Source organism: Diabrotica virgifera, chromosome 6 (genome assembly GCF_917563875.1).
Source record: "Diabrotica virgifera virgifera chromosome 6, PGI_DIABVI_V3a".
NCBI lineage: Eukaryota > Metazoa > Arthropoda > Insecta > Coleoptera > Chrysomelidae > Diabrotica > Diabrotica virgifera.
Window position 1 is genome coordinate 215,179,422 of NC_065448.1, and position 144,179 is coordinate 215,323,600.

Sequence of the window (144,179 nt, forward strand, 5' to 3'; positions counted from 1 at the left end):
GAACGTGTTTTTTTCTCGTGCCGATAACAATGTGTGACGAAAAACATGAGCAACGGATTAATGTGAAATTTCTCGTTAAATTAAAAAAAAACTCCGACTGAGTGCTATAATTTGTTGAAAGAGGCCTATGGTGAGAATTATCTATCTCGTGCGCGTGTTTTCGAATGGTATAAACGGTTTTCTGAAGGCCGAGAGAGCGCCGAAGATGACCAAAGTCCAGGTCGACCTGTCTCTGTTTCTCCGCAAACAGTGACCAAAATAAATGAAATTGTGCGCAGAGATCGTCGTATGAGCATTCGGATGATTGCTGAGACTGTAAACGCCGATAAAGAAACTGTCAGAAAAATTTTACATGACGAATTGAACATAAAGAAAGTCTGTGCCAAGTTGGTCCCAAAAAATTTGACAAACAGTCATGTCTGTGAAGCGTTATTTAGCCGCTAGAGGCATTCCAGTGCTCGAACACCCGCCGTACTCGCCTGATGTAACACCCTGTGACTTTTTCCTGTTTCCGAAGATCAAGTCTGCCTTAAAAGGAATCCGTTTCGAGCCGATGGAAGAGGTGAAGCGAAACACGGCGGAGCTCCTAAAAGCTCTAACAAAAGAAGACTTCCAGCATTGCTTTGACCAATGGAAAAAAACGAATGGAACGGTGTCTGGCGAGGGAAGGGGAATATATTGAAGGAGAGCATTCGATTGTAGAATAGTGTTTAAAATAAAACTCTTTTTCATAAGCAGTCTCGTTATTTAATAGCCAGACCTCGTATATGACACGACTGGTTACTCACTCTCCGGAGCAAAACAATTTTATGTATTGGCAAAACACAGAAACGAGAAAAAACTTTATCAATTTCGTTCGGAAGAATTGCGAGAATAGGTTTTGGTTTACGCCAGGCAAACACTATAAGTTTAGTTCATTATAAATTATTCATGTAATAAAATATTTTTTGACAGAATTCCGGGATAATGAGCGTTTCACGTTAAGAATGGAACATTGCTTAGATAGGCAATGTATTTCTTATGGACGATAGAATCGCGCCGATGACACGCCGTACTGATTACAATGAATCGTATATCGGCAGTCGAGTAGCCACCCGTGCCCGAGAGGTTTGGCAACACTGCTCTCCATAAGCGCAACGTTCCGTTTTTAACGTGAAACAATGTATAGATTCAGAATTTCCTTTTCTATCCATTTAGCTTCGCGATATTGTGCGGTCTACTTAACTCAAACATAAGTATCCCTGACAGACATTTAGCTGTACTATAGTTGCTTATTACCATTTTGTACAAAATTTTTAATATGCAATAAATAAATAAAAATTCTTGTAGCCTGTAGGATTTGAACCACTAATCCATTAGCTTTTGACCCATATACAATCTCTAGCTGAACTCTTTTATTAAACAACAAGGCTTTACATTCAATTATAAAATGTCATTATTAGAAATATACGATCTTAGACTATATTTTTTTGAAATAAAAAAACTTTGATTAAACCTCCATGAAGGCCCTTCTCAAATTGAATACACTTTGAGAATAATTTGTATTCACGACAAGCATTCTTAGTTTGGTGTGTTTTTACTAGAAGCTTATTATCTAATGCATTTATTTATACAGTTTTGTACAAATACTAAACTGACTCTATTTGTGATTGTTTCTAGTTTTGTGTGCACAATTTGAGAAGGGCGTTTTTATATATACATCTTCCAACACAAAAATATATTCAAAACACTAGCTGAGAGATCCTTTTTGCATAAAATATAAAAAATTGTAATTCTTGGTAGAATAAATAAAAGATATATTTAAAATATCTTTCTATAATTAGTTCTATAGAGGCAGAAATAGGGAGAGTTGGCTATTGGTCCCCACCTAAGGAAAATTCAGGATATTGCAAAAACATTTCAGTTTCCAAATTTTTTGAAGATATATTTCAAGGGTCTATGTATATTGGTAGAGACTGCATTCAATGAATGGTTGAACAGTAGAACAGCGAGAGGCAAAATTTCCAATTTGTGTAACGCGCACAATTACCCGAACTATTCGCTGATGGTACGCATATGTCTGATAACTGTGCTCAACAATAGAACTTAAAAATGACCTTCGAAAATGTAGTTTATTGAACATAAATATTAAAATATACGATTAAAGTTAAGAAACCAAGTTACAGATATTAAAAGACAATTTAATTATCGCAGAAGTCACAAATATATTCCTCTGGACTATCCTCTCCTGTACACATGGCGTGAGTCCATTGACAACATATCGAACATGTTCCATACCTCATCTTTTTTGCTACCATCAACACATAATACACATGTCATTTTCATCTCACACGAGATCGTCCAACTCATCATCATCGCACAGTTCACTTTCTGAAATATCTTTTGTACTTTGACATTTTTGTTTTTTTTTGCGACAATTCTTTTTTGTTTGGGGTGTTTTCGGAAGGGGACTTGGATTTTCCAATGCTGCTGGATGTACTTGGAACTGCAGCATCATTTCTTGTATTATTATACCTTGTCGGCTAATGGTGCGCAATGTGTACCATTAGACGACGTTGCACTTCACCACATAATACAAAATTGGATAAAATCAAAAAACAATCAGGGGAAGCTAGCTATACCAGTCTCTAAAATGAAAGAAAATCAATGAAGAATGAAAATCAAGAAAAAAAACTTACCGCTTATTTTCTCAGACACACAAAGAATAACATACTACGCGAAAACATGTAAACGATAACTACCAACGGGTAAAGTATCTCCCGACGTTCGTTTGTGTGGGATAGATCTGGCAGTTGCTAATAGATGATGCGACAATATAGTTTTTATAATTTTATAGGAGATTAGAAACAATGACGCGCACAATTACCCCTCATATCATTAGCAGACTCTCCCGTAGCTAGAGGGCATGTCCTTCCCGTTCTGTCTAAAAGTTTGTGCTTCGACCACACTATGAAAAATGTATCGTTCTGTTGGGGCACATCAGATAGTGATAGGTCGAAGACAGAAAGTCAGGTCTCTTACCAATATTTTCTACTACCGAGTTGCCCGTACTGAGTACGTGTACAGTACAGGCTTGTAGAGGATATGATAACCTGTTGTCAGTTTTCACTAAGTAGTTTTCCATTTCAATGTACTATTTCGAAGACTAACTGGTTTTGTCTAATATGTATTTTGCACATTTTAAGAAGCACTAATTGAATATTTTTTTGTCGAATTGAAATTAGTCGTTATTTTTTCTGTAAATGCTACAATGTTAGCTGTCTAACTGACCTCTGAATAATATTTAAAGCTTACATTTTACTATATTTTCTATACACTATCGTATTTTATCTTTGTATTAATATATTGTATCTTTGACAACAGTTTGAACCTCTACAGACACAATTTTTTTAAATTCGAATATTTACAACAAAAATCCTTCTCAGCTAGTGCGATCTATATACAGATTGTACTCAACAAGCTTATATCTTTTTATATTAGGCCTCTCTCAACAAAAAACGTAACAATAAAATTTCAAGCTCATAACGAATACATACAATAATCTATCTTTATGTTTAAGGCAATTTCTTACACTGAATGTCGAGTTGGCACTTGGCAGTCTTGGTTTTGCGTGCCATTTTACTACTTTTGGACAAATGAACTACTTTCTGATACAAAAAAATATTTAGTAACTCTAAAGAAATACTTAAAAATTAAATTTCGAATGTTACTTACTGGATTTTAAGGTTTTTGGGGTGGATCATAATTTAACAAACAATATTTGCTGCGTTAGTGACACAAAATATTGGTAGTCGGGGGCTGAGTGATAAATAATAATGGGTTTTAAAAGGCAATGTATCTACATTTTTTTAGTAATCTTTTGCCATTCTGTGTATCATAAAAAAATCACAAAAATTTTTATTTACCACTTTGAGAGTTGTGTCTTAATATCTTCGAAGAGAATAACCATAATCTAAATGTTTATTTATACTGCCAGATTCCTTAAATGAAATAAGTGCTCTTCTTCTTCTAATATTTCGCTTTTCTCTTTCAATCCCACATGAATTTTAAAATAATGTCTGAACTAAACAAAAAACCTAATAGGTTAGAGAAGGTCGAGGAACATTGTGTGAGAATCGAAATATATTACGAATCGATCTTGTTAATTACTCAAGCTTAAATGGCAGCACGCTTCACCCCGCGGGATGGAGAAAGATCCTTCTGATCCTGGCGATATTGGTGGCCAATTGGGTTGGGTCGGTATGCTAAGCATTTTCTAAGCTGAGGTAAAACCAACTTTTTGTATTGAAGACTACCCTAGTTTAACTGAGTGCATTCATCATTCTGCCTATACACGCCAAAATCTGTTAGAGATCCTGTCATCTGGCATTGTCTGTACACGGCCGTACCACATTAGTTGTTTTGTTTTTATATCATCAATTATTGTATGTGTGATTCCCATCCAATTATTGTATGTGTGATTCACATAATTTCTCGTATTTTCTCATTGGGTATCCGATCTCTTCTTGATTTGCCTGCTGCTCTTCTCCAGCAGGTCTGGCTACCTCTACTTAAGAGAATTTCGTGCCACAGATATTTTCATGATGATGTTTGTTCAAACCAGATAAACCCTGTATAATTAACGTTCCAATCTGAGCGCTTACATATACAGTATTTATCTTGCTCTGCTCCCTCAATTTGAGCTGCAGCTCTACCATGGTGAGTTCTGTACTGTGAGGATTTATAGTGACATGGAAGACTCAAAGTTAACCCATTCGCTGCCGATCACGTGCCAGCGCGTGATGTGGTTACTTGAGTCAGGTGCTGTTCACGCGCCAGAGAGTGATGCGGTTACCTCAATTAGGCGCCGTTCAACAAACTGGCTCCTACCCAAGTTCTAACCTCTTCGAGCGGCAGCGAATGGATTAAGATGGCTTGGTTGCCTGAAGCATATGCCCAAAAAACAGTTTTCTAGTAAATATCTATATCTTTCAGGATTTCAAATTTGACGGTTCTTAAGATTGATAGAGATGGTCTATGACTTTAAAATGAAGCTTTGCCAATCTCTGTATTCGAAATTTGAATAAATGTAAATATTTCAAAGATGTTTTCTGCAACAGATTTATTTTGTAAGCTACTATTATTGTAAGAAGCATGACAAGACACACTTTGCTATTCTCTGAGACAAGGAGCACGAATTTATTTAGCGTATGGCTAAGTACATCACAGAATATATTTAGATTTATGCATTAAACAATGCATCACAAACAGATGTCCAATTTTTTTATATATTCGATTGACCCTTCGGTTGCCATTACAAAGTCTATAGGGTTGCCTGTGTATGCTCTGCGTGGGCAGTCCTGAACAATGTGACTGATCGTCTGTCTTGCAGCGCCGCAGTCACAAGAGGACGAGGAGAGTTTACCCCATCTGTAGAGGGAGTCGGCGCATCTTCCACAGTTTGTTCGAATTCGATTAAGGGCTGACCAAATCTTGCGGGGACGTTCAAATTCGCCACGTTTTCCTATGATGTCCGGTAGACTATGGTAATGCGTATCTGTCCTACTTTCCCAATCTTCTCTCCATCGGGCATTTAAGTCAAAGTTGGATTGCTGCAGCGCTTGAGCAGATTGTAGAGGGGGTAACCTGGATCGGAGACGGTTTCCAAGAATATCGGGGATGTCGTTGTGGACTAGAAGCTGGCGACTGTCCATTATTTTGTTATATTCTTTAACCAATGCATGTTCACGGCGTAGGTTGGGTGGTGCTATATTACTAAGGGTAGGTAGCCACATTGTAGGGGTGGGCTTAATTGTGCCTGTTATCATACGCATAGCACGGTTTAGTTGGGTGTCGACCAGGGGCTATTTAGCCACACTGGTGCACAGTATGCTGCCACCGGATATATCAGGCCAAGAGCAGAGGATCTTAATGTTGATGCTGTGGACCCCCATGTAGTGCCGCAGAGTTTCTGTATTATATTGTTGCGTGTTTTCAATTTTGCTGCTGTTTTCGTCAGGTGTTCTCTGAATGTGAGCGTTCTGTCTAGAGTAACCCCAAGATATTTCGGGTACCTATTTATTGTGTTTTAACAGCTTGTTATTAAAATACACTCGCAATTCTCTGTTTGCCAGCTTGTTGTTGAGATGAAAAGCTGATACTTCAGTTTTTGTAGTACTTGGCTGTAGTCTCCATTTCTTAAGGTATTGTAGTGATTTCTGTAGTTTCTAAAGATTGGTGGCTTGTTGCAAGGGTCCAGTCGTCAGCATATCCAAACTACCGAGATTCTGTTTCAGGTATGTCCCTGGTGCTTTACCTGGTAAACCCAGGTGCTTTACCTGATTTCATTTCTTTCAGCGCATGTGTGATTTCAGAAATAAGTATTCTTGCTGAATACATATTCGGAGTTCGTTCTGTTCATTTGTTTTAATGCCCTTAAGTCTCTTTTCACGTTGGTAGTATGTGTTCGATCTCGTGGAGCTCTGGATAGAGATACTATATGGGAGGCAACCTTGTAAGGAGACATTTTAGACTCTCTGGATTCCAGCTGGTTAGCTCCTCCAATTTTCCGCAACAGGGACCATGCCTGCCGGCTTGATTTTTTGAAGTCAAGGTTTTCGACAGTCTTTATCCATTTTTGGCGTCTAGACGTATCGATGTTGGGTAAAAGCTCATCGGCTATTTCTCGGTCACCACTTACGAGAAACTTCGTGTATAAGTATTCACATGTTTCAGTCCATCCGGGCACATATTCTTTGCGATACCCCCTAGGGATGGTTTCCTTGGCAGCGCTTATTACTGCACCCACAAAACCTCTCATAATGTTTGCTGGTTGGAGGGACCCAGCTCAAGGTCCGGTCTAGTTGTTCAGAGAACTTCTTTCAGTTTGCTTTTCTAAGATTCCACCTGGGTCGAGGATATGATCTAATTATTGGAATTGATATTCCGATGGTGATCAGCACAGGGCGATGTTGAGTATGTGGGAAGTCTGCAAGGACACTTCTCGCACAGTTGTTAGTGGTCTAGCACTAACAACTGCGGTACAAGGAGCACGAAATTGCAATAAGATGCTGGCCATGGAAAAAATTTCGAATGCAAAGATTGGCAAAGTGTTTGTTGTCTTTTGGACACAGGCGATCCTTAAAAATCCAAGTTGCAAAAAACTTCCGAAAGATGCATAATCTAAATTGATGGCAACCTGAGAAAATATGAATTCATACGCCACCAAAAACTATAACGTCCCACTACATTTCGATACACCAGTTCTAAAGTATATCAAGTCAAGAATCATTAGTTGCGAGCAAACAGGGTAACAACTCGAATTTTTACTCTTTGGAACTAAAATAACTACCGTGTTATGACAAAATATATGTATGACATCTTCACAGAATGTTATTAGAGTTGTTATCCTTTGGAACTCGTACATATTATTGGTTATTGAAGCGCGAGTTACAGTACAATGACCGCTACCATCCAGTAAATTCTACCACGTGGAGTCAACACGAGTCTACCGCTTGAACATTCTGGACCTAATTGCGACGTATTGGACAGCAAGATCAGCAATTATAAAATTATAAAACACCATGTAAAAATCAATATTTTTCAGTCTGATTTTAAATTATTGAGTTGTCACTAAAATCTTTGTGTGTCGAAATAAAAGTTTTAATTGTGAAGTTTAGTTTTTTAAAAAAGTGTTTTTCCAAAGAACATTCATAATTGGCGCAGAGTCAGTACGGAAGTGGAAGAGTCTTTACAGATCCTCGTCACTTTTAAGTGTTTGTCCACTGTTCCAAGAACCAGCCCCAGGGAAACCGTTGCAGAGTTCACCCAAGGGAATTAGCAGTTAGAAATAGAAGTTAGGAGCCTTCAGGAGCAAAGGAATGCACATCGGCATCGTCTTTATCCTGTAAGCGATTTTTATTATTACTTAGAATTAAGAAGATTAATTTTTGAAAGAGATATTATTAAATCAGACTCCTCTGAGTCCTTAGATTGAATCAGAGCTAGATTAAGAAGATAAAAACAAAGATTTGAATAAATTAATAGAAAGATTAAAATAATTTAGAAATATCTCCTCTAAGTCCTTAGATTGACTTTAGAGCCAGATTTAGAAATTTATTTAAAAAAAAAATTTGAATAGCTTAATAAATACTATATATTAATAAACACTAGAGATTAATAGATAAATAATAAGCAGTTAAGATTGATATATTTGAAATTACTATACGTATTTTACTATTGACTATATATATTGAAATTTTTTTAAATATGGCAGTTCCACAATTTGACGTGAAAAATTTATGCATTCTTCCAAATTTCGACGGAAACCCAAATGAACTACATGAATTTATTAAAGTTTCTACAATACTTCTAAACCATTATTATGATAGACTAAATGCAGCTAATATCCAAAATAAATTTTTGCTTCATGGTATTATAAGTAAATTAACAGGTAGAGCCAAAGAAGTTATATCTGTATATGGATGCGAAACTTTTGACGAAATAAAAAATGCATTAATTCAAAATTTTGGAGACCAAAGAGACGAAAATTCGCTTACAAGAGACTTAGTAAATTTAAGACAAGGAGCAACAGAATCTATCATGCATTTTTACGAAAAAATAATGGGACTTTTAAGCTGTATCAACAATTACTTAGAATTACATACTGTAAATGCCGACATTAAAAGAAGCAAACAGGAATTTTTCCGTCAACAAGCTCTTACAACATTTTTAGCAGGCCTACGAGAACCAATGGGCTCTGTTATCAGAGCAATGAGACCAGGAAGTTTAGCTACGGCGATACAATACGTACAGGAAGAAAATAATGTTAGATATCTTCAAAAAAATCAAATAAGTCAACCTTCAACATCAGGAAGAAGCGAAAATTATCAAGAACGCCGACCTCAGAGACAGCAAATGCCTTTACCTGTCCAAAAACCATTTTATCAACAGCAAAATTTTGCACCTCCGCAATGGCAGCAACCAATCAGGCAATTCTACCCACAGAATCAGTTTCAACAACCCCATCGACAACAAAACTTCAACCAATTTAGACAAAATTCAAACCCTCCAGCATTCAGGACCCAGAACCAGTCAAATGTATGGGCACCCAAACCCGGACAGCCAAAGCAGCCTAGACCAACACCTATGAGTGGAATATCAGAAACCACAACCGGAGGCCGTCAAAAATTTACACCAAATTACCGAGCACAACCAAAATTCACCGTAGAAGAACTTTACAATATACAATGCCACGGAGATGAGCAAGAAGAGAATGCCGACTACAATGATTACTATGAACCCGAATACGACAATTTTCTACAAGATACATACGAAAATCAACCAACCGAATACGAAGAAAACGTAAATTTTCGAGAGGACCCACCAGAAGCAGCCGAAACGTAATTGAACTTCATTCATTTCCCGACAAGAAGGAGCTACCTTACATCGAAATTTCTGAGCCTTCTTTACGACTTTTAATCGATACAGGATCCACAAAGTCATTTCTTAATCCAGAAATAGCTTCTTCATATTTTCCAAATTATATAAAACACGAACCCTTCATCGTCACATCAATTTTTCAAAATTATTCCCAAAAATATTGTGCTGAAATTCCTTCATTTTCAGAATTTAATTCTGACAGCAAAATGAAATTTTATCTCTTCAAGTTTCACAAAACTTTCGATGGTCTTATTGGCCTCGATAATCTAAAACTTTTCGAAGCCCAATTAAACTTTCCTAAATCACTTCTAGTTACAAAAGATTCTACAATCCCTATCAAATATTATGAAACAAACAAAACACAATTTTATTCCATCCATTTGGAACCAAATTCAATTAGCCAAGTCAAAATTCCAGTCAAAGAAGAAAAAGGAACCATCATTATTCCAACTCAAAAAGTACAAGGCGTCGTAGTACGAGAAGCCCTTACTAACGCCGAGAACCACCTCGCCTGGACCGAAATTGCCAACTTCACGTCAGATCCCATTCACCTTTCTCTTATGGAACCACTCGAAAGCCAGGAAATAGACATTCAAGATTTCCATATATATTCCATGGAAACAACCTCCGGACCAGACTACAGACAAGATATCGACGACTTAATTAAAACTGAACATCTTAACGAAGAAGAAGAGGATCAAGTTCGTCAACTATGCCGAAAATTCTCCGATATATTTCATCAACCAGACACTCCTCTCAGCTTTACTAACGAAGTTAAACACCACATCAAAACCAAGGATGAAGAGCCTGTATATACGAAATCATACCGGTATCCGTATGTGCACAAAGAAGAAGTAAAGAAACAAATCTCTTCAATGTTAGAGCAAGGGATCATTCGACCAAGCCAATCGCCATGGTCCTCGCCCATCTGGGTCGTGGCAAAGAAACCAGATTCATCCGGTAAAATAAAGTGGAGGATAGTGGTAGATTATAGAAAGGTCAACGAGAAGACAATTGACGACCGATACAGAATTCCTCACATTAGCGATATTTTGGACAAATTGGGAAGATGTCAATATTTTACGACCCTCGACTTAGCGAGCGGATTTCATCAAATCGAGATGGCTGAAGAAGACATTCCCAAAACAGCATTTAATGTGGAAAATGGACACTATGAATATTTAAGAATGCCATTTGGACTTAAGAACGCTCCGTCCACGTTCCAACGTATGATGGACAACGTATTGAAGGGACTTCAAGGAGAAATATGTCTCGTCTATATGGATGACGTAATAGTATACTCAACATCATTACAGGAACACATAGTAAATCTCACAAAAGTATTCCAACGATTAAGAGAAGCCCGACTAAAAATCCAAGTTGACAAATGCGAATTTTTAAAAAAGCAAGTTAATTTTCTGGGACACGTAGTCACACAACAAGGAATAAAACCGAATCCAGCGAAAATTGAAGCAATAGAAAAATATCCAATACCGAAAACAGCAAAAGAAATTAGAGGATTCCTTGGACTCTTGGGATATTACAGAAAGTTTATTCGAGACTTCGCAAAAATCACAAAACCTCTAACAAGATGCTTGAAAAAGGACGCAAAGATCGAACATACACCCGAATTCGTAGAATGCTTTGAAACATGCAGGAAATTATTAATGAATGAGCCTTTATTGCAATATCCAGATTTTTCCAAACCGTTTAACCTCACAACAGATGCCAGCAATTTTGCTATCGGAGCAGTACTTTCCCAAGGACCAGTTGGCAGTGATAAACCAATTGCCTTCGCTTCCAGGACACTAAATGAAACTGAGACCAAATACTCAACAATAGAAAAGGAAATGCTAGCAATGGTGTGGGCAACTAAGTATTTCCGACCCTACCTATTTGGAAGGAAATTTAAAATACTTTCAGACCACCGTCCCTTGCAATATCTATTTTCCCTAAAGGAACCCAACTCCAAACTAGTACGCTGGAGATTAAAATTAGAAGAATTTGACTACGAGGTAATTTACAAAAAAGGAAAAGCTAATACCAATGCCGACGCACTGTCTCGAATCGAAATTCACACAAAGGAAACTAAGGACATCGATTCACAAATTAAGGAAGTCCTTGACGACTTAGTAGACATGGAAGACGATGGATGGTCAACGACTAATAATCCAGATGCAGATCGAATAATCGACGAGATTGTAGAAGAAAAAGCAACAGAATTAATCCAAAAAAACATCCCAGAAGACACTGTTGAAAACGAAGATCAAAACATCCAAGAAGACACTGTTGAAAACGAAGATCAAAACATGGATGAAGACGGAAATGAAACAATACATACAGCAGTAGAAAACCCAATTCTTGGTATACCTATTTCGGAAAAACCACTTAACTTCTACAATAACCAAATTATAGTCAAAATCGTCAACTACAATCCACGACCTCCAGCAATTATACAAACCTTTCCGAATAAAAGACGTTACCATATCCAGCTATCGAAAGATCAGCTAAAAGCTGATACCATAAAAATTTTTAAGGAACACCTCAACCCGAAAAAGAAGTATGCAATTTTATTTGAAGCAGAAGAAGAAATTTTTGCAGAAATTTGCGAAATTATCAGAAAAACTTTTAAAAACAACGCATATGACTTAGTAAAATGTAATCTTTTATTGGAAGATGTTAACCTAGAAGAACAACAAAAGGAAATTATAAAAAACTATCATGAAGGTAAAACGAACCATAGAGGAATAGCTGAAACAGAAAGCCAAATAAGAAGAAAATATTACTGGCCTAATATGAAGAAAGACATAGAAGATATCATAAACTTCTGCGATATATGTCAAGAAAATAAATATGACAGACTTCCTCCCAAACCAAAATTTATGGTTACACCAACTCCCACTAAACCACTGGAAATAGTTCACATCGATTTATTCCAGGCTGATGGACAGAAGTTTCTAACCATAATAGACGCATTTTCGAAGTATGGACAAGCCTATCCAATAAATGGAGGAAACGCAATCAATGTACTCAACGCCCTACTAATTTTTATAACCCATCATGGACTCCCAACAATGATAGTAGCCGATAATGGTACGGAATTCAAAAATGGAGTGATACAAGAATTTGTAGACTCCCATAAAATCTCAATCCACTACACGACACCAGAGAATCCGCAATCCAACGGGATGATTGAGAGATTTCATTCTACATTAATCGAACATCTTCGAATCCTAAGGAACACCAAGGCAAAGCTCCCGATAAAAGAACAAATGCTATACGCTATAATTGGGTACAATAATTCCATACATTCCGCAACGAAGTTACGACCCATTGACATATTAAACGGCCATATCGACGCAAAAGATCCCTTTGACGTTGACATACAGAAAGTAATACTGAATAATTATATTCAGAATCATAGAGAGATAACAAAGGAATTATACAAGGAAGTAAACCAGCATATACAAGAGAATAAAAATAAAGTCATCGAAAATAGAAACAAATCGAGACAGGACCCTATTACGTATAAACCAAGCACAAAAATCTATACACGAAAAACAGTTACCAGAAATAAATTACTTCCGCGATATTCCGCAAAATATATAAAAAGAAATAACGAAGTGACTGTAAACACATCAAAAGCTACAGTTCACAAGAAAAATATAAAACATCAACCTAAGTCAAAAACTAATTCTGAACCTTCCCCACAGGATCACCCTGACGATGGGAGAAGAAGTGAAGATCAAGGACCTGAAAGACAACCCAGGAATAATTCCCCTCAACCTGGGACAAGCAAAGATTCATACTAGCACACACGATTTTATACACTTTTTCAAACTACTACCAATAAAAGAAGAATTGGACAGAATTGAAACCCAGTACGATGCAGTGACCACAGCAATTCAAAATGGACTTAGCCATCCGTATTTTAGCAGTTTACAAAATTTTGACCAAGCTCTTAGATACCAATTGAAATCAGCTCAAGAAAAATTCTCAACAATTTACCCCTATAGCAGAACAAGAAGAGGGCTAATTAATGGACTAGGAAGCATTATCAAAGCAATTTCTGGAAATTTAGATCAAGATGACGCAGAAAAATACAACAATGCTATAGAAACCTTACAGACGAATCAGGAAAATCTTATAAATCATCTTAATCGTCACATTAGCCTGAACAAGAAGATTATAAAAGAGTTTAACGAAACTATCACATTACTAACACACAACCAAGAAATAATAGCAGAAGAAGTAAATAATATCAGCACGAACCTCAATACATTTATTTTTGACTTCAATCATTATTTGCAAGCAAGGAATGTTCTGGACCAATTAAATTTGACCCTTCAAATTATACTTCAGTTACTTAATGACCTAGAAGAAGCCATTACATTTTCTCGTGTAAACACTCTCCATAACAGTGTGATCAAGAAAGACGAAATAAAATGGATAATCAATAAAATGCTAGAGCACCATAAGGCAGACCAGCTTGTGTACATCGAAGACGAAGACATCCTAAAGTACTACGACATCATCAAAGTAGACGCCTATTATTCAAACAATACTATTATATTTATCCTTCATTTTCCTGTCCTACATCCTAATTCCTTTACTTATTATCATTTATTTCCTATACCTACCGCAAATTCTACTACAATCATTCCTCCCGAGCCATATCTCCTCATAAGCGAAAAATCCTTTCAATATTTGGAAGAACCATGTGCCCGAATCGACACAAGATATCTTTGCCAAGAAGGAACAATGCTGGAAGCAACAAAAACTGACGACTGTATCAAACAAATCCTGCAGTTGAGCACCCAAGAAGCTTCTTGCCAATACACCCCCGTCCAAACTCGAGATGTCATCATACAAAGACTATCAGATGCCCACTATATAGGAATATTCCCCGAATCAACCAAAATTACAACTCGATGTTCTACGACAAAAATTTTAGGCCTAAAAGGAACTTATCTCATCAATCTTCCACCCAGATGTGAATTCAAGACCCCAATCCAGAGTTACATAAATTCAAGAACAACCATCCCAGAGGAACCACTAATGCTTCCCAAAATTAGGACCATAGATATTCAACCAGCGATTAAATTCAAACCATTAAGAATAGATCACATCCCCTTAGACAAACTGCATGAACTCTCTAAGGAAGAGGAACATCTAGAGACCATTAACCCGAAATTATGGAACCATAGCCATAACCATTTTTGGATGACTCCTTTATATATCTTAATTACAATAATCTGCCTCTATATATGTTACAGGTATAAAACAAATAACAAAAAGCCCAACTCTAGCGACGAAACTCCAGAAGAGGCCAACTCAACAGTTCTGTTCGTCCCTCACAAAACTTCTTCAGGGGATGGAGTAGTTACAGTACAATGACCGCTACCATCCAGTAAATTCTACCACGTGGAGTCAACACGAGTCTACCGCTTGAACATTCTGGACCTAATTGCGACGTATTGGACAGCAAGATCAGCAATTATAAAATTATAAAACACCATGTAAAAATCAATATTTTTCAGTCTGATTTTAAATTATTGAGTTGTCACTAAAATCTTTGTGTGTCGAAATAAAAGTTTTAATTGTGAAGTTTAGTTTTTTAAAAAAGTGTTTTTCCAAAGAACATTCATAATTCGCGTTTCAACACTTCAACTCCATATCACTAAAATTCAGACTGGTTACTCTTTGGAACTGGTGTTTCGAATTGAAACATTTTAAATCTTAAGTTAGTAGTTCACTATTCCAATACGATAACTTATCACATTTAGAAAAGTTACAAGGCAATGATATAACAAGTATTACTTCAATGGACATTTATAAAACATTTTAACACGTGTCCAATGTTCGTTAAAATTTTATCTCTCGCCCTAAGTGTACAGTACGATATAAAAGTTACACAACTGTGTTTAAAAATTCTATAAATCTTCAAAAAAATATTCACCTGGATTACATGAGATTTTATGAATATTTTGGAAACATATTGCTGTTGAAGTGTACGAATTTCTAGATTTTTTAAGAATAATTGAAAGAAACATCGGTGGTTTATTTGCACCCATAAACTAAATTTTAATTTTAAATGTTAAAAAAATAAAGTTGTTGCTTGCTAGTATAAACTTTTCAGGACTTTTAAACTCCCTTATAAGATTATAACATTATGTCATTTAAGTCTTATTTTATTCTACATAATGCGTTCCTTACACATATTATGATTCTTTAAGTCGCGATTTAGAATTATATATTCCAAAGGTTCATCTAATTTTCCACTGAATGTTGTCTCCTTACTTAATTTGCTGTAGACAGTTATTTTGTTGTTATGTAGTGCTTCTTTTTTCCAGTGTAAACGATTTATGAAATGTTTTATTTAAAAACCACATTAGTTTATAAAAAAGTTAGTTTAGTGTTGTCAATCTTGAATAAATTGAAAAAGCTTTTAGAAATCAACAATACTTACTCTTTATTACGATATTTTTACGCCAATACATTTTTTATTATCCAATATTTCAATCAGTAAAGCTATAATCAATTACCATAACTAAAGTCCGGATTATAAGCATGACAGAAAGGTCAAAATAAGCACTTATATAAGCAAAAAAAGTCACAAAAATAAGCAAAGTTTTTATGAAATAAGCAAGGTTTAAAAAACCTGTAAGTAAACTGGATATAATGATATAAATATAAATAAAGGACATTAAGGATCCATGTAAAAATGTTCTTAGACATATTTTCACCATTTAAAATACCAAAACACCAATTTAAAATTATTATTCTCAATTATAAGTGATCACTAAAGCCAAAAATTAAAAATGAAAAGTTTTTTACAACAATATAATAAATTTGGGCTGTCTGCAGACAAATATTAGTTTAAAAAATGAATAACCATTTTCAATTTCAAATATTAGTTTATTACATGGACAGATATAATGATGGGTTTTCCCGTTTATCTTTTAAGCTTAAGGGATTAAAATTCTTATGGTTTATTGAATTATTAGAGTTTTATAGCTTCGTATACTTCATAGAATTTTGCTTAAGACAGGAAGTACAACATGAAATTTACCTATAGTTTATCATATGTTTCCTAAAAACCCTAATTATAAGCAAAAAAAGCAAAATGCTTATAATCCGGGCTTTAACTATAACAATAACAGCGGTAAAGTAACATTCACAAATACGCACTGGTAGGTATATTTACCGCTAAACGAGCTTCAGATTGATGCAGCCATATGTGAGTAGTGTGGTGTCTAATTTCACCTAATATCATCACCATCAATGGCGTTACAACTCTTCGTGAGTCTTTGCCGCGTTTATTTATTGCCATCCATACTTGTCGGTCATGTGCCACTAATTCCCATTGTCTCACTCCCATTTTCTCTAGACCTTCTTTGACTGCATCTTTCCACCTTTCTCTAGGCCGCCCTACAGACCTTCCATCTGGCCTTTCCCAGAACACATTGTTTATAAGGCGATTGTCGTTACTGCGTATCACATGCCCTGCCCATCTAAGTCTATTGACCAAATATATTTTTTGATTATGATCTAGTATTCATTGCTATAGGTTAGAAAAATATTCTTTAACAGCAGTGGTAAACATAGCTACCACTGACACTTAAAGGGTTAATCTCTTTATTAATCTTATTAACTTCGTTTATCTATTATTGTTATTATTTTGTATATAAATACTTAGCTACTATTTAGTTTTGAATTTTTATAATTTGAGCAACATATTATGACTGTTTGTTATAGATAATATACAGAATTCGTTCCAATAGCTATATGTTTCCCAAAACTCGTAATCGGTGATTTTTTTCAAAAGAATCACAAAACTCTTTTTAGAGCTGTGGTCTATACATTCACATATAAATACGTAACTAACACGAAACACTTTATGGTAAATTTATATTTCTAAATGTAGAGGGATAGGGCACATTTCGCAGGCAAGAAGTTTAAAGAATTTTCCCAGCCAATATCACAGCGACTTCAAAAAATTAATCTATTCACATGCGAAGCCTTCGTTAGTTTTTACCACAGCAAAGTACTTCCCCGCTCTGTTTTAACTACAAAGGCAAAGAGGTAAACATGCCTTATATACTATAGATCCTTCTGACTCTTTAGCCAAAACTTCAATTATATAGAACTTATTCGGGAATTTTTTGTTCCTGAGGATTCGTCTGTAACTGCGGTAGATACTCATTATATCAACCATCAAAGACTGATATAGTTCTTTCACTCTATTTTTACCCATGCATGAAATTGTTCACGAATTACTTTTTATACTATGTAGGTCTCTTTTTTACTCACAGAAACTAGTATCGCAAAATTAAGTCGCGTGTCCATAAAAATCATAATAAGTTAAATAAGGATAAACAATACTTTGTCTACTATGAATTTTCACGTTTATAATTTTCAGTGACAGTGACATTAGCGCATTTGTCGTGTTTATTGGTTTATTTGAATTTATTGTTTATTTGGTTCTATAAATCAATAAAGTTTTATTTACTTATCAATAAAGTTTATTTGGTGTTATATTGATAAAAAATAAATATAACATTTCAGTTAAATAAAGGAAGAGTTGCAATTCTGTCTTTTGGGTCCCCAGACAAAGACGACTATTAGCAATATGTAGTGTTGACAACTCAATTTGTGAAAAATGTGCATTTGTATCACTGTTTCCCCAAAGGTGCGATATATTAAAAACATTTGTTTTTTTTTATTTAATTCATTCGATAGTTTTATATTTCTCAACCTTAGGTAATATTAAATTTTCTTAACAATATTAACTTTGTTGTGACTTTTTTTAATTTACTTATTACCGCTCTATATTTATCTTTATAGGTACTAGTAATAGTCGGTATGATGTTCAAACTGTTTAATGTTGAGTCCATCAATCTCCTCAATAGTGACAAAAGGTTAAACACTTCAATAAAATAAATTCCGGGATAATAGCCATTTCTTAATTATTACATTGACAGTATGTATCAATGATATTACACATCGACGTACGTTTCACTTAATAATGTTTTGATTTATAGCCCAGTAAATGAACGGGAAATTCAGCGATACCGTGTAATTTTCAGGGGCAACTCCGAATTGCATGAAAATTTAGATTTAGGTTCTACTTACCCTCCACTTCAAAGTTGAAATTGTGCCGTTGGTTGCTTTTACTTGGGGGGTGACAGTCACCCCTTCTCGGGGGTGAAAAAACATACGTTTAAGATAAGACCGGAAATGGATAAATTGACTGATTTTAAGCAACTTTTGTTCTATAGAGTTTTTTACGTAAGTCAATACTTTTCGAGTTATTTGCCATTGAAAATGTTGATTTTTCGACAAAAAACTACGTTTTCAGACGGTTTTTCGCAAATACATCAAAAAGTAAATATTTTATCGAAAAAATTTCCTTAGCAAAAGTGTAGCTTATAAAAAACCCAAAAAAATGGTGTATCAGTAAAGTCTACTAATTAAATAAAAACAAAGTTGTAGCTCATAAAAAATACGTTCTTATTCGTCTAATTCCAAATCAATATTTCAAGGTGAAATCACCAAAAAATTAAGCACTTTTCGGGAAAAACCCATTTACACTTTTTTAAAGTGTTTATAAAAAGCTTTGTTTTAGTTGTTAACAAAAGTTTTAGCATTAAAAATAAGTGATTTACGCTCAAAATAAAGTTGGCCCTCTTTTTTTGTAAAAAATCATGAAAATCTCGCCGTGTTTAGCTCCCCAAACGAAATTAATCGCTACCGCTTTACAAACAATTTACTTACCTATCTATTTTTTATATGATCTGCAAAAATTATTGTATGCAAATTTTGAACAGCCATATCTTAACCAATTTTTGTCTTACGGAGAAACAAAATGAAACTAGCATATTTATAATAGCAAAACCTACATTTTTTTACTCTTTAAGATTTTTCTTATCACTAATACTTTTTAAGTTATTTTGAAAAAATGATATTTTTCAAAAATTTTTAGAAAATTTTTTTTACTATAAAACCAAATGTTTTCAAAAATAAGCACTTCAAACCAATCAAACTTACAGATCATATAAACAATACACATACAGTTAAAATAGATGGTAAGGCCAAACGATTAATTTCATTTAGGGTGCTAAATAGAGGGAGGTTTCCATTTTTTTGCCAAAAAAAAGGAGCCAACTTTTGTTTTTAGTGTAACTCGTTTATTTTTGATGCTGTAAACTTTTGTAAAAAACAAATAATAAGCTTTTTTTCGATACTTTAAAAATGTTAATAAGGTTTTCACGAAAAACGCTTCTTTCTTCGGTGATTTCGCGTTGAATTATTCGATTTGGAATTAGACGAATAAGAACGTATTTTTCATGAGCTACAACTTTGCTTCTACTCAATTTGTAGATTTTACTGGTACACCATTTTTTCGTTTTTTATAGGCTACACTTTTGCTAAAAATATTTTTTTCCATAAAATATTTACTTTTTGAGTTATTTGGGAAAAAGGGTCTGAAAACGTAGTTTTTTTTGTCGAAAAATCAACATTTTAAATCAGGAATAACTCGAAAAGTATTGACTTCGTAAAAAACTGTATAGAACAAAAGGTGCTTAAAATAAGTCAATTTATTCATTTCCGGCCTTATTTTAAACACGCGTTTTTCACCCCCCGAGAAGGGGTAAATGTCACCCCCCAAGTAAAAGCAACCAACGGCACAAATTCAACTTTGAAGTGGAGGGTAAGTAGAACCAAAATCCAAATTTTCATGCAATTCGGAGTAGCCCCTGGAAATTATACTCCAAAACGGTCATTTATTGGGCTATTAACTTGTTTGAAAATGAATCATGACGGTTGGGCAAAGATAAAATGGAACAACTATAATACCATCAGTAGATGAGAGGAATGATACGAGATTGCATTTGATAATGTCTGCTGCAGTTTCAGACGAAACATCAGGAATGAATTCTTCTGGAAAACGCAAATATTTCTTGACAAGTAAAATTAGTTAACAAAGCAAATAAATACTTACAATTTCCAACTCATTGTAATGATTTAGTTTTTTTTAATAATTAGCCATTTCCATAAATTCCTTTAAGATGGTAAGCCTGTACACAAACATAGGAAAAATAATGAAGTAACAATAACATAATTTCTTAAGGCACTGGACACTATTTTACGATATACTTCATGCAATTTTTAAATTGTATCAAACATTAAAGAAGTGTCTTTTTAAAGTCTGTTCTTTTTGCGAACAATATTGATAAAATTTTCAAGAAAATAAGTCGCTATAGTCTTGCTTTTTATGTCCACAATGTGTACTGATCACTCAACAAGACAATCGCTCCTTCTTAGCAGCTCTAATAATGTGAGCTTCTTTTCTTAGTATCCTATTACAGAGATACTGTACTCTCTCCCTCAAAACATGTATATTGCGTAAAGGTTTGTATATAAATAAAATCTTGTCGACTCAGCTGCTTGTATATGCCTTCTTCTAAAGGTGAATATCTTCTAGAGATATTGGTAACCACATGGACCCATCTCATTCTATTCATAACAGGGACCACATTGACCCATCTCATTCTATTCTGGATTAACAGGGTTTTTGTACTGGAAGATCGTGTACAGATGCAATATTCGTCATAAAGCAAATTACTTAGAAATCACTAGAGTATAATAGACCAGCATTTCTATGTCTGATTGACTTGAAGAAAACATTTGACAGAGTAAGACTCAAAGATGTAATCCATCTTCTGTATAATAGAGAAGTCACTCTAGATATCATAAAAACTATTGAAAACATCTACAAAAAAAAAACAAAATGGAAGTCAGAATAGATTGACAACTTACAGAATCTATAGATATAGGCAGCGGAATAAGACAGGGAGACTCATTCGAGTCCTATGCTCTTCAATTTAATCATGGATGAAATCATCAAAAACGTCAACAAAGGAAGAGGATATAGAGTGGGAAACAAAGAAGTAAAAATACTACTAAGTAAAAAGACGACGCAATATTGATAGCCCAAGATGAAGATAGTCTGCAAAGATTAGTCCACAGATTTAACGTAAGAGCAAAAGAATTCAATATGACAATTTCATCTCAGAAAACCAAAACAATAGTAATCAGTAAAGAATCAGTCAGATGTAAAATAGAAATCGGTAGTATCAGTATTGAACAAATAATGGAAATAAAATACCTTGGAATTAAATTGTCAAGTTACGAGACCTGGACAAAGAAGTGAGAAATCAGTACAAAAAGCAAATAGACTGGCAGGATGCCTTAATAACACTATATGGCGAAACCGACATATTAACACTGAGATGTAGTCAAGAATTTATAAAGCCAGTGTAAGACCAACAATGACATATGCATCAGAAACAAGACCCGATACAGCCACAACACAAAGACTACTCGAAACGGCAAAGATGAGAGTATTGAGAAGAATTACAGGAAATACACTGAGAGATCGAAAGAGGAGTGAAGATATCAGAAGACAATATAACGTACAGTGTATAAACGACTGGACACTAAATAGAAAAAAAAAAAAAAGAATGGAACAACCACATAACCAGAATGGGGGAGATACGTGTGGTCAAAATAACAAGAGATAAATCACCAATCGGTAGAAGAACTATCGGCCGACAGCGCAAAATATGAAGTGACAACCTTCCATAGAGATATCAATCCGCCAATGAACAAGCAGAATTGCTTATAAAGAGGAAAAAGAAGAAGAAGAGTTTTTATTTCGTAACTATGATCCCAAGTATCCTTAATATTGCAACCCACATAGCATATTTTCTCCACTCTTTCTAACGGTGAATCGCTTATTGCAATTTGGGCGTTTATGTTGGTGTTCTTACTAATGGCCATTATTTTTGTCTTCTTATAATTTAGTTTTAGGAGCCAATTACAACATTATCCATCATCCTTTGAAGCCCCTGCGCCCTATCTGCCAGCAATACTGTATCGTCTGCATATTATGTAATATTGTTTATAAGTTGGCCGTTCAAAAGATGTTTTCGGAGTATAAATATGTTGAATAATGCTAGGGTAATAAGGTTTTTTCCATGACACTCAAGCAGCCAGGGTACTGAAGCGTTTTTTCGACAGGTAATACCTATAAGAGCAAATTGTAACTATTTCTTGCGTAGGATCTGGCGGCCATTTTTATTTATAAACAATTAAGTGTCAAAAAATGGCAGTTTTCCCTTTTTTTTTTCAAATCAATGGAAAACAGTGAAACTTATAGTTTTTTGAGTACAAATTTCTTTGAACCCCCTCCGTGGCTCAGTGGTAAGAGCGCCTGCCTTTGGATCGAAAAAATCCGAAAGGTTGTGGGTTCGAATCTCACCAGGGTCAGAAATTTTTCATTTATTATAAATTAATAAATGAATATAGTTTCTGTCCTTGTGGGATCGGTACTCACCGGAGGGACCGCAGACGTTCGGATACAATTAGCGTCTCTTTGCAAAGACAATGACGTCGACTTTGCAAAGTAACAAGACACTTACTCAACACACACACTACACAAGGTACCTAACTGTTCAAAATTACCGTACCTACCATGCCAATGGCCATTAGTTGTCGAGGCATTAGCTAAAATAATAAAAAAAAAAATTCTTTGAGATTATGGAAAAAGCTTTAAATTGACGTATTACAAAGTTTGATATACTCATTTATTGTTAATATAATTGCGAAAAAAGGTCGGAATTGCAAAAAAAAATTAATTTCGAAATATCTATTGTAAAAATTAGTGTACAGCTTTGAAATTTTTGTCATATAAGGGTTCTTTGGTGCTTAATATGTGATAAAAATTTCAAAGCAATTCATTCAATTGTTTAAATTTTATTCAAATTGTTTTTCCCAGAGAGCATTTTTTTGCAATAACATAAGTCAGAAAAAAATGACGTTAGAACCATTCCACAGGTGACAAGTGAAAGAGCATGAGTTATATTTTCAACATGGTTTAAAAAAAGCGAATAAAAAATGCATTTATTAGTAATAAATAATTATGCAAAAGTATCGTAAATCTTTCCTTATAAACTTTTTTTTTGTTATATAAGAAATTATATATATATTTATTACAATTTTGAATCAAATATGATATAAATAACATTACTTGGTAGTTTTTTGGAAAAAGTTATTCAAAAAGTTTATAAGGAAATATTTACGATACTTTTGCATAATTATTTATTACTAATAAATGAATTTTTTATTCACTTTCTTTAAACCAAGTTGAAAATATAGCTCATGCTCTTCTATTTGACACCTGTGGAATGGTTCTAACGTCATTTTTTTCTGACATGTTATTGCAAAAAAAATGCTCTCTGAGATAAACAATGCGAATAAAATTTAAACAATTGAATGAATCGCTTTGAAATTTTTATCACATATTAAGCACCAAAGAACCCTCATTTGACAAAAATTTCAAACCTGTACACTAATTTTTACAGCAGTTATTGCGAAAATAATTATTTTTGCAATTCCGACCTTTTTTCGAAATTATATTAACAATAAATGAGTATATCAAACTTTGTAATATGTCATTTTAAAGCTTTTTCCATAATCTCAAAGAAATTTGTACTAAAAAAACCATAAGTTTTACTTTTTTTCATTGATTTGAAAAAAAAAGAGAAAAATGCCATTTTTTGACAGTTAATTGTTTATAAATAAAAATGGCCACCAGGTCCTACGCAGGAAATAGTTACAATTTGTTTCTATAGGTATTACTTGTCGAAAAAACGCTTCAGTACCCTGGCCTACGAAAGCCTGGCCACTGAAGTGTCACGAACAGGGTATATTTTTGTCTTATTACCCTGGCCTAGTATATCACCAAAACTTGCAACAAATTTAAGCAGGAGAAATAAAAAATGTTAATTGTACAATAAATCTGTCATAATCCTTTTGATTTTTCCTTAAAAAAAATCATGTCGTTCGATATCCATTCTTCTTCTTATTACGCCTTGAAGTAGCCATGTAGAGGAAATCAATGCTAGTTCTTGTTTCCAACTACAGCAATCCTTTACTGTACATTGCAATTTTGAAATAATTAAATTATTATATTATTTATATTCAATTACAATTTTAATATCTTTGGATCTTTTTCTCGTAAGTTCAATAAGTCAGAATAAATTCATTTATATATCAATATAAAAATTTATGAATTTCAACGCACCTTTATATTTTACGTTTTAGAATATTTGTCATTAAATTCTTTTACGATATTTATGAATATCGTATGTAAATGTATTCATATGATTATAATATATTCAAAAGTTTATAAAATCTTGACAAAAATATAAAAACAGAGCGGGGATCATTTAGTTACGTCAGTACATATATTCAATTTTTGGAAAAAACTTCCATTTCGTCTAATGCACAATTAAATGCTACGCTACAGCCATTTTCAATCGCAGCTGAAGGGGTCAACGAAAAGTAAGTCTGTTTCATACAGACCAACCAACATAAACATGATTCTTTAATTGTAACAATATACCGACAAAATTGCATTGAAAATTATTGTATTTAAGGTCAGAAATAAACACTTGTGCATAGATAACAATAACTTCCATATGTAATATACCTTTTACGTCTTTTTAGACGTAAACCAAAGATCAAGATCGAGATCTTAAATTATATGATTTGCTATAACCTGGCCTTTCAGACTCCAAAAAATCGGAATCCAAACTTGGAATTTTCGACCGGTTCATTTTAGAAGGATGACAACAATTGTAGTAAACAAGTAGAAATATGATACCAAGTAAAAATGTGACTATCTGTCCCCCAGCTGCCCCATAGTACAACATGGGATTGAGTTCAGAATTGTTAGTAACCATACACCATACTACCAGTGCTGCTGTGTTTTCCATAAAGCACACTAAATAATAAGCTAGGTAGACGTAACGTGTGGGTCCGTCTCGTGGAGATATAAACGCCAATACATATGCCAGACCTAAGGCTGTTGAGAGAAGCAATTCCTCGCATCGGCTGCCACACGCTGCTGTTTGATGTTGGCCCAAGGCAAGCCATACGGACATGACACCCCAGTGTAACGCGCAGACGCAGCCCATCCAGGCAGGGAATATTGAAGCTAAAAGACTTAAGGCTAGGACTCGGGACACTGTAACAAAAAATATATAAATAAAAACTTTCATTGATTAAATCTACACTCACCGGCACAAAATTCCGCTTTTTGAAATATGAAACAAAATTTGATAATCTATAACTTTATTTAACAATAAAACACTGAAAACGTTTGTTTTCTATACTTCCACAAAATTTATTACAACTATGTGACTACAGCTGTTTCGGCAGAGTACCTTTCTCAAGTGATATAGTTTACAATGTGTTTGCCTTTTTAAGTCTTTAACTGAAGAGGTTGAGGAGTGGGGAGCTGTGTGTCTCGAGTTGGTCATTCAGAATTATATCTGTATTTTTAAGTTTATTAATTTCCATAGATTCTAAAAAAGATAGCTTAAGGCCTTTATTCTGGATATGCAGAATTTGAAACTCTTCATTGAAAGAATGATTATGATCTAGAAGGTGAAGTGCGTATGTAGAAGTGTCTGTTTTTCTATTGTTGAAAGCCCTTTTGTGTTCTGCTATTCGTTTGTCAAAATTTCTGCCAGTTTGACCGATGTATGTTTTCAGACAGTCACCACAAGCATTCCACAAGTTAGTTTGTACACACCACTCTGTAGTTGTTTTCTCTTTCGGCTTTTATTGCTCTTAATATATTTGCTTAAGTTGTTGTTAGTTCTGAAAGCTGGTGTTATTCCTTTCTTTTTTATGTATCTGGCTATTTTTGCTGTTATCTTGCCAGTATATGTGAGAGAGCAGAAGGTACTGGGTTCTTTCTGTGGTGGTGGATACACTAATTTCAGGGCTTTCTTATGGAGTTTTTGGTTTAAAATTTTGTTAACTGTTTGTTCGTTATAGCCGTTGTTTACTGCTATTTATTAAAAAGGCAAACACATTGTAAACTATATCACTTGAGAAAGGCACTCTGCCGAAACAGCTGTAGTCACATAGTTGTAATAAATTTTGTGGAAGTATAGAAAACAAAGGTTTTCAGTGTTTTATTGTTAGATAAAATGAACTTCCATCAAGTAACGGTCGAATCTATCAATTATATAACTTTATTATTTGTACTCCGATTTTCAAGATTCTTGGATCAGTTTGTAGGTATGTACATGTTTTCATGTCGTTTGTTATTATTCCGGTAACAAATTTTTTTTGCTTAGATTGCATTATACAGGGGTGAATGGAAACGTTGTATTTTCTTCTAACTTAAAAAAATTCTGTGGAAAAATTGGAGGGCTGATTTTGTTACTTACTCCTTTTGTATTATCCTGGAGGTATCCCTAAGACTTTGTTTTTTATGATGTGTAAGATGTGTTATACTTGCCTGGCGAACAAGGGCGGATCCAGGATTCGGGAGGCGCCATGAACATTGGGGGGGGGGGGGGGATTTTAAAAAATTAGGGTTACGATGGTGAGTTTTAAGGCGCTTCTCATACATTTTTACCGTGTGTGAAAAGTACCTTAAAATTCACCATTCCTGCCGTAGTACCGATTCTTACACATTTCTTCGGATCCAAGTGCAGTTCTTTCAACAAGTTTAATAATACCGTTTTTCCCAATGCTTCTCTTGTCAGGCCTTGTTCTTCCATCTTTCTTGATTTTCAGTAATTATTTTTAGGTTCTCAAAAGCGTCAAAATTAACTTGGCAAAGTCTTCACGAATGTTGTTATTGTATCAAATGTCTGTTGTTGTATATCAAATTTAGGGAAAACTTTTCCACGTGGGATACGTCTGTCGTTTCGTCAAATATGACAGAGTAATAATTTGCACTTTGAACCTCATCTTTTATTTGTTCAATTATTTCTTCACCTTAATATTCATTGATTTTGACTGGTGCTACTCATGTATGTTGCTCAGAAAGATGCTGTGGATAGGTGTTATTTAAAAGTCTTATCTCCTGATGCGATTTTAAACCTTAACAATTCCCCTCATTGCTAGGTCCAGCATCTTCGTCCAGAAGCAGAAGGCCATCATCACGATGGTCTCTTAGAGGAATATTTTGTCGACCTAAAACACCAACACTATAGACCCTACTCTTGGTCATAGTCTTTCTTTATTTTTTTGTATCTGTTTAGACCTCTGAGAGTCTATCTGGTTAATGACTGACTTTTGAGAGTTGCGATAACTTTGTAGAAAATCCAGCTCAACCTGAACGCAGTCCTTGTGGTATGATGTTTTTTCATGGGTTTGTATGGCTCCGTCTTTGCTCATGGGTTTGGCGAAAGATGTTAAAGGTTTAGTGACAAGGCTTTGGGCTGTCATCCCTTTATTGTGACCATATTTTTCATTAGAAAAAAAAACCAATATTTGTAAAACCATTCCTTTTCACTGTGCGAAATTACCATCCAACTCCTTTGTTCCAAGTGCTAGTGACCCAAGTAATGCTTCATTTCTTTTTTATTCTTTGTGTGTATAGAATATGGAAATTGATACGATTTTGATGCCTGTAAAGGTCGTTCTAACAATTGACCCTTTGTAAAATTATCAACATTTTGATTTATAAAACATCCTGTCACTCTTGAAGCTTCCATTACTGCCTTTGTTCAATTCTAGTCTAGAAAACATATTTATTCCGTTTTGTACATATATATGTGTTTGAAATTAAAAACATTTGAACTGCAAATATTTAAATTTATATATTTTTTAAATTCTCGGAGGGGGCCATGCCCTAGGAGGCCTAGGAGACGGCGAATAGCTATTTTTAATTCATCCCATAAATGTTCAATAGGATTGAGATCTGGGCTGTATGCGGGCCATTCTAATCTTATCAATTCAACCTATATTTAAGATATTTATGTCTAAGAGTCAATCAGTGTTTTTATTTACAAAAAATTGTACAGCTCTTACAATAAAAGAGATATTCGGATAATTCAAACCAAAATCTTAGGAATATCTCCAGGATAATACAAAAGGAGTATGTAACAAAATCAGCCCTCCAATTTTTCCACAGAATTTTTTAAAGTTACTAGAAAATACAACGCTTCCATTCACCCCGTATAATGCCATCTAAGCGAAACTTTTTTTTTACCGAAATAATAACAAACGACACCAAAACATGTACCTATAAATTGATGCAAGAATCTTCAAAATCGGAGTACAAATAATAAAGATATAAATTGTCAAACTTAATCAAACATTTTGGGTGGCGGAATTTTGTGCCGGTGAGTGTATCTACAAACTAATTGAGCGGCTTGTAAATATTTACGTTACTTTTATGTAACACTATGCTAACAAAACAAAGAAAATGATGTCGAAGTTTTTGCAAGGTTTATCATTATTTTTCTCATTACTAGTGATGTGAGGTAAGAATGGTCTCAGTAGAATATTCTCAAAAACGAGAATATTTTCGTTGGTAATTTTTTCAAAATACTTTTAGCAGTATCGTTAATACGCGTGAAATTAATAAATCTTATCTTTTACTGGCCACTTTTAATAAAATTCAGACTAAAAAAAAGAAGACATCTGTACACCAATAGCGTTAAAGTTTTTGAAGTTATACTTCTTTAGGCGCGATTGGGAGTTATAAGGTTTGTTCCAACTCGATACAAAACCGTTCTTGAATCGTTACGCGCATGTGCAAAAACGAATAATTATGCGCAGTAACACATTTTTCGTTACTGCGCATACTCGTAACCGTTCAAGAACGGTTTTGTATCGAGTTGGAACAAACCTAATGTAAATGTGCGCGAATTCATGTTAGTGCTATATGTTCGCTCTGCTTGGGTATTCCAATGACATGTCAAAAATTATCCAATATGGCGGCTGTGGTTAAAAAATGTGTTGTTGTCATTTTTGTTATTATGATTATGGTTGTTAAGTTGTGTTTTAAAAGTTGCGAGAACAGAGACAAAAATGAATTTATAGTTGTAATGACTTTTTAAATAGTTTTTATATATATTTTTGGACTTATTAATATAGAAAAAAAGAATGTGTGTGTACTTCGTACGCACGTTAAAATTTATACTTCTATTAAAATTGTGTAGAAAATCTGACGTTTTTTAGATTTTGTACGATCCCTCAAGGGAAAAGCAATTGCTGGGACGCTCCAGTTCGTCAAAAAATGACGGATTAACATTATTTTTCGAGAATTTACCATTTTTAATGATTTATTGACGAAAATACAGCAGAAAATCGAAAGGCTATAGCCCATGAAAAAATTAAAGTATAAATTTTTTGTCTAAAAACGACGTTTTTTTAGAGTTTATACGATTCCTCACGAGAAAAACAAATGCGGGGACGCATGACGTATTAACGTTATTTTTAATTTTTGGTATTATGTTAAATATTAAAATTAGTTTAATATTTAAATAAAAATACAAATAAAATGTTTAAAATATATTTGTTTCGTTGAAATCATAAAAATAGAAGTATAACTTCTTACGTGCGTACAAATTACACACACTCTTTTTTTTTAAGGCACATATATTAATCATTCAGCCAGTCGCAATCAGATTATAGTCTAATGTGTAGTGTGTGTTGAGTAAATGTCTTGTTACTTAGTAAAATCGACTTCATTGTCTTTATAAAGAGACGCTCATTGTATCCGAACGTCTGTCGTCCCTCCGGTGAATACCGATCCTACAAGAATAGAAATTATTTTATTTTATTAAATTTTTAAGCGCTAAATATTATTTTTGGTTTTAATAGTTTTCTTTGTCCCTCTAAGAAAAGACAAAGTGGCGCCAAGAACCACCCTTACATCTCTTTAATGCTACTTTGTCTTACACACTTTAATGCTACAATGTCCGTTGATAATATAGGTATAATGCGATCAAAAAATTGTTCGTTTCCTATGAGATTTTTTTTTATTATCTAATCAGCTTTTTGAGGTAATATTTCTATTTTAAAAGCGTCACTTTGAAATTTCACAATCACATTTCCGCCAATTTTACGATAATTTTTTCTAAAGGTAAAACATGACATCACTATGGTAAGTATATTATCTCCTGCAATAAAAAATATTGCTTTTCTCTTGAAACAATTAATCTGTTTAATTTCAAAACAAATATTGTAATATTTATTATCCTAGATAACAATAGAATTAGTAGTCATAATTAGATCACTATGTAATTTCTAACATAAAGGTTCTTTAAAATATATTGTTAGTCAGATGCTTGTTTTATTTGCCAAGTGGATCTGTACCTATTGTTAACTCATACAATGCAGATAGTGCATGCTGCTACTCTATCGTTTTAGAATAACAGAAATAAACCTGAACAAAGAAGTGAGAAATCAAGAAAAAGCAAATAGACTGACAGGATGCCTTAATGGCGAATATATCGCGAAACCGACATACTAGCACTGAGATGAAGGCAAGAATTTATAAAACTAGTGTAAGACCAATAATGCCATCAAAACAATGCCATATGCATTACCCGATACAGCCACAATAGAAAGACTACTGGAAACGGCAGAGATGAGAGTACTGGGAAGAATTGCAGGAAATACGCTGAGAGCTTGAAAGAGGAGTGAAGACATTAGAACACAATGTAACGTACAGTGTAAACGAATGGACACTAAATAGAACAAAAGAATGGAATAACCACAAAAGCAGAAGGGCGAGACACGTGTGGTAAAAAGCACAATTGCTTATAAAGATGAGGAAGAAGAAGAAATTCCGTTATACACTACTACTATTGCGTTTACCTATATCTTCACTATACTTTATAGCAGAGGTCCCCAAACTATTTTTTCTCGTTGACCACTTTAAAAAATTTAGTGGTTTCGGTGGATCCCCTGCTGCTACATTTTTAAAATCGCGAATGAATTCCGTTGTTGCGTTAGCCGCCATCTTGATTTTAAAGAAGAACCGTTTTTGCTCAATATCTCTGCCATTTTTAACTTTTCGACAAAAAGTGTAAGTGCTGAAATTGTTGAAAATATGATTTCATATAATTGCTTTTATTATAAATTTTTTTGTGCCGTCGATATTTTCCGAGTTAGGGGGTTTGATATTACAATTTTTTTAACCCTTTTTTTCGTACAGTCGATATTTTGGGAGTTAATTGTACTTTCAGTAGACGCCTATATTTTTGACTGATATTACTCCACGTATTTTTTTGTATTGTAAAACTATACAAATTATTTTAACCACTTAAAGTCCTGTGTTTTGGCTATCTGTGGGCAAATTTTCAGACAAATCGAAGGACGTGTGTTTTGGGAATGGAGGCAAATGTAAAAAAACGGTATTTTAACGTTTTCTATACTAAAATTTGATTAAAAACTTATTTTTAATTAAAATAACTTGTTATAATGCGTTATAATGACATTTTTGAGACCCTACTATTAAAAAATTATTTTTTCCATTGATATTTTACGATAAAAAAATGCAAATTTGTTTAAATAAATACCAAATCACTATAAAATTTTCGTGGACCCAAACTTACAACTTGTGAATCCCCATTTTTGTTTCACGCCAACGTAGACCCCGTTGAATCCCTCGTGGACCCAGGGTGTCCACCTGGACCACTTAGTAAATCACTGCTTTATACAGGGTGTAACGAAAATACAGGTCATAAATTTAATCACATATTCTGGGACCAAAAATAGCTCGATTGAACCTAACTTACTTTAGTACAAATGTGCACAAAAAAAGTTACAGCCCTTTGAAGTTACAAAAATGAAAATCGATTTTTTCCAATATATCGAAAACTATTAGAGATTTTTTATTGAAAATGGACATGTGGCATTCTTATGGCAGCAGTATCTTAAGTACGTTCTTTTGTGTACGTTTCAATTTAATTATTATTGTAGTACCATTAGTTATAACACAATGTTTTAAAAACTTTTTTTGCCTCTTTAGTACTTTTTCGAAAAGTCAGTTTTTATCAAGATATTTTGAATATTTGTCAAATCCACCACACGTTTGTATATGGTTAAGTACGATTATGGAGACTTGGTAATAATAGGAAAATTTATTTATGATTTACATTTTTAGGTACAGTAGAACCCCGCAAATCCGAACTAATTGGGGGGACAGCCTGTTCGGATTCCGAAAAGTTCGGATTATCCGAAAGTTAGCCTTAACTAGTAGTTCAAAGCTTTCATTGTGATTTTGAGTAGCCAAACGTTCTCGCAAGAGTGTGGACAATATTTTTGGACTCAAGTTGACTACGAGCGAACCAAAGTAAGTTTGTGTTTAACCTTTATAAACCTATATATTAAAGTATAATATTTATTTTTAAGAAATTTTAAATGTCAAAGTCCTAGCAATTCTACATCGTTCAATTTTCTGGCTTTACTCTGTATAATAAACATGTTTTTAAATTTTTGTCTTGAATTTTTAAATTTTTTTCACTTTCCGTTAATTCGGATTTGCCGAAAGTTCGGATTCGCAGGGTTCGGATTTACGGGGTTCTACTGTATATGTATTTTGAATCATAAAAAGAAGCCACATCTCGATAAAAGGTGCCTTCTCGAAAAAATACAAAGAAGCAAAAAAGTTTTAAAAACATCGTGTTTAACTAATTGTATCGCAGTAATAGTTTAATTGGAACGTACACAACCATTTGGGGGGTTTAAACGAACAAAACCTCCATAAAATATTTATGTAAACATATTAAAAAAGAAGCCGCAATTCGATAAAAACTGCTTTATCGAAAAAATACTAAGAGCCAAAAAAGTTTTAAAAATATTGAATTTAACTAATGGTACCACAAAAATAATTTAATTGAAATGTACACAAAAGTTTGGGGGGAGGGGGGGGTTTAAGGCAGCAAAACTCCCTTAAAATTTTTATGGGGTGCACAAATTTCACTATAATTTTTCTTTAAGATATTCCTGCCATAAGAATGCTACATGTCCATTTTCAATAAAAAATCTCTAATAGTTTTCGATATATTCGAAAAAATCGATTTTGTAATTTCAAAGGGCTGTACCTTTTCTTATGTGCATATTTGTACTAAGGTAAGTTAGGTTCATTTGAACTATTTTTGGTCCTAGAATATGTGATTTAATTTATGACCTGTATTTTTGTTACACCCTGTAGATTCAATTCAATTTAACCTCGATGTGCACCAAATCTTAGATTTCCAGCAAGCATAAGATTCCACAAAAGAAGCAGTATATGGCTAGCAATGCTAAAAACGGGAATACGAAGAAAATTAGTGGAGGCTATCCCTGACTTCTTCTTTTGGAACTGCTTTACTTTCTATTTTTGGCCACAGCTTTAGATTTCCTCTTCTTATTACGGTGTTTATCTCAAACTTCCCTTCTAAACGTCTTATATGTATACTGTATACAGACAGTTCATATTTTGTTCTTCTAAAGACTCCATGATTAATTTTTGACAGTATTTGGGTGTTTTTCATGAGTAGTATTTTGATTGGCCAATGGTCTTGTACCGTATTGATTGTATTATTTTTCTCAGAAATTATATCATCAGTGAGTTATCTTATATTATCTAATAATTTGATGATACATAACGTTAGTTTTGGAAACCAATGCATATTTATAGATCAAGATAAACATATTATTAAACTTTATTTGCGAAGCTCTCAGAATGCTTATTGCTGTCCTGATTTGTTGTTTACTATATATTTTGGTATAATTAATTTTTCTACTTGGGAAGGTGGTTATATTGCTAACTCTCTTCAACAAAATAATCAATGAAAATTGCAGATCGCCTCACTGTACAATTCTTGAAAATTATGGACAAAACCGCCGTAAAAAGACTTGCATAATATATTCAACAGTATATACCAGTGGTTCCCAACCTTTTATGTCTGGCGACACACTTTCTGATGTTTTTTCATATTCGCGACCCATCCCTCAACCATGATGATACGCTATTATGTACTCTGAACGTCACTCAGCTACTGTCAGAGCCACGCCGCGACCCACCTGAAATCTGTCCGCGACCCACTGGTGGGTGGCGACTAGTGTTGCCAGGTCCGATTTATTTTTAATCGGTACATAAGCAAAAACAAATCGGGATTTAGGGTTGTAGATCGGGACAAATAAACAACAATAGCCCAGTAAATGACCGTTTTAAAGTGTCATTATCAGAGTCAACTCCGAATTGCATAAAAATCTGGTTTTTGGTTCTACTTACTGTCTACTTCAAAGTTGAACTGTACCGTTGGTTGCTTTTACTTGGGGGTGGCAGTTACAGTTACTTCTTCTCGGGGGTAAAAAACGCTCGTTTAAAGTAAATCCCAAAATGGATCAACAGACTAACTCTAAAAACTTTTGTTCTATGTAATTTTTAAACTAAGTCAATACTTTTCGAGTAATTTTATCGAAAAAATATTCTTAGCAAAAATGTAGCTTTTAAAAAAGCAAAAAAGATTGTATGTTCAGAAAGTCTATAAAACCAGTAAAAGCAAAGTTGTAGCACATCAAAAATACGTTCTTATTCGTCAAATTCCAAATCGAATTTTTCAACTTGAAATAACCAAAAAATTAAGTAATTTTCGGGCAAAACCTATTAAAATTTTTAAAGTGTTTAAAAAATATTTAATTTTGTTTTATATAAAAGTCTCTAGCATTAAAACTAAGCGAGTTACGCTCAAATAAAGTTGGCTCCTTTTTTTGGTAAAAAAGTCGGGAAAATCTCACCCTATTTAGCACCGTAAATAAAATTAATCGTTACCGCTTTACCATTTACTTTATATGTGTATTGTTTATACGATCTGTCAGGTTTACCGATTGGGAGTGCTTAATTTTGAAAAAAATTGGTTTTATAGTAAAAAAAATTTCCTAAAATATTGGAAAATGCATTTTTTTCAAAATAACTTAAAAAGTATTAGGGATACTAAAAATCTCAAGGAGTAAAAAGTAGGTGGGTTTTGCTTTTATAAATATGATAGAAACGTTAATAAAATAATTTTTTTGGTAAAATTGTGGCTTATTTCCCATTAAAAATAGTTGATTATAAAAATGCCACAAGGAAATAGCTTCACAACAACATGATAGAAACATTTTGTTTTTCTGTAATACAAAAATTGGTTAAAATATGGCTGTTCATATTTTGCATACATTCGTGATTAGTGACTCGTTCAGGCCCTTTCAATCATGTAAAAAATACATAAGTAAAGTAAATTGTTTGTAAAACGGTAACAATTAATTTCATTTGGGGTGCTAAGTCGGGTGAGATTTTCACGATTTTTTTTTACCGAAAAAAAAGGAGTCAACTTGATTTTGAGCATAACCCGTTTAGTTTTGATGCTAGAAACTTTTTTAAAACTTTTATAAAAATAAAGCTTTATTAAAAAAGTTTTAATTGGTTTTTTCCGAAAAGCGCTTAATTTCTTGGTTATTTCACGTTGAAATATTTGATTTGGAATTTGACGAATAAGAACGTATTTTTCATGAGCTACAACTTTGCTTTTGCTGGGTCTATAGACTTTACGAGTTCACCATTTTTTTTTTTTTCATTTTTTTTATATTAATCTACATTTTTACTAAGAATATTTTTTTCGATCAAATTCTTACTTTTTGAGTTATTTGTGAAAATTGCTTGAATGCGTGATTTTTTTTGTCGTAAAATACATATTTTCAATCGTAAATAACTCGAAAAGTATTAACTAAGTTAAAATTCTATAGAACTAAAGTTGCTTAGAATTAGTCAATTTATCCATCTCCGGCCTTATTTTAAACGCGCGGTTTTTCACCCCCAAATAGGGGGTGACCGTAACGCTCCGAGTAAAAGCAATCAACGGCACAAGCCGTCCAAATTTTCATGCAATTCGGAGTTGATCCTGATTATTTCATTCATAGGAGATTCTGACCAATAGAAAGCTACAGAAATCTAAATTAAATCGATAATTTTTGATAATTTCCCGTCGTCAAGTATATTACGTCAGATGCCCTTCGTTGCTACAAAAAAATACATTCAGTGACATTAATGTCAATTAATGTTTTAAAAATTATAAAAGTGATGACTTTCAACCGTCAAATTAATATTTATAACAACAGTTTGTTTAATTGTACTAATTTGTACTTACATAAAATTACAATAAAATTTTGGTTTTGAACAGTTTTATTCATGAAATAATCGCAACAACTTGCACTCGATCTCTAAAATTAATATAGAATTTTTGCCCTCGTGACACTTTGACATAATTTCACTCCCCTTTGGGTCGTGAAATTAAAACTGTCAAAGTGTCACTCGAGAAAAATTCAATAATTTTAGAGCTCTTGTGCAATTACTACTGAAAATTACACGCTATCGCCGTATTTCGTAAATTAAAAAATCGTTGATTAAGTAAATTATTTATTTTTTATCAAAATTATATTTTTCAATCGATTTTGCCGCTTTTAGGAGTGCCTTGTTTTTATAACATAGTTATAAAATTCACTGCAAGTCCTCCTGAAATAGGTTTTCGTTGGTGAAAATCGGGACATTTAGTGTCTCGATCAGGTACAAATCGGTACGCGTCCCGAGACCCCTGAAAATCGGGACGTCCCGCGCAAATCGTGACACCTGGTAACGCTAGTCGCGACCTACCGGTTGGGAAACACTGGTATATACCAAAGTAGAAGATACCCCAATTGTAACAGATCTACTTTTTAATTAACACTATCGAATAATAAGACTTAGATCCACTGTACCCCAACGGTAACTTGATCCACTTTCTAATTCAGACTATCGAATAATAAGACTTATGAGCCCTGAAGCCGATTCGGCTTTAGGAATGCATTGGGCCTTCGAAAAGTATGTTACCTTAATTTCCTTAAAACTGGGGATGTCAGTTGTTAACAAAACACCGGTTTTCGGTTTTACTGGTCTTTTACTTACAGTTTAATCTGGCGGTTCTTCTTCTTCATGTGCCATCTACTCCAAGAAGGTCTAAAGAGATCAAGAGAGAAGCTCTTAAACCAGGAGATGCGTCTTCTTCCCCGACTTCTTTTACCCTATATTCTTGTATTATTAATTGCAACAAGTTATAACGCTCGCCCCTCATGACATGTCCAGATATTGCAGTTTTCTAACTCTAATCTGGCGGTTATAAATGGTCAAAAAACCGGACATTCCAAAACTGGTGTTCTATTTGTTTAATCACTAGCCAATAGCAAATAGGTTACAACGTTACATTTACATTGCACTTAAGTTTGGGATACTCCATCGAATCGATATCAATATTATCGATATCGATACTATCGAAAGAATAAATCGATACCAAACTAATCGATAAACATATCATAGTCAATTAGGATCGAAAATAGAAATCAGTCATGTCATTAGCCATTGAAATGTTACATTTAGGGTTGCATTTCTTAGAGGAGTCAATTTTATTTTTTTAACGTGTAGGGGGGTTCAGTAGAAGCTTAAGTTCAAGTTTTTAGGGTCGTCACCCTTGTCCCCCGGCCGCCATGTTGGAAAAAGGGGTGCAAAGGGCTTTCGCACTGTATCTCCTAAACTAGCAATCCTACAGAAAATTTAATTACACATAAAATGTAGCAAATTCAATTTCCTACAATTTTATATTTATTACTTTTTATCGTCAAGTGACCAACAAAAAAGTTATAAACAAAAATAAGAGAAAATTTTGTAAGAAGTTCCCTTTTGGAGGATATAACTTTTTTTCCGTTCATTTCACAATAAAATAACATCATAGCGATTTTGTAGAGGGTTTTTCAATGAACAATTTTCACTATAAAGTTGTTTAATTTTATTTATTATCTACGTTTTACAGCGCTCCAAACTTGACCAGATTCTCGAATTCTCATAGGAATACAATACTTTTCTATCTATATATTAGGCGAGCATCAACCGTTATGCCGACCACGAAAATCAAATTTAAGGTAAATGACCCAATTTTAGTCTATTTTTATGATTTCGAGGTCGCTGAATCCGAATATGAAGTTTATTTTTTATCTAGGGTTGGTGGAACATGTTCAAAAATCAAATTTTATACAAAAATGCTAAAAATCAATTTTGATGATTTTTCAAATTTACCTCGCTGTATCTTTGGTCGCTGTAAATATTTACTTTTGAAAATTTTACTGTGGCATCTTTGAAGTATGTAGATAACAATGAAATTTGTCCAAAATGTTTAAACACATTAAAAAAGGAGCTGTTAATTTTTAAACATTTTGTCATCATATTTCGTTAGTTTCATGTTTACTTGAAAAAGTTGAGCGACAAACTTTTTAGTTTATAATTTTAACCAACACAAAGATAAAATATAATTTATGAAGAAGTTTTTTGGAAAATTTTAAGTCAAAATATACAATAGGAAAAAAGTTGTGTTACTTCATAGAAAAGCGGCACACCCCAAAAAACGCTTATATCTCGAGATCCTGACCACGGTGTGGTGAATGGCTAATTTTGATCATACTTTATGATTTTGATATCAAAAATCGTTTTTTTTGCTCTTCTTAAGAAGTTTGCGTTTTGCGGTTGCGTCATTCTTCTTCTGAACCGGCGAATTTGTCCTCAAACAACTTCTTGGGCGTTTTATATATATGCTTAGGGTTATAAGTTTGATAGTGGGGAGAAAGATCAAAAACAGATTAATAATAGCATAGGAATGTTAAAATCATAATAAATTGTATGAATAAAAAATATATATAGATAGAAAAGTAAGCCTAACTTTTTATTTTATTGATCCCTATGAGCATTCGAGAATCTGGTCAAGTTTGGAGCGCTGTAAAACCCATATAAATAAATAGAATTAAACAACTTTATAGTGAAAATATTTCGATGAAAAACCCTCTACAAAATTGCTATAATGTTATTTTATTTTAAAATGAACTGAAAAAAAGTTATAACCTCCAAAAGAAAACTTGTTAAAAAACTTTTACATATTTTTGTTTATATCTTTTTTGTTTGTCACTTGACGATAACAAGTAATAGAAAAAAAATTGTAGAGAATTTAATTTGCTACATTTTATGTTTAATTAGATTTTCCGTAGGGTTGGTAGTTTACGAGATATAGCGCGAAACCCCTTTGCACCCCATTTCCAAGATGGCGGCCGGGGGACAAGGGTGGCGACCCCACAAACTTGAACTTAAGCTTCTACTGATCCCCCCTACACATTAAAGAAATAAAATTGACTCCTTTAACAAATGCAAGGTACGGCTTAAAAATGTAACATTTTAATGGAGTAGTTGTCAAATCTGTTTAAGTTTTGGCCAGCTTAAAATTTCTCTTTCAAGAACGCGAGGGCGAAAAATTTCCTCCTTTTCCTCTTAAATTGATTATTTTTTCCAGAGGTAACTTATCCGGAAAGGTTATTAAAGACGGGTTGTGTGGTACCTAAAAAACTAGCGGTAGAACACAAAGTAACCATTGACTAAATACAGAAGATTCAATTCTGGATATAGCCAGTGATAAGCCAACATTACATCAGTATTGTACAGGAATGCATACAGTCGGAAAAATGAAAGAATACAAATGAACGAACATATAAAACACGCTGTATTTTCCTATCACCTTGTCACAAAGAAAATTGCCCAGCGCAAGTACATGTAATAATAATTATTATATGTACTTGCGCCGGCCAATTTTTTGTGTGACACGGTGACAGGAAAATACAGCGTGTTTTATATGTTCGTTCATGGGTATTCTTTCATTTTTCCTACTGTATATCCGTGCAGATGGTGGTCACTTCGAACATTTATTGTAATAATAATTTTTCATGTAAGTTAAAACAGTACACAAACGTTAATTATTAGATATTTAATAAAAACAAATGCTTTTTTTATCACTGTTATCAGTACCAATACATAATATGTATAACGATCGATAATTCATGATAGTTGATTTACAGTAATTTTAACGTGTAGTATGTAAACTAACTACCAACGTTGCCGGCCAAATATTATAAGACTTTTTGGTTTTAAATGGTGCGCTCAGCCCATACCTATAAGTATTACAGTATTACTTACATGCACTCATCAATTGCCAGCAAAAGGCAACTAGGATGCCTGGCCACTTCATTTTGTCTTTGTCGTCCCTGGCATAACGTACTGATCTGTGATAAGAAGTTAACGACCAAGCTATTGACATGAGGGCTACCAAGACAGTCCATGCTTGTAGTACTGCTATATCTACAAATTTGAAATATTAAAAAATAAAATATTTATTATATGTAGGAAATATTTGTTAAAATTTAAGGTTAGGAGATTATAAATTCAGTGTGGTTTACGACATAGCACATAAAGTACACAGGAAATGCTATGATAGATAGAGACCTCAGAAAAGGTGACTGAGAGAATAGAGTCCTGTAGAGGTATGTACTTTGAACGAAAACGGCGAACTCATAATGGGGAAAAATCGAAGAAGTAATAAAACAAAAAATTAAAATATATTCACGATTCACGAACCTTTACTATGATTCTTAAGGTGTAGAAGTGACATGAAAAGCTATGACTATTATTTAAATAAAATAAAATGACAACGTAGAATGAAGTAAACACGTCTGTTGTATTTAGGTATATGAATTTATTAAAAAATTCCTTTAAATGTATCCACGAACCTTTACTATAATTCTTAAGGTGTAGAAGTGACATGAAAAGCTATGACTATTATTTAAATAAAATAAAATGACAACGTAGAATGAACTAAACACTTCTGTTGTATTTAGGTATATGAATTTATTAAAAAATTCCTTTAAATGCATCCATGAACCTTTACTTTGATTCTTAAGGTGTAGAAGTGACATGAAAAGCATGACTATTATTTAAATAAAATAAAATGACAACGTAGAATGAAGTAAACATATCTGTTGTATTTAGATATATGAATTTATTAAAAAATTCCTTTAAAAATGTATCCACGAACCTTTTCTATGATTCTTAAGGTGTAGAAGTGACATGAAAAGCTATGACTATTATTTAAATAACATAAAATGACAACGTAGAATGAAGTAAACACTTCTGTTGTATTTAGATATATAAATGTATTAAAAAATTCCTTTAAATGTATCCACAAGGTAGTGGAAAATGCACAAAACGTTGTCGGTCAAAACTGACCATCATCAGTGTGAACGTCCAATGTATAAGTATTTGAAACTAGCCACTTCAATAGGTGTAAAAACCTCTAAATTACATTACTGATACATTTAACATTAAAAAGTAAAACGTCGATGTATTAAGATTAGTGGAATAACATGTGGATGTAGTTCATTCTTGCTCAAAATTGCACTATGTGCAGTAACTGAGTTGCTAACCGAGTTGGTCGTTAACCTCTCACTTGTGCACTATGTGCAATTTCGAGCAAGGATGAAGTACACCCACATGTTATTCCACTAATCTTAATACATCGACTTAATGTCGACTATTTTTTAATGTTATGTATCAGTAATTGTAATTTAGAGGTTTTTACACCTATTGAAGTGGCTAGTTTCAAATAAATTGTACACTGGACGTTCACACTGATGATGGTCAGTTTTGACCGAAAAGGTTTTGTACATTTTCCACTACCTTGTGGATAAATTTTAAGGAATTTTTTAATAAATTTATATACCTAAATACAACAGAAGTGTTTGCTTCATTCTACGTTGACTTATCGAAGGTATACAGCCAACTACAGGGTTTACCCTTTTTAAAGTTTTAAAATAAAATGAGGTATAACCATGTATAACTTACTTATGTTTAAATTAGGTTTTTCTGGATGAGCAACATGACTGAGCAAAATGACCAATTGTATTATGGCTTGAGGAGCAGCATGTAAAAAACAGTGGAACAATCTCAAAAGGGCACTATTCGTGTCTTCGTCCAACATCCGTCGATATAAAAGGGTTTGTTTAGCCTCATTACCAGTAGAGGCTTCTATTTTGCTTCGGATACCGTAAATTAGTGTATCTATGTACCTCAAAAGAGGAGACAGTTGGAGCAAAAGAAATATTATTCTGATGATCCATTGCGACACTGAGATACGGTCTAAGGTGGGATCGTCATGGTCTACAATATACCTGAAAAAGAAATTGGTTGTAAGTAACTTTTTACGCATTAAAATTTAAAAACATTCAATATAGTGATAAAACAGCAAGAGCTTTTTATTTTTTTACACCCAAATAACCGTAAAAATTCGGAGGTTATAAAACCATTTAACTGTGATCCCTATCATCGATTTAATGAAAATAACGTTCATTAAATAAAAATAACAATTTTTAAAACTCTTTTTTTATCTTTTTATGTTATCTACTGAAAGTAGATTATTACGTCTGCCAGCCCCCTAGTCATAATAGTCCACTGAAATATTCTCGACTGCTCAAAATTGGCAGAGAAGATGAAAACCTTTTGCATCCATATTTTCGACCATCAGGAATCCGAATCTGAAATTACTTTTGAGAGAAAATGCCGAGAAATCAGAAAAATAGAGATTTTCCGCAATGTTCTCGAAAACTACAATAGCTAGCGGAAAATAATTAAACCATCGTGTTTATTGAACGATTTTACATAAAAATAGATGTTTAAATATTAAAAAATAGATAATTATAGTAATAATTATATAGGGTGTCCAAAAGTAGCGGGATGGTCGAGATATCCCAAAAGTAGCGGGCAGTCGAATATCTCGCAAAATATACATCGGATCAAAAAACTGAATAAAACGTTTTCAATATTTTTCAAAAATCTATCGAATGACACCAAACACGACACCCCCTCCACATCCTGGAGGTGAGTTGGGGGGTAACTTTAAAATCGTAAACAGGAACCCCCATGTTTTATTACATATTTGAATACCTTATAAAAAAGTAACATTTATTCGAGACATTTTTTAGATTTGTTGATAGATGGCGCTAATAAATCGTATTTTTCCAATTACAGCGCCATCTATCAACAATTCTAAAAAATGTCTCAAATAATTATTCCTTATTTATTCATGAGGAATTCAAATTTGCAATAAAAACGGGGATTCCTATTTAATGTTTTAAAGTTACCCCCACCCCCTTTATGGGATGGAGTGGGGGTCGTGTTTACTGTTATTCGATAGGTTTTTAAAAAATATTGAACACGTGTTTTTTGGTTTTTACTTGGAAGTGTAGTTAGAGATATTAAACCGTTTCTATAATTTATCTAGGGTATCAGGATAAATAGTTATTTCCCTTTATAGCGCCATCTATCCACAATTCGAAAAAATAGCTCGAATAAAAGTTACTTATTTTACTTATTTAATAAAAAAATGTGGGTTCCTATTTAAGATTTTAAAAAGTTCCCCCCCAGAGGGGGAAAAATAGATAAGATAGAACTTTTGGGACACCCTATATAATTATTACTATTATATCTTATTTTTTAATATTTAAACATCTATTCTTATGTAAAATCATCCAATAAACACGATGGTTTAATTATTTTTCCGCTAGCTATTGTAGTTTTCGAGAAAATTGCGGAAAATCTCTATTTTCCCATTTTACCGGATTTCTCGGCATTTTCTCGCAAAACTGATTTCAGATTCTGATTCCTGAGGGTCGAAAACATGGATGCAAAAGGTTTTCGTCTTCTCTGCCAATTTTGAGCAGTTGAGAATATTTTAGTGGACTAATAACGAGGCGTCAGACCTAACGGTATACATTCTGCACCGTTCTAGAAGTTTGTACGGAACAAGTTTGGCCTCCAGATTATTATTTTTATATTTGATTTTACATTACTAAAATGGTTTTAATATTGTGAAGTTGGTACTAGAATTATTTTAGAAATCTTGCGACAGGTTGGACAAGAGATCTGCTTTAATTCACTCTTTCAGTGAAGTCACCAGCACAATTAACACTAAGTTTATTAAACAGAACAAATGTAAACTTTTCAGTATACAGTGAGGAGTTGAGTGCAATGTTGCTAGATCTATTAATTTTTTGGGATTCCAATACTGTACCTATATTATAAAATGTGTTCTAAAAATAAGGCAGACATGAATATTACTCTCTCGAGACTAATTAAATTAATAATAGCTCTTTATCAAAAGTATTACAATAATAATTATTACACCTCATATTTTTTTCTTTAATCCTATTACAAAAATTATAGTCATTGTTTGCATGGAGGTACATACATTGCCTGCTATTGCATTCATAACAAAATGTTTTTATTCCCTACGGGATCATGTTTGTCTGTTACTAAAAAATGTAAAACAGTTTGCGTTTGGCACGTGGAATTTTTTCCCTTTCATTAAATAATTGATGGTAATAACTGCTTAATTATGTATGCGAGAAAAACAGCCTCGTTAGTTTCGGTATATTATCTTGAAAGTACACTATAATCATATACATAATCCTAACATCTTGCTGTTGTCTCCGTGTTTATTTACAACTTACAAGGTAACCAATAAAATTTGAATAAAATAAAGCTCAGAAACTGTTTACAGGTTGAATGTAAACAGATTATGCACCAAATCGAATGTCTGGATTTGTAAGAAATCACAATTGTCCAGAAAGCCACTGCGCATCCGCTAGGAAAAATATTCTAATTCGGATTTTTTGAACAGTCTTACTCAAAAAGGACTCCTTTTAACAAATGTGCATGTTGCCAGGGCCAAAAGGTGGTCAAAAATTTTTTAAACTTTTTTTTGTTTTTTTCCTAAAATTATTTTTTTTCCATGGAAAAAAGGTTTTTTCGGTTTTCTGGATCATTCCAAACAGAAAAGGTCTTTAGTGACTTTCCTCTAAAAATGATAGTTTTTGACATATAAGCGCTTAAACACGAAATCAGCCATTTTTAACCCTCAGAAACTATGTGAAAAACTGAAAATTTGAATGTTGCCAAGGCAGGTAGATATTCTATAAACATCGATTGATGAAATCCCGAAGAGTTTTTTGCAATACAATATTCAAAACTCCTTTGTTTTTTAATTGCTAATCAAGCGTGCGCGACACTATTTTCCACCGACAGTATGGTGCAAATGAAAGGAATAAATTCATTATTTCGTAAACCGGCGACTTTAAAGAAAATTCCCGAAATAGGTCGATTTTTATTTTTAAGTTATGATATTGTGGCATATATGGTATACTAGTGACGTCATCCATCTGGACCTGATGATGTAATCGATGATTTTTTTAAATGAGAATAGGGGTCGTGTGCTAGCTCATTTGAAAGGTTCTTCAATTCTCTATTCAGTAATATAAACATTTACATAATTATTTATAGCGGGTGTCCAAAATTTTTTTATTAAATTAAATTATTTGACAAAAAGAGAAGTAGAAGGACACCCTGTATAAATAATTATGTAAATGTTTACATTACTGAATAGAGAATTGAAGAACATTTCAAATGAGCTACCACACGACCCCTATTCTTATTTAAAAAAATCATCGATTACGTCATCACGCCCAGACGGATGACGTCACTAGTATACCATATATGCCACAATATCATAACTTAAAAATAAAAATCGACCTGTTTCGGGATTTTTCCTTAAAGTCGCCGGTTTACGAAGTAACGAATTTATTCCTTTCATTTGCACCATACTGTCGGTGGAACATAGTGTCGCGCACGCTTGATTAGCAATTAAAAAACTTTTGAGTTTTGAAAATTTTATTGCAAAAATCTCTTCGGGATTTCATCAATCGATGTTTAAAATATATCCACCTACCTTGGCAACATTGGCAGTTTTTCACATAGTTTTTGAGGGTTAAAAATGGCCGATTTCGCAATTTTTCAAATTTTAATCGCTTATATCACAAAAACTGTCATTTTTAGAGAAAAGTCACTAAAGACCTTTTCTGTTTGGAATGATCCAAAAAACCAAAAAACTATTTTCCATGCAAAAAAAATTATTTTAGGAAAAAAACAAAAAAAAAACGTTTAAAAATTTTTTGACCACCTTTTGGTCCTGACAACATGCAAATTTGTTAAAAGGAGTCCTTTTTGAGTAAGATTGTGCAAAAAATCCGAATTAGAATATTTTTCCTAGCGGATGCGCAGTGGCTTTCTGGACTACAATGAAATAGCGAGTTAATAAAAAAAAAACAGTTTAGTCAACGGGTAATATAAGAACTATAAGCCATTTAGCAGTATAAAGTCTGTTTTAGACTATAACATAAAATGATTTTTCGTTATACTCTCACATTTGTTCTTTTAAGGTTAAATTTTCTTTTAAGAAATGTTGCAATGGAAGCAGCTGATAATAATAGAGTTTTCTTATCCATCATATAAAATATATCTTTGTAATATAAAATATCAAAGATAAAACTAACTAGTTAAATGTTGAGAAAAGTGAGGTTAAAATATTCTTAAAAGAAAATAAGAAGAAGAAAATTGAGGTCAACAGTACATGTACCATCACAAAAATATAAAAAAGTACTTTTTTAGGATGTAATGCGCAGAATCACATAACATATTTTGATACCAAAATGCGACAATGTAATACACAAAACTTCTTGTATGAATATTGTACACAATCATTTCATGTAAGTTTTTGTTATACCATTTTCTTATGTTATAGTCATTTTATACGGCGTTTAGCGGTTTTTTATTCTTATCACAGTTTTTCAAAGTTTTTTATAAATTAAATATATGAGCTTAAATGTAATGTTTTAGTCTTATCATTTTATGTTATAGTCTAAAACAGACTTTAGTATTACGGATAAAAATCATCTGACACGAGGTCGAGTTAGTTATTATAGTCAAAAAACGGAAGATTGCCAATAGGATAATATCTAAGACCAAAGGGCTTAAGAACAAAGAACAAATAACACTGAAGATGGGAATGTTATTTATAGTACAAGTTACAGTTCAAGTTGATTCTCAGTTAGAGTTGACTATTCCTAGTTCGAGTCAACTCCACCTATAACGAGCAGTACTTAAGAGTTGATTTGAAAAATTTAACTCAACTTTTATTAATAGTTGAAGTATATCTTCCTAACCCTTGTTAGTAAAAGTAGATCGCGGAAAAAATATAATCAACTCTTACAAAGCTTTAGTTTGAGCGGATTATCCCTGGATCGATTCAGTAAATGTAGATTATACGAGTATTTATAATCTCACGTGCTTTTTTGATGAGTGCGCGTCTCTTTGTTTTGACATTTAATTTCTAGAATCGGTTGTTTGTGTGAATCAACTCTTAAGCGCTGGTTTCCTCGAAAGCGGTGCCGACAAACTGCGACCTTAACACTGCGATGAATGACGTCATAAAAAACTGTACCATGCAAAATAATAGCGGTGGTTTCCAAGGATGCGTTGGAAGCCACCGCTTGCTGAGTTTGCACATTCCATTGCCGCAGTGAAGAACCTTGAATTTTTCACCGTAATCTGACGTAATTCATCGCAGTGCTACGGTCGGTCGCAGTTTGTCGGTGCCGCTTTCGAGGAAACCAGCGCTTTACTAAATGGCTTCAGAACAACATTACTAAATGGCATTGGGAAAAGTATACTTTTTCTAATTGGAGTCTACTTTTACTAGTAAATGTTAAATAAAAATCTTCATTTAATATTATAATCAACTTTTACTAAAACCAGCCGTTTGAGTTGACTGGAACTAGGAATAGTCAACTCCAACCGGATAATCAACTTGAACTGTAACATACACACGTATACAATAGGTACAGGACTGGACCTAACACCCTCCCTAGTGGCACGCCAGCTTTGATAAACGGAGTATACTTCTTGCTTCTTTCAAAGTAAAGCAAGGAGAAGTGTACACCGATTTAAGGGAGATCAAAGCTGGCGTGGCCCAAGGGAGCGTATTAGGTCCGGTCCTGTACCTATTGTATAGGGTGAGGCAGATAAAGGGCCTATTAGAAATATCTCGAGAACTAAAGGTAACTGAATTATGAAAATTGGAATAATGGGGTTTTGAAGTCTGATCTATTTAATGAAAATATTTTCATCTACTTGGTACTTCCGGTTATACCGGAAGTTGCTTATAACTTCGTTTTTATAAAATGGGACACCCTGTATATTTTGACATTTTTGGATTCTCCTCGATTTCTTCTTTCTTAAAATATAATGTTTTGTAACATTATACAGGGTAGGTTAAAAGATAATTACGTTTTCTTATTAATTTCGTAGCAATATTCACACCCTGTAGGATTGTAGTAGTTTGACATAATAAATTCTACTTATATTCAAATGATTTTCAATATAGTCTACTATTATTAACAATTACTAGTATAGCTCAATTTTTAATTTTAGTATACATGGTGGGTCTAAACTCGGAATGAGTATTTTCTGAGTTTTCTTAAATGGAACACCCTATATTTTAGTATTGTAATGAAATGATATTTCATGCTTCTGTTTTATTTCTTAAGCATTCCCTATACCTAACGGCTTTAATTTGTGCTTAATTGTTAATCGCACCAATAATCTTAACTTCGATGGTATTTTGACAGTTCAACGATTATTGGCAATTTTAAGTATCAGTCTAGATTAATATGTATTTATTTCCAAAAAATTATTTGTGATTGGATATTTTCACGGCCAACCTAATACAATTTCACATATTTTGTGTTGCAATTAATGTTTTGCTTGAATCACCAATAACTCACAAATTAAAGCAGTTAGGTATAGGGAGTGCTTAAGTAATTAAAATGTACCTTAAAACAACATTTCATTACAATACTAAAATACAGGGTATTCCATTTAAGAAAACTCAGAAAATACTCATTCCGTGTTTCGACCAACCCTGTATACTAAAACGAAAAATTTAGCTATACTAATAATTGTTAACAATAGAAGACTATATTAAAAATCATTTGAACATAAATAGAATTTATTATGTCAAACTACTACAAGCCTACAGGGTGTGAATGTTGCTACGAAATTAATAAGGAAACGTAATTATCTTTTAACCTACCCTGTATAATATTACAAAACCTTATATTTAAAGAAAGAAAAAATCGAGGAGAATCCAAAAATGTAAAAATATACAGGGTGTCCTATTTAAAAAAACGAAGTTACAATCAACTTCCTGTATAATCGGAAGTAGCAAAGAGACCAAAATATCTTCATTAAATAGTTCACACCTCAAAACCCCTGTATAACAATTTTCATGATTTTCTTACCTTTAGTTCTCGAGATATTTCTAATAGGCCCTTTATCTGCCTCACCCTGTATACGTGTGACATTCCAGAGCTAGAACAAAACACTATTGCCAACTTCGCGGATGATATAGCCATACTAGCGATAGGAGACACCAGTGAAGATGCGACTGATAAGCTGCATCTATCAGTAAATACAATACATACATGGACCAGAAAATGGCGAATAAAATTAAATGACACTAAATCTGCACACATTAATTTAACAAATAAAACAATTGAAAATTTTCCACTTAGAATAAATAATACCCAAGTTCCTTATGCAACATCAGCAAAATACTTGAGACATTACCCTAGACGCGAGGCTGCGTTAGAAAGTCCATGTCAAAAAGAAAGGACGGAAAATTAATATTAGATATAAGAAATTGTACTGGCTGATTAAAAGAAATTCAACATTAACCATTCACAATAAATTATTCATTTACAAGCAAGTACTGAGGCTAGTATGGGTATATGGGTGCCAACTCTGGGACTGTACCAAAGCTAGTAATATACACATTATCCAGAGATTTCAAGAGAAACATTATTAATGTTCCTTGATATATCCGTAACAGCAACCTTCACGAGGACCTGGATATGGAGACTTTGACCGAAGTAATCAAGAGGACAGCAGCAAGTCATGAGCAGAGGCTGCATAGTCATAGGCAGCATAAGGAAGAAACCATTTGAGTTAGTGTAAATGTGTAACAGTTTAGTGAAAAAAGCAGAGCATAGTGCTGTGATGTTATTGCATGTTAGTTGTAGTCCATTAGGGTATGCCGTTAGATTTCAGTATTTGTTGTTTAGTAATGTAAGTCAGGAAAGAACTGATAATTGGCCATATGATGTGACCAAATCGCAGTAATACAAACACCGCACAGGTGTTATAAATAAAAACGAACGATTGTCAACAGTACAACATTTAAGACCAAAGGACTTAAGAACAAATAACACCGGAGATGGGAATGTTATTTCTGTAGTGGTATGGCAAAACTTGATATGTCCGAATTTTGCCAAAATGAGATTATTTGCTTGATATGATATTTAGTAATATTTCTTCATGTTGGTAGAATTCGGTATGTCTATGGTGAAGGTAAAATCCTTAAAAATATGTCAGCATGTGAATTGATATTTATAATTTGTTTAAAAAAATGTTTAAATCAATTACAAATTAGGACTAAGTTTCACATGGGCGACCTCTTGAACCTTACCCTGGGGTACCTCATGAAAATTGTTCGGATAAATCGAACATTTAAAACTATTAAAAATATTTTTAATTTACTAATACATAATTCTATCTCTGACAACACTGCCATCAATGTAAATATATGTACAAAGGACAAAAGTGTTCGGTGTTCAGACTTTCCAAGTACCATAGGCATCCGCCTACCCTCAGTGTGTTTTAAGATGAGGTCGATGCAACATCGCTGTTGCGCCTCACCAAATCCGTCAAACATAAAGTGTGAATAAAGACATGGACGAAGCTACTTATCTTTCTCAAAATATCCGTCAGGGATAGAGTGAGTTAAGACGAGGTAGATGCAACATCCATGTAGAGTCTCAACAGATCCGTTAAGGATTCTACGCCACTTAAAAGAGTAAATTAAGACGTGGTCCAAACAACATCTCTGTTTGGCATTTCTCACAGATTCGTCAAGGATCTGACTGTACACTGTATATTTACTCCACATAGCCTGCAATCTGTCAAAGAGTGTCCACTTTTGTATAAAAGCAATAAATACAAAGTTGTTAGTAGTGCTGTTTGTGTAAATAAGTGTTAGAAGGTCGAATCTTTTGCTGGTAGCCTAAACCCAACCAACGTTGCCACGTTCTCCTCACACCCCTACAGCCAGGATCTGTGTGTCAGTGATTTTTGATAGACAAGAGTGCGCATAGACAATCAAAAGACTTTAACTTAAGTACTTGTGATTATTGTATTTTGTTTCTATGTATGAAACTTCTCTTTACTTACTAATTTGTTGTGCTCCATTTTGTGTTTTCTCTGTAATAAATTGTTAGTGTCTTTGAAAATGCTTCTTGAACCAGTAGTGTTAAGATATCCCTATATTACAGGTAAAGTCTTATATTTTGCAACCAGCAACATATTTTATATTTTACGTCTCTCCCTCTCTCTTTTGGGGCGTTCTTCATGTTCGTCCTATTGTTGTAAATATTATTTACATCTCAAAAAAAGTGATTATGCAAAAAATCTCATGGGAATATAATATTTCCGATCAAATCCGAGCTTTTCGCCTTGTCTATAAGGAAAAATAAGCTTTCACGGTCAAACAGCAATCTAGTAACGATAACGACTATCGCAAAATTAAATGTACATAAATACCAAACACCCAATTTAAACAGTCTTAAGGTCAATTAGTGTTTTATTGATGTTAACGATTATTTGATAATTTAAAAATACCAATGTTATAGTTTTATGAGTGTAAGACGTCCAATAAAAAAATGTAATAAAGAAAACGATTACTTGATGTCAAAGGCCAAAGCGACTACTTTTGAAAATAAAAACACCATCGGAAGAAAATTGAATTTCTTGAAGAAACTTGAAGAAAAAGTTGAAGTTTTCTTGAAACAATCTTTATAGCAAATTATTGATACATATATTAATATGTAAGGACCAACAGAATTCTTGAACGCAATGTCGACTACTATGCTGTCTTTAAAACGCGGAAGTAATTCAAGTTTACCGCGCCGTAATGCTTGTTTGTAATTGGTCCAACCGCAGGCAAGTTTACTCCACTAAATTATGAAATTTTGACACTACTAACATTTATGAAATTTTGACACTATTGGCATTTCATAGGTTAATTCAGTTATATCGGCGATTTTTTGTGTTTTCTACGTTATTCCTAATCAACTGATTTATTCAAACTAGAAAAAAATCAGGCTTTTTTTTTAAATTAGTTTGTTTGGTTCTTAAACTTTCACCCTCTATACAACTCTAATAAGAATTTTACAAATTAGACTAATAAATGACATATTTATTTTTTTCCAACACGATTACTTAATTTTTACTTACCTAATTTTATTTAAAAAAAATCAAATTTGTCTAGAAATTTAAAAGTTTAGCAGACTGAACCACAGATTTAAAAAATGTGATTTTTCTTGCATAAAATTAAAAATATTTGAACAATTATTTAATTTATACGTATTTTAAGTAATACAACCCTTTTGCCAATTTGGACAATTTCAGATGATATAAGTTGTTTTGAATAATAGTAAAACATCGTCCTGTATAATATTTGTTTAGTAATTCATCGTTACTTCGTTTTATTAAAGCCTCAGAATTTTGATTCAAAAGAAACAAATACAGTTTAGTCTTCTTTAAATTAACGAAAAGACAATACATAGACCATTAAAATAAACGAATTTATTTTAATTTTTAAAGAACAAATCCATACGAAATTAGTCCGTTGTTTTATTCCTTTCTTTCGTAGATTGTGGATAAACTGAATATTTCGATTATTTTTTTCAAGATCTGACTCGCTAAACAATTTGACCGGCGAATGTTTGCGAAAAATATAAAAATATGAAATTGGAATGTCTATTTTTAACATTTTTAGCCGATGTGCTATCATACCAGTATTTAGCGCAATGCTCGAGAAAAAATTACCGTGTTTACAATGGACTGCTAAAAATAAAAGTTTTTAAGTGAAAATGACGTAAACCATTTAAGACTTACATGTTTTTTTAAATACCTTCCATTAATGCACTGGTCTGGTAGAATAATACAATTTAATTCGTTCTTTATCAATATCTAAAAAAACTGCATGTCACTTCCGGATAAACCAATAGTTAAGGATGTTATTAGTATTCAGATAAAAATTTTGTTCTAAAAATTTTTGGTCATTTCAAATAGATCAAAAAGGAGAAAAAATACCTAGCAAATACTTAGACGAGGCTATGCCATTATGCCATTTTACGAATCGATAGAGTAGGATTTGATTCTATTTTTTTTTAATTTAATTTTATTTAAATTTATTAGAAAAACAAGTAATAGGACTTCGTAAGTCCTGGGTGTTCACCCAGTCGTCGAAAGTAGAACCGGAAGTCGATATTTGAACTCTTTGTGTAACTTTGCGTCGATTGATATACGATTTCACTAATTTTGAATCATTTTTACTAAACTTTTGGACATAATTGTTTAAACGGAAATGACTTCTAAACCGGAACTAAAGATTCAAGCTCGACTTTTCAATACGCTTCGATTGATATCTCACATGTACTATTTCTGCGACTATAATATAGCACTTCCGGTTAAAACTTTTTAACCGGAAATTATATAAAAACCAAATGTATATATTTGTTCTCATCTTGTCGAATCACGTCGAATAATATATCGCTTATACTATTTCGGTGACTTTAAAATGGTACTTTCGGTTGCAACACTAAAACCGAAAGTTCAATGTCAAATTTCTAACCTTTAAAACCATCCTTGGGTTATAACCTTTTATTCGACACCTCACTTGTCATTCTACCTGTATTAATAACGGAGGAGTTATATTCGCGGACGGAAGGACAGACAGTCATGAAACTGGAAGTATATATTTGTTCTCGTCTTACTAAGGCGCTTCGAATAATATTCGCTTGTACTATTCCGATGACTTTAAAACAGTACTTCCGGTTGGGTTTCTAAAACCGGAAGTCCTAGGTCAAAAATCTCACCTTTAGTACCATCCTTGGATTATAAGCTTTCATTCCACACCTCATTTGTCATTCTTCTTGGAGCTGTGTTTACGGACGGACAGATGGACGGACGGACGTGGATAATTCAACGTTTTCACATTTTTTCAAAATTTTAGTGAAAACAAAAAACGAAACTCTAAATTTCCTTTACTTTTTTCTTATCTCATATGGAATTATCAGTACACAAAAAGGGATAAGGGAAAAATCGTGGTTAAACTACTAGACAAGTGGATATAGTTTAACATTTTAATACATCGCAAAATGTAGTCTCTCGGTTATTTAATCGTTACAACAAAATTAAAAATTTTGCACAATGGGTCAAACCTGAAAGACAGAGTTATTACATCCCCCAGTAGCATTACATTAAATACTGATCATCTCCAAGACGTGCCTTCATTCGAGCAGGGATGAATTACATCCACATGTTAAATTTAATTCCAATTCCATTTAATTAATGTCGTATTATTTTTAAAGTTACATAGCTTAACAATTTAACTTAAAGGTCTTCAGACCTATCAACGTGGCTAGTTCCAACTACACTGGTCATTTCACACTGAGGATAGACATGACCGAAAACGTTTTGTGATGTTCTATAATCTATTTGGACAATTGTAATATTAAAAACTTCGTAATTTTACTGGGAACAAATTGTTCGCATGTACACACCAGAAAGACAATTTATTATTATTAACAGTCTTTCTCCAAATGCTTTAAAATGATACTTACTTATAGTATTTTTGTCAAAAAAATTTCTTGGGCAGAGAAAAACCTCCACCAAAAACATTAGCGTACATATTGGGTACCTATAGTCCTCCGGCCCGGGAGACATTTTGAAAATTTCATTTTGGCCCGCGCTTAAAAGTATTTGCCCACCCCTGCTTTAGACCCAAGGTTGCCACGTCTCCACACCTAGGATCTTCGTGTCAGTGAGTTTTAATGGACAAAAGTGCACATTTGAAAGACTCATTCGTAAGTAATATAGTAGTTTGTTTCTCTGTATGATCATTTGTTGTATTTACTTGTTAATACGCATTGTTTTTTCCTCTTTAATTCCTAGTTTGTTATGCTCCATTCTGTATTTTTTCTGTAATAAATTGCTAGTAAATACATTTGAAAAAGCTTTTTGAACAAGTAGTGTTTAAGACATCACTATTAGACTAGAGCCGCTATAGGTGAAATTTTTTTATCATTTTAGGCACGACGGGACCCTATAACTTAAATAGTAGAACCTAAAAGAAAACGTTTGAGCACTGTGCCGTCACTTTTCAGTGGCACATGCGTCTACAGTGGCGCATCAAACTTTCCACTTATGGACGGGATACATAAATTAAAAAATACCCATTACCAGAATTTATTTTTTTTCATTTTTTTAAGTTCTATGTGATTAAGACATAAGATTCATCGTAATTTTAACCCACCACCCCCTTCTCCCTGCCCCCACCATCAAAAATTTTATTTTTCGATTTTATTTTTTTTGGTGGGATGCAATCAATTTTAAAATTTCAAAAAATTCACACGCATAGTCAAGGCTTTTATAAAACACGTCTATTTTTTATAGACCTGTAGGTTGGGTGTACATAACCTCAAAAAAATTTTTTTTTGGAAAAAAGTATATAACTTTTTTTTGGGGATAGCTGCAGATCTAATTTTTTCTTAGTTTTGTGTATTTTATCAAACACTATATTTCTGATTTTTTTCAGATTTTTCTGTAACGCCGGCCACCTTCAAAAATCCAAAAAACTGTTTTAAGGGGGTTTTGGGGGGTTTGAACGTGTTTTTCTGATTTTTAAATATTCTAAAGGACTCAGTTACTTCAAGTTACATATAACCTATAAAAACAAAATTGATTTTATATATTATGACGTCTATAAAATAGGGAAAATCCCCCAAAACCCCCCAAAAACAGTTTTTTGGATTTTTCAAGGTGGGGAGCCTTACGGAAAAATCTGAAAAAAATTAAAAATATAGTGTTTGATAAAACACACAAGATTAAGAAAAAATTAGACCTGCAGCTATTCCTCAAAAAAAGTTATACGATATTTTGAAAAAAAAAAAATTTCTTTTAATTTTTTAAGGTTATGTACACTCTACCAATGGGTTTATAAAAAATAGGCATGATTTATAAAAGCCTCAGCTATGCGTGTGAATTTTTTGAAATTTTAAAATTGATTGCATCCCACCACAAAAAAATAAAAACGAAAAATGAAGTTTTTGATGGGGGGGGGCAGGGGGAAGGGGGGTGGTGGGTTAAAATTACGCTGAATCCTATGTGTTAATCACATAGAACTTAAAAAAATAAAAAAAAGTTAATTCTGTTAGTAAGGGAGGGTAACTTTTAATTTATTTATCCCGTCCATAAGTGGAAAGTTTGATGCGCCACTGTCGACGCATGTGGCACTGAAAAGTGACGGCACAGTGCTCAAACGTTTTCTTTTAGGTTCTACTATTTAAGTTATAGGGTCCCATCGTGCCTAAAATGATTAAGAAATTTCACCTATAGCGGCTCTTAGTCTATATATTACAGGTAAGAGTCTCATATTTTTCAACCAGCTACCAACATTTTTATATATCTCTCTCTCTTTTAGGACGTTCTTCATAATTGTGCGATTGTTGTAGATATTAATTATATCTCAACACCGGTTTAACAGTATTTCTCTTTCCTTTCTCAGCAACACCTTCATAATTTATGTTCTCTTCTAGTCCAGGGCGCATCTATTTTGAGATGGACGTTGAGAGGTGACTCATATTTTTTGCAGAAATTGCTTGCAATTAACTCATAAAAAAAGAGTTTAATAATAATTGAGTTATCCTCCCACTCAAAAGGGCCAGGAACATTGTTTAAATAATCAAAAAGTCAAAAAATGAAGGAAAAATCCAATGTTTTTCTTCGTTTTTTGATTATAACTTTCAAAGTATTCACTTCCGAGAAAAGTTGCACTAACATAAAAGTTGCGTAATTAAATTTCCTACAATATAGGATTAGTTAAAATTTTTAAAAATTGTCACCCTTGTTGCAAAACAGCAATAATTGCGAAAAAAAAACATAAAAAACGTAGGACCTTAATATTTTACCCAGAAAAACTTTATGATATAATAAAACAACACTGTAAATTTCAAAGATCGGTTCAATAGATTTTGCAAAATAAATTTTGCAATCCAGCTTTCGCAAAAAAAATTCATTTTTTCAAAATGTTTCAGGACTGAAAATAAAGCAGATATCAAGTTTAAACTTTTTTTACATATAGAAAAATACTGTACCTTTCATTTGCAATTTGCAAAATTAAAATCGGTTAACTACCACGGCGTCAGGATTTTTTTAAATAAACATTAATTTTTGGTGCTACTCGCAGGACAGCGGTGTTCGATTCACACAAGTTAATTTCCACCAACATTTTTTCCAATCTTTATCTAATATATTATTTTCTCACTCTATATTTTGTTGTATTTTAATATTTTAATTCCACAAAAATCAAACTAATTTGATTATTGTTTGTGAAATATTGTTTGAGTATAAAGATGTGGCTTTATCGTCGAATCCTGAAGATATCTTATACCGACCACATTACTAATGAGGGTGTTTTGCTGAGAATGAAAAAAGAAAAAGAGCTGTTAATCAAAATAAAAACAGCCAAAATCGAATACCTCGGTCACATCATGAGGAACAGTGAGAGATATGGACTGCTGCAACTGGTATTGCAGGGAAAAGTAGAGGGAAAGCGAGGACCAGGAAGGCGAAGGATTTCCTGGCTGAAAAATCTACGAACGTGGTTCAACACAACCACTACAAATCTTTTCAGAGCAGCAGTGTGCAAAGTGCAGATTGCCATGATGGTCGCCAACATCCGAAACGGGTAGGCACTACAAGAAGAAGAAATATTGTTTAAACAATTGCATATGTTTAGAAATAATATATTTTTATTCTGTAAGTTAAAATATATGAACAAAGAAAGTTTTTGCTAAAAAAAGTGTTATTTTAAAGGACAGAGTAGGTATGTGTTTTTATTTTGCAACAAATTTATTTATTTATATCGAAATGTACTAAAAATTAAAATTTACCAATAATTATCATAGGTCATTGGAATGCCCAATCAGAGCAAACTATCCGCTGTCCTGCGCGTAGCACCAAAAATTAATGTTTATTTAAAAAAATTCCTGACGCCGTTTTAGTTAACCGATTTTAATTTTGCATTTTCCAAATGAAAGGTACCTACAGTATTCTTCTATAATATGCAAAAAAAGTTTCAAACTTGCTATCTGCTTTATGTTCAGTCCTACAACATTTTGAAAAAATTAATTTTTTTTCCGAAAGCTGGATTGCAACATTTATTGAACCGATCTTAATGAAATTCACAGTATTCTTTTATTATATCATTATGGTTTTCTGGGTGAAATATGAATGTCCTAAGTGTAGCACAAATTGTTGAAAAACGTAAAATGCTAATACTTGTTTTTTTTATGATTTTTTCGCAATTATTGCTATTTTGCAACAAGGGTGACAATTTTTAGAATTTTTAAGCAATCCTACGTATATTGTAAAAAATTTAATTACGGAACTTTTATGTCAGTGCAACTTTTCTCGGAAATGAATACTTTTAAAGTTATAATCAAAAAACGAAGAAAAAAATCGAATTTTTCCTTCATTTTTTGACATTTTGATTATTTATACAATGTTCCGGACCTTTTTGAGTGGGAGGATAACTCAAATATTATTATATGAGTTATTTTCAAGCAATTTCTGCAAAAAAATATGAGTCACCTCTCAACGTCCAAATGTACTAATATTTTTACAGATGCGTCCTGGCCTATTCTATAACTTTGTCTTATACTTTCTGTACTGAATTTTTTTACGTCTTCCCTGATTTCTTTGGATATTCTTTTGTTCAGCTGTCTTAGGTCTTCAGAGTTTCGGTCATTCTGTTTTAACATTTTAACTTCAATTTTTGTTTCATCGGAGCGAGATTTTAAACAAACTATTAATTGTAATAATACATTAGTCCAACGTTCGAATGGTTGCGCAATTGTTTTTTAATAGTTGTTACTACCTTTAATATAACTAAATAAGAAATTAAAATATAATTATATTAAGAGGATCGGTACGTATTTTCGGCTGCAATGCTAATCAAATGGGGATTCATTTTTTTCGAATCCTGAGAAAACTAATAGGTATTTTTGAAAAATTTAAACGCAGAATGAAAGATTACGTTATTAGCGAGGGCCGAAAGTCCCTGAGCACTTCTATAATGTTTATTTTAATAAGTTACAGGGGTGAAAAACTAAGAGAAAATGTAGTGTGATTTTTAATTTCAAATATCTCATTAGAATATTCTAAGGGACTTTCGGCCCTCGATAATAATTTATTCTTTCATTTTGTGTTTAAATTTTTTTAAAATATTTATTAGTTTTTTCAGGATTCGAAAAAAATGGACACCATGTCCGTGGAAATCGAACATTCGCTATCTTTGTCATACAACGCACTCATTCGAATATAATGTTATGACAAGACTCAAGACAGTGACAAGTAGAGATGTGTCCGACTCGCTATTTTGGTACAGCAGTTCATTCTACTACTGCTTTTTAACGATTTTACGATGATAATAAAATCAACCGAAGAGTTGTTTATTAAATAGTATTGATAGTGTATTTGAAAAATAATAATTGATTTAAGGCGTACAATTAATAAAAAGTTATTTATTGTTTATATATTATTTATGGAAAATCCAAGTATTTCAAGTCATTAAATTTCAAATAAAAGTATTATTTTATAAGAGTTTGTTCCGATAACCGTATATAGGTACGAGTTTAGCTATAAAGTAAAGTGCCCATGGTGGCATAAAATGTAGTAAATGCTAATGCTTCAAGTACGTACTACATTTTTGAAGATTTCACTACACTTAAAAAGCATATTTGCTTTTCTCCGTAGTATTTGCTACTATTTACCAGCCTACATAGAAGAATGTACTACGCTTTTGAAGTATGTGCTTGTTTAATAGTATTTTGCTTCAGTTTAAGTAAAGTTGGTGGGTGGACGTCTTCGGCGTAGGTATTTTTTTGTTAAAATATAGAAGCATTTATGAAAAGATTTACAAACTAAGAAGAAGATTCTTAATTTTTGGGGTCATTCTTTTATCAAATAAAATTTAATAATTGTGAAGAAGATTAACAAAAAACAATTGTTCATTTTTATCCTCGCGTAACTCTTTTGTCGCTTCGGATCTGAGTCACTCATTTTTACTCATGTACAATTCTAATAATTTGGTAGGTACGTAAAAATGTGAATTCACAAATCACAAGCACATGGAAAACTAATTCCATCACGATTGGTGTAATGCAGACACGGCTGGCGCTACGCTTTGTAGTGATCATAGTAATAAATCATTTGATGTGAAGATGTGATCATTTGATATGAACACAAACATATCTACAATCGGCAAAAACTTCCAACAATCCAACATAATATAGTTTACACCTTTAAACGAGAATAAAATTTGATGAGAAAATTATTGGTTTACCGATAGATTTTATAGATCATATTATTTTCACTATAAATTTAAAATTAATTTGAAAAATACAAAAGTAATTAATTTGATTTATGTAAAAAAGTACTTACTTCAATTGAGCTAACCGTCTATTTCTTCGCTTTTCAGTAACACATTTCTTGTAACAACGTCCCATATTTTAATTTGCGCAAATAAAGGAATAAATAAAGTCTTTATAAATTAATTGAGTAATACTACATTTATACAACGCAGTTCTTCACATGTTCAAACCTTATCTAAGCTTTCCATGGTAACAGGACATTATTAAAATAAATTTACAATTTTTTTCCTTTTCGACTATTTGTATAGTATATAAATAATGGTAACCACTGAATACATAATTAGTGAAAAAATAATCCTATCATTTATACAAGTAAAGGTTATCCAAGAACATTCAAAAACTGAACGAAACCGAAATAACCATCTCTACCTTTCTAATGATAATGTCACTGTCAACCTAATGTTTACATCTGCAGTTTCCACACCAGTGACAATTTTACTACACGTAATTTGCCGTGTAGACAGAAAAAGTAGGGATAGCCGTAAAATATTTGCGAATTATGTACCCATAGCCTTAATGAGAATTGATTCACATTCCTACAACATAACAAGCTTAAACTGTTTAATAACTAAATTAATTAATAATTATACATGATTCTTGTAGTGCCAAGGATAATTATTATGGTGGCAAGGTGGTGAAGGTCGGAGTAATACTAAACTGATCTATTAGCTAAAAGTAGAAGACCATGATCGGGTAGAAAAATAATTTCTTGTGAAAGTGATGATCATTTTCGGGGCCGTTAAGAGTGTATAGGCCAGGGGTGGGCAAATACTTTTAAGCGCGGGCCAAAATGAAATTTTCAAAATGTCTCCCGGGCCGGAAGACTATACCCAGTATGTACAATAATGTTTTTGGTGGAGGTTTTTCTCTGCCCAAGAAATTTTTTTGACAAAGATACTAAAGTATCATTTTAAACCATTTGGAGAAAGACATTTGACTGTTAATAATAATAAATTTTCTTTCTGGTGTGTACATGCGAACAATCCCAGTAAAATTACGAAATTTTTAGTATGGTCCATTATACAGTGCGCTGGAATAAGTGTTACCCCTCCCTATTAACTTATATATTTTTAGCACATAAGCGAAACGCTCGGACAGGTCGATTTTTAAAACAGTCTTAGTATATTCTGGCATCAATGTTTCGAACTTTACGTAGGTAAACCCTCTTCAGGTGACAGGCTAAACTTTGATTTTTTTAAATGGGAAAGTACATCATGATACACCTCATTTAAAAGATTTTGAGATACTGATTACAAAATGTATAATACTTAAATCTTTCTTAAGAGCGTAAGCGTAAAATTTCGGTCGAACTATTTTTAAATGTATTCATTTTTTGCGGATCCTGAGAAAACTAATAAGTATTTTTAAAGATTTAAACGCAGAATGAAGATTTACATTATTACCGAGGGCTGAGCGTCCCTTAAAATAAACAAAAAGTTTCTTTTGAATTATCTATTTTAAGTTAAAAATCACTCTTAAGTGTCTATATTTTCACCCCTGTAACTTATTAAAATCATCATTAAAGAAGTTCCCAGGGACTTAAAACCCTCGGTAATACCGTAATCTTTCATAGTGAGTTTAAATTTTTTTAAAATACTTATTAGTTTTCTCAGGATCAGCAAAAAATGAATGCATTTAAAAATAATTCGACCTGAAATTTTGCGCCTACGCTCTCCACAAAGGATTTAAGTATTATACATTTTTGTAATCAGTATCTCAAAAGCTTTTAAACGAAGTGTCACATGATGTACTTTCCCATTAAAAAAATCAAAGTTATGACTTTCGCCTGAAGAGGGATCACGTAAAGTTCGAAACATTGATGGCAGAATATACTATGACTGTTTTAAAAATCGACCTGTCCGAGCGTTTTGCTTATGTGCTAAAAATAAATAAGTTAATAGGGAGGGGTAACACTTATTCCAGCGCACTGTATTAAGCCATAACAAGAATCTAGATAAAAAATGAACTTCAGAAATTCGATCAAGAATAGAGTAATCAAGAGCAGCCTTTTTGAAGGTGAGGAAATTTCTGAGTAACCAAAGATTCAATCTGCAAATCTAATATCGGATGGTAAAATGTTATGTCAAGTCAACCATCATAGACGAAATTCCAAGGAGACGACTGATCTGGTCTGGTCATGTACGACGTCAATGGACGACGACAGGCTGCCAAAACAAATTTTAAAATGGACACCAAGGGAAAGAAGGAAGAGAGGAACGCCGAAACAATCCTGGCTAGGCGCCATTCAGAAGGCAATGTCGGAAAGGAACCTTCACCTTGACGAATGCAACGACAGACGAAGCTGGAAACTGGCAACCGGAAGACGGAGAACGCTATAAAATATCGGGATAATAATAAAAATGTTGTCCACTCTTTTCTTTTTTATTGTATTTTTAATGCTGACTTAATGAAAAAGCTGCAAGCTTTTGAGATGTGGCTTTTTAGGGGAGTTATGAAAATACCATGGACCGATCATGTTACGAACGAAATGGTGTTGCATAGAATGCAAAAGGAACAGAGAACTTTTGACCATCATTAAAAGGAGAAAGACATAATTTAAAATTAAAAATCACACTAAATTTTCTCTTTTTTCCCCTCTGTGATAAACATTATAGAAGTTTTCAGGGACTTTCGGCCCTCGGTAATAATGTAATATTTCATTCTGCGTTTAAATTTTTCAAAAATACTTACTAGTTTTCTCAGGATTCGAAAAAAATGAATGCATTACGCTCTTAAAAAAATCGCTTGCGAGATTTCTCAATGGGCCGGATAAAGTAAGCAAAAGGGCCGGATCCGGCCCGCGGGCCGGCTTTTGCCCACCCCTGGTATAGGCAATTAAGTTGACTCGGTTGTTCTTTGGGCAATCCCGGGGATTTTACGCATTCGTCTCTAATCTTATAGATAGTTTTTGTAGCTGCCTAACGTAACGTAAAGTCATTTTCAAATTCCGTTGACATTAAAAAAAATAAAACAATGTTCACAAAATTACAAGTATGTAATATACAAATGTAAAAAACAATAAATGTGAAATCATGAAATTGTATGGTTTTAATTGCTTCTATTTAAATATAAAAATATTATTTTTGCTTAGTTTTAAATTTTTTATTTTTGTTTATACCTACTTTTTAGTTGTAAATTATTGTACCTATATCAGAATTCCAGTAAAATGTAAATTAGTTTGTTCATATTTATTTGAAAATTTTATTGAAATTAGGTCATTTGTTTATCTAGTTATTGTGGTGATCACTGTATTTCTTAAATAGAAGAATTGTTTGTTTTGTTTTATTAATAGAAAACTTAAAAAACAATCAAATTTTAGATCTATTATGAAGTTCCAATTTCCAATAACAAACAAAGAATAATTTTACTCAAATAGACTAAACCAATATAATCTTAAATGTTTATACAATACACGGGCGGTCCGCTGATGAAATAAAAGAAATAAAAAGATGAAATAAAATAAAAAAAAAAAGAAATAAAAGATGAAATCTGTGGTAGCAGGGTAAAATTTCTTAAGTCAGAAATCATCGTATTATATTCGATTCGAGAAATCGCAAGATTTGACTTATATTATTATTTCCACCGTATATTCTGTATGCTTTAATCGTTGTATATGAGTTTATTTACGGATTTACGGATTTTTACCCACAAATATAGATCGCAATCAATCCGTTTGTTCACTTAACTCAAAATGACCAAAACTTGACTTAAGAACTTTTACCCTGCTACCACAGAAATGTTGATTTGGTAGGTAATCGGGCAAGATGCGTCCTAACGTACGTATCAGAGCGTTACGTATCTCGATTATGCTTTAGTTCCACCATTAATGCGCATGCGTATATGTCAAAAAGATACGTTACGTTTACATATTTGTGTGCACAAAAACTCCCTAATATCTCGAACGTATCTATGAGAGGTCTATCTTTCTCCTAGAGAGTTCAGTTCAAGCAGCAAAAAGAAAAATTGGGAAGTCCAAGCTTTTTTCGAGTCTGATCTTAGTGCCGTTTCAGTGCCTTCATACAGAGGATCTGTTGTTCTGAAGCTATTTTCTTGTGGTATTTTTGTAAAATCTGTTATGCACAAAAACGGTTATAGATCCTTCATCATCACCAATCAGCCCTGACTTGTTCATTGTTGAACATAGACCTCCTCTAGATATTCACATCTATTTCTGGTCTGCTCCTCTGCTATCCAATCCATATAATCATCATCAATCAGCCTAGATTTGTCCATTGTTGAACATAGGCCTCCTCCAGCTATTTCCATCCTTTGTTGTGCGTCTCTGCTATCTAATTGGTCACAATATTTTGAGGCCGACGGTCCCTCGCGTTGGGGTCTTCATCGACTTCGCTTGTCTGCAACAGAGTCTCCACTCAAACAATTTTTTTGTTTATCTGTCGTATTTCATTCTTGCAACATGTCCCGCCCAACTTCAATTTTTGCCCAGTAATACGTTCGATAATATCTTTCACACCGGTTCGTCTACGAACTTTCTCATTTCTTACTCTATTTCTTAAGCTTATTCCAGGCATTGATATCTCCATCTTTCGTTGTGTGATTCTCAATTTTTCCGCTGATATTTTGTGAGAAATAAGGTTTCTGCTCCGATGGGAGAGCTGTTAGATCAAACTGGTTAAAAGCTTTCCTTTTTAAATTGATTGGTATATTTGTTTTAAACACGCTCATTTTACCGAATGCAGCCCAACCCAAACTTCCACACAATACAGATCCATAATTATCAATAATTTAGGATTATCAAAAATACCCATTTTAATTTAAAAAAAAATCACTTCTACGTTTAAACTACATATTATTAGTTATTTATGTATTAAGAGCGAAAAGTGATATCTGTCGGTTGGTTGAGAGTAAGAGTTACCGCTCGACGCGTAGCGGAGAGCGGTAATTACTCGAAAGCAATAATGTCACCTTGCGCTTGTAATACATACAACATTTTTTCTACAATCACTTAATAAAATGAAACTATTTTTAAATCATTAACTTTACTGTAACTATTTTATATCATTCATTATAATGTCATAACATTAACTTTTATATCTTTCAGTTTGAATGTTCAATGTGTTTGTATTGTATAGGTTGTACGGTTGGTACGGACGACAAGCGTAAAATCAAACTTTACGCGCTAGAGCCATAAAGTATTCTTTATCAAGTGATTGTAGAAAAAATATATTAACGTACAAATAAATATTAGAGTTAGAGACACTTTGTAAAAAGGAAATGACAATTTTCAAGTGACCTAATTTTTTAGCTCGTGCGCGTATTTATATAACTCGGGAAAAGAGTAAATTGTGGCCTGTTTAGAAAACTTCAACTTGAAACTAAGACGACAAATCTTAATTAATCCCGCCAATATAAAATAATATATCGCTCTACCGTTTAAAAAGATTATACAAATAGAAAGCAAGATATTATGAGATCAACTAGATACTAAAAATAGTACGTACACATACTATTAACTAATATATAATGTTACCGGCCAAGCCCGATTTCAGGACAAACTAGTTTGGCCTAGGCCAAACTAGTTTGTCCTAAGCGCGTTAGGATAAACTAGTATGGCCTAAGCCAAACTAGTTTGTCCTATCGCGCGTAGGCCAAACTAGTTTATCCTGATATAAAGACGCACACTTCAGGCCAAACTAGTTTGGCCTAGGCCAAACTAGTTTATTCTGAAGTGTATGTTTTTATATCAGGATAGACTAGTTTAGCCTAGTCTAAACCAATTTAATCTAGTGGAAAGTAATTGATTACAGACTGATTGCTGATTTAAACATAAGTTTAGAAGACACTATTAAGGGTTGTAAGACTTTTAAGTATTTAGGGTAAATGATAAACCGAGATGGCACTTGTATGAAATAGAAATGAAAATAGTACGGGAAAAACAAGCCACGAAAGCACTTCATGAAGTGATATGGAAGAACACTGTAACTAAAGAAAACAAAAAAGGATTTTTCAGGGCATAGTGCTGAATATTACCCTACAAGAGCGGAAGAATGGCCAGTGACAACAATAATACGAACTAAAATACGAACAGTTGAATTGGAGTTTGTGAGAAGGTGTCTAAAAATCACCAGGTAGGGTAGAATAAAAACAGAGGAAATATGAAACGGAATAGAAGTAGAATGAATGCTCAATTACAAAAAAGTTGTGGTAGTAAAAGTAAAGCCCTGAAATGGTAGGGGTATGTACAAAGAATTCCGGAGCACAGGTGGCCGAAAAGATTACTGGACTGCCAAAAAGCCAAGAAAAAGAATGTAATTCAGCGAACTAGTACCGCTTAATGTAAATAATAAATTGAATAAAATACTTTGTTCTTGGAAAAATAATCATTTTTATTAAAATTATAATTATTCGTTACAAACAAACAATAATATTGAGTTATATTCGCGGTCGGACGGACAGACGGACAAACAGCCTAGGTCAAATTTCTCACCTTTAGTACCAGCCTTGGATTATAAGCTTTCATTTGACACCTCATTTGTCATTATACCTGGTATAATGACGGAGGAGTTGAGTTCACGGACAGACGGACGAACGGACGGACAGACGTATGTGGATAATTCAACGTTTTCACATTTTTTCAAAATTGGTGAAAACAATATTAATTCGTACCCGATTTTATTCGTAAGTGTATCTTTTCTTTTAATTTTTGGAGAAAACCTCATAATTTTATTTATTATTTTTTATATCATTTAATTATACAAGAATATATTGATTTATAGCATGTATCAATATCTTCATTCGATATATAATATGATACAATATATCGATGTATATTTTTTTGCCATCCCTGTTGGAACGTGATTTGGGAATTTCCCGCATGTAAAAGTCCTTACATGTTCGCTAAATTACTTTCTAAATTGGTTTAGACTAGGCCCTACTAGTTTATCCTAAAGTGTGAGTCTTTATTATATCAGGATAAACTAGTTTGGTCTCAGGCCAGTTTGCAATCCAGGGTTCGCAAAAAAAAATTCATTTATTTTTAAATGTTGCAGGACTGAAAATAAAACAGATAGCAAATTGATTTTTTTTGCTTATGGAAGTGTACTGTGCCTTTCATTTGTAATTTTCAAAATTAAAATCGATTAATTACCACGGCGTCAGGAAATTTTTTAAATAAACATTAATTTTTGGTGCTACGCGCAGCACAGCGGTGTTCGATTCACACAAGTTAATTTCCACCAAAATTTCTTCCAATCTTTATATAATATATTATTTTCTTACTCTATATTTTGTTGTATTTTAATATTTTAATTCCACAAAAATCAAACTAATTTTTTTATTGTTTGTGAAATATTGTTTAAACAATTGCATATGTTTAAAAATAATAAACTTTTATTCTCTAAGTTAAAATATATGAACAAAGAAAGTTTTAGCTAAAAAAAGTGTTATTTCAAAAGATAGAGTGTGTGTTTTTATTTTGCAATAAACAAATTTATTTATTTATATCGATATGTAATAAAAATTAAAATGTATCAATCATTATCAAAGGTCATTGGAATGGCCAATCAGAGCAAACTATCCGCTGTCCTGCGCGTAGCACCAACAATTAATGTTTATTTAAAAAAATTCCTGACGCCGTGGTAGTTAATCGATTTTAATTTTGTAAATTGCAAAGGGAGACAACAAGAATTGCAACAACTATAGAGGAATAACTCTGCTAAGTACAGTAATGAAAGTTTATGAGCTAATAGTAGAGAGTAGACTGAGAAAAATAATAGAACCAACTTTAGAAGAATCGCAAAGTGGTTTTAGACCTGGTAGATGTACACAAGATCACATTTTTACGTTAAACGATATAATAAATAAAAGATTATATAGGAAGAAAAAAACGTACCTCAGTTTCCTCGATATGGAGAAAGCATTCGACAAAGTACCTAGATCAAAAGTATGGAAAAGTCTGATGAACAGAAACATACCAGAGAAACTTATACGGGTAACTAAATCAATATACAGAGACACTAGAAACCGTGTGATAAGTAAAAATATGATATCTGACCAGTTCAGAACAACTGAAGGTGTAAGACAAGGGGGAAGCTTGAGCCCGTTACTATTTATTACTTTTATGGACGAAATAATAAAAGAAACAAAAACAAAAGTCAGACCATTACACATAGGGTATAGAAATCTGAAAAGCACGGATATAGCAGATTGTACATTTGCCGACGATGTAGTAATTGTAGCAGCGACTGAAGACGAGCTACAAAGAAGCGTAAAAACATGGAACACAGTTTTAAAAAAGTATGGTATGACTATGAACAAAGAGAAATCGAAGGTAATGGTAAAAGCTAAAGAAAGAGAGGATGTGCATGTCCAGGTAGATGATACAGAGATTAGACAGGTACAATCATTCGAGTACTTGGGAGTAACCATTGAAGAAACAGGTAGACAGGGAGCTGAGATCAACAAAAGAATTGATAAAGTGAATAGACTGTACCACGCAATAGGAAAAACAATTATTAACAAGAAAGAAGTATCGAAACATACGAAAATCAAGGTATTTAAGGCTATATACAGACCAGTACTTACATACGGATGTGAATCCTGGGTACTAAATAGACAACAGAAAAGTAAGATACAGGCAGCAGAAATGAGGTATCTACGCAGAGTTCAAGGAGTCACTAGAAGGGATAGGGTAAGAAATAACTACATAAGAGAAGAACTGAAAATCGAGACAATGATGGAGTATGTTGAAAAAAGACAATTAAGTTGGTGGGGGCATCTACAACGACTACAAAAAGAAGTACCAGTTAAAAAGATATGGGAAACGAAGGTACAGGGAAAAAGAAGTAGAGGAAGACCGAGAGAGACATGGAACGAAGTGATGGCAAGGATTCTGGACAAAAAAGGAATAGCATGGAACGAAGCAAAGGCGATGGCACAGGACAGGAAACAATGGAAGATATTTGTGCACTGTTAACAGAGCACACGTTAATACCTACACCCGAGAGGGTAGAAGGTCTAAAGATTATATAAATTGCAAATGAAAGGTACAGTACACTTCTATACGTAAAAATAATTTCAACTTGCTATCTGCTTTATTTTCAGTCCTGTAACATTTTGAAAAAATGAATTCTTTTTGCGAAAGCTGGATTGCAAAATTTATTTTGCAAAATCTATTGAACTGATCTTAATGAAATTTACAGTTCTGTTTTACTGTATCATAAAGTTTTTCTGGGTGAAATATGAACGTCCTAGGTGTAGCATAAATGGTTAAAAAACGTAAAATGCGAATACTTGTTTTTGTATGTTTTTTTCGCAATTATTGCTATTTTGTAACAACGGTGACTATTTTTTAAATTTTTAAGCAATTCTATATTGTAGGAAATTCAATTGTGCAACTTTTATGTCAGTAGAACTTTTCTCGGAAGTGAATACTTTTAAAGTTATAATAAAAAAAACGAAGAAAAAAATCGAATTTTTCCTTCATTTTTTGACATTTTGATTATTTAAACAATGTTCCGGACCTTTTTGAGAGGGAGGATAACTCAAATATTATTATTTGAGTTATTTTCAAGCAATTTCTACAAAAAAATTTGAGTCACCTCTCAACGTCCAAATTATGTACTAATATTTTTACAGATGCGCCCTGGTCTACAAGTACAACAGTGTACGAGAGGAAGACCTGAGGGCAGATGCTTAGGCACGTCATGTCAGTAAAAGAGATTGATATTGGTATCACCCAAGACAGAGACTTAAGAAGAAGTGTAATTAGGGAAGCCAACTTCGCATAGGGATAAAGACAAAGAAAGTGATGCTGATGATAGTTTCAACAAATAAATTGTTTTGTTCACATTGCACTATTTTTGTTTCACACTTTCTGGTTGTAGGGAAAATACAGTATGTTATTCAGTTAGAATGAAAAACGATCTACTTGTGATTCCTCACACTTGCTAACACTCTCGCTGTTGTAAAAACAACAGTTAAAGTAATTCGCATTTTTGTAAATCTCTCTTGTAAACCTGTTGAGACAATCTGTATTGTGTTTAAAAGATTTAATTCTCTGAAAACGTAAGTGTTAAGGTCGGGTCATATTATAATGCACGTTGCGTTTTCGGCACGTAGCGTTTCGTTTCCGAAAAATATTGTTTTTATGGTTTTAAATATGAACCATTCATACTATACGGAGCGTATCGTATCATACACTTCTTTGTTAAATCAAGTTTTTATATTTTTCCGAAACGAAACGCTACGTGCCCGAACGCATAATATGACCGGACCTTTAGCGTTGTGTGTTTTATAAAATAGGCATATGGTTGCATTTTATCGTCTTCGGGGTAAGAAGGTCAGTTTGCCAAAGAAGTGTAACATGTGTGTTGCCCTTTTCAGGCCGAATAGTGTAAACTATCAAAGATAATAATGCAGTGATTTGAATAGAATTTCGGCAGTCCCTTCTCAGCGTCCAAAGCGATTAGTTCTTTTCTCTGTTGTTCTCTCGCTCGCAATGTCGCAATAACTCCCTCGCACGCTAAATTTTAAGACGGTACTTAATGTGTATAATAAAGACTCTTTTCTCTCTCTTTCGCTACTAATTTATCGTTAAGACGCTTATTTGTCAAACTCGTTGTTTTTAATAAATGTTTTTCTCGCTTATCACTTTTATTTCTCGTGTGCACAACCCTTTCTATCGTGTTAATTAGTAACTTTAAAACCAGACCAAATTAAATATTAGAACCAGTTCTCCTAATAGTTCACTGTTTTGTATAATAGAAGGACAATTACATTACTTTGGGGACATGCGTATGGTCCAAAAATATTTACGTATGTCCAATTAGGCAAAAGGTAATAATTAAACCCTTTTGCCACGGTGGAGTGAGATTCAATAAAAACTCACATCACTCGCCTTCGGAATCTTGCACTCTTACCGAATTTACATGTCAACCTCATTAAAGAATGCACTATTAGGAGATCTGATTTAAAATATCAAGACAAATAGGAGAAGTAAACATTACAAAATATACAAATTTACAGAATATGTAAGCCATGTACAGATATTTCATCATTAAAAATATCAAGAAGTTCGTTATGGTAAACGAGGTCGTTATTTGTAAAACTCGTTATTTGCTTTTAGGTTAATTGTTGAGAAAACAATAAAAACTCGCAATTCGTGTTGTTGTCAAGAATTCTAATGTAAAATTGAAAGAAAAGTACTGATAATAGTGTCTGCCGCGCACATGTTCAATGCTATACAAAAATTTAAAACGTCTTCATTAAGATAACTTCACGTCTTGTCTCACGGTGCCAATTAAATTTTGAACAGAAATTCTTGGAACATTGTAATTTTATAAGATTTCTGTTATTATTTGATTTAAGTATTTTAAACGTAGCATATAATACTTTTATATCTTATGAACTTATGATCTTATTTTTCTATACCAAGAACTGTAACTAAGGAAGCCGACCTCGTATAGGGATAACAGGAAAGACAATGATTAAAAAATTAGAAAAGGGGGAAGTTATTTATTTTGCCAATTTTGGCATCTTAAGAGAATATGCCGCTTAAAACTTTTTTCTGACAAACAAAAGCAAATTACCGTCGACCAATCACCTCTTAGATTCGAAGCTCAGGAATCTAGGGTTAAGCTATGGCCCATTCTTTACCAAATACCCTGTGTATTTTAAGAATATTAAATACCTACATGACATGTATATGTATTTTATTTCAATTCATTCATATAATATACCTAAAAGCACCTAAATTATTTAATTTTTAAGTTTAAACTGTTATAAGAAAAAGCACAGTGTACAACACATGAGAAAATGGCATATTTCTCCCTCGCTTGATTTGCGGCACTCGCCTCGTGCCTCGGCTCGTGCCAACAAACTTCTGCGCTCGTGAGAAATATGTCTTTTTTCTCACTTGTTGTACAATATATGTACTATTAATCATCCTAATCCTACTAAGTTTACGTTTTGACGTTTACTTTAAAAATTTTTATTCATAAGCAATCGTTTTAGCTTTACGGAAATTGAAACAACCCAACAATAAATCCGAAGAAAAATGTATTCCGTTTCCCTACTTCAAGGTTTTTTGAGGATCTTTATTTATCAATGAAATACGTCATTTCTTTTGGATACGTCGTATATTTTTCGTTAACGGATGTATCAAGTACAACGCGATAGGCTAGCTATCGCAAAAGCATAGAAACACAAAGTGAAAATAACCTTAATTGGATTATCGCAAGCTATTTCATAAACACTTTACGTTTAATATTATCTAATACGCTCATTAAACATTTACACCTTTCTCTTTATATACAAATTATACTAAATTATTACAAATTTGAATTAAAATCAATATAGCACGCTACCAATTTTTCATTTAAATTAATACAAAATGCATTATTTAACAATTTTATATATTAGAAGGAAAAAATTACGATAATCTTATAAGCCACATCAGTAATGACGTCATTTTTTAAGAAGCTCTCCATAATCTTGAAATACAATACCTACAAGAAAAGTCTTCAATCAATGTATAAATACCTCTGTCCTCATATATGGCTCTCAAACTTGGACGTTTACAAAGGCAAATATGGAAAATATAGCAAAGACAGAAATATCCATGGAAAGACAAATGCTGGACATTAAACTATCAGACAGTGGAAACGAATGGATTCGCAACAAAACAAAAGTGAAAGTTGTCTCAACCCAAGTAGCAAAGCTTAAAAGGAAGTTCGCCGGACATACCCTAAGGTAGAAGGATGAAAGATGGACTAAGATGATTATACATTGGAGACCGTGGAACCGCAAACGAAAAAGGGGAAGACCACAAATGCGATGGTCAGATGACCTGAAGAAACAAGCTGAGTTAAAATAGATGCAAAATGACCAAGATAGGCATGGAAGAAGGAAGAACTACATATTATGTTCAAGGATGGATGTTTAGGGCTGATTAGATAGATATATAGTATGTTTTGTTGAGATAATAGAGTTATCAAGTAACCCTATGAGAATACGGTAACGTTATAAATAACATGTAAAGTATACAGTAAAATAGCGTTACCGTATTCTCCTAGGGTTACTTGATAACTCTCTATTGACTTGTGATTCGATGGATAAGGGTAGTAGACGACACCCAACCTCTCAACAAGCAGAATATTTAATATAGACTTTAAACAATAAACAGTAGGTACATGAGATAACAATTAGTAAACTAAAAGTACTCGTATAGTCATACTCATAAAATTTTAATGATGCCCGCAGCATTGATAATCTTTAGAACATAATATATGACAGTGTATTCTAATTATTAATTTACACGTAAGTACCTACATATAGATCTATTTGTGTTTGTTTCATTTGAACTTTTGTTGTTTACCATTGATTGCATTCCAATTTTCAATGCGTAGGTAGTTAAAATTATCAGAAGTTTAAGGCAGGTAATACCTAAATACCATTCGATAATGAGTATTTTTGGTTTATACATACATATAAGTAGGTACTCCTCATTATTATTTTTAGGTCACCTTTAAAAACAACAGTAGATACCTAATAAGAGATAGATTCTCATTCTTCTTGAAGCGCCATCTCAAGGAAGGAGGTCGGCAATCATCATAGCTATTCGGACTTTAGAGACGGCTGTTCTGAAAAGTTCATTTGATGTATATCCGTACCATTCTCTGAGGTTGCGCAGACATGATATTCTACGTCTCCATATGCTTCTTTTTCCTTGGATCATTCCCTGAATAATGAGTTGGAGCAAGTTGTATCTCTCTCCACGTGTAATATGTCGAAAATATTCCAATTTTCTGGTTTTGATTGTATTTAAGACTTCCATTGCTTTATTCATCTTTCTCAGAACCTCTTTGTTAGTGACGTGTTCTGTCCATGATATTTTCAGAATTCTTCTGTAAACCCATTACTCGAATGATTCCAGTTTTTTTATTGATGCCGCATTCAAGGTCTATTCTATTCCGTAAAACAAAGTCATAGGGCCAAAACGTAGCACCTAACTAACCTTAACGTTAGCTCTAACTTCAGATCTCTTGTGCAGAGCACTTTTCTCATTTTGTTAAAATTAGCTTTAGCCTTTTCTATTCTAATTTTAATTTCCTGAAAGTAATCATTCGTGGAGTTGATCATTGTTCCAATATATACATATTGGTCTACTCGTTCGACATTGGTTCAGTTATTGAGGAGATTCTCGTTATTTCTTTGTGTTTTAGATATTCTCATTATGTAATTTTATGTATTTATGTAATGTATTCACTGTTAGACCGTATTCTTGGCTATACACCGCTATTCTGTTCACCAGTCTCTGAAGATCTTCATTATTTGCGGCTAAGATGACAGTGTCATCCGCATATCTAATGTTGTTAATGGGAACTCCATTTACCTTTATTCCAGCTGTTTCACCCTCTTTTTTAGGATCTCTTTCGGGAAGGCATTAAAAAGAACTGGCAACAATACGCATCCCTGCCTCACCCCACGTCTAATTTTAATTTCCTCTGACAGCTGTTCGTTAACACGTACTTTTGCTCGCTGCTTATAGTATAAATTATATATGATCCTGAGGTCATTGTAGTCAGGACATTCATTAATTGTTCATGTTGTACTTTATCGAAAGCTTTATTATAGGTAGTCAATGAAACACATATTTATATGTCTTGATTGACATCTAGTACCTACTAACAATAAAACACTGAAAACGTTTGTTTTCTATACTTCCACAAAATTTATTATAACTATGTGACTACAGCTCTTTCGGCAGAGTACCTTTCTCAAGTGATTTAGTTTACTATGTGTTTGCCTTTTTAGTCGTTAACTGAAGAGGTTGAGGAGTGGGGAGCTGTTTGTCTCGAGTTGGTCATTCAGAATTATATCTTTATTTTTTAATTTATTAATTTCCATAGATTCTATTAAAGATAGCTTAATGCCTTTATTTTGAATATGCAGAATTTGAAACTCTTCATTAAAAGAATGATTATGATCTAGAACAGTGTTTCCCAACCTTTTTTGTGTCGTGCCCCACTTTAGTCTTTCTAAAATTTTTATGCCCCCCTATGTAACATACATAATTTTTAATATTAAAAAATTGAATATGTTAGGTTTTATGAAGAAATCACTAGGAAAGTAACGAAACAGAGTAAGTAAATTTTTAAAACATATATAGACAAGGCGGAAACGGCGGGTTCGTTGGGAAAATTCCCATGAGATATTTTTGCATAATCACATTCGTGAGACATCCCAGAATAAGGTTCAAGAAGTCGCCCACGAGAAAAGGGGGCCAATTTTTTTAACAATTTTTTTTTAATCAAATTGCAAAAATCGATATTTTTGACCCGGACTAATTTTTTTTAGGTATTTTGGACCATTCTGGACAAAAAAGGTCTCTTATAATTTTTCTCTAAAGTTGATCTTTTTCGAGTTATAAGCAAGTTAAAATTTGAAAAACGCGAAAATGGCCATTTTTAAGACTTAATAACTCGGTCAAAAATTATTATTTTGAAAGTCAGAAGTGACCAAATCAAAGTTTAAAGTCGCCGCTACATGATCCTGAAGAAATCTGTGTCATTAATTTACTACTAAGCTGTTATTTTTAATTAATAACAATGAGTGGTTAGATCGTATTGACGCTGCTGTAAATGTGAGTGCGAGTAAGATGCACAATTGGACTGCTGGAATGGCTTCTCTCTCGCACTCAGCATTTACAGCCCCGCACACGTGCATGGCGCTTATTAATATTACTTAAAAATAACAGCTTAGTAATAAAATAATGACAAAAATTTCTTCAGGATCTTGTAGGGGGGGCTTTAAACTTTGAATTAGTCATATACTGACTTTCATAATAGTAACTTTTAACCGAGTTATTAAGCCTTGAAAATCGCTATTTTTCGTTTTTTTCAATTTTAAATTGCTTATAAGTCGAAAACGATCAACTTTAGAGAAAAATTATAAGAGACCTTTTTTGTCCAGAATGGTCCAAAAAATTAAAGAAAAAATTGTTCAGGCCAAAAATATTGATTCTTGCAATTTGATTAAAAAAAAATTGTTAAAAAAAAATTGGCCCACTTTTCACATGGGCGACTTCTTGAACCTTATTCTGGGATGTCTCACGAATGTGATTATGCAAAAAAATCTCATGGGAATATTTTTCCCTTCGAACCCGCCGTTTTCGCCTGTCTAATAATAAAACATTCGAATTCAATTTTTTAACTAATTTATTTTAATTTAGTGAGATCCTTGCTAATGATTCTTGCTGCCCAGAGATTTTATACCTATTAGGTTCCAATTGCCTTAACTTCAGTCTAAGTCTCCACGTTGTGCTATATCGAGCCGATTTCTTTTGTTTACCAGTAAATCATTTACTGCACTAAATCTACATTCAGCTAGATATGAAAATGGAAATGGTAGTAATAGCTTTCTTGCTCATTTGGTTGAATTGGGGTATTTGACTTCTATTTCCTCAGAAAGCCAAGCCATCGATCCTTTTATACTAAAAAAAGTTTTTCACTGACTCAATATTTCGAAATTCTACGACTTCTTCTTGATACTTCATATTTGATATATCGGACAAATCCACTAACATTGGCTGTATCATCTATGTTGTACTCGTAAAATCAGTTTATTTTAAATCAGAAAATATTTCTTTTAATTCAGCCGATAGAATATTCAGATCATTGACAATAAATAACAAGTAAAGCGGTATCTGTTACTTTACATTTTTGGAGCAAATGGAACTGTTCAAAGTTTTTATTGTTAATATGTTTCTGACATAACTCATTAGAGGTAGTGAAACCAAATATTTTCGTTTTGCATCGACGATAGTTTTATTTGTTATTTGAAGTTGCTTACTTAATATGTTTAGTTTTTCAAAGATTTGGGCTAAATAACTCACAAATGCTCTACCATCGATTGTAGATGATAACATGATGTACTCAGCAGATACTTCATTTCAGGTTTGTCGCTTAAAAAAATCACTAACAGTATCAAACAGTTCCATAAGTCTTTTCAAGCAGTTCTCTTCAGATAGGCATCTTACTTCAGTATGATGTAAAAGTTTCACGTGGTCTTCATTTATGGATTCGTATCTTTCATCAACTTTAGCAGGAATTTTTCTTGCCCATCACATTAGGAGCACCATCAGCAGCACAAGATGTAAGTTATCAAAACTGCCTCACTGTCTCTCAACAGGTTTTATTAAATTATCTCCTATAGTTCGATTTTTTCCCGTTTTAGCGATGAATGAAGAAATTTGATAACTAGCCTTTAGCACACAATTTTAGTAAATAGAGACTTAAATGTTCTTCACCAAAATCTAGCATTGTATTGAAATGGCCCGAGCGAAAGGGTTAAACTCGTGTCGAGTCCATATTCGAATTGCCCCCCTGTGGGCCCCACGTTGGGAAACACTGATCTAGAAGGTGAAGTGCATATGTAGAGGTGTCTGTTTTTCTATTGTTGAAAGCTTTTTTGTGTTCTGCTATCCGTTTGTCATAGGTTCTGCCAGTTTGACCGATGTAGGTTTTCGGACAGTCACCACAAGTTAGTTTGTCGACACCACTCTGTAGTTGTTTTCTCTTTCGGCCCTTATTGTTCTTAATATATTTGCTTAAGTTGTTGTTAGTTCTGAAAGCTGGTGTTATTCCTTTCTTTTTTATGTATCTGGCTATTTTTGTTGTTATCTTGCCAGTATATGTGACAGAGCAGAAGGTAATGGATTCTTTGTGTGGTGGTGGATAGACTAATTTCAGGGCTTTCTTATGAAGTTTTTGATTTAAAATTTTATTAATTGTTTGTTCGTTATAGCCATTGTTCACTGCCGGAATGGGACGTTTCGACGCCGCCGGTTCATCGCCGGCCGTTTCGATGCCGCCGGTTCATCGCCAGTCCATTTCATCGCCGTCATATCTCACATTTCCTAGAATTCCTAATTAATACTAAAAATAACTAATAATTGTAACTGTCGAAAATTCGGAAATATATCAGATAGCGATTAATTGACTGGCGATGAATCGGCCGGCATCGGCATCGAACTGGCGGCATCGAACTGGCGGCATCGAACTGGCGGCATCGAAACGGCGGCGATGAAACGTCCTAGACCCGTTTACTGCTATTTGTTTAATGATGTTCAGTTCTATTTCGAAGTTATTTTTTGACATGGAACAAGTTTTGACATGGAAGAACTGAACATCATTAAACAAATAGCAGTAAACAATGGCTATAACGAACAAACATTTAATAGAATTTTAAACCAAAAACTCCATAAGAAAGCCCTGAAATTATTCTATCCAGCACCAAACAAAGAACCCAGTACCTTCTGCTCTATGACATATACTGGCAAGATAACAACAAAAATAGCCAGATACATAAAAAAGAAAGGAATAACACCAGCTTTCAGAACTAACAACAACTTAAGCAAATATATTAAGAACAATAAGAACCGAAAGAGAAAACAACTACAGAATGGTGTCTACAAACTAACTTGTGGTGACTGTCCGAAAACTTACATCGGTCAAACTGGCAGAACCTTTGACAAACGGATAGCAGAACATAAAAGGGTTTTCAACAATAGAAAAACAGACACTTCTACATACGCACTTCACCTTCTAGATCTAGATCATAATCATTCGTTTAATGAAAAGTTTCAAATTCTGCATATTCAAAATAGAGGCCTTAAGCTATCTTTATTAGAATATATGAAAATTAATAAATTGAAAAATAAAGATATAATTCTGAATGACCAACTCGAGACAAACAGCTCCCCACTCCTCAACCTCTTCAGTTAAAGACTTTAAAAAGGCAAACACATAGTAAACTAAATCACTTGAGAAAGGCACTCTGCCGAAACAGCTGTAGTCACATAGTTGTAATAAATTTTGTGGAAGTATAGAAAACAAATGTTTTCAGTGTTTTATTGTTAGATAAAATAAACTTCCATCAAGTAACGGTCGAATCAATCAACATCTAGGCACCTTTGTATTAGGATATTAAGTGAAAAAAGAGCTTCACACGTTCCTAGACCTTTTCAAACCCAAATTGTGTATCGTTGACTGTCGCATTCAGGAGACGAAAAAGTGACGGAGCGGTACCGCAACTGTTGGAAATTCGTTCTCTGAATGTGGCGCTACTTGCGGAACGTGTTACGGAACGGTCGTCATGACAGTGAGTTCATTTTAATTCCGCTACCTCCGTCCAACGTATGCCACTTTTGTGAATTTGTCAACAGAATTGTTGAAAGATGGCGATAAGTACTATTATCAATTGGAAATTAGCGCAGACGGTAAACAATCCATGGTCTTTGACCATGATTATGAAGTAAAAAATAATTTATTGTACAGAGGCAAGTATATAACCTCACATTCTCACATATAACAGAAAGTGAGAGGCTGTCACGAATTTAGGGAGCGGAGCGTTTACAGAGTCGTAAAAAATTTTCAAACGCTGAAGAACGACAGGATAGTGGAACAACAGGAAATACAACCAGAAATATTCATAGTGAGAGCAATAATTATTTCAAGTAATAATCCATACATCAAAATTTTGAACACAACCTACGAAACAGTAAAAGTAGAGACAAACGCAATCAAAACATTAGACATTAAATTATTCAACATATATAGACTGATCAACGACAGCAAGGATAGGAAAAAGGAATTACGGGAATCATTGAAGTTAGACATTCCAGAATACATACGCGATAAATTACTATCTTTATGCGAAGATTATTCAGATATATTCGCCCTAAGGCATGACATGCTGACATGTAACAACTTCTACGAACAGAAACTGAGAGTTAAAGACCAAACTCCGGTATATATTAAAAACTATAGGACACCTCATGCACAAACAGAGGAATTAAACCGACAAGTACAAAAACTAAGAGACCAAGGAATAATAGAACCGTCCACATCAGAATACAACAGCCCAGTAGTGCTGGTACCGAAAAAAGCTATAGATGGAAATAAAGCATGGAGGTTATGCATAGATTTTAGACAACTGAACAAGAAAATAGTCACAGATAAATTTCACATCTAGGCGGTATTATTATCGTGTCATTATCTATATTATCCAAAATGTTCGTACTACTAATATAACAATCATTGTCCTCTTTAATGTGCATTTTAAGGTTAGCGTAGTCCAGTATGCATTGAAAGTTTGAAATAAAGTCTCTCCCAATGATTACGTCGGTTGGAATGGGAAAGTTAGATTCAACTAATTGAAAGATATGCTCAAATCGAGATCCTTTTACTTCTAGTGTTGTTTCAACTTCTCCCATTGTTTGTAATTCTCCTTTAGTTACTCCTTTTATTTTCACCTTTGTGTTTGGTTTCACATGTTCCTTCATAAAATCTTGTGAACATTTCAGTATTGAAATATCAGCTCCAGTGTCTATGATAAATGTATTTGTATGTTCTAGGATTCCTGTTTTCATTCGTACAAAATTCGTTAGGTTTAAGTCGAAGTTGTAAATATTATATTCCACTTCTGACCGTGTACTTCCTTTGTCTCGTTCATTCAAAACCCCGACTGCTGGTTTTCTGGTTCCTCCGGGCTGTCCTCTAACTCCAGTAGTCTTACGTTTCTGTTACGTCCTCCTCTCTGGTTTCCTATGTACGTTTGGTTGTTAAATTGTCTATATCCTCTGCTCGAATAGTTCCGTTGCTTCTCCTTCGTTCCGTTGTCCGAAGTTGTATGTACTGTTACCGCTTCATCGGGAATATGCTTTTTCGTCCCCTGAACCCTGAATGCGACCAATGTCTATGTCCAGTTTATGATATATTTGGTTATGGATGACTTTCAGTAGCAACTTTAGCACATGGGACATCAAGCTAATAGTGTGGTAATCGCCGCATTCTCTTGCATTTTTTTTTGGGAGACAAACAAAGATCGACGTTAACCATTCTTTGGGTAATACGCCTGAGCTATAAATTTCTTTCCAGAATATTACTAGAACGTCAATGTGCTGCTCATCTATAATTTTTATTAATTCGATAGGAAGCATGTCGGGTCCAGGGCTTTTCCCGTTCTTCAGGATTAGAGATAGATTAGAGAATAGGTCAAAATAAATGATTTATTTAAATAAAAATATCTATGACCTTGTTCTTATTTATGTATTTACATGGCATTAAAAAAACTATAAATCTAGATATTTTTCTGACTAATTCCTCATACAATCATGTCCTCTGCATAAGTGATGTATTACAGACTTGTTACAGAGGGTGTTTTAAAAAAAGGTACCACCGTCTCTAGGATAGGTAAAAAAATGACAAATAATTGGGGTTTGCTTAGTAAAAAAATGTTGTAACGGCCTCCGTTTTCAAGATAAAGGGCATTGCCAATTTTTTTAAACATTTATGATTTTGCCGAAACTACTGGCAGCACTGTAATGTAATTTTATACGAATATATGTGTTTAGAGCGGGCTGTATCGTCGCCCCCGTCGCAAAATTATTCCGATTCGATGTTTTTGCACAAACTGACTTAAAAAGAGGTCCTTATAACAAATCCACAGGGTGCCAGGCGGTGCCGTGGTAAAAAAATTGTTTAAACAATTTTTTTAAACAAATTCACAAAAATATTTTTTTTTTATTTCGAACAATTTTTTTTAGATAATTTGGTTTATTCTGAACAATAAAGGTATCTTGTCATTTTTCTCTTAAATTGATCGTTGTCGAGTTATACGCAATTTAAAATTCGAAAAATGCGAAATTTGCCATTTTTAAGCCTTAATAACTCGATTAACAATTATTATTATGAAAGACAAAAGTGACCAAATCAAAGTTTAAAATCCCTTCTTCAAGATCCTGAAGAAATTTTTGTCATTACTTTATTACAAAGCTGTTATTTGTAATTATTAACAATTAGCACTATATTCCAGGCTGTATCGTCGCCCCCGTTAGCGAAATTATTTCGATTAGATTTTTTTGCACAAAGCTACTCAAAAAGAGGTCCTTATAACAAATTCACAGGGTGCCAGACCATACCTTGGTCGAAAAATTGTTAAAATTTTTTTTAACAAATTCACAAAATAATTTTTTCACTTGGAACAAATTTTTTTAGATAATTTGGGTCATTCTGACCAAAAAAGGTCTCTTGTGATTTTTCTCTAAAATTTGATTGTTGTCGACTTATACGCGATTTAAAATTTGAAAAATGCGGAAACAGCCATTTTCTTAAGGCTTAATAACTAAGCTTAATAACTAAGCGTATCGCGTATAACTCGTCAACAATCAATTTTAGAGAAAAATCACAAGAGACCTTTTTTGCCCAGAATGACCAAAGTTATCTAAAAAAATTGTTTGAAGTAAAAAAATTATTTTTGTGAATTTGTTTAAAAACAATTTTTCGACCACGGCACCGCCCGGCACCCTGTGGATATGTTATAAGGACCTCTTTTTGAGTAAGTTTTTGCAAAAAATCGAATCAGAATAATTTCACTAACGGGGGCCACGATACATCCTGGACTAGAGCGCTAATTGTTAATAATTAAAAATAACAGCTTTGTAATAGAATAATGACAAAAATCTCTTCAGGACCTTGAAGAAGAGGTTTTAAACTTTGATTTGATCACTTTCTGATTTTCAGAATATAATTTTTAATCGAGTTATTAAGCCTTGAAAATAGCCATTTTCGCATTTTTCAAATTTTAAACCGCGTATAACTTCAGAACAATCAACTTTAGTGAGAAATCACAAGAGACCTTTTTTCAGCCAAATTCTCTAAAAAAAACTGTTCGAAATAAAAAAATTATTTCTGTGAATTTGTTTAAAAAAAATTGTTTAAACAATTTTTCGACCACAGCACCGCCTGGCATCCTGTGGATTTGTTATAAGGACCCCATTTTGAGTAAGTTTGCGCAAAAAAAACAAATCACAATAATTTCGCTAACGGGGACAACGATACAGCCCGCTCTAGTTGGAAGTTGATACATTCCATGAATTTCTTTTTATATCTGACTCTCATAGAGGGCGCTAGTTACAAGGTTCGTACCACGTATTATTCAACATAAGTTTTTTAAGGGTAGAATTATTAATCAAAATTCCAAGTGAGTAAACATCCATACATTTTACACCAAAAAGGTAGAACTCAGTAAATGCCTAAAAAGAAGAATTTTCTTTTTAGGTATTTACCATTAAGTACAAGAATTTGTTTTCTCAAATGTTGTGGTATTGTGTTGTATACAACATTAAACAAAAGTACATAAAGCAGTACAACACTGTCCTTGTTTCAAGACAAAAAATGTTTTAGGAATAAAAAAACTTTCGTGACAAATTGTATTTCTTTGTAGCAATTGTAAATAAATATCTTATTATATAATTTTGTTTTTTATGAGTTGTTTAACAACATTACCGTCACGGTTTAGAAATTCGCCGATAAACGAGATTAAATACAATCACAGGTTTTATAAAAATAGATAATTTTTGGCAATATTTTTTTCATAAAACCTATAAAAAACACAAGGTCAGCCCAATTTTGAAATTTATTTGTAGGAGGATTTAGGAAGATTAATATTTTTTAAAGTGGAGCGTAGGTCTATTTTAAAAGCAAAAAATCGCAGAACACTGTAATTTTTCAAGAATTACAAAGCAAGTGAATTCATAATGCTACGTGTCCACGTGAGACTTTTCCTGAGAGTAACTTGCGACATTCCAACCTCCAGGAAAACGAAAACAGGGGAGGCCTATAAATACATGGAAGAAAACAATTATTAAAGAAGCAGAAAACGTCGGCCTAACCTGGAAAGAAGTTAGAGAAAAAGCACAAGATCGGCAAAAATGGAGAATGACAGTAGATGCCCTATGTTCCAGTGGGAACGAAGAGGATAAGTAAGTAAGTAACTTGCGACATCTGCTATCAAGTGTATGTCCACGTGAGAGTACTCTCAGGAATTTTTGCTATCAGACAGCGGTTTGAGAGCACCTATCGTAGACCGGGCTGTATCGTCGCCCCCGCTAGCGAAATTATTACGATTCGATTTTTTTGTAAAACTTACTCAAAAAGAGGTCCTTATAACATATTTACAGGGTGCCGTAGTCGAAAAATTGTTTAAACAATTTTTTTTTTAAACAAATTCACAAAAATAATTTTTTCATTTCGATCAATATTTATTTAGATAATTTGGGTCATTCTAAGCAACAAGTCTCTCGTCATTTTTCTCTAAAATTGATTGTTGTCGAGTTATATGCGAGTAAAAATTTGAAAAATGCGAAAATAGCCATTTTCAAGTCTTAATCCTGTCGCCAGGGGGGGTACAACGGCCTCCTTAATTCAGATGGACTTACCCAAGTTTTTCTTATGTATTTTGACCCGTAGAACACGAATTTTTTGGGTAACAGTTGATTCGGATGTCGATAAGATTGTTATAAACAAAGAACTTGAGGAATTACATAACAGCAATTTTTCGCCAAACAAAACATTTTTTTGTATTTTTTGGGCGATTCTCAGCAAAAAATGTTCTTACAAGTTTTTTCGCAAGATGCATAGTTTTCGAGATAAACGCGGTTGAACTTTCAAAAAATCGAAAAAGTGCAATTTTTGAACCCGAATAACTTTTGATTAAAAAATATAATAGCAATTCTGCTTACTGCATTTAAAAGTTCAAGTCAAATTCTATCGGTTTTGATCATTTTCATTGCTAAGAATTAATTTTTTTATTATTAAACAAAGCTATAAACACATAGTGTTTCCCATGCCCAATGCATGCGTTTTAATGTACGTAATCTACGTAGAAATTGTGTGTATGCGCGCCTACTCGTTTGATTTCAAATGAGAAATGCATTGAAAACATCATTCAAGCACTATGTGTTTATAGCTTTGTTTAATAATAAAAAAATTAATTTTTAGCAATGAAAATAATCAAAACCGATAGAATTTGATTTGAACTTTCAAATGCGGTAAGCAGAATTCCTAATTTATTTTTCAATCAAAAGTTCTTTGAGTTCAAAAATTGCAATTTTTCGATTTTTTGAAAGTTCAACCGCGTTTGTGTCGAAAACTATGCATCCTACGAAAAAACTTGAAAAACATTTTTTGCTTAGAATGACCCAAAAAATAAAAACGAATGTTCAGTTTTGCGAAAAATCGCTGTTATGTGAGTCCTCAAGTTCTTTGTTTATAACAATCTTATCGACATCCGGATCAACTGTTACCCAAAAAATTCGTGTTCTACGGGTCAAAATACATAAAAAGAACTTGGGTAAGTCCATCTGAATTAAGGAGGACGTTGTACCCCCACTGGCGACAGGACTATCTTAATAACTCGATTAAAAATTATTACTATGAAATTCAAAAAGTGACCAAATCAAGTTTCAAACTCCTTCTTCAAGGTCCTGAAGAGATTTTTGTCATTATTTTAACACAAAGCTGCTATTTTTAATTATTAACAATTAGCGCTATAGTCCAACTTTATCGTCGCCCCCGTTAGCGAAACTATATTAGATTTTTTTGCACAAACTTCCTTAAAAAGAGGTCCTTATAACACATCCCCAGGGTGCCGGGGTCGAAAAATTGTTTAAACAATTTTTTTTAAAGAAATTCACAAAAATAATTTTTTCATTGCAATCGATTTTTTTTTTTTTTAGATAATTTGGGTTATTCTATACAAAAAAGGTCTCTTGTGATTTTTCTCTTTGAGTTATATGGCCATTTTCGCATTTTTCAAATTTTAAATCGCGTATAACTCGACAACAATCAATTTTAGAGAAAAATCATGAGGGACTTTTTTTGCTCAGAATGTTATCTAAAAAAAATTGTTGGAAGTGAAAAAATTATTTTTGTGAATTTGTTTAAAAAAATTGTTTAAACAATTTTTCGACCACGGCACCGCCCGGCACCCTGTGGATATGTTATAAGGACCTCTTTTTGAGTAAGTTTGTGCAAAAAAATCGAATCGGAATAATTTCACTAACGGGGCGACGATACATCCTGGACGATAGCGCTAATTGTTAATAATTAAAAATAACAGCTTTGCAATAGAATAATGACAAAAATCTCTTCAGGGCCTTGAAGAAGGGGTTTGAAACTTGATTTGGTCACTTTTTGAATTTCATAATAATAATTTTTAATCGAGTTATTAAGCATTGAAAATGGCCATTTTCGCATTTTTCAAATTTTTAATCGCATATAACTCGACAACAATCAATTTTAGAGAAAAATTACTTTTTTGCTCAGAATGACCCAAATTATCTAAAAAAATTGTTTGAAATGAAAAAATTATTTTTGTAAATTTGTTTAAAAAAAATGTTTAAACAATTTTTTGACCACGGCACCGCCCGGCACCCTGTGGATATGTTATAAGGACCTCTTTTTGAGTAACTTTGTGCAAAAAAATCGAATCGGAATAATTTCACTAACGGGGGCGACGATACATCCTGGACTATAGCGCTAATTGTTAATAATTAAAAATAACAGCTTTGCAATAGAATAATGACAAAAATCTCTTCAGGGCCTTGAAGAAGTGGTTTGAAACTTGATTTGGTCACTTTTTGAATTCCATAATAATAATTTTTAATCCAGTTATTAAGCATTCAAAATGGCCATTTTCGCATTTTTCAAATTTTTAATCGCAAATAACTCGACAACAATCAATTTTAGAGAAAAATTACTTTTTTTGCTCAGAATGACCCAAATTATCTAAAAAAATTGTTCGAAATGAAAAAATTATTTTTGTGAATTTGTTAAAAAAAATTGTTTAAACAATTTTTTGACCACGGCACCGCTCATCATCCTGTGGATATGTTATAAGGACCTCTTTTTGAGTAAGTTTGTGCAAAAAAATCGAATCGGAATAATTTCACTAACGGGGGCGATGATACATCCTGGACTATAGCGCTAATTGTTAATAATTAAAAATAACAGCTTTGCAATAGAATAATGACAAAAATCTCTTCAGGATCTTGAAGAAGGGGTTTAAAACTTGATTTGGTCACTTTTTGAATTTCATAATAATAATTTTTAATCGAGTTATTAAACATTGAAAATGGCCATTTTCGAATATTTCAAATTTTTAATCGCATAGAACTCGACAACAATCAATTTTAGAGAAAAATTACTTTTTTTGCTCAGAATGACCCAAATTATCTAAAAAAATTGTTCGAAATGAAAAAATTATTTTTGTGAATTTGTTAAAAAAAATTGTTTAAACAATTTTTTGACCACGGCACCGCCCGGCACCCTGTGGATATGTTATGAGGACCTCTTTTTGAGTAAGTTTGTGCAAAAAAATCGAATCGGAATAATTTCACTAACGGGCGACGATACATCCTGGACTATAGCGCTAATTGTTAATAATTAGAAATAACAGCTTTGCAATAGAATAATGACAAAAATCTCTTCAGGGCCTTGAAGAAGGGGGTTTAAAACCCCCCAACAGCTGTGTGGTAATCCAGGCCAGTGCTGTAATAAAATCCACTGCCTAGTATAAACTTCTTCCTGTTCTGTTTATCTATCAACCGATATTGAATTTTGTAGGAAATTTACAATTTATGATGGCGAAGCCTTATTGTTGAGAAAACATATTTAACAGTTTATATTGCTCCGAATGGCTTCGCTATAGGAAGTTAATGTTTTAGAAAACTATTGTATGCACAATATTATTATTCTCTGATATAACGAGGTAATTAGTCCGCCATTTCAGTTCTTGTTATAGAGGGAGTCTACTGTATAAATATATCTCTGACAACAGCATCTTGGTATACGAAGGGGTTGTGCTTGAGGAGATACAAGAAAGGAATGAAGAACAACAAGTGGAATCCATAACAAGAGAGGAATTAGAGAAAGCAATAGAAAGAGTAAAATTGGGGCAAAGCACCAGGCAAGGATCATATCACCCCGGAAATGATAAAATTCATGGGGACAGAGGGAATGGATAGCATGAAAGAACTAATGAATGATATCATAAATAGAGCAGAATTACCAAAGGACTGGAAGAAAGACGCTATATTACCAATACACAAAAAGGGAGACAAGAGAAACTGTAATCATTACCGAGGTATCACCATATCAAGTATCCCTGGGAAGGTATTCGCAAGAATAATAGAGACAAGAATAAAAACCCAAATAGAAACAACTATGGAAGACACACAGTGTGGATTCAGGAAGGACAGAAGCACGCAAGACATAATATTCACATTAAGACAAGTAAGTGAGAAGGTAATCAAGAATAATAGAGAGATACATATGTGCTTCATTGACCTGGAAAAAGCGTTTGACAGAATCTGAAGAAAGGACGTATGGAAGACACTAAAAGAAAGGGGAGACGACAGACACATAGTAGAAGTAAAAAAGGATATGTACAAAAATAATACAAATACAGTAAGAACCAATAACGAGGAATCCAGAGAATTTACTACAAGTCAAGGCGTCAAACAGGGATGCGTGCTGAGTCCACTGCTATTCTCAGTGGTACTGGATGAAGCGATAAAGAAAGCCACGAGAAGAATGAGAAAAGTATCATTAGGATACTGGCAAATGAAACGGACTCAACTATCGGAGCTACTATTTGCAGACGACATGGTATTGATAGTAGAAAACAGAGAAGACTTATAGAACAATCTTGAAATCCTAGAAGAACTATCAAACATAAACATGAAAATTAATACAGAGAAAACAAAAACAATGATAATTTCAAATACAAGGAAGACACACACAAAAGAATTAGATGGGAAACAACTAGAGCAAGTGGAATATTTTAAATACCTAGGAGTAATAATTGAATCAAATGGTAAACAAGACATGGAAATAAACGAGAGAATGGGATGAACAGGAAGCTTATTTAACGCTATGAAAACAACATTTTTGGGGAAAAAAGAGATACCGGAGAAAGTAAAAATGGCAGTCGTTAAATCAGTAGTTAGACCAAGAATCGTGTATAGCAGCGAGACATGGACATTGATGGGGAGACAAAAATCCAGAGTCAATGCTATGGAAATGAGGTTCCTGAGGAAAATAGCAAACAGAAAGAGGACAGACAAAATACGAAATGACACAATTAGACAAAACCTAAAAGTGAGTGCAGGGGAAGACCAAGAGTTATGTGGGTAGATGAAATCAGGAAAGAAATCGAGAAGAAGGGATTGACATTGGAAAGTGCAAGAAACCTAACGCAAGATCGGAAAGCATGGAGACTACAATGCCAAACTCAACTCCCCCAGCCTTAGACCTGAAGGTAGAAAGGCTTAGGACTAAGTAAGTAAGGAAATTTACAATTTATAATGGCGAAGCCTTATTGTTGAGAAAACAATATTTAGCAGCTTATATTGCTCCGAATGGCTTCACTATAGGAAGTTAATGTTTTAGAAAACTATTATATTCATACGTATGACTGTATGCACAATATTATTGTTGTCTGATATAACGAGATCCACTTATAACGAGGTAATTAGTCCGCCATTTCAGTTCTTGTTAGAGGGAGTCTACTGTATAAATATATCTCTGACAACAGCATCTTGGTATACGAAAGAGTTGCACTTGAGAGCATTTGGGCCACTTCTATTTTGGGTTTCTTGCTCTTCTGACCAATCTCTTTGACCTCTGGGCAGTCAACTCACAAAACAAAAAAAGGAGGACCACAGGCGTTGACTGCATGTGGTCTTCTCTTTTTTTTGGTAGATTCAGACATGGTATGCCCTGCTCACACTCCGTTATTGTTCTATAAACCCGTTCTGCATAAAATGTTTTCATTATGGAATATTCGACATAGTTCGGTTTTGAGTAGGTACCTTCCAAATTGTAGATAATTTTTCTTATTTCCAATTTATACAACATATTAAGGTTGCTGCATATCGCACCCTCAGTGCAAAACTGTTGTAAGTCAAAAATTTTATGAAAATGAAGTAATCATGGCATTCGCTTGTAAACATGCAGATCTATCCCGTGTAAAACGTTAGTGACTTTCAAATGCTCAACCGGCTAAATATCACAACTCTCACACCGACATTAGCACAGCGATAAAGGCACAAAAATGAACAAAATCTTCTTTATCTCCAAACTTACTTATTTTGACTTACAACAGTCTTGCACTGAGGGTGCGATATTATCATGCATGTGGCATTTCCAGCATGTAGCGTAGTCTCTGAAAAGCCTGATTATACTGAAAGGTGTCTGATACGATACGTTCCAGACAGTGTGAATTGTCCATATTTAAAACCATTTAATCATATTTTTCGGAAACTAAACGCTACATGCATGACATTATGCAGCAACCTTTAAAGCGAAAACTTCAAAATAAATAAATCTCAACTGCTAGTAAACAAAGTAACCAAACTTTTGTTTTCACAGGCGACTCAGTATTATTTTAATTTTGTTAAAATTCAAGTCAATAAATTTTGTGCCAAAACTTTTAGGACATACAAGTTTTATATAAAATTTTACAAGATAATAAAGAGTTAGTAGGTATAAGTAGTACTTACCATCGTAAATTAACTGTAGTCATAATAATTGCGGGAATAACAAGAAACGTTAACGTAAGTGCGAAATATAACCCATAACCGTTAATAGAATAAAAGTATAATAAAATACAAGCTAGTATTAAATCTAGGACATAGGTTATGATCGATAGACCAATACAAACAACGTAAAAGGGTCCAAAACGGCCGCATTCTGAAAATTTATCCGGGCTATCTCCCTGTTTCAAATTTTCGATTTTTGCAAGAGAGGAATCTCTTGAAAATCGCACTACAGTACAATCTTCTGCCATAACAATCGCGAATAATAGCACTGCACTTTAACTGCTACCCGGATATAAGTCTAACATTCATTTTTGCGGCAGATAAAGTTGTTTACAAAGCCGTTCTGGAAAATACAACAACTAAAGCCGTGTTATTATTGGAAATTCCTGAATAATTTTGTGACGCACACACGAACGAACTTAACAAATACAAATTAATTTTTCTCTGACAGGTGGCCATGAGATTTTGACAGCTGTCATTTAAATGGAGGGGATTAAAAATGTTTGTCCTACGTTTTAGACAACACTCCTTACGAACCAGTGTATATTGTATTATCTATCGTGAAGAATTAGAAAATGCGTTCTTTTATTTTTGGTGTGGACATTATATTTTTATTGTTTCTGTATTTTTATTTTTGAGTTATTATTATTGAATTTAAACCACGTATGGATTTTAGGTATTGTCGTTTTTGAGTGTATCTATTATATCGTCCATTCATATAATATTTTAGTTACAAAGCTCAACAGGCCTTGAAGGCCTAGGGCTAAAATACAATTAAATAGGTACATTATGCATCATAAAATAAAATACCAATATCTTATAAACTTATATCAAATAAATGGGGTGGCTTCTTATCCAGTCCTGCTTCTTGCCTACTATATTGACTTAGGGGAGAGTTGGACAAAACCGGGTAGGTTGACAAAACCGGGTACCCCTTATAATTCTTCTAACTGTCTGCTGCTATCTTTTAGACAATGTTAAAATTAGTGTCCCTTTACCACCAACAGTCGTGTGTATTCATTTCTACCTCATTTTAGTAATCTGTGCCGGAGCAGTAAGACTTCACCTGTTTTTTGATGCAGGAAACTCGATTTTTAAGGTAAGTTTATAGCTGTTTTCTCCTCTAATGAATAACTAATGGCCATTTCAAAATTTAATACATGTAACCTAGTATATTACCTTTAATTTGGCCAAAAATTTTGAATATTATTTCATAACTTAAAAATTTAAATAACATTTTTAATGTCTTGTTTACGAGTTTGACAAAACCGGGTAGTCCGAAAATCGACAAAACCGGGTACCCGCTTTTATCAGACCTGTTGTTATTTCCAGTTTCTGCAGTGGTTTTTTTGCTTTTAGTTAACTAAAACATGTGGCTTCTTCTGTTGAACAAGCTAGTAGGAAAAATTAAAAAAAATCTGCAGTCGTAAAAAAATTAATACTAAATGAACTGGACAAAAAAAAAAAAAGAAAAAACGTGGTAAAAAGGGCTGCACCAAAAACAAAATTTTGGAGAGTTTGGAGGAAGAAGATAATAATGACGATGCGTGTCTATATTACAATTAACTATTTTCAAATTATAATGCGAAGGAAGGCTGGATAAAATGTGTGTCTTGCACCAAATGGGCTTATGACGCCTGTAGTGCCTATGATTATGTAGATGAAGTTTTTATTTGTGACTTCTGTTCATACATTTTCGATTTCTGTTCACATACTTTTAATAAATATTTTATTTTCTGACCATTAGTCTTTTTATATGGTAATTAAGTTACTACCCGGTTTTATCATACCGGTTGGACAAAACCGGGTAGTTTGTAATATTTTCATAAAAATAAAAAAAATTAAAAATCTAAGAATCTTTTTAAAAATTGACATTGGCATATGAAACTTAAGTCATTTGAGAATATTTCAATCTGCAGCAAACATGTGCTACTCTCACATAGCAAAAGATACAGACGGTTTTTGGAGTGGTACCCGGTTTTGTCCAACTCTCCCCTACTATTCTTCCCCATTCATCCCTGAATGTTACTCTTTCTTCTCAACCTTCAATTCCGTCTTTCCTAAGATCATTCCGTACGCTATCATCCACCTTTGTCTGGGCCGTCCTTTCCTTCTTTTTGTGATAGGGCCCGTTTAGGGACTCAAATACACTTCATCACTCATATAACCTATGTCAACGCAGAGTCCAATTAAATCTCTTTAATGGTTGCAGAAATTTGATTCAGTTGCTCTCTTCAATGCTTTTGTCTTGTCCCAGCACGAATGCTCCTATCACCTGTTCCAGCTTATTCACCAAAAAATCCAATCTTCCCACTCTGTGCTAAATTCCACTCCCCATCTCTCTCTCAAACTTTCCCAGTTTCACAGTTAGCTCTTATTATTTCCCGAAGAAGAAATTTTGGCAGACATCCTTCCTCATACTCTAACACTCTCTTGAAATTATTTTCATGTAACTTGATCGTAAATAGATACACATGGTCTATGTTAGTTTTTAAATTTCCGCAAGTCACCAAACTTGAGCTTCATAAGTCAGAATAGATGGGTCTACCCCTTTATATTTGCGTACTTTAGATGATACTGGAAGTTTCGCCTTCTCCATTTCTTTAGTACCTTATTCAGATTGGTGTTGAAGTATTGCAGCCTTGCCTTAGTTTGTTCTATCTCTATCTATCGCCCTTCATTTGTCCAAAGTTTAACGTAGGCCTCCCCCTTATTTTTCCACTCTATCTTCTGTCTCGGTTCAGTGCTAAATACTGTCCATCTGGTGCCTGCCACTACCTGCTTATCTTTTTAGCATCTGTGGTCTGCCCCTTCCCCTTTTATGGTCCCAAGGTCTCCAGTGGGTTATCGCTTCATTCCATCTTCCGTCTCTTTGTCTGCTGTTGTGTCCTGCAAATTTCCATTTGAGAGTAGCTGCATGTTTGTTTACGTCTTTCACTTTGGTTTTACTTCTGATCCATGTAGTTTTCTTTTTATCACTTAGCTTGATATCCAGCATCTTTTTTTATGTAAGTACAGGTAGGACACATTGATCATATACTTTTGTGCGGAGGTATTGGGCATATTTCTGGTTTTTCTGGATATAGCTCATTTTTCCAATATCACACATGCGAGTCTTATTCTCCTTTTTATTCCTGCTGTTTGATTTTCTTTACTCAGTTTCATTATTTGCCCTAAGTATATGTACTCCTTGACTTTCTGTATTGTACTTGTTTCTATTTGCATGGTTTCATTGTCCTCTTCTAAGTTTGTCATATATTTAGTTTTTGTATAGTTCATTTTTAGAACTACTATCTCGTTTGCTTCCTTGTCCAATTGTGTCATCATTTCGTTAAGATCTTTCATATAGGGCTTTTCATTCACAGTCATTTGTTTCGAGCTTCTGTCATATGTCGTATAATCCGTGTATATTAATACACTAAGCACCAAAATTAACGCACCACCTTAAAAATGGGACATTTTTGATGTCTTGTATTTCCTAAACCTTATGGTGGCTCCTGGCTTCTGAGCCACCCTGGATACTTAGGGGTGGTTACCCCGACTATGAGGGTTGATGTAGTAAATATCGTTCGTTTTAATACATTTATTTACACGTTAAATATATCACAGAAAGTAACTGGTGGTATAGTATTTACTTGAAATCGATGTTACCCCCTGGGATCTCAACTGCTAATTGATTTATCTGTTCTCGTAAAAATATAATTAAAGTCGATTATTGTTTATTTACTGTTTTGGTAAGCCAAGGTGAACGTGATTCAAAAGTGCTGACTGTTAATAAACACCCACTGAATATTATTGCAACTCGACCTTGTATCAAATACTAGCATGCATCGATGTAAAAACTAGGTTAATCGTATTTATTAAAAACAAACATTACCACGGGCATTTAATTATTAAAAGGTTTATTTTTAATATGATGTTTACTGAGATGCTGTGTATCCCAATTCAACCTGTTATCCGATTTTAGTGATTTTTTAAATATGTTATAGCTTTATTCTTCAAGAATATCGACGTAATAATATTGTTGCTAAAAAGATAAGTGTCATGGTATACCGGGTGTAACAATGATAGTGTGTTTGTTCCTCAAAGTTTTGAACACCCTGGGGAACATTTTGGCGTATATAAAATATTGAAATTAAAACTCAACTGTAGCCTTATGCTTTCTTAACATTATGCTTTTTGATTCATTAGCTTATGTTAGATAATAAAAAAGTTAGGTACTTTAACAACTAGCAACGTTATTCATCAATACAGGGTGTTTCTAAATAAGTGCGACAAACTTTAAGGAGTAATTCTACATGAAAAAATAATGACCGTTTACTTTATAAGCATACGTCTGCAATTGCTTCGTTTCCGAGATACGGGATGTTTAATTTTTTCTTACAAACTGGCGATTTATTTATTGCTCTAAAACCGGCATATTTATTGCGCATTTTTTGGCATACAATTAAGAATTTTATATTCACCATTGGCGTGCATACGGGTAATATGACCGGGTAATATAACCCGTATGCACGCCAATGGTGAATATAAAATTCTTAATTGTATGCCAAAAAATGCCCAATAATTACCTCTCAAAACCTACCAAATTTCATTTGCATATCTCATCCGGTTTTAGAGCAATAAATAAATCGTCAGTTTGTAAGAAAAATTCAACATCTCTTATTTCGGAAACGAAGCATTTGCGGACATATGTTTATAAAGCAAATGGTCATTATTTTTCATGCAGAATTACCCCTTAAAGTTTGTCGCACTTATTTAGAAACACCCTGTATTGATGAAGAACATGGCTAGTTGTTAAAGTACCTAACTTTTTTATTATCCAACATAAGCTAATGAATCAAAAAGCATAATGTTAAGAAAGCATAAGGCGACAGTTGAGTTTTAATTTCAATATTTTATATACGCCAGAATATTCCACAGGGTGTTCCAAACTTTGAGGAAAAAACACACTATCATTGTTACACCCGGTATACAATGGCAATTATCTGTTTACCAACAATATGATTACATCAATATTTTTGAAGAATAAAGCTATAACATATTAAAAAAATCACTAAAATCGGACAACAGGTTTAGGAAATACAAGACATCAAAAATGTCTCATTTTTAAGGTGGTGCGTTAATTTTGGTGCTTAGTGTATTATACACAGATTATACAACATATGACAGAAGCTCTAAACAAATGACAATCGATGAAAAGCCCTATTGTCTGATATCACCGCTATATCATCCGCATATCTCAGGCTATTCAGGCATCAATTTTGATACACCCTGTATAAAAATGGACATATTCACCTATACTTCGTCTAATTTACTAACCGTTGCACGTCATCCGCGTCATAGCCTGTGACGTCGCATGATACCAACACGAAATATTTGGCGGTAGGTGTGTTCTTTTTTAGAATCATTTTGCCGAGTACACTGGAATTACAGCCACTAGACATATTTTATTATATACGCGTAGGAATAATATTTGAAGATTTCTATTAATGTTAATCTAAAGAAATACACAATAATATGTTTCATTTAATTTGTATAAATGGATTATAAAGCGTTTTTATGAAGCACATTTATTCGGAACACACTGTAACTGTAATCGAACGAAGGTGACATTTTAGAATAAATTGGTAACATTTATTTGACAGTTGCGGTGATGACACTTCATATTTGTTTATATTCTTTACTATAAGTATCTGTTCTATTATATTTACTGTTTTTATTATTTACTTTACTATAAAAAGATCCTCTACTATAAAAATATAAATTGCACCTAATTTTATCACGACTTGGAATAATCGACGTATCTGACAACTTTTTTAGTTGTTATTGTAGACATATACAAAGAAACCTATCGGCTTCTCCCAAGAGTTCGGATCCGTTTTTTAATAATTATTAACAATGCAGTGCAAAAACGCTTGCACTGCAAATCTTAAATGATTATAACTTAATTCTTGTTCTATGTTTCTTAAGTTTTTATTTATTTACATTGAATATTAATTTCTTTTGTTGTATAATCCAGGTTTACAATAATTATGTGATCTATTTGATTTAAAATGGATTCAGGATTTTTTTTTATACTTTGGCAACTATGTCAACTTAGATCTCTGGCGTAGATAATGACGTGCAACGGTAAGTAAATTAGACGGACTGTACCTATATGATTGTATAGTATATGAAAGCTTTATTTAATCATCTTGTTTTATATAAACGGTACATTCACTATATATACTGAACTAAACGCAATTATTTGTGTATAATTTATTAGGCACACAAAAACTTATGAATACAATATATTTATATTTTAATAAGTAAATAAATAAAAAATGAAGTAACAGAACAATTAATAGATTTCTAACACTTCGCATCATAAATCATAACCAAAGGTACACACGATGTTTTCATTGAATGGGTGAAAGTCATTTCCTATTTTTAATCAGCGGTATTTATATAACATTGTAACTTTTTTACACCGTACATAACACCCACTAATTGTCTAAATGTTTTTGAATCTTAAGAATTAGTCGTCGACTAGTAGTGAAAAATACAGAGTATAGTGTAGCCTAAAGAGGTAGAAAGTTTTTTTTATATAGGTAGTGAAAAAATAATATTATTAAGGATCTATTTGATCATGACGAACAATACATTTATTTGTCACACGGATTTAGTTATTACTAAAAAAGTGAAAACAATATCTTTAAATATGACAAAAATTATAAAAACCAAATGGCTTACCTCCCAAGAAGTAGACGATAAAATGCAATATCGCAATAAACGAAGAATTTTTTTAAGTCAGGCGATAAGGAAGAAAAAACCACATATGTGAACGAAAATGCGGGGAAATAGGATTATGTCTGTGGAAACTAGTCGTCGGAGGCTTGGAGATTCATACGAAATCTAAGAAGAAGGGACATTAATACAACAAACTATTATAATCAATGTATTTAAAAGTCACTAAGCAAAATAACTATAAGTACCCTTTCAGACCAAGACACCGGTGTCCGACACCGGTGTCCGCCACCAGTTTAAAATTGCAGCAAAGCATGAGCCACTAAAATCAACCAGACACTCAAAAGTGGCTCGTCTGTCGGATATGATATTACAACAAAAAAATGTAAGTATCTTTTGTGTCACCGAGCACTGGCTTGAATCCATTAACATTTGTAGTACTGCAATCCCAAATTTTGAACTAATTTCACATTTTTCTCGAACTAACAAAGAAAGAGGTGGTGTTGCATTATTCGTAAGAAAGGATGTTGTACAGAATTTTGTCATACAATCAATAAATGTAAATACATGGTGTATAGAGGGTGTGTTTGAAATCTGTTGTGGAAGAATGAAAACCCATCATCATCTCATTGTTTGATTTGCTTGTCTAGAAAAATGCTTTAGAAGAAATGCGAACAATGTGTGTCCCTGTTTAGGATTTTGTCCTCTTCAGGGTTTGTGGTGAATGTTTAGTGTTGGCAGCAAAAGCAATAACAGTCCGAAAAACACACTGGGGCAAGCGCCGTGTCCTGGTGTTCTTGGATCCTTGGTTATGCCGGACGGTGGTGTCCAGAAGGCTAAGAAGACAACAGAGAAGAAAGTTTGGTGGGTTGTTGTTGGTTCCATAGACATTTACGTGTACTGTCCGTGCTTTGCTCTCGACCAGTCTCCCTAGAAACCATTGTACAACGACAGGCGAACCTGCGTCCCTCGTCGGCGGTCAGGAGGTGGCTTTGAGCGCAGCGTGGACAGTGAGCGTTCGAGTGGAGAAAATAGTTGCGGCTATTTTCTTGGGACGAACAGGTATAATTGTGCAATGAAGTTGGGAAACCGCAAAAAACCAACTTCTCCCTGTTCGGGGTAGGGAAGAGGAAATGTTAGAGGTGGGTACGGTAGGCTAACGGGGTAGCCTCAAGGATGTTTTCGTACTCCACCGGGAGTTCGTCAATGCATGTTTGCATTAGAGCGGACGGTACATGAATCTTTTTGCGTTTGGGCTTTCGGTGGAGTACGTGGCCGGAAGATGAACAGGAACATTTGAGAGATTCTTGTGTGTCGGAAGGGGGGCCGTTGATTACTTTGATTGTGAAGTTCCTGTTCAGAGAGTTTATTCTCTCGGTGATTTTGGGGGTGTTCGAGATGTTATGGATTTCGTTTGAGGGATATCGCCAGTGCTCATAGTTACATCTACGCAAGATTCTCCGCTCTGTCCTCAACAACCTCTCTTGTTTTTGTCTTGAGCAAAGAGAGTAGATACATGATGAAAACCCAAATACAAGGTGATTTATATATATTCTCTCTATCTACCGACCTCCTGAAACTAGCAACTTAAAACAGTTTATTAAACAACTTGAAATGTTGATGTTCAATTTCTATAAGAATGGTAATCAGTTTCTTATATGTGGAGATGTTAACCTGAACTTTCTAATTAAAAACAATCACAGAAAAGATCTAATAAATTTATTAGCTGAATTTAACATTAAACACTTTATTAATGTTCCCACCAGGATGACAAACACATCTTCAACATGTATTGACAATTTTTTAGTAGTTTGGACTTAAATAACATAGAAGTAGTTGACTCATTCCTCTCTGATCATACATACCAAATAGGCTCTTTCATTGTCCCATTAATGCATAACTGTAATCATTCCTTTCGAACCTGCCTAGGGAAACCTGGGATGAAACTTATTCGGCTATCACTTTTAATGATAAAATATCAGCATTCTATGGAACGTTTCTATATCATTACAACACAATTTTTCCTAAAATACAAAAACCAGCCAAATTGTATAGCAAAAATAAGTTTCCTAAGCACATCAAAGAAATGCATAATATGCTGTGCGAAATGAATATGTTACGCAAAAGGTTAAATAGTCCGTTTTATACAGAACGATATAATACTTTTAAAAAGCAATATCAACAAATCAGACAACAGTTTTTAAAACAAAGAAATAATGCACGTATTGAAAATAGCAACAACATGATAAAAGAAAGTTGGAAAATCATCAATAATAATCAAAATAGAAATAAACCTACATTAGCAAATATAATTAAAATAAATGACAATGAAAATATAAAAACTAAAGATAAAGCCAACATGATAAATAACTATTTCATCAATAAAAATAATAATAACTCAACTCCAAATTATCTCATGAAAATTGATCAATTTTCCAAGAGTTTCTTTCTTTCTCCAACTACACCTGCAGAAGTAATGTCACTTATAAGTAAGACCACATCTAAACATGCTGAAGGTTTAGATGAAATCAATGGTAAGGTTATAAGATATGTTGCCAGTCACATATGTGAACCCTTGTCACATTTAATCAACGAATCTTTTATGACAGGCCAATTTCCCAATATAAAGGAATCCAAGGGATTTCCAATTTTTAAAAATAAAGGTTCTGCAAGTAATATTGAGAATTACCGTTTGTTTTGTATACCCAGTCAGATTGCAAAGTTGTTTGAACTGGCGTTTTGTGAAAGACTAACAAGCTATCTAGAAGCATTTCATTTACTGCCAGATGTCCAAAATGGACTCAGGAAAGGAAAATCTATTGTAAGTGCTGTTGATGACTGTCTTAACTGTATCTATGAAGCTCTAAATGAAAAACAGAACACATTGGGTCTTTTTTATGATCTCAGTTGTGCTTTCGACATGGATCACAGGCTGCTTCTGATGAAGATGGAAGGCATGCGAGTTCGAGGTATACCACATGACTGGGTAAGATCATATTTGTCAAATCGTTTGCAAACAATAATATTGGATGGTACACTATCAGACCCAATGAAGTCTTCTGTAGGGGTACCACAAGGTTCGGTTCTTGGTCCTCTCTTCTTTATTGTTTTTATCAACGATATCAACCAAGTTTGCACCACTCCTAATCAAATTATTGAATATGCAGATGATACAAGCTTCATTATATTACATCATCAATTTGATCAGCTTGTTAGCAAGGGTAATACAGCATCTCAGGAATTTACTAAGTATTGCAAAGACAATGGCCTTAAATTAAATATAACAAAAACCAGTTTTATGAGATTTTTACCAAAGAATATAGCCCCTGACTATGATCCTTATCTATATATTGATCACAAGTCCATTCAAAATGCTGAAGTAATAAAATTTTTAGGACTGATGCTAGATCCAAAGCTAAGTTGGGAAGATCAAATAGATAAAGTAACCTCAACACTAAATAGTCGTTGTTATGTAATTAGAAACATAAGGGATACTGTATCCTTCCATATATTAAAACTAATGTACTATGGCTTGGTGCAGTCAGTCATTCAGTACTGCTTAATATTTTGGGGCTCATCTCCATATATGAATGGAGCTTTTATATCTCAAAAAAAAAATACTACGAACTATGTTTAAAGTATCACCAACTACATCATGTAAGCCACTATTTATAAAAGCTAACATCTTGACTCTCCCAAGCCTATATATTTTACAACTAATAATGTATATAAAAAAACATGAGCAAACATTCCTTAGGAACGTGGATCTACATCCATATAATACACGTCTAAAAGATAACATACACCAGCCTTTTTCCCGCCTGGGAGTTGCACATCATGCTCCTACATACATTGGGATTAATGCCCGGTTGCACCAACAGATCTTAGGCTTAAGTCGAGAATATCATAAGAATTAATATAATATAATTATAATACATATATTACAATAAGAATACCATAATCAATAAAAAATCTAATAGTTTTCGATATATTGAAAAAAAAAATCGATTTTCATTTTGTAATCTCAAAGGGCTGTAACTTTTTTTATGAGCACATTTGTACTAAGGTAAGTTAGGTTCAATCGAACTATTTTTGACCCCAGAACGTGCGGTATAATTTATGACAAATCTTTTCGGTACACCCTGTATAACAGTATTTTTAAAAGCGTTGTACTTTATAGATGTAAAACCTGACAAATTACTAATTATTTATATAGTATTTATAGTAGGGTATGGATAAGAGAACGGAACTAAAACTCCTTGTTCTGAAAATGAATTTTTGGCGCAGATAATGCACGTAACAAAATGAAAGAATTAAACAAATCATGGACAGACCAACTACCATCATAGAAGAATGAATAACAGGCAATCACCCACCCTAGTTAATATTAGATTGTTCTGAAGCTATTTCTTTGTGGCATTTATGTAATTTATTATTCTAACGGGGAAATAAGCTACAATTTAACTAAAAAAAGCATAAGCCTCACTGATGATGCATAAGGATGCTGAAATAGCTATATGGAGATGGTGGTCCAACTCTGAATCAAATATAAACAAAACCTGCCTTGATCTTTTTTATCTTAAAAAAAAAGATTTTATTGACGTTTCGACTTCCACCTCGGACGTCGTTATCAAAATACAAAATGTTACTAAATTAAACAAAAATGTCGTTGCTTAGTAAAAACTTCTTCTAATAATTTAATTTAATCTGACTCATTCATATCGGCAATTCAGATATATATTATACATTTTAAAGTAGAGGACTTTAAAATGATATTGCCAATATGTATTTATGAGTTGCGTTCCTGGGACGACTTTATTGAAAGGTAGTTAATTCCATTACATGAAATCAACTTAAACTCAAGAATATCCGTCACAAAAAATCATAGCACGTGATGTGTCTTTAAAAAGACAACCACATGCAATGGTGACAGTAAAATTCTCGTGTTAGTGATTCCATAGTAAATCACGAGGAAAAACCAGGAAAAACCTCATGATATTATCCTGTTTTAGACTCAAAGAAGGATACTGGATATGAGACTCAAGTGTATAGAAAACCAACACACACCAACAGATATCTAAATTACAAATCAAATCACAACATCAACGTTAAAAAGGGAATCATTAAATTATAATAAATAATATTAGATTGACAACCAAATGAGCGAAAAAACCGAGGAAAACAAAAAACAACATCATGGTTTGATAAAGTCCAAAAGACAATATACCTAGATCTGGTATAGAGATCTAGCTATATATTTAGGGATGAAATTCTTACATTCTTCTTCTTCGGTTGCTTATCCTTTTCGGATGTTGGCGATCAGTAAGGTTATCCTAACTTTGCTTTGCTGCTATTCGGAATAGTCTGGTTGTAGATGTATTGGACCACTTCCTCAGGTTTTGAAGCCAAGATGTTTCCTATTTTTAATCAGCGGTATTTATATATCATTGTAACTTATTTACACCGTACATAACACCCACTAATTGTCTAAATGTATTTGAATCTTAAGAATTAGTCGTCGACTAGTAGTGGAAAATAGAGAGTATAGAATAGCCTAAAGAGGTAGAAAGCTTTTTGTATAGTTAAAAAATATTAAGGATATACTTGATGATGAACTTAACGCGAAATTAACCACCCTAAAAATTGCTCATTTTTAATGTCTTGAATTTCCTAAACCTGTTGTCCGATTTAAGTGATTTTTTCAACATGTTATAGCCTTATTCTTTAACAATATCTCTGTAATAATATTGTTGCTAGACAGGTAAATTGTCATTGTATACCGGGTGTACCAATCAAACTGTGATTTTTCTCAAAGTTCGCGTCACCCTGTGGAATATTCCAGCATTTATAAAATACTGAAATTAAAACCCAACTATAGCCTCATGTTTTCTTAACATTCTGTTTTTTGACTCATTCGCTTATGTTGAATAATAAAAAAGTTAGGTACTTTAACAGCTAGCCTTGTTTTTCATCAATACAGGGTGTTTTTAAATAAGTATGGCAAACTTTAAAATAATTATAAAAATAAAAATAAAAATAAAAATAAAAATAAAAATAAAAAATAGAAATAAAAATAAAAATAAAAATAAAAATAAAAATAAAAATAAAAATAAAAATAAAAATAAAAATAAAAATAAAAATAAAAATAAAAATAAAAAAAATAAAAATAAAAATAAAAATAAAAAAATAAAAATAAAAATAAAAATAAAAATAAAAATAAAAATAAAAATAAAAATAAAAATAAAAATAAAAATAAAAATAAAAATAAAAATAAAAATAAAAATAAAAATAAAAATAAAAATAAAAATAAAAATAAAAATAAAAATAAAAATAAAAATAAAAATAAAAATAAAAATAAAAATAAAAATAAAAATAAAAATAAAAATAAAAATAAAAATAAAAATAAAAATAAAAATAAAAATAAAAATAAAAATAAAAATAAAAATAAAAATAAAAATAAAAATAAAAATAAAAATAAAAATAAAAATAAAAATAAAAATAAAAATAAAAATAAAAATAAAAATAAAAATAAAAATAAAAATAAAAATAAAAATAAAAATAAAAATAAAAATAAAAATAAAAATAAAAATAAAAATAAAAATAAAAATAAAAATAAAAATAAAAATAAAAATCAAAATAAAAATAAAAACAAAAATAAAAATAAAAATAAAAATAAAAATAAAAATAAAAATAAAAATAAAAATAAAAATAAAAATAAAAATAAAAATAAAAATAAAAATAAAAATAAAAATAAAAACTTAGTCTTTTAAAATAATTCTTCCAATAATAACTTCTAAAGTAATTCTGCATGAAAAAATAATGGCAGCTTGATTTATAAACGTATGTCCGCAAATGCTTCATTTCCGAGATATGTGTGTGTGTTCACAAAGAGGGGATGGCATTAGATAAACTTTTTGCCACAGATATTTGAAAGTTGAAGATTGAAGATGTCATATTAAATTTTTATTTTAGAATCTTTAAGAAATTGTATGATAATATCATTAATAGTTTTGGTATTGAAGCTTAGTAGATGTGAAATATTCAGCGGTAAACTTACATTCCGCTCCTGAAGTCTAGCAATTAGTGCTTTCGTATGGTTTTTATTAAGTTTACAATTAAAGATTATATGATTTAAATCTGCAGTAGAGTAGTTATCACATGAACAGAGAGAGTTGATACGCATTCCTATTTTAGCTAAATGTGCAGGAAAATTGCCATGGTTTAATCTTAAGCGACTTAGGGATGTGGAATAAAATCGAGTAACGTGATAATCAAATATATGTGGGATATTTTGCGGAAGTTGTGGGTGTATGTTAGTGTATGGATTCCTCGAAGTTTGTACAAACTTAAGCCAAATAGTTTCCCATTTTTTTCTTAATTTTTTATGCAATTCGAGATATGGGGTGTTGAAATGTTTTCTTTCCAACTGACGATTTATTTATTGCTCTAAAACCGGTTGAGATATGCAAATGAAATTTGGTGGGTTTTAAGAAGTAGTTATTGTGCATTTTTTGACATACAATTAAGAATTTTATGTTTACCATTGGCGCACATAAGTATTAATTATAATTTCAGTATTTTATAAATGCTAAAATATTCCACAATGTCACGCGAACTTTGAGAAAAAATCACAGTTTGATTGGTACATCCAGTATACAATGACAATTTACCTGTCTAGCAACAATAATATTACAGCGATATTGCTAAATAATAGGCTATAACATATTAAAAAAATCACTTAAATCAGACAACAGGTTTAGGAAATTCTAGACATCAAAAATGACCAAATTTTTAAGTGGATCGATTTTTTGCATCCGAGTGTTGCCCTGATTCCTCTTCTAACAACTTTATCTCATCTCTAACGTCTTCTAACATTATTACCACAGACTGGACATTGCTCGTGCAGTAATCCTTTCTTAAGTTAACATACTTCTTTTCGGCTGCACCGTTCTGATGACTGTTGCTAATATCTTTTATATTACACTTTTAATAGTGCCACTCTCATAATTCTGATATTCCGCTTTATCTAATTTTTTATAAAGAGGACATAGTACTTACTGTCTGCTTCTATTCCATTGGTAGTTCTTCCTTTTCCCATATTATGTTTTTTTATAGGGGAGTGCAATTAGAACGAAAACATGCATTGTTTCGGAAAAATTCAAACAAGCTTATATTTTTTTAAAACTTTTTTGTTAGTTTATATACATGTTAAAGTAAAAAGTCCTACTCGCAGATTTGGCCGCTAATTGTTTATTAATTGTTTAAACAATAAAAATTGTTTTGTATAAATAATTTTAAAAATATCGATAAATTCATTATTTTACTTTGATCAAATATGTTTCTATTTTGTTTTTGATTATGCTGAATCCGAATATGGCATTGCAATTTGAAAATTATTATACAAAAACATATTATACATATTCTTAATAAAATGCTATGGATAGTCAAAAATCTAAAACTCAACTATCAGATATCAAATTTTATCAATTTTATACGAGTTATGTCAAAAATATGAATTTCGTTAAAGAGTAAAGTACCTTTATATTCCAGAATATCCAAAAATGCTATTATGAAAAGTTGTTTGAAATTAAAAACTATGTCTAAATATACAATTACATCATTCTAATCGAAAAAAAAAAAAAAAATTAATTTTTTCAATTAATTCTCAAATTATGGATACTTATCATCATTTAATTACAATTATGATAACTATTTTATTATAACTTTTACGAAAAAAAGTTATTCTTCATAAAATGCGCTCCCTGGTCCAAAATCTAAGATACAATCATCAGGTGTCAAACTTTTTTAATTTTATACGAGGTATGTAAAAAATATGATTTTTTCTTAAGAGTTAAGTGCCTTTATTATTCACAATATTTTAATTAGAAGGATATAATTGAACACTAAGACAATTTTTTTAATTCCAAACAACATTTCTTTATAACAATTTTCGATATTGTGAACTGTAAAGGTGCTTTACTCTTGAGGGAAGTCATATTTTTTTACATACCTCGTATAACATTAATTAAATTTGATATTAATTTGATGATTGTATCTTAGATAATATACGATGCAGAGTATTTTATAAAGAATAACTTTTTTTCGTAAAACTGATAATAAAAAAGTTATCAATAGGTTCCAAGTTACGCAGACATACTGTATAAGAGCTAAAAAAAATTTTTTGCTGAACATTTATTATTGTTGAAGCTTATTATTAAATGTATTTTAGGTAAGTTTTACAGAAAAAAGTTTTGATCACTTTGTATAAACATTATTTTAGCTGGTAATTTTCGGTTTTTTTATTACATTTTTGTTATCTTTCTTAATTTTCTTAAAAAGAAATAGTTTATTTCATTTTTAAAGTAAAATAATTTAGTGCATTTTAAAGATTACATCCTAAGCTTTAAAAAAGCACTTATAAAACTGTAATAGATCTGTTTAAACTTGAGTAATACCGTCTTAAATTGGTGGTAATTCTATAAAACTACGAAGATTTCAAAAATTACAATTTTTGAGACGTCATATCATTTGAATTAAATGTTTGAGATTTCTTTTGAATGAAACATCATTTAGTAAGATGCTTAAAAGGTAAGTTGTGCAAAATTGAGACTTTTATAAGAAAAATTGTATTAGTTACACATTTTTAAACAAAAGTCATGTAAGGCTCATTTTCCGCCCACACCGTACTTATGCCCATACATTTTATTTCTATCTATTATAGCCATAAGATAGCTTAATTATTCTTCTTTCATGTTCAATTTGTAAAATTTTATGATCAATTAGTTAAAGAATTACATTAAAATAACTCGTGCACTTCGCCGTACGTTAGTTTACAGTGAGAAGTTCTCAATGTTTGTGAGAAGTAGAGTTGCACAAGTTTGACTTGAATGTTTGAACTTGACTTTAGTTTGACTTAATTTCAAGTCAAACTCAAGTCAATCCTTCTGAAAAATATTTCAAGTCAAGTCAAACTGGTCAATTGTACAGGTTTGAAAATTCAAACTGTTTGTCAAACGAGTTTGAAAGAGTTTGAAAAATAATTTATTTAGTAGATATACTTTTTTGTCGAGATAGATGTTAGTTGCCAATTAAGATAAGAAAATTAATAATACAATGAGTGCCACATAAAAGTCAAAATTTTCAGTGTGTTTTAATTTAAAACTTTTAAATGTAGATATTTATTTTTTTCGAATCCTGAGAAAACTAATAAGTATTTTTGAAAAATTTAAACGCAGAATGAAAGATTGCGTTATTACCGAGGGCCGAAAGTCTCTTAGAATAAATAAAAAGTTTCTTTTGAATGAAATATTTGCAATTAATAATAATACTAAATTTTCCTTTTTATATTCACCCCCCTAATTTACTAAAATAAACATTATAGAAGTTTTCAGGGATGTTCGTCCCTCAGAAATAAGGTAATCTTTCATGCTGCGTTTAATTTTTTTTTTAATTCTTATTAGTTTTCTCAGGATTTGAAAAAAATTAATACATTTAATAAACATTGAACATTTTGATAAGTGACATGTTACGCCTATGTCCTTAAGGGTTACAATAAAATAAGAATATTTGGTTTTTCAATGGACAGCTCAAAATAAAATGATTCGGAATTTTTATGACTTTCTTTTATTAAAAAAGGCATTTATTTATCTTAGGGTCAGTTCGAAAAAACATGTGGTACCAAGCTGCTAGTTCACTCGAAAATATGTACCACAATACAAAAGTTAGTATTGCTGTATATTCGTTGGTATTTCTTTAAAATTCAAAACTAACCATAGGGTTATTAGACCTGGATCCCGCGTACCAAAAAAAGTTGATTAATAGCAAGCTGAAAATTTGTTAATAGCTTAACGGTGTCTAGTCGGACAAACTTTGATGTACGGGAACACTGGAACAGGGGAAGTTTTAATTGTGGAACAGTTTAAAAATTTGGAACGTCAGATTACGAAAACGTCCCATGTATTTTGTCGGTCAGAACATCCAATTGATTTGTTACCCTTTCATTAAACTCTCATGCAAAAATCAGACTGCTATTACTAACCAACATGATTCCTGTCAGTTGACATGTTCTTCGTGTTCCACTCATTAAAATGCCCAGTTGGTGATAAACACCAGTCTGATTTTTGCATGAGAGTGTAATGAAATGGTAACAAATTAATTGGAAGTTCTGGAACTTCCGATGGTATTCCGAAAATACATGGCACGTTTACGTAGTCTGACGTTCCAAATTTTTAACCTTTTCCACAATTAAAACTTCTTCTGTTCCAGTGTTCCCATACATCAAAGTTTGTCTAACTTTTTTTGGTACGCGGGATCCAGGTATATATGGTTTTATATCTTATTATATTAAACAATATATGGTATATTAAAAAATTAATGTATAAATATGTATTAAGCTCTCTTAATAATTATCCTAACTGGCGCGTTTATTGGGTTTTATTTTTGTCTGTCTGCGGTTTAAATATCGTATCAGCCAATACATTTTTATGTTTATTGAAATTTGTCAAAAAAAAATTTTTGAAATTTTTTTTTACCTTGTTGGGAATTTCCCCTACCCAACCCCCTCCCCCCGTTGATCCGCCACTGGACAAATAAAGGCGTAGGCGGTCTCATTTAAAATTGAAAATAAACACGTTGCGTAATATTCAAACTTTTCAAACTGTTTGAAGATGTTTGAATTCAAGTCAAACATAAAGATATCGAAATCAAGTCAAGTCAAACTTTTTTATACAAAAAGTTTGATTTTCAAGTCAAGTCAAGTTTGTTGAGTAAAATCAAACTAGTTTGACTTGATGCATCTCTAGTGAGAAGGGTGACTTTAGCGTTATAAATAAAAAATTATAGAAGATACAGATTTAATTTTAGAAAATTCTTTATGTAAGGTTTTTTTTAAATTTTCTGAATTTTTCAATGGTCAAGTCAGTTTTTTTTCTAAAATTTATATTTTCGGAGTTACACTGGAACCTCGATAAGTCGGCCCCCGATAACCCGGAACTCCGGCTAACCCGGACCAATTTTCATCGGACAAACATTTCAACAATAAAAATGTATGTATTATGTTAAAACATTTTATCTGCAGCCGCTTCTGGAATGTCTTAAAAATATCGAATTTCATTGATAAAACTTCCCTTCAATCATAATATAATATTTGAGAGATAATGGGTATCTGTGTAATTTGAACTATATGATAGTAAAAATGACTCATACACACGGCGGCGGCAGAGCGACATTCATTATCGCAAACAACAGGCACCTCTTATTCCTTTATTTATTTTCAACTGTCTTTTAAAAAATTGTTTTTTAAACAATGGTCTTTTAAACAATGAAAGAGTCACTGTTCTTAAATTACATAAGCAGACCAGACGAAATTATTGACACAACCAAACTGACTGAACTGAGTTTTTTACCTAGAAATTAATAATACTCTATATTGTCTATACTAAACTCTATACAACCATAGGTAACTGTGCATATATATTTCATATTATTTTGCTTATAAGGGACTTTATCTATAAGTATACCGTATTTTATTAATTTTTACCATGATCTCCGGCTAACCCGGATTTTCGATAACCCGGATCGGCCACGGTCCCGATTAATCCGAGTTATCGAGGTTCCACTGTATTTAAAAAAAAAACTCTAATTTCGTAGTTCATTTGTTTAATAAAAAATGAAGCACCCACTTCTCGAGTAGAACTTTTTGACATGTTGTTTATTAAACATTTCTTAATGAAATTACAAAAAGTTCTATCTTGTTTGATTTTTTCCGAAGTGAAAATCTATATGCACTCCCCTATTAGTAGTTTGTGTATTTTGTCCGTAAGCTGCGCTCCTCCAATATTATAGAATCATTTCCAGAACATTTGTTGTTTTTTAGATTCTTAATAAAGATTTCAACTTCATTTAAGGATGATGTGTATCTATTGTGAATTCTTTATTATCGTAACCTATTTCTTCTTCATTTCTTTTGTGAATTTTAATGCTTGATATAAATTTCTAATTAAATTATTTTTATAGTTGTCTTCAATATCTTTCCATTTACCTTCATAAAATTTCCTGTTTTGTTTCGTAATGTTGCACTGGTTTTTCTTCTTTGCTCTATGTAACGTCTTTTCGTTTTTTTTGTTTTTAGTCTTAAACTTTCCATTCGTAACTTGTTGCGTGGACTATTGCTAATTTACACTTATCGTTGAACCATGGCTTTTGATGTTTCTTCATAGACTTGCTAGTATAGTCTGCTACTGCTTTACCAATATTTTTAATATGCCCCATTTTGATGGTTCTGATTAACTTTTGTATTAAGCTTAAAAATAATAAAATTGTTACACCTCGCAACGAATTACTTTTGAATGATGTATCACAAGTTATTGCTTCCCGACTCTAATGATGTTAAGATATTTAAGGAAGAAATGTTTACATATAGGGGAGTCCATAAAGTTTTTACTTACGAAAAATCAAAGATAGAACTTTTTATAATTTCATTAAGGCCATCGGTACATAATTCGCAAATATTTTACGGCTATCCCTACTTTTTCTGTCTTTACATGGCAAATTACTTGTAGTAAAATTCACACTGGTATGGATATGTAAACATTACTAGAATGTAATTCTATTTGACTTGACAATGTCATCATTCACTTTAAAGAGATGGCTTTTGAATGTTCTTGGATAACTGTTATTTGTATAATTGCAAATTATTAATTCAGTTAATAAATGTGATAATATTTTCACTATGTATTCAGTGATTGTAATAATTTATATGTACAACAAAAACTAATACTCAATCGAGAAAAGAGGAAAAGTGTTAAAGTGATTTTGTAATAATATATTGTTACTATGGAACGCTTACAATTTTGAACATCTTTAACAACAAAATACTTGGATCACTGAATATATCCTGGTGTATTCTCTGCTTGGATCGTCCATAAATAATAAAAAATAAATAACTTTTTATTAAGTTCACGTCTTAAATCAATTATTTATCAAATACACTATCAATATTATTTAATCAACAACTCAAGATATTCCCGATACCATGTCAAATATTTAAAACTGTCACTGTCTTGTCATCATATTCTATTTGACTTAGTGCGTTGTATGACAAAGATAGCGAATGTTCGATTTGAAAAATATCACCCCGGACATGGTGTCAATTTTTTTCGAATCCTGAAAAAACTAATAAAAATTTTTTATTTAAACGCAGAATGAAAAACTAAATTATTGTCGAGAGCCGAAAGTCCCTTAGAATAAATAAATTGTTTATTTTGAATGAGATAGTTGAAATTAAAAATCACACTACATTTTCTCTTAGTTTTTCACCCCTGTAACTTATTAAAATAAACATTATAGAAGTTTTCAGGGACTTTCGGCCCTCGGTAAGAACGCAATATCTTTCATTCTGCGTTTAAATTTTTCAAAAATACTTATTAGTTTTCTCAGGATTCAAAAAAAATGAATCCCCATTTTAATAGCATTGCAGCCGAAAATACGTACCCATCCCCTTAAATGTATAATAAACAACACATCAAAAATTTTACTCCAAAAGTGGGTGCTTAATTTTTTATTAAAAAAATGAACTGCAATATTAGTTCTTTTTTTTAAATACCTACGAACATATAAATTTTAGAACAAAAACTTACTTGACCATTAAAAATTCAGAAAATTTTACACAAAACACCTTGTATAAAGATTTTTCTAAAATTAAATCTGTAGCTTTTATAATTTTTTATTTATAACGCTCAAATCATCTCTTTCGCAAACATTGGCGCACTGTATGACATCATTTGACAGAGCGCACGGATGAGTTAATTTAAAATAATTTTTTAACTAATTGATCAAATTAAATTTTACAAAATGGAAATGGAAGAAGAACATTAAAGCTATCTTATAGTTATAATACAAAGAAAAAAATATGTGCATAAGTACAGTGTGGGAGGAAAGTGGGACTTGACATGAGTTTTGTTTAAAAATACAATTTTAACTATAAAACTCTCAAATTTGCACATCTTACTTTACAAATATCGCACTAAACGATATTTTATTAAAAAAAATCTCAAACATTTAATTCAAATGATACAACCTCTCAAAAAATGTAATTTTTTAAAACTTCGTGGTTTACAGAAATACTAGAAATAAAACTGCAACATTTTCTTAATGGCATATAGGTACTAGGTGTCAATCAGCCAGTCACAACATTACTGCAACATAATAGTATTAAAATATGTACGAATTCTTAAAATTAAGAAACAATAAATTTCTAATTTCAGTTTATGTGGGATATTTCAATATCAAATTAGAAACGAGGTTCGGACATATGCAAATTACCTATATCTAGCATAGTTTTTTGAAGTAAACTAAAAATGAGTAATACCACGATATGTCATATTTAATAATTCATTATTTCAAGTTTTTGATGGCACAAATGATATACATATAAAAGTTTAAAGATTGTTGCAGCACATAACCTTTTGCAAAATTGCTGTGTTTTTCTAACATTAAAACAATTATGTAACAAGTAATGTATATGCAAAATTAAATCATCAAAATATCATATAGTCGAGGAAATGAAGCATTTTGGCTCGCAATTTTTTCGTCCAGCATGGATTTACTTGAAATTTTCACAGAAGGTAGGGAATAGTCCAAGGATCATTTTCTATATCATGCCGCTGTACGCTAAAACCTTGGGGGTGGTTGCCACCCCATCTCGCGGGCGGGAATTTTTTATTACATTTTAACTATGTAAAATCGATGTAAAAAGTAATTATAAGAAAAAAATGTTTTTTACATTTTCTTCGTAAAACTAATATTTTTCGAGTTATTCGCGCTTGAAAGTAACAGTTTTTCGATGAAAAAATCGACTTTTTTAGAGGGTTTTTTGAAAATACCTCGAAAAATATGCATTTAATCAGAAAAACTGTAGATATCAAAATTGTATCTTTTAGTAACACAACCCAAATTATTTTTCCGTAATATCGCGAAGACCAATACAAACCGAGATACGGCATGCTAAAGTTAGCTTTTTTCGTCAAATGCATAATTTGAAATATTCAAAGTAAACTAACGGAAAAACTTTGCATTTTTTGAGGAAAACTTATATAATCTTTTTTCAAGTAAACAGTTAGGCCTTTCAAAAAAAAATTTAAAAAGTTTCTAGTCTGAAAATTAAGCGACTTATGATCAAAAAAAATCGGTACCTGCTTTTCTTTATGAAAAAATCAGTGCAAACAACCCTCTAACTACCCTCCTGATTAAAAATTGGTCGTCACCTTTCTGTAATTCCTTTTATATTTGTATTATCAATACACCCAAGAAGTTTGACCTATTTAAAAGGCCTAATTTTAGAAAAATTTGAGTTTAAAGAAAAATTAATTTTTTGGAATTTCCCGTTTTTCACCTTTTACTTCAAAATATCTCCGAAAATACTGGAGATACGAAAAAAATGGTAGACTACTAAATTGTAGCTTCTTTAATAAATAAAAGTCCCTTGTGCATAGATTTTTCATTACGGTGAACAGTTAGCGAGATATAGCTGTTTAAAACCTCTATTTACGAGCAAACACCCCCTTATTCGAGCCCTTTAAACCCACCCTAATTAAAAACTGGGGAATCTTACGAAATTTAGTGTACACAGTCTTATAACTCTTCAAAAATCCTACAAACTCATTTTTGAAAAAACTTTTCACCTCCAAAAATGAAGGAGCTATGTTTATAAAACGAATTTTTTTTTCGAAAAATTCGGATAGTCCTCTTATGGATAATTTTCAATGTATGTATAATACCACAGAACCGGTTCGTATACTGGAAGATGACTAAAAAACTATTTGTATTTGTATTTGTACATATTTGTAAATTCGTATTTTTGTGTAAATAAATGTTTTTTTAATTCTTTAATTCTACTTTTTTCTCTGTATAGACCTATTAAAATATCTACTTATAAAAACTTTAATGTTATTAGGTAAGGGTGGTTTTTAAGGGTTGAAATATTATGATATTATATCCTAAAGTATAAAACAATCATTATTTAACCAGTCAAAACCAAATTTTACCCATATGAAAGTTTACCATGTTTTTATATAATTTTTGAAAATAAGGGGTAGTTTACACCCCTAAAAATAATCAACGCCCTTAAGCATGATATAGAATATGAAGTACAGGGTGAGATGATCCTAATCCCAAATTTTTAGGTAAATCGATGCAAGCCGAAATTATTTTTTTAGGATAAGTAAATTTTTTATAGCTCCAACAAGGATGGTTTTAAGGGTTGAAATATTATGATAGTATATCTTAAAGCATAAAACATTCATTATGTAACTAATAAGAACAAAATGTTGACGATATTAAAGTTTAAAATGTTATTTTATAATTTTTTACAATTAGGGGTAGTTTTCACCCTTACAAAACTAAAAGCGTACAACGGCTCAATATAGAAAATGAACTAGAGGGTGTAATGAGCCTAAACCCAAATTTTTGTACAAATCGATGCTGGACGAAAAAATTGCGAGGTTTTGCCATTTTTTCAGCTTCATTTCCTCGACTAATATTATTGTCTAAACTTTTAGATTTTATTATCTTCGGCATACAGTTGTTAACTAATTTTAACTGATATTTAAATATGATAATGATAATTGGTATATCGATATATGCAATGAACTCCATGTTAAAAAAAATCCACAACGGAAATGTACTTGGATGTCACCAGCCCAAAACATTTCAAATAATTAACTAAATACTAACAAACAATAAGAAAATTATCAAATACGTCACAGTAATAAACTCAATATCTCTTGTTAGCGACCACAGAATGGTAAAAATGTAAAAATAAGTATTCATTACAAAAAATATAAAACATAGTATCTGGTGGGCCAGTCCAACATTGTTTGATTTGCTTGTCTAGATAATTGCTAAGAAGAAATGCGTTCAATGTGCGTCCCCGTTTAGGATTTTGTCCTCTTCAGGGTTTGTCGTGAATGTATTGTGTGGCAGTAAAAGCAAACAGTCCGAAAAACACACTGGGGCAAGTGTCGTGTCCTGGTGTTTTTCCTTGGTTATGCCGGACGGTGGTGTCCAGAAGGCTAAAAGTCAACAGAGAAGAAAGTTTTGATGGATTGTTGTTGGTTCCATAGACATTTACGTGTACTGTCCGTGCTTTGCTCTCGACCAGTCTCCCTAGAAACCATTGTACAACGACAGGCGAACCTGCGTCCCTCGTGGGCGGTCAGGAGGTGGCTTTTGAGCGTAGCGTGGACAGTGAGCGTTCGAGTGGAGAAAATAGTTGCGGCTATTTTCTTGGGACGAACAGGTATAATTGTGCATGAAGTTGGAAAACCGCAAAAAACCAACTTCTCCCTGTTCGGGGTAGGGAAGACGATATGTTATAGGTGGGTACGGAAGGCTAACGGAGTAGCCTCAAGGATGTTTTCGTACTCTGCCGGGAGTTCGTCAATGCATGTTTGCATTAGAGCAGACGGTAAATGAATCTTTTTGTGTTTGGGCGTTCGGCAGAGTACGTGGCCGGAAGACGAACAGGAGCATTTGAGAGATTCTTGTGTGTCGGAGGGGGGGCCGTTGATTACTTTGATTGTGAAGTTCCTATTCAGAGAGTTTATTCTCTCGGTGATTTTGGGGATGTTTGAGATGTTATGGATTTCGTTTGAGGGGTATCGCCAGTGCTCATAGTTGCATCTACGCAAGATTCTACGTTCTGCCCCCAACAACCTCTCTTGTTTTGATCTAGCACAAAGAGAGTAGATACATGATTTGTACTCCATGACGGGTCGAATAAAGGTCTTGTAAGTGTGAATGAGAGTCTTCTTGTGTGTCTTGCCAATTTTTCCCGAGAGAGGGATCTGGTGGGCTAATAAGTAATCTCCACCGTCAAGTTATTGTTTGAGAAATAAAATGGTGAAGGAAAGAAAAAAAATCTGGATCTATATCGGCCTAACGTTCCTCCAGACTACACTTTCAAGTTTTGATTCCATGAATTTCGTAGTGGCCACATTATATCGGCCTTCCAATACAGTTACACCGGAAAATGTGAAGAATGTTCATGAAATGGTTTTCTCTGATCGTGAAGGTGTTTGAATTTGCAGAGGACATAAGAATTAGTAAATAGTGCACTTGTCATATTATTTCAAACGAAGTTCTGAGTATGAAAATTTTATCCTGCCGATAGATCCTGTTTCTGTTGATCATTCACCAGAAACTGATCGAGTGATCACTTCTTAGTAGTGTTTGAACCTTACGAAGCGCAATTAAGAGTGAATCAATGGGTCGGAAAGGTTATGGCCACTGTATTTTGAGGTTGCAAAGGCATAATTTCAATTGACTATCCTGAAATATGATTGTGGATTATTGAACAAATTAAAACAGGAACTCAGTAAGAAACGGCCCCATATGCAGAAGAAAAAATGTTGTTTGTCCAAGACAATGCAACGGCTTACAAGAGCATCGTGGCAAAGTCAAAAATTCATGAGTTGGTCTTCGAATTTTTCGTCGTCGTCCAGCTTATTCTCCTGATTTCGCCCTTTTCGATTACTATGTGTTCCCAAATCTGAAAAGATGACTAGTAACTAAAAAGTGTAGCTTGAACGAAGAGTTAATTGAAATAAAAGGATTTTCTGGAAAATATGTTTTTCATTTCAAAGAAGGTTACCTACTTATTACATTACACCAGTATATGGATTGTATGAAAGAAATAGACAAAGGAAAGCTAAAGGAGAATAAAAAACGATATCGATATAAATTAAGACTAGTTCAGGGAGCAAAACTGGCAATTGAGGCGCTCAGAGCAACAGTGGCCTAACCCACAATCCACAATTTTACTAAAACGCTTTTAGTACATTAACGTTATCCTTCATTTAAATATTTTCAGATGCGGAGTTGCTCAAGCAATCAATGCTTAAGCCACTCTGCATATGAATAGGGAGCAATTAAATATATTTTATTTCTATTTATGTTATCATAGGCTTGTCGAAAATCTACACCGGTTTGCTACATATCTATGTCGTGCTTCCCTTCCAGGTTTTAGCTAATATTTGTTTTGCGTTGAATAGCTGGTCAATAGTAGATCGTCCTGTGAGTGATTTGTTCTTCTCCGGTTTATGATCCATGTAAAAACCTTATAACTCACACAGAGTAAAAACAGCTTTACATCAAGCCTATGCAAGTCTCATGCTATGCAAGTCCGTCTTGCATGGCATACCTCTTGCCTAGCCTGACCTTTTTACATCAGAGCTACATTTCTTTGCAATTTTTGATACCACTTTCATTTTTTCCAACAAAAGAAATATACCAAAACATTAACTTTAGATATTTTTCATCCTCACTCAGATTTGAGTACCTGAAACTGTCTTTCGGTCCTTTTCCTAGACGAAAAGAGGGTAAATACGTGGCCAACGTGTCCTTTATTTGCTTTCTTTTATATTCGTCGTCTCTTGTGCTTATATATTGTAAAAGCCGGAGATACAAGATGCAGCCAGAAAGCAGTTTCTTAACGAAAAGTCTTGAATTTAAAATATTGTTTATTATTTTTATTTCAATTATTCTAATTGTATAAAAGTAGCAAACTTTGTATTAAGGCTTTTCGTCTTCCTCGTATTACGAGAGATGTCGCTGTGTTGCGTCTCAAAACGCGGAATCATTGTATCGCGATGGTTTCCCTTAAATAGACAGGGTTGTTGATATTGAGTTCAGAACGCTGCAAGAGCATCGGTAAGAGGACTCATAGGTAGAAAAAGTAAACTAAAAACAAAAACGAAGATACGACTCATAAACAGCCTAATTATACCGATAATAACTTACGCATCTCTCGCATGGGGGCAAGTATGCACGACAACCAAAAAGAAAATCCAAGCGGCGCACAACAGAAGCCTAAGGGAAGCAGTCGACGTACCTAGATACGTAGCAGAAAGGTTCCTATTTAGAGAACTCCAACAAATCAGAGTAATCGACACCATAAAAGAAAGAGCGAGGACAATATTCCCTGAACTAGAGAACCATCCAAGTCCAATACTGCGAGAGATGCTAAGGTACGACGCTTTCCACCGATGGAAACACAAAAGACCAAAACAACAGATAGCTGAATAAAGGTACAAAAAACGACAAAGCAGATGGTTCGTAGCTCTACACAAAACACAAGAGATAAATCACAGGTGAGACTAACAAATTAAGACATATTTTATTAAAAATAAAACAAATGGGACCAGACCTTAAGTCTGGGACCCAAGCAAGCAAAAACAGTACCGCGGACAAATCACTAGTAGTTAAAGGCTTAAAGCGCTTCACGCTGGCCTAGTTTTCAAACCGATTAGGACACCACATTAGAATCTTTTTACCCAGGATTTTAATGTGAAGAGCATTTGGCTGATAGTTGTGCCCCCATCGCGCATCAGCGTGCTATGGGGGGGAAAGGGAAGGCCTGGAGCATTGGAGCGAGGTGGAGTGACTCCTGCCAGTGGCACGAGTTAAAACAACTCGCTCCAATGAATTGTTACACCCGAACGTAATTTCATAAAGGGTGAACAAGTCTCACGGGTCGGGTTGAATCATAATGCTTGCTTGCTTGCATTGAGTTCAGAGTTGTGACTGCATAGCTTCACTGAGGATGCATAGATGTTGATGCATATGGAGATGGTGGTCCAACTCTGAATCAAATAAAAACAAAAAATGCCTTTATCTATTTTAGATATTTCACTTGGAAATTTCACTCCAACATTAAATATATTTAAGTATAAATCACAAATTATTATTACTTCCAATAAATAACATTTAAATTTACACAATAAGGTTAAGTTTTATTCTAAACTGTAAATTTTGTTATATTGGCAACATGAAATTTGACAACTTGCATCAAAATAGCATGAAAAATAGAACATGTTTTAATTTTTCGTCTTGGACAGAAATTGCATGGAAATAGCGCGTGGGCATGCGCAGTTGCATGATCTGTCTTGCATGGCTCTTGTCTAGCATGAAAATAGCATAATGTAAAACTGTCTTTAGGATATGCCTGAGGATAGAATTTTGTAGCTGAGTTTATCCCCCTCCATGTGGATTGGGCTATTTTATTTAAATAAAAAAACCATTTTCAACTGAAGGTAATGTGCCATAAATTCAAGTTAATCAATGTAAGTACTTTTACGAACAAATACTCATAAAAACTTATTTACATTTTTCATGTTGTATTGTTCATGACATTCCCTTTTTTTAATCGTTCGTTTTATTGTTAAACGTCTAGATATGATAGGAATTTTAAAATTAAATAATTTAAAGGTGTTTCACTCATTTTCCATATATGGACTGTTAACAATCATCTAATTTGTTTTTAAAATTAAATCATGTCCTCATCAATCCAAATTTAAATGAAACGACATTAAAGATCACGTCGTAAACGTTTCCTTTTTTAGGAAAATTTCTTTATTAAGACCACCTTGTCAGATGCACCGTAATAATGAATTTTATTGCCATAAAACGCAAATCCACTCCATAGGCGTAGATTACAAATTAGTATTTCCTTTAAACTTATTAATAGATCGTCGGATTTCCGACGAGGTTGAACCACGATCTTATCTCTTATGCCTTTAAGAGTAGATACTGAAAGATGAAATCAACTAGAGTAAAATATGTGAGGATTCCAAGGATGGAGGACTTGGGTCTGTGAGCAACTCGGTGTGTGAGCAATTCGATAAGAAAATAAACATTAAGAGCGTAGACGCAAAATTTCGTTCCAATGCTTTTTAAATGCATTGATTTCTTTCAAATCCTGAGAAAACTGAGAAGTATTTTGGAAAAATTTAAACGCAGAATGGAAGATTAATTACATCATTGCCGAGGGTAGAAAGTCCCTGAAAACTTCTATAATGTTTATTTTAATAAGTTACAGGGGTGAAAAAGAAGAGAAAGATGAGTGTGAAAATTTTTGTTTATTCTAAGGAACTTTCTACCCTCGGTAATGATTTAATCTTGCATTCTGCGTTTAAATTTTTCAAAAATATTTATTGTTATATAATATAAGTTATTTATTGCTTATTATTTATTTATGGAAGATCCAAGTACAGAATTCACCAGGTTATATTGTGTGATTCAATTATTTTGTTGTTAAAAATGTTCAAAATTTATCTAAGCGTTCCATAGTAACAATATATTATTAAAATCACATTATCACTTTTTCTCTTTTCTCGATTATTAATTTTCAAAAACTGAACGAAATAGTCATCACTATGTTAATGATGACAATGTCATTGTTAACTAATGTTTACATCTCCATACCAGTGAGAATTTTACTACACGTAATGTGCTGTGTAAAGAAAGAAAAAGTAGGGGTAGCCGTAAAATATTTGGGCCTACGCTCTTAAGACCATCAGTATATAATTCGCAAATATTTTACGGCTATCCCTACCTTTTCTGTTTTACACAGAAACTTCTATAATGTTTAAATTACAAGGATAAAAAAAGAGAAAATTGAGTGCGATTTTTAATTTCTAATGTCTCATTCAAAAGAAACTTTTTGTTTATTTTTTGTTTGCTCTAAGGGACTTTCTAGCCTCGGTAATCAAGTAATCTTTCATTCTGCGTTTAATTTTTTCAAAAAATATGGCTACTAAATAGTTGAGACGACTTCAAGAATATTTTGACTTGTTTATTAAATAATATTAATCTGTGTATTTGATAAATAATTAAAAGTTATTTATTGTTTATTATTTATGGAAGATCCAAGCACAGAAAACACCAGGGTATATTCTGCGATCCAAGTATTTTGTTGTTAAAAATGTTCAAAATTTATCTAAGCGTTTCATAGTGACAATATATTATTAAAATCACTTTATCACTTTTTCTCTTCTCTCGATTATTAGTTTTTATTGTATAGTATATAAATTATTGTACCTATTCACTGAATACATAGTTAGTGAAAAAATAATACTAATTATTAACTGAATTAATAATTTGCTTAGATGTCAATCAGAAAGAAAACAAATATACCTCATCCTTGTAGATAAAATAAACGAGCACAATTCAGAACAAGTCAATAAATTTAAGTACCTGGGATGTTGGATCGATAGCAGCCGAAGTCGTGACCTGGAAATAAGATCGAGAATAAAACAAGCCAGAAAATCTTTCGAAAAAATCAAAAGAGGGGGTAATATGACGCGTATGCGCTCCAATGGCGAATATAAAATTCTTAAAAAAAAAACAAGTTTTCAATCTAATAGCACATAAAACAACACCAAAAAATGTTGTTCCACATCCTACCAGACTGTAAACAATGGGAACCTTCTCTGGTAACACCTCCGAGGCTTCTACAATTTGCAAGCCATAACGGATGCTGAGACTAAGGAAGATGAGGGAATTTTACAATTTATAATTCACGTCCAATCTGCTCAGCGCGGTAAAGTTCCAACGAGAATGGTTCCCTTCGTACTCCAATCGGAGTAAACATGTAAATCAAAAATGAATAACCATTTTCAATTTCGTTGCAACACGAAACCACAGTCGCATCATTATTCCAGTTCATAAAATTCTTAATTGTATGTCAAAAGATGGCCAATAACTACCTCTTAAAACCCACCAAATTTCATTTGCATATCTCAACCAGTTTTAGAGCAATAAAGAAATCGTCAGTTTGTAAGAAAAATTTCAACACCCCTATCTCGGAAACGAAGCATTTGCGGATATACGTTTATAAAGCAAACTGCCATTATTTTTTCATGCAGAATTACCCCTTAAAGTTTTCCATACTTGTTTAAAAACACCCTGTATTGATAAAAAACTTGGCTAGTTGTTAAAGTACCTAACTGTTTTTTATTATCGAAGACAATGGAATGAATTAAAAAACACAATATTAAGAAAACAAGGGCTTTAGTTGGGCTTTAATTACACTATTTTACAAATAGGTACTACAATAATATTCGACAGTGAGATTCGAACTTTGAGAAAATCCACATTTTTAAACGCTTTTCTTTAGTTCAATAGTTTGCGTCAAATATTTAGACGTTAATTTGACTGCCTTTTCTTCAATGCAAATAAATGAAAATTTGCAGACATATGCATTCGCGGGAACAATACACGAATAGTCAATAAAAAAAATTTATGTTTATTAATTGTTTAAATAAAAAAAAACGATTTTAATGGAAAATGCTTAAATTCTCTTGTTTTTTACAATGTAGAAACTTGAAACTTTTACGGATTGTAGCTAATGATATGAACTATACATAATTTCACTTTTTACGGTAATTGTTTACGTTATGCTTCATAAATAAATAATAAAGTTTCAAATTTATCCAGTTTCTGTCCGATTTCTATCCAGTTTTCAGCGAAAAAAAGTTATGGCACTGCAGAGAGACGAATGCTGTCCTTAGTATTGTCATGGGCTTTGACTGTCCATAAAACGGAAGGTTCGACTGTTGACTACGCTGTCGTGAACTTGGGCCCGAAAATGTTTGCGTAAGGACAGGCTTACTTTGCATTGAGCCGAGTTCGATCATTAAGTTACGTATCCATACAAGGGTGAACCCCGCTCGGTGTAGCTGCTCAAATGGATACAGCATGTGCTCCCCTACATATAAACCGCAAACTGGTTGAATCGCAGAGGGTGAGCGCCGAGCAGCGATCACCGACGTATCCACTATGTGGAGCTGCTACACCGAGCGAGGTTTACTCTTGTATGGATACGTACCTTTAGACGGCTTGCGCATCTAAGAACTGCATTGTGAGAAATTAACAGGGTCTACACCATGCAATAGTAAAGCATTAGAAGAGATGGAAAAACTGCGAAAACTGTAATAGGTGTAAATAATGATTTTGATTTAAGAAATGTATGAAGAAATTACAGAAAATGTACAATGTATGTATCAAAAGTTGAAATAAATTCAAAAAATGTGTCTATCACATACTTACATCCTTCTTTTAACATGACGAAATATTTTAATGTTTGAAAAGTGTAAGACTAAAAAGTAAAAAATATGAAAAACAAATTTTTAAGAAACGCTTTTCTTTAGTTAGGAGTGACTAAAATTAAAAACATTATAAAAAAATCACTTAAAAAGCAAAAAATAAAAAAATATCAAACTCGAAGGATTATTCGAACAAAACGTTTGTTAAAAAAATGAAAAAAATCTAACACATTCGTTAAAGAAAAGCGTGGGGCGCTATCCTCAAACCGTTTATTCGATGAAGTCCCGCCCCACGCTTTTCTTTAATGTGTTAGATTTTTTAATTTTTTTTGATATTTGATATTTTTTTATTTTTTGCTTTTTAGTTGATTTTTTTTTATAATATTTTTAATTTTAGTCACTCGTATCTAAAGAAAAGCGTTTCTTAAAAATTTGTTTTTCATATTTTTTTATTATTGCTAGTTGGTACATACGGTATACAATGACAATTTACCTATCTAGCAACAATATTGTTACAGCGATATTGTTAAAGAATAAGGCTATAACATATTATTAAAAAAATCACTTACATCGGACAACAGGTTTAGGAAATTCGAGACATCAAAAATGACCCATTTTTAAGGTAATGGTGCGTTAATTTCTTGGAGAAGTGTACCTTTCATGCATTCAGAAACTTATTTTCAGTACTTTCAGTTTATCTTTATTTCTCTTATGTATTAAATTGCGATAATAGTCTTTTTGTGATATATGTCATAAAATTTTTGTTGTAGTATGAGTAAAACTGGTCGTAGTTCTACGTCATTGTATTTGTGTTAAACTTCTGCTCTTACTCATTGTTCTTTAAATTAAAATTAACGATAGATACTTACGTACTATGAGGAACTAATTAAAATACAAGTGTTAAAGATATTTACAATATACATCAAAGAATTCTTCTAATACACAATTTTACAAGCAGTTCCTTTTGACATTGGTCACACAGTAATAAGGTTATTTGACTAAATAAAGCTTTTTTATATCGATTTCTGCCTTTCTTGGATTACCTTAATTTAATTGTGTTTTATATATGGACTACAAAAGTTTTGTTACTTATTTAATTTACATTCTATAGGCATTCCGCCTGTGGACTAACTATTTATAAGTATGTATTTATAATGTCGTAACACGCTGTTTAGTTACCTTTATTTTAATTTATTGTTACTGAATTGTTTTCTGTAATGTAATGTAGAATCTCACTGAAATGTGACCAGTAGAAGAGAGTATAATATAAGGTTTTTAGATTTTAACTAAAAGCAAAGAATATATAATCTCCTAGAAGAAGATTTTAAATGGAACAGATGGTCACGTTTATTTGTCTTGTCACTTCAAAATAGGCTTGTTGAGGAGGGATGTTGCGGCCGCGGTGGTGAGGAGAGTGAGGAGATCGCTTAAGCTCTGTAGTCTTTGTCACGTGGCTTCTACTCAGTAGGAAAACAATATTCTATGCTAAAAAGTTACAGGGCAGTACCCTTCTACTCATGTCTATATTCTTTGCTAAAAGTATCAAAAAGTTACAAGTGATAACGAAAACCATATAGTTCAGGGTCCCCTTCTGTGAGCCTTAAAAGACCCAAAAATCCTTTTTAACGCTTGTTGAAGAATTTTTTTTCTCGGGTGCCCTTTCACCAAAAATAATCTCGAAAACGTAATTTTTTAGCTCTCGACGCTTACTTTTCAAGTGAATTTTTTAACTTATCAAATATCAAGAAGTCTTTTTGGCAAAAATTAAAGTACCTAAGCCCACTTTTTAACAAAAATGGCCATATTCAAACAGCTATAAAACAGCTTTTAAGTGACGCAGCCATATCTAGGCATTTAAAGTTTTTTCCGTGCTTCACAAATTTTCGAGCTATTTCGTTTAAAAAATGTCCTTTTTAAGAAAAACGCGTTTTTCGCATTTTTAAAGAGGTGGAACTTTTTTCTGCCAACTCCAAATTGAACAAATTGGGATTAAGCCGCAAAAATGGCTTATTCCCAACTAAAATAGTAGATAGAGATATAACAAAGGATTATTTTTAAAATTAAAATAATAATTCTTCTTATTTATGAGTTTATAAACTCGACGGTAGACCGCATGCTATAGTATTGTCTTAATAAACCAACAGTTCTGGTCAACCCTGTAGAAATAAATATTCAAATAACTGCATCGCTACAAAGGCAATAGAGCGCGTCAAAAAATCACATGGGGAGAAACCTTGTATACCCTGTAAATTTACCAATACTATGTAATAATATGGACTCTTAATACAGAGGAGTTGCCTAAGGGGGGTCCGAAAAAAAATCCTTAGAAATACTCGAAATCGTCAGATTAAGATAAGGTAAGTTAAGTGCATGCAGAACAGTGTATGCTTAAAAAATCTAACGATTTGAGCGGGGCGTAAGGAAATGGCCGAGTCAAGAAGTTTCACGAAAAACGGGCAAATATTTCGCGAAATGCACGTCAGATAACTTATCTTAACTTTTTTTGATTTAGGACCTAATGTTCACAACCCAATAGGTCCCTATAACGCTCGAGTAACTACAAATTTAGCGTACTTGCCTTCTCTAGTATTAGACCTTTTAAATGAGGTATCCCGTGACTTCGGCTTGTATATTTAAAAAAATTGGCATGTTTTAAGATATTCTTTTTAAAGTCGTCTGATTCTGAAATAAATTATTCCATAGATTTCCATCATACTGTACATGATTGGCAATTGGCAACGGAGATAAAAGATACGAACGGATAAGACTGATTAAACGTGGTCCCTTATGACTTACTTTCAGTGCCGGATTAACCATTCGCCGGATTAACCAGGGCCCAAAACGAAAAAATCATAATTAGAATTAAATAAAAACTATAAATCATATTATGTTGAAAAATTCAAATATTCCGCAATAACATAAAAGTGATGGTAGACGCAGGCGCGGATCTAGAAATTCATAATAGTGGGGGGCTAGACTTCCCGAATATATTATCAGATTTAGCCATACGGCTCACACTCCCTCTAAGAGGAAAATTGACTCATCCTAGATACCTACGGTATCAAAAGGATTGAGCTCTGGTGGGACTCTTTCCGTGTTATCGAGCCCTAGGTGACTTGGAATGCAGGTGTATCTCCCAGAAATTATCGTACGCATCTGACCGTCGCGAGTAGTACAGCTTTCTGCATGGTCTTATAAAGATGTTCATTCAGACCCAGCTTTTTTATGCTTTCGAGGAGGGTCTTCGGAATGACTCCAGTAGTAGACATAATAATCGGTATCGTCTGGGTACTTTGCATTCTCCATTGCCTTCGTATTTGAATTTCTAGATCTCTGTACTTGGCGATCTTTTCAGTAAATTTACTACGTAGATTGTTGTTGTTAGGTATCGTCACATCAATTAGTGTTGTTTGTCTTGTTAGTTTATTAACTAGTATGAGATCTGGTCTATTATGTGCCACTGTTTGGTCTGTGAGCACAGTTCGGTCCCAGTATAGCTTGTAGTTGCCATCCTCAAGCATACTCTCAGGGACGTATTGATAATACGGGAGATGGTCTGTTTGGAGAAATCCCAGCTTGATAGCTATCTCTTGATGAAGGATTTTTCCCACTGCTCATGCCGTTCCTTGTATTCAGTTGCAGCAAATGCCTGGCAGCCCCCTGTAAGATGTTGGATGGATTCTTGGGCTTGACATCCATATCGGCATCTGTCGTTTGGAGCCTGAGGGTCTTTGATGATATATTTCAGGTAATTTCTGGTTGGTATAACCTGATCCTGAATGGCCAGTAATGAACCCTCCGTTTCAGGGAACATCTTTCCTGATGTCAACCAGTAGTTCGACGCTATATTGTCGACATTATCTTGGCTGACCTCATTGGGATGTCGCCCGTGCAGAGGTTTACCCATTCAGGCGCGCACTTTTTCGTCCTCAGTAAGGTAGTTTATGCGCATTTCTGGTTCCCTCAGTTTGATCGGTGTTGTGTCATCTACTGCGCAGATAGCGCGATGTAGAGTAGATGTCTCAGCCTGCATTTGAAAATAAATTAGCAATTTGTTTATCTAATTGCTCACCTATATCCATAAGTCCTCTTCCTCCTAGATTCCGTGGTAATGTTGTTCTTTCTACTGCACTTTTAGGATGGTGTTTTTGTGCCTTTGTGAGGTGTGTTCGTACTTTTCGCTGAAGAGCTTCTATATCTGTTTTTGTCCACTTAACAATACCAAATGAGTAGCTAAGCGCGGAACATGCGTAGGTGTTTAGTGCTTTAAACAAATTTCTACTGCTAAGGTGTGAGCGAAGCAGCTGTTTTACCCTTCGTACAAACTCAGTAGTTATCTCTGTTTTCATTTGTTTATGGTCAATTTTCCGCGTTTGCTTTACTCCAAGATATTTATACATATCGTTTTCACCCATGTCCTCGATGTTCTGGCCATTTTGCATATCGAATCCTCCGGGCTGTACTTTTCCTCTGACTATATTTAAAATACGGCACTTATCTAGTCCGAAGTGCATACTAATATCATTAGAAAAAGTTTCTACAGTTTTTAGCATCTCGTCGAGTTGGTTTCGAGTGGAAGCCATTAATTTCAAATCATCCATGTACAATAAATGATTAAGCTTCGCCACACATTGTTGTTATTTTTGATGCTAAAACCTGCATCTCTGGAGTTCAATAGCCGAGATAGTGGGTTCATAGCTAGACAGAACCACAGAGGACTCAACGAATCTCCTTGAAACAGGCCCCGGCTGATTACGATATTTTCAGTTTCGATATTACTTTCACCAGGTATTTGAAGGTGAATTCTAGTTTTCCACTCTGTCATTATATGTTGTAAAAAGGTCACTATATTATCATCGACTTTATATATTCTCAATATATCTATAAGCCATTCATGCGGCACTGAATCAAAGGCCTTCTTGTAATCAATAAAAGCAGTAAATAGATTCCTCTTTTTGGAATATGCTTGATTAGAAATGACTGAGTCGATGATAAGTTGTTCTTTGCATCCCATGGAACCCTTAGCGCATCCTTTCTGTTGAGGCTCTATGATATTGTTCAGAGCACAGTGTTGGTAGATACGCCGGGCTACACAGGATGTGGCCAATTTATACAAAGTTGGAAGGCAAGTAACTGGGCGGTATTTTGCTGGATCTTGGGTGTTATTTTGATCCTTCGGTATTAAATAAGTGGTTCCCTGAGTTAGGAATGATGGTATATCCTGCGGATTAGAAATAACATGATTAATTAGTGTTGATAAGCATTCATGAGCACTCCAAAACTTCTTCAGCCAAAAGTTTTGAACTCCGTCTGGTCCAGGAGATTTCCAGTTATGAAGCTCTTTGATGATATTTGAGACTTCTTCAGTGGTGAAGGGTTCGTAGAGAGTAGTAGTGTAGTGTTGGCAGTTCTGTGCCGTATCTTCTATCCATCCAGCATTGTTGTTAAGAGCAGCTGGTGTGGAAAGTTGATTTCCCCAAAACTCATGAATTTCTTCTTGGCTTGGGTAAGACTTATCGAGATTTTCTACGGTGGAATTGAGTTTTCGATAGAACGCCTTCTCAGCAGTCTCAAAAAAGGTGTTGTCGGATTTTCGGTTGTTACTCACTTTGTACCTTCTTAGTCGTCCTGAATAAACTGAGAGTCCTTGTTTTAATGTATCCAGGCACTGTTGGGCTGTGTTGTTTTCTGGATCGTATCTTGAGTGTCTTGCAGTATTCCGTATTATTTCTTCAGCTCTACTGATGACTCTTGTACTTCTTACACCTCGTATATCGTGCAGATACTCTAATGTGTGGGCTTCTACGACATAATTGGATAGGACTTCAGTGTTCACAATTTGTAACAGCACACCTAGTCTCTTACAAGAGTTTATTCGTGGTAGCGGTGGTCTGCTAAGTGGGTTTGTTCCACTAAACTCTTGTACAGCACGTGCCATTTCGCTTACTAGGTTATCATGTAGCTCGTTGTTTTCCTGCTCTGTATTGTCAGGTTGAGTTTCTTGTATGGCAAGCTCAGGAATCTGTTCATGAACTTCATTGGGGACTTGATCTTCAATTACAACATCGTTATGAATCTCCCGTTCGACTTCGCTTCTGATGATATTGCGTCTAGTCTCTGGGATAAAGTTGTTTCTTATAATTACCCGGTATTGGTCTGATACTCGTTGCTCCCCGAATATATTATTATTATTATTATTATCCTGATTTAGCCACACGGCTCACGCTCCCTCTAAGGCTCTGAGCACAGTGCGGTTACAGTATAGCTTGTGGTTGTGAATTTCAAGCATTCTGTCAGGGACGTATTGATAACAAGGGAGATGGTCGGTTTGGAAAAGTCCCAGTTTATCAGCTAATCCCTGGTGAATAATCTTTCCTACTGAGTCATGACGTTTGTCATAATCAGTATCGAATATGAACGCGGTAAGATGTTGGATAGTTTATTTCTGCTTGAAATCCATATATGTATCGGCATTTGTCATTTTGGACTTTGATGGTCTATATATTTCAGGTAATTTTTAGTCGGTATATCCTGATCTTGTATGGCCAGTAGAAAACCCTCTGTTTCGGCAAACATCCTTCTCGATGTCAACCAATAGTTCAAGGCTCTATTGCAGACATATTCTTGGCTGCTCTCATTAAGATGTCTTCCATGCAGAGGTTTACTCATTTAGGTTCGCATTTTTTCTTGCTTATATATCATAGATGTCTCAGCTTGGGTCTGACAAAAGGTTATTAAATTAGCAACCTACTTATCCAGTTGCTCGGCTATGTTCATAAGTCCTCGTTCTCCTAGATACTGCGGTAATTTTGTTCTCTTTACTGAATAGATGATATTTTTGTGTTTGAGAGAAGTGTTCTTGTTTTTTGCTGAAGACTTTCTATATCCGTTTGTGACCACTTATAACTTCAAGTGCGTTAATAGGCGTTATTATTATTATTTTAGATTTAGCCATACGGCTCTTACTTCCTCTAAGGGAAAATTCACTCATCCCAAATACGTACGGTATAAAAAATATTGAGCTCTGGTGGGACTCTTTCCGTGCTATCGAGCCCTAGATGACTTGGTATGCTGGAGTATCTCCCAAAAATGTGGGTGTATGTCTGGACGTTGAAAGTGGTACAGCTTTCAGAGATGTTCATTCAGGCCCAACAGGTTTATGTCTTCTAGAAGGTTTTTCGGAATGACCCCAGTAGTAGAGAGAATAATAGATAGTGTCTGGTTATTTCCAAATCCCCGTACTTGGTGATCTTTTCTTATATTTGCAGATTACTGTTGTCAGGTATCACCACATCAATTAGTGTTGTTTGTCTTGTAGTCCAATAAATGACCGTTTTGGAGTGTAATTTCCAGGGGCAACTCCGAATTGCATGAAAATTTGGATTTAGGTTCTACTTACCCTCTACTTCAAAGTTGAATTTGTGCCGTTGGTTGCTTTTACTTGGGGGGTGACATTTACCCCTTCTCGGGGGGTGAAAAACAAGTCTTTAAATTAAGGCCGGAAATGGATAAATTGACTTATTTTAAGCACCTTTTGCTCTATAAAGTTTTCTACGTAAGTCAATACTTTTTGAGTTATTCGCGATTTAAGATGTTGATTTTTCGACAAAAAAACTACGTTTTCAGACCGTTTTTCCCAAATAACTCAAAAAGTAAATATTTTATCGAAAAAAATGTTTTTAGCAAAAGTGTAGCCTATAAAAAACGAAAAAAAATGGTGTACCAGTTAAGTCTACAAATTGAGTACAAGCAAAGTTGTAGCTCATGAAAAATACGTTCTTATTCGTCTAATTCCGAATCGAATAATTCAACGCGAAATCACCGAAGAAAGAAGAGTTTTTCGGGAAAACCTTATTAACATTTTTAAAGTACTGAAAAAAAGCTTATTTTCTGTTTTTTACAAAAGTTTGCAGCATCAAAATAAACAAGCTACACTGAAAAAAAGTTGGCCCCTTTTTTTGTAAAAAAAATCGTGAAAACGTCCTCCTATTTAGCACCCTAAATGAAACTAATCGTTTGGCTGTACCATCTATTTTAACTGTATGCGTATTGTTATATGATCTGTAAGTTTGATTGGTTTGAAGTGCTTATTTTTGAAAACATTTGGTTTTATAGTAAAAAAAATATTAAAAATTTTTGAAAAATTTCATTTTTTCAAAATAACTTAAAAAGTATTAGTGATAAGAAAAATCTTAAAGAGTAAAAAAATGTAGGTTTTGCTATTATAAATATGCTAGTTTCACTTTGTTTCTCCGTAAGACAAAAATTGGTTAAGATATGGCTGTTCAAAATTTGCATACACTCGTGATTAGTGATCCATTCAAGCTTTCTCAATTATAACCCTTTCAAAAATAAACACTTTAAACCAGTGAGACTGACAGATCATATAAAAAATAGATAGGTTAGTAAATTGTTTGTAAAGCGGTAGCGATTAATTTCATTTGGGGAGCTAAACACGGCGAGATTTTCATGATTATTTACAGAAAAAAAGAGGGCCAACTTTATTTTGAGCGTAACTCGCTTATTTTTAATGCTAAAACTTTTGTTAACAATTAAAACAAAGCTTTTTATAAACACTTTAAAAAAGTTTAAATGGGTTTTTCCCAAAAAGTGCTTAATTTTTCGGTGATTTCACCTTGAAATATTCGATTTGGAATTAGACGAATAAGAACGTATTTTTCATGAGCTAAAACTGTGTTTTTATTTGATTGATAGACTTTAATGATACACCATTTTTTTGGGTTTATTATAAGCTACACTTTTGTTAAGGATATTTTTTTTCGATAAAATATTTAATTTTTGAGTTATTTGCGAAAAACCGTCTGAAAACGTAGTTCTTTTGTCGAAAAATCAACATTTTCAATGGCAAATAACTCGAAAAGTATTGACTTAGGTAAAAAACTTTATAGACCAAAAGTTGCTTAAAATCAGTCAATTTATCAATTTCCGGTCTTATCTTGAACGTATGTTTTTTCACCCCCGAGAAGGGGACACTGTCACCCCCCCAAGTAAAAGCAATCAACGGCACAATTTCAACTTTGAAGTGGAGTGTAAGTAGAACCTAAATCCAAATTTTCAGTCAATTCGGAGTTGCCCCTGAAAATTACACGGTATCGCCGAATTTCCGGTTCATTTACTGGGCTATTGAGAATTTATTAACTAATACGAGATCTGTTCTATTTCGTGACACTGTTTGGTCTGTAGTCCCAGTTTAACTTGTAATGGTCATTCTCAAGCATACTCTCAGGGACGTCCCACTTAAATATCTATCTCTTAGTGAAGGATCTTTCCTACTTAGTCATGCCGTTCCTTATATTCAGTGGCAACAAACGCCTGACAGCCCCCGATAAGATATTGCATGGTTTTTTTGAATTTAACTTCACTTATCTAAGGAATACTGCTCTGAGATGAAGGGGTTATCCGAGGTTTTGGAAGGAGAAGGAACAGGTTTCTTTAGGGGTCTCTTAGTATGGTTTGCCTAGGTGCCTGAATATTCTTAATTCGGGACTGCTTACTTTAGGAATGGATGGCCATAATGTGATACACACTTCAAAGAGGAGAGACTGAAGTAGGTACGTTGTACAATAATGGTGTAGTAAGATGAAACTACAAGAAGAGCCTGCTTCTTCTTCTTATTCTTCTTCTTCAAGTGATATCTCCGCAACGGAGGTTGGCAATCATCATAGCTATTCGGAATTTAGAAACGGTTACTCTGAAAAGTTCATTTGATGTATATCCATAAAATTCACTCAGGTTGCGCAGCTATGATATTCTACGTCTCCCTATGCTTCTGTTTCCTTGAATCTTTCACTCCACAATAAGTTGGAACATGTTGTATCTCCCGCCACGTGTAATATGTCCGAGATATTCCAATTTTCTTGTTTTGCTTGTACGTATATGTACATGTACATACAGAGAGGATCTAAATTATGGAATAAATTCATTTTCTCTAAAATGGACAATTTTAAAGAAAAATCCTGAAACATATATTTCCTTGAAATCCTTGTTTGACATATATTTTATACTAGTGACGTCATCCATCTGAGCGCGATGACGTAATCAATGATTTTTTAAAATGGGAATAGGGGTCGTGTGGCACCTCATTTGAAAGGGTGTTCAATTATCTATTCAGTAATATAAACGATAATATCATTATTTATACAGGGTGACCAAAAAAATAATTTTTGAATTAAATTAATTAACGAAAAAAGAAGAATGTATGTAATTTATTTAACTCAAAATACATTGTACGGCTGCCAGTAAATAAAAAAAAATTTATTTCACAAATAAACATTTCTTTTTGCTTAAATTAAATCACAAACAACCTTCCACCTACCTCTTGGCAGTTTGAACATTTAATTTAAGCGAAAAGCAATGTTTATTTGCCAAATAAACTTTTTTCGTCAATTAATTTAATTCAAAAATTGTTATTTTGGTCACCCTGTAGAATAATGGTATTAATGTTTATATTACTGTATAGAGAATTGAACACCCTTTCAAATGAGGTGCCAGACGACCCCTATTCCCATTTAAAAAAATCGTCGATTACGTCACCACGCTCAGATGGATGATGTCACTAGTATGAAATATATGCCAAAAAATTGTAATTTGAAAATAAAAATTGACCTGTTTCGGGATTTTTCTCTAAAGTCGTCCATTTTAGACAAAATGAATTTATCCATAATTTAGATCATCTCTGTATAATACTTACTTTACTTTATCGTGTCCGGACATGTCATTCATAAAATTTCGGCCTAGTATCGGGCTACGTCGGTTCCATCTTTGTTGGTGAGCCACAAATCTGCGAGGGTACACCGATGAGGACAGTTTCTGCATGTAAGAAGATTTTCCATATTCTGTGTTTCTCCACAGTCACAGTTTACATCATCTTGGTCTATTTTCCCCCATTTTACCATGTTTGATTTCACTGGAGCGACCCCCGTTCTTATCCTATTCATAGTTTTCCACGTTTTAAAGTCTAGAGATGGCCGGTCCATTGAACCCGAGGAAGTGGAAAATACTCAGGCGGTTCATCCTGCACTGTTCCAAGGAAGCTTTTCCTGGATTTTAGTTGCTTTCGTGGTGTTCGAGCTTTGTATAGGGCATGCCGCTCATCCGCAATCTGTTTAATTTTCTCTATGTGCTCTGCAACGCCTCTGAGTGTTGAGGGTTCTGCAAAACCCGCTGCTTTATATAGATTTGAGAGTGGCGTTGGTTTCATGCACCCCGTTACTATCCTGCATGTCTCATTTAGCGTAGTATCAACTTGTTTGGCGTGGGCAGGTCTGCCCCAAACGGGGCACGCATATTCAGCAGTTCAGAAACACAATGCCTGTGCCGTTGTTCTTAAGACGCCAGGACATGCACACCTTTTACTTCCCGTTAGCTTTCTGAGTATGCTGTTCCTAGGTGTTACTTTCCCTCTCGTTTTTATGTTGTCTGTAGGTGAGGGACCGGTCCAGAGTTACTCCCAGATTATATAGGTTGGTCTGTGTTTTGTAGAGTATTACCATTCCACGCAATTTGGAGTTTTCGCTTGGCGTCCTTAGCGCGAAGGTGGAAGGCACAGGCTTAGGTTTTAGAGAGATTGGGTCTCAGATAGTACTCTGCCATTGTTTTTAAGGCAGTTTCGAGTTTCTCCTCCACTTCTTCAAAGCTATTTCCTTGAGCACATATTGCGAGATCGTCAGCATAGAGGAAATGCTTGGTTTCAGTCGACGTATAGAATAGTCGTTTGTGTATATATTGAAGAGCATTGGTGCTAAAACACTTCCCTGTGGGAGGCCGTTCTTTTGAACTCTCCACCTACTTACTTTTCCCTCCAGCATAACGAAAAAATGTCTGTTTTGCAGTAAGGAATATACGACGTTACCCAGATGGTGGTCATTGAGAGTGTCGTATAATTTAGTGGTCATTGAGAGTGTTGTACATATAGATAGATTGAGATAGATAGAGATGAGACTAGATATGTGATCATTTCAAACGAGCGGGTGGAGCGGGAGTGGCAAAGATTGTTTAACGTTCAATTGTTATCGTTACAAATTCTGAATTTTATAGAAGGAATAATGAAAAAAATAATATTTATTATATAATGACAAATATAAAATTGTGTTTACTACCTACAGTAATTACATTTCAAAAGGAAAAGCTTTAAACACAGTAACACCTATAAATATACAAGTGATAAAATAAATTGCAATATATGTACTTCATAATATCTATTAGGCAAGCGGTTCAACTAAAATTTTATATAGCCCAGAAAATGAACGTGAAATATTAGTCCTGTCGCCAGGGGGGGTACAACGGCCTCGTTAATTCAGATGGACTTACCCAAGTTTTTTTTATGTATTTTGACCCGTAGAACACGAATTTTTTGGGTAACAGTTGATCCGGATGTCGATAAGATTGTTATAGACCAAGAACTTGAGGAATCAAATAACAGCGATTTTTGGCAAAACAAAACAATATTTTGTATTTTTTGGGTCATTTTAAGCAAAAAATATTTCTACAAGTTTTTTAGTAGCATGCACAGTTTTCGAGATAAACGCGGTTGAACTTTCAAAAAATCGCAAAACTGCAATTTTTAAACCCGAATAACTTTTGATTAAAAAATAAAATAGCAATTCTGCTTAGCGCCTTTGAAAGTTCAAGTCAAATTATGTCGGTTTTGATTATTTGCATTGCTAAAAATTTATTGTGTTATTGTTAAACAAAGCTACAAACAACTAGTGCGTGAGTGATGTTTCTATGATTTCTCATTTAAAATCGAACGAGTAGGTAGAATAGGTACTAGTGCAATCAAGACTATTTCTACGTTACATGCGTTAAAACGCATGTAAAAGCACGGGAAACCCTACGTGTTTATAGCTTTGTTAAACAATAAAAAAATAAATTTTTACCAATGCAAATAATCAAAGCCGATATAATTTGACTTAAACTTTCAAATGCGGTAAGCAGACTTGCTATTTTATTTTTTAGTCAAAAGTTATTCGGGTTCAAAAATTGCAATTTTTCGATTTTTTTAAAGTTCAACCGCGTTTATCTCGAAAACTGTGCATCCTACGAAAAAACTTGTAGAAATATTTTTTACTTAAAATGGCCCAAAAAATACAAAATATTGTTTTGTTTTGCCAAAAATCGCTGTTATTTGATTCCTCAAGTTCTTGGTCTATAACAATCTTATCGACATCCGGATCAACTGTTACCCAAAAAATTCGTGTTCTACGGGTCAAAATACATAAAAAAAACTTGAGTAAGTCCATCTGAATTAACGAGGCCGTTGTACCCCCCCTGGCGACAGGACTATATGGCGATACCGTATAATTTTTAGTGTCACCACCTATTGCATGAAACTTTGGATTTAGGTTCTACTTACCCTCTACTTCAAAGTTGGATTTGTGCCGTAGTTGCTTTTATTTGTGGAGTGAAAATCACCGGTTCTTGGGGGTGACAAAACATACATTTAAAATAAGTCTTTCTAAAATAATAAGAAACTTTTGTTCTATACAGTTTTTTAACTAGGTAAGTTAATACTTTTAAGTATTAGCATATTTTCGTAAGGCCCGGATATCTCAGGCGGTAGCATGCAGGTAGGTCAGGGTTCGAAACCAAGCGCCGGCGAGAACATCTGTACATTTTTAAAATGTCTATAGGCCCCAGGTCGACTCAGCCTGAATAAAAATGAGTACCTTGGGTAAATCCAGGGGTAATAATAGGCGGTTGAAGCGTAGCACTGGCCCTGTTACCTTCCTTGTATACCGTAGGCCCTAGATATAGCAGACTACCCTGCTATAATCCCAAAGCCGCGTCAGCGGTATAAAACGGGAGAATATTACAATACTTTTCGAGTTATTTGCGAGTGAAAATGTTTATTTTTCAATAAAAAAAAAACACGTATTTCAATATTATTAGCAAAAATGTAAATTATAAAAAAATCCAAAAAATGATGTTTTCATGAAGTCTAGAGACCCAGTTAAAGCAAAGTTGTAGCTCATGAAAAATACATAGGTAGTATTATTTTAAAGTCTTCTACTTTAAAATGTATAATAAACGTCTGAATTGCCAATATAAATGAATCAGATTAAATAAATTATTAGAAGATTTTTTTTACTTAGCAACAACATTTTTGTTTATTTTAGTAGTATTTTGTATTTTGACAACGAAACCCGATTTGGGCTTCGAAACGTTAATAAAATCATTTTTTTTTTTGGAAAATTGTGGCTTATTTCCCATTGAAAATAGTTGATTATAAAAATGCCACAAGGAAAGAGCTTCAGAACAACATTAAATACATAGGTTATAAAAAAATAAATAGGTTTTTATTCGTCAAATTCCAAATCGAATATTTCAAATTAAAATAATTAAAAAATTAAGCACTTTTCGGGAAAAACTCGTTATAACTTTTTTAAAGTGATTAAAAAAAAGCTTCATTTTTATTTTAAGTTTCTAGCATCAAAACTAAGCGAATTACGCTCAAAATAAAGTTGGCCCCTTTTTTTGGGGAAAAAATGTTGAAACCTCCCTCTCTTTATTAGCACCCCAAATGAAATTAATCGTTACCGCTTTACAATGTACTTTATCTATGTATTTTTATATGATGTGTAAGATTCACCGGTTCAAATTGCTTATTTTTGAAAGGGATGTAGTTGAAAGGGATGCAGTTGAAAGGGTTTGAAAGAGTCACTGATCACGGGCGTATGCAAACTTTGAACAGCCATATCTTAAAACCAATTTTTGTTTTACAGAAAAACAAAACAAAAAATAAAAGCAAAACCTACATTTTTTTCTCTTGGAGATTTTTCATATCACTAATAAATTTTAAGTTATTTAAAAAAACTGCATTTTTCAAATTAAAAAAAATTAAAAGAAAACCATTTTAAAAATAAGCACTTCGAACTAGTCAATTTTATAGATCATAAATATAAACAAAACAAATTATATAAAGTAAATGGTAAAGCGGTAATGATTATTTTTTATTTGGGGTACTAAATAGGGGGAGATTTTCAGGATATTTTTTACTAAAAAAAGGGGCCAACTTTATTTTGAGCGTAACTCTGTTAGTTGTGATGCTAGAAACTTTTATAAACAATAAAAATCAAGTTTTTTTTAAACACTTTAAGATTTTTAATAAGTTATTTCCGAAAAGTGCTTCATTTTTTGATTATTTCACGTTGAAATATTCGATTTGGAATTTGACGAACAAGAACGTATTTTTCATGAACTATAACTTTGCTTTGATTGGGTCTATAGATTTTACGAATACACCATTTTTTTATAAGCTACAAAATAAACATTTTTTCCGCAAATAACTCGAAAAGTATTGGCTCAGTTAAAAAACTCTGTAGAACAAAAGTTGCTAAGAATTAGTCAACTTATCCATTTCCAGACTTATTTTAAACGTATGTCTTTCACCCCCAAGGAGGGATAACTTTCACCCCCTAAGTAAAAGCAAACAACGACGCAAGTCCAACTTTAAATTATTGGAGGGCAAATGGAACCTAAATCTAAATTTTCAAGCAAATCCGTCGTGACGCTGAAAAGTCCAAAACAGTCATTTACTGGGCTAATATTACGCAATAATATTTTTCTCTATATAGAGAAAGATAACAATAAACATATAATTTTACAGGAGATTGATGTTTCTAAATCGAACTGTTATTTAGTTGTCACTAAAAATAATGTCTATTTCAAGCTATACGTTAAAATCGTCTTTCTATTGTTATAAAAAGCAATCAATAAATTGTTGAATTGTTAGTACACCACCGTCGTGAGATAAGGTCAAACTATTACAGCCTTAAATGGTCATCTTCACTTTCTCTGTACAACAGAAACAGATTCGGAATGACAAAAATATTATATAGTTCGCTACTGAGATATCTTTTTGAAAACAGTTATAAATATTAATGTCTATTAAGCCAGATCATCCATTTCATAAGTCCATATTTGGAATAGTTTCATATTTTTTTGCTAATTTGTTGCTAATTTATTACCACAAAAACAAATTTTTTGCTCCACCCCTAACCGAGAAACAATGGTTGATGTAGCTTAATATTATGTCACATCATCGATAGCCATATCTCGCGAACCTAAAGAGCTAGAAAATCGTACGACGCGGCATATTTTTTGCTAATTTATTGCTGTCGATCTGCATATGCAACATACCCCAAAACCACCCCTGCTTCCCTTACAGCTAAACAACACCCCCAAAAAACAACGAAAAATCTTGAAAAATGATTTTTGTGATATAGTTGACGGTTGATATTTAATTGCTAATTTTTTACTGTCATTAGCCGTAAAAAACAAATTTTTTGCTCCACCCCTAACCGAGAAACAATGGTTGATGTAGCTTAATATTATGTCACATCATCGATAGCCATATCTCGCGAACCTAAAGAGCTAGAAAATCGTACGACGCGGCATATTTTTTTGCTAATTTATTGCTGTCGATCTGCATATGCAACATACCCCAAAACCACCCCTGCTTCCCTTACAGCTAAACAACACCCCCAAAAAACAACGAAAAATCTTGAAAAATGATTTTTGTGATATAGTTGACGGTTGATATTTAATTGCTAATTTTTTGCTGTCATTAGCCGTAAAAAACAAATTTTTTGCTCCACCCCTAACCGAGAAACAATGGTTGATGTAGCTTAATATTATGTCACATCATCGATAGCCAGATCTCGCGAACCTAAAGAGCTAGAAAATCGTACGACGCGGCATATTTTTTTGCTAATTTATTGCTGTCGATCTGTTTATGCAACATACCCCAAAACCACCCCTGCTTCCCTTACAGCTAAACAACACCCCCAAAAAACAACGAAAAATCTTGAAAAATGATTTTTGTGATATAGTTGACGGTTGATATTTAATTGCTAATTTTTTGCTGTCATTAGCCGTAAAAAACAAATTTTTTGCTCCACCCCTAACCGAGAAACAATGGTTGATGTAGCTTAATATTATGTCACATCATCGATAGCCATATCTCGCGAACCTAAAGAGCTAGAAAATCGTACGACGCGGCATATTTTTTTGCTAATTTATTGCTGTCGATCTGCATATGCAACATACCCCAAAACCACCCCTGCTTCCCTTACAGCTAAACAACACCCCCAAAAAACAACGAAAAATCTTGAAAAATAATTTTTGTGATATAGTTGACGGTTGATATTTAATTGCTAATTTTTTGCTGTCATTAGCCGTAAAAAACAAATTTTTTGCTCCACCCCTAACCGAGAAACAATGGTTGATGTAGCTTAATATTATGTCACATCATCGATAGCCAGATCTCGCGAACCTAAAGAGCTAGAAAATCGTACGACGCGGCATATTTTTTTGCTAATTTATTGCTGTCGATCTGTTTATGCAACATACCCCAAAACCACCCCTGCTTCCCTTACAGCTAAACAACACCCCCAAAAAACAACGAAAAATCTTGAAAAATGATTTTTGTGATATAGTTGACGGTTGATATTTAATTGCTAATTTTTTGCTGTCATTAGCCGTAAAAAACAAATTTTTTGCTCCACCCCTAACCGAGAAACAATGGTTGATGTAGCTTAATATTATGTCACATCATCGATAGCCAGATCTCGCGAACCTAAAGAGCTAGAAAATCGTACGACGCGGCATATTTTTTTGCTAATTTATTGCTGTCGATCTGCATATGCAACATACCCCAAAACCACCCCTGCTTCCCTTACAGCTAAACAACACCCCCAAAAAACAACGAAAAATCTTGAAAAATGATTTTTGTGATATAGTTGACGGTTGATATTTAATTGCTAATTTTTTGCTGTCATTAGCCGTAAAAAACAAATTTTTTGCTCCACCCCTAACAGCCGTATTTTGATCCAAGAAAAACGAAGTTTACAGAAACGAAAAATGCAAACGATTTAAGACGGCAAAAATTTTGGATTTTTAATTATTTATTAAAAGTGCTCTTCAGATGTAAGGGTAGCAGGGGACGTTTTGGGGTATGTTGCCTATGCAGATCGACAGCAATAAATTCGCAAAACGATATGCAGCGTCGCGTCGTACAATTTTCTAGCTCTTTTGGTTCGTAAGATATGGCTATCGATGATGTGACATAATATTAAGCTACATCAACCATTGTTTCTCGGTTAGGGGTGGAGCAAAAAATTTGTTTTTTACGGCTAATGACAGCAAAAAATTAGCAATTAAATATCAACCGTCAACTATATCACAAAAATCATTTTTCAAGATTTTTCGTTATTTTTTGGGGGTGTTGTTTAGCTGTAAGGGAAGCAGGGGTGGTGTTGGGGTATGTTGCATATGCAGATCGACAGCAATAAATTAGCAAAAAAATATGCCGCGTCGTACGATTTTCTAGCTCTTTAGGTTCGCGAGATATGGCTATCGATGATGTGACATAATAATAAGCTACATCAACCATTGTTTCTCGGTTAGGGGTGGAGCAAAAAATTTGTTTTTTACGGCTAAAGACAGCAAAAAATTAGCAATTAAATATCAACCGTCAACTATATCACAAAAATCATTTTTCAAGATTTTTCGTTATTTTTTGGGGGTGTTGTTTAGCTGTAAGGGAAGCAGGGGTGGTGTTGGGGTATGTTGCATATGCAGATCGACAGCAATAAATTAGCAAAAAAATATGCCGCGTCGTACGATTTTCTAGCTCTTTAGGTTCGCGAGATATGGCTATCGATGATGTGACATAATATTAAGCTACATCAACCATTGTTTCTCGGTTAGGGGTGGAGCAAAAAATTTGTTTTTTACGGCTAATGACAGCAAAAAATTAGCAATTAAATATCAACCGTCAACTATATCACAAAAATCATTTTTCAAGATTTTTCGTTATTTTTTGGGGGTGTTGTTTAGCTGTAAGGGAAGCAGGGGTGGTTTTGGGGTATGTTGCATATGCAGATCGACAGCAATAAATTAGCAAAAAAATATGCCGCGTCGTACGATTTTCTAGCTCTTTAGGTTCGCGAGATATGGCTATCGATGATGTAACATAATAATAAGCTACATCAACCATTGTTTCTCGGTTAGGGGTGGAGCAAAAAATTTGTTTTTGTGGTAATAAATTAGCAAAAAATTAGCAAAAAAGTATGAAACTATTCCAAATATGGACTTATGAAATGGATGATCTGGCTTAATAGACATTAAATATGTATCAGAAAAGTGGTAAATTAGTATACTAAATTAGTACATTAGTACGCATCAAAAATGTCTAATCTAATAAGTGCACATCTATACTGAAGACTTCTGCTCGCCACTCATCTCGACATTTTCACGGTGCTCCTCGATCGATATTATTTAAGACCCGTGTTGAGGTGCCCCCCTCCCACTTGCAAAAATTAAAAAACAAATAGCCCTGATTTATGAGCTATTTATAAGCTTTCATACTCCGCAAACTAAAATTTTTGAGCTCCTTCCACTGAGCAGGAATTTAATATTTATTGGGGGGGGGGGGGCTGAGTCCCCCCCACTACTTAAAAATAGGAATATTGAATCGATTTTTGCGGTAGAATTACGGGCTATTTATGAGCTCTTGAAATTATATAGTTTCGATTTTTGAGCTCATCCCCTTCACCCCCAAACAACCCTTTAATTGATTTAACTTAAGAGAAAAATGCCGAGAACACTTAAAATATATCGTATTGCGGATATAATTCCTATAGCTTATATACTCTAAGAATAAACTATTAAATCACGTGCATTTCGATTATTGAGCTACAACCCCTTCGCAAGAAAACCACCCCATCTTCCCGGCTTAACAGAAAGTTGTACTTAAAATGCATTAAATTAATTATTTGGCGACTACATATAATTTAGTAATTTAGGGGGGGTGTAAAAAGGATATACAGACGAGAATAACAAAGGCGCAACACGCATTCAACGCTTTAAATAAAATTTGGCAAACAAACGAAATATCGGAAACAACAAAAATTAAAATCTTTAACAGTTGCATTAAAAGTATGCTCTATGGAGCAGAAACATGGAAACAGGACGAAAATACAACTAAAAAACTACAAACATTTGTAAACAAATCTCTAAGAAAAATCCTGAAAATATACTGGCCAAACAAAATAACTAATACAGAACTATGGGAAAGGACAAAGCAAACTAACGTATCTACTACAGTCAAGGAAAAAAAAATGGAAATGGATCGGCCACACTTTAAGGAAAGACCAAAGCAGTATAGCAAGACAAGCACTTGAATACCAACCAGAGGGGAAAAGAAAGAGGGGCAGACCAGACAACAGCTGGAAAAGAACAACAACGAGAGAACACGAAAAAATTGGACTAAGATGGGGCGAAGTCAAAAAGAGAGCAAAAGATAGAAGAGAGTGGAGGGAATTAGTTCACAATTTATCCAGAGAATCAAAACAAAAGAAGATGTGCTGTCCCGGCCAGACAGCAATCTTACACTTTTGGCCAAGAAACGCATAAGCGCCCAATACTCCACAAGGAGGGATGGAACGAGAGAGAGAGAAATAGAG

The 144,179-nt window shown here is 33.2% G+C and overlaps 1 protein-coding gene across 1 annotated transcript; it reads right to left on the reverse strand.

The window, feature by feature from the left end:
- Window positions 1-23,697: 23,697 nt before the first annotated feature.
- LOC114336142 (XK-related protein 6-like) lies at window positions 23,698-91,505 on the reverse strand. The gene is made up of 4 exons (XM_050654617.1): window positions 91,043-91,505; window positions 42,017-42,342; window positions 40,316-40,477; window positions 23,698-25,516 (listed from the first exon to the last, which is right to left on the reverse strand). Exons 1-4 carry the CDS (start codon window positions 91,327-91,329, stop codon window positions 25,011-25,013), a joined length of 1,281 nt encoding a protein of 426 aa, XP_050510574.1. The 5' UTR covers window positions 91,330-91,505; the 3' UTR covers window positions 23,698-25,010.
- Window positions 91,506-144,179: the final 52,674 nt, after the last annotated feature.

What these genes read in the sequence shown, in the direction of transcription:
- LOC114336142 (XM_050654617.1), bottom strand. Translation starts at nt 91,329, where the DNA reads ATGGCAGAAGATTGTACTGTAGTGCGATTTTCAAGAGATTCCTCTCTT. An exon ending in ACTACAGTTAATTTACGATG is followed by an intron (nt 42,343 to 91,042) that starts GTAAGTACTACT and finishes TTTCTTTTTCAG; the next exon opens with GTATATTGTAGACCATGACG. An exon ending in CTGGCAATTGATGAGTGCAT is followed by an intron (nt 25,517 to 40,315) that starts GTAAGTAATACT and finishes TTTTTGTTACAG; the next exon opens with TGTCCCGAGTCCTAGCCTTA.